The 144,179-nt window shown below is 39.1% G+C and overlaps 1 protein-coding gene, 1 long non-coding RNA gene and 3 pseudogenes across 2 annotated transcripts in view; 1 reads left to right on the forward strand and 4 right to left on the reverse strand.

The window, feature by feature from the left end:
- Positions 1–2,152: 2,152 nt before the first annotated feature.
- LOC130707152 (60S ribosomal protein L32-like) lies at positions 2,153–2,592 on the reverse strand (annotated as a pseudogene).
- Positions 2,593–39,480: 36,888 nt separating this feature from the next.
- Positions 39,481–44,796, reverse strand: LOC130707062 (protein FAM170A-like; annotated as a pseudogene).
- Positions 44,797–49,816: 5,020 nt separating this feature from the next.
- On the forward strand, positions 49,817–50,326 carry LOC130707055 (60S ribosomal protein L21-like; annotated as a pseudogene).
- Positions 50,327–50,555: 229 nt separating this feature from the next.
- On the reverse strand, positions 50,556–118,350 carry LOC130707153 (peroxisomal multifunctional enzyme type 2-like). The gene is made up of 19 exons (XM_057540377.1): positions 118,177–118,350; positions 100,131–100,238; positions 98,136–98,195; positions 96,837–96,858; positions 96,690–96,736; positions 95,092–95,176; positions 93,814–94,001; positions 87,253–87,344; positions 84,584–84,608; positions 82,871–82,999; positions 79,568–79,671; positions 77,521–77,757; positions 74,986–75,037; positions 68,769–68,840; positions 65,778–65,881; positions 61,348–61,413; positions 53,270–53,339; positions 52,462–52,568; positions 50,556–50,657 (listed from the first exon to the last, which is right to left on the reverse strand). Exons 2-19 carry the CDS (start codon positions 100,213–100,215, stop codon positions 50,556–50,558), a joined length of 1,647 nt encoding a protein of 548 aa, XP_057396360.1. The 5' UTR covers positions 100,216–100,238; positions 118,177–118,350.
- Positions 118,351–141,631: 23,281 nt separating this feature from the next.
- LOC130707064 (uncharacterized) overlaps positions 141,632–144,179 on the reverse strand; it is a 14,705-nt gene continuing 12,157 nt past the window's right edge. The window contains exon 4 of the long non-coding RNA XR_009007058.1: positions 141,632–143,399. This is a non-coding gene — a long non-coding RNA (uncharacterized LOC130707064). The remainder of the gene's footprint in view (positions 143,400–144,179) is intronic.

The following is a 144,179-nucleotide window of genomic DNA, read 5'->3' on the forward strand; positions in this document are numbered from 1 at the left end:
AATGTCCTGGGCTCTCTAGGTGACATGTTTTCAAGCCTATGGCTTTAAATAGAACTTGTCCGCTATCACTTCCACATCTGTACCTTAAGATTCAAACATGCCCTAGAACTCCAGAATCATATACCCAACACCCTGCTGGATATTTGTCCACAGGTTTTTTAAAAAGCATCTTAAAATTAACACAGCCAAAATAGTACTCTTGATTCTCCATAGAACTCAATTACCAAACTCTTTTCTCAGATTAACTGTTCTGAATAAATAACACTATCCAATTTTTTAAGCCAAACTTTCAGGGATTTTTCCTTATTTCTCACTGTCCATCAGAATCCCCACTCCCAAATGTACACATATAAATTATCCACGTATCACGTAAAATTTGCCTTCAAAACATATCCTAAATTTATCTTCTTGTTTTCCATTTCTACTGTTTCAACCATCATTGCTCAGATTATTCACAGCACTTTAGCTAGTCTCCCTGCTTCCATTCTTCTCCCTACACAATAGTTTTCTGTTTGGTTTTCCTTATTAACTTTATTGAAGTGTGACTTACATGCAATAAAAAAGCACCTATTTTAAGTTTGCAGTTTGATGAGCTTGTCAAATGTATACACCCATATGATCATCAACCCCATCAGGATACAGAATATTTCCATCACCCCCCAAATTTTCCTTGTATCCATTTGCATTTTACCCACCCTCACCTCTGGCCTAGGCAACAACTGATATGTTATCAGTTGTTGCCTAGGCCAGAGATTACTATAGATTAGGTTTACCTCTTCTGTAATAGTATATACATGGGTTCATATGGTATGTGTTCTTTTGTGTCCTAGGTAGCTCAGCACATTTTTTGAGATTCGTCAATGCTGTGTGTCTAGTAGTTTGTTTCTTTTTATTGTTTGGCTATACCACAATTTGTTTAAGAAAATATCAAAGAAAATCTTTGTGATCTTAGAGGATAAAACTACTAAATAGGCTATAATAAAAAATTAACACCATCAGTTCATCATGATGAACTGCCCAAAATTAATGTATTAAATAACTTAGAGCCCAGGGAGATGATGCTAGGAAATCTACCAAATAAACCATCTAGTCTAAAAATCATATAATCATGAGGCAGTATACTTATAAGCCCATTCTTCAATGGGGAAGTACTAAGGTTCAGTAATTAGTTTAAACATAAGAAGTACATAAATAGTGAGTTTGGGGGAAAAGAGATTGTTTTCTGGGATAATCACACATAGGTGACAAGCTAAAAATGGCATAAAGTCCATTGAAATTGGTTACATAAAATTACAAGGTATCTGAGGCATCTGCATTCGAGACAATATTCTCCTCCAGTTAAGGAATGGAAAATTAGACATAGGGCATTTCCCAGTAATGTAGTCAATACTACTGTAGTATTAAGTGGACAGGAAGTCCTGCTTTTAAACTGAAATTGTTCCTATTAGCTTTAATAACTGATGTGAGCACTTTTAAAGTCTGGATAACCATTAAGGATTCATTTCCACAATATGCCTCCATTTAATGTGAAATCAGATGGAAGGTGTCCCAAACAACTGTTCAGTTTCTTTTTTTTCAGTTATTCATTAATTAATTTTATTTTTTGTTCCACCTGTTGAATGTGCTCTTTAAAAAGACTTTGTATGTTCCATTGTTCAGTGAATTATTCTATAAATTTCAGGTATGTCCTGCTGGTTGATATTTTATTCACATCTTTTATATCCTTAGTAATTTTCTGCAGAAATTTCAACTATAATGTGGATTTGTCTCATTTTGTTTGCAGATTTTTTGCAGTTTTTGCTTCATAGATTTATGAATCTCTGGTACTAGGTTCACAGGGATTCAGAATTGACACTTTTATTTTTATGAAATTCCCCTTCTCATCTTTGTCAATATTCCTGGTTGTGAGGACTTCTCTGTATATTTTCCCATTCTCTTACTGTTGGACTATCTGTAACTCCATATTTAAAATGCACTTCCTCCAGATGATATAAAATTGGATTTAGCTCTTAAATCCAGTGTAATATTCTTTGGCTTTTTTAAAGAAAGTTTAGAGCATTTATAATTAATCTAATGATTTACATGGTTGTTTCTAAGTGTACCATCCAGCTATTTGTTTTCAATTTGTCCCATACGTATACTTTTTTGAGTTTTATGGTTTTATTAACACGAATACAATGTGCACACAAGCTGCCTCTTCATTTTCTTCGCTGTGCAGCCTGGCATTGGGATTGGTGACTGACAGCCGGCTAGGCTGCTCTTTCCACAATGGCTCTGTGGTTCTTAGAGGAGACGATGTGAGAAATCACAGCCCAGTAATATATGTTCCAGATCAGCAGCATTTCAAGCTCCTTGACATTGTGGACAGAGACTTTCAGAAGTCACTGGTCAGCAAGTGCTTTGTTTTCTTGTTGTTCCAGTAACCAAAGTTGGACATCAAAATCTGGCCCCTGAATCTCCTGCACACCCTATTGTCATGCCCCTGGGCTTCTGCCAGTTCTTAATTATGACATATCGGTCTGACTGGTGCTGGATGGATTTGTTGGTTCTCTTTTTGATCTTTGGCTTCATGAGAGGTCTGAGGGTGGCCATGATGCTGAGGAGGACGTGTCCCATATATTTTTTGCTCTCCGTCCCTGCATTTTTTATGACTATTTAAATATTTTCAATATTCAATTTTTCTTTACTATGGTCTTACTAGCTATAACTTTTACGTTTATGCAGTAGGAGCTCTAGGGTTTGCAATATGCATCTTATCACAGTCTTTCTTCAAGTAATATTATGCCTCTTGAGTTTTAATGTAAGAAATGTATAACAGTATATTTCTATTATGCCCTCCTCTTATTTATACTTTTATTGTCAAATAATCTACATCTTCATATGTCATAAACCCCACAAATATATTATTTTATAATTTAAACAATAAAATACACTTTAAAGAAATTTAAAAATGAAGGAATTTTTAAAAAATTTACCTACATAGTGACTATTCACAGTATTTTTTATTTCTTAGTAAAACTCTGGTTTACTCTTTCTTCAGCCTGAAGAAATTTACTATAAATTTTCTTCTTGTGCAGATCTTTGGGTGATGAGTTCTCCAAGGTTTTCTTTTCCTGAACATATTTTTATTTTAGCTTCATTTCTGAAGAATATTTTTTCTGGATATAGAATTTTAGGTTGACAGACCTTTTTTCAACATTTTAAAGATGTTGTTCCAAAATATTCTGGTTTGCATTGTTTCCGATAAAAAGTCAACAACTTTCTTATGGTTATTCCCCTGCATTTAATCTCTCTTTTCTCTGACTGCTTTTAAAATTTTCTCTTTAACAATGATTTTATAAAATTTGAATTATGTGCCTTTGCTTTTCTTTTTCTTGATTAGAATTTTTTGAGCTTCTAGGACATGTAGCCTTATAATTTTGAACAAATTTGGAAAATATTAGCCATTATTTATTCAATTCCTGTAAACCTCCTTCCTGGAACTCTAGTAACACTATTGTTAGAGTTCTTAGTACCATCCCATATTTCACCAAAGGTAAATATATCTGTATGGATAATTTCTATTGTTATGTCTTTAAGCTCACTGATATTTTTTCTGTGGTGTTTAATCTGCACATAACGTATTTTGGGTTCTAGACATTCTATTTTGTTCCTTTTAATATATGGAATTTCTTCCTCACTATGTTCATGTTTACATCAACCCTTGAATGATCTGGACATTTCCCTTTTCCCAGTGCTGAGGCACCTGAATTAAAGTTCAGGGGTCACCTAGGTAAAGTACAGGGGAATTACTGTTATACATTTGTCACAGTGAAAAATGATCTTTCATCATAGGCCTCTCTTCCAGTCAATGGGTTCATGGTCTGAGAATCAGATCACATCTGGAATCTAGGGGGAAAAAATTGTGGGCAGCTTTTTAATGGGCAGCTTCCCTCTGCCTCCTTATCATTTATTTTTATTTATTTTGATTGTACATATTATGCAAAATGCTTGCTTGCTGCATATTCAGATTTCTGTAAGGACTAACATATCCTGTTAACCATTTCTATATCTCACTGTGAGTCAAGCTTCCTCATCTGCCACACAGATCTTGTTGCTCGTTGTGATCATTGCACTTACCTTGCTTTTGATTGCTAAGCACTACCATCTCCTCTTTGTTATTTTGAGATGCAATCAAATTAATTGCTATCAGGATTCCCAGTCCTAAAACAGCATCTTTTACTGTCATTCATAGCCTAGAGAGAACAGCCATCCCTGAGCTCCTAAACAATTTTTGTTCCCCTTTCACCAGTTACTTGCTTAGTACTGTCACCTGGCATGTCCTCTAGGCCTTCGCATGAAATACTGTCAGCTGTTTATCCAGCTTTATGTAATATATCCTACCTACGTCTCTTTCTGAATCTTTGAATCCTTTTTCCATCATCAGCCCTGATAACTCCGACATTCCTACCTAATTTATTTTGTGTCACTATTTTTTTTTACATGTTTCTAATAGCTATCCTAGGAGAGAATAGCATGATCTCCCACTGTAGATGCCAGAGTGTTAAATTCTATTTCACAGGACTATCTCCCATATTGATAAACTCCCCCATCCCCAACTTTCTTTTTTGTTCTGTTCCCCTTCATTCAGCATCCTCAACATATACAATCCTGTGCATCTACTCTTGTCTCCTCATGGTATATTGGTACATATTAGCCAAATCCTGCAGCAATGGCAGCACATAGTTTTCCTCATTCCTTAGCAAGCCTAATAGTTCTCCATATGGATGTTCTGGGATTTGTGCTGGTACTATCTTAGATCGGGTTTCCTGAAAATGGGGCTTTTTAATGGGAAAGTTAATGGACAATGCTCTTAGGAAGTTCACCTGGAAGAATGTGAGAAAGGCAGAATCTGGCAGAAGGAGAAGCTGAATCACAATGTACAGTTGACCCTCGAACAATGAGAGAGTTGTTGAACAACCCTCCACACAGTTGAAGATCTGAGTATAACTTATAATTGGCCCTCCTTCTATGTGGTTCCTCCTTATACACAGTTCTGCATCCATGGATTCAGCAACTGCAGATCGTATACTACTGTAGTACAGTAATGACCTATTTCTGGATCTCAGTGCTGGTTACACAGTATGTTTAGTTTAAGAAAATCCACTGTGTTTTAAATGAACAATAGATGGAAATTAATGCAGCATATTGTAATTCAGTGAGTTTTTTTATGGGTTAGAGGTTTAGAAAAAAGTTTTTAAAAATCTTTATTAAAAGATACTTTTCAGAGCCAATTGTTTTCAGAAAAAAAAGTTTTCTCAAATGAAAATAAAGATGAAAAGGCAAAACTTTAAATACTCTAAAAAATTTCCCCAGAGTTGGATTTTTTCAGTTTATATAATGCAATCTGCTTAAGCTGATCTATTCTAAACAGTCTTTCACCACTGTGACAGTCCAAAGTTAACAACTTTTATTTATATATGTAAGGTCCTTCCAGGGTACTTTTGAATCATCAAAGACAGACAAAGATGTGTTTAATTTCATTTAAGTCTATTTGGTTAAATTTTCTCTCTTTGAACATCAGTAGAGCCATGTGTGATATCTAATGGAAAATATTTCAGATTATTTGCTTAGATGGTCATGTGTGAGTCTATCGTCTATTATTTATATTTTAAAGTCATTTAATTTTAGAACTATATAATTTTGTTCTCTATTTTCTTCCTTCCTTCTTAGGTGTACACCTAATACATAGATGGATTACAAAAGTATAGGAACTAGAATGTTTATAACATCACTGTTTATAATAGGCCAAAACTGCCAACTACACTATTAATGCCTATCAATACTAGAATGGATAAATAAACTGTGGTATATGTCCATAATCATAGTATGTAACAATGAGAATCAAAATCAAAATCCACGTACAACAATATAAATGAAACTCACAGACATATCAATTGAAAGAAGTTCAATTATTCATGAAATACTCATGAATTCAATGTTCAATTATTCATGGCTGAATAATATTCTGATGTGTATGTGTGTGTATCACAATTTGTTTATCCATTTAGCTGTCAACACTTAGGTTGTTTCCATGTCTTGACTATGAAATAATGCTGCAATGACCATGACACTGCAGATGTCTCTTCAACATAATGATTTTGTTCTCTTTGGATATACACCCAGAAATGGAATTGCTGGATCATATGGCAGTTCTGTTTTTAATTACTTGAGGAACCTCCAAACTGTTTTTCATAGTGGCTATATTAAAACACTTCCTGATGTGAAATTCCTATACACTAGCAATGAAAGATCAGAAAGAGAAATTAAGGAAACAATCCCATTTACCATTGCAACAAAAAGAATAAAATACCCAGGAATAAATACCTAAGGAGGCAAAAGACCTGTACTCAGAAAACTATAAGATACTGATGAAAGAAATCAAAAATGACACAAACAGAAGGAGAGATATACCATGTTCTTGGATTGGAAGAATCAATATTGTGATAATAACTATACTACTAAAAGCAATCTACAGATTCAATGCAATCCCTATCAAATTATCAGTGGCATTTTTCACAGAATTAGAACAGAAAATTTTACAGTTTGTATGGAAACACAAAAGTCCCCAAATAGCCAAAGCAATCTTGAAAAAGAAGAAACGGAGCTGGAGGAATCAGGCTCCCTGACTTCAGACTATACTATAAAGCTACAGTAATCAAGACAGTATGGTACTGGCACAAAAACAGAAATATACATCAGTGGAACAGGATAGAAAGCCCAGAGATAAACCCACGCACTTATGGTCACCTTATCTATGAAAAAGGAGGCAAGAATATACAATGGAGAAAAGACAATCTCTTCAACAAGTGGTGCTGGGAAAACTGGACAGCTACATGTAAAAGAATGAAATTACAACACTCCCTAACACCATACACACAAAAAAACTCAAAATGGATTAAAGACCTAAATGTAAGGCCGGACACTATAAAACACTTACAGGAAAACATAGGCAGAACACTCTGACATAAATCACAGAAGATGTTTTCTGACCCACCTCCTACAGTAATGAAAATAAAAATAAAGAAATGGGACCTAATTAAACTTAAAAGCTTCTGCACAGCAAAGAAAACCATAAACAAGACAAAAAGACAACCCTCAGAATGGCAGAAAATATTTGTAAACAAAGCAACTGACAAGGGATTAATCTCCAAAATACACAAACAGCTCACGCAGCTCAAAATCAAAACAACAAACAACCCAATCAAAAAATGGGCAGAAGGCTGAAATAGACATTTCTCCAAAGAAGACATACAGATGGCCAACAAACACATGAAAAGATGCTCAACATCACTAATTATTAGAGAAATGCAAATCAAAACCAAAATGATGTATCACCTCACACCAGTCAGAATGGCCATCATCAAAAAATCTACAAACAATTAATGCTGGAGAGGGTGTGGAGAAAAGGGAACCCTCCTACACTGTTGGTGGGAATGTAAATTGATACAGCCACTATGGAGAACAGTATGGAGGTGCCTTAAAAAACTAAAAATAGAACTACCATATGAACCAGCAATCCCTCTCCTGGGCATATACCCAAAGAAAACCATAATTCCAAAAGATACATGCACCCCAATGTTCATTGCAGCACTATTTACAATAGCCAGGACATGGAAGCAACCTAAATGTCCATCAACAGAGGAATGGATAAAGAAGATGTGGTAAATATAGGCAATGGAATATTACTCAGCCATAAAAAGGAACAAAACTGTGCCATTTGCAGAGATGTGGATGGACCTAGAGACTGTCATGCAGAGTGGGGTAAGTCGGAAAGAAAAAAACAAATATCATATGTTAACATATATATGTGGAATATAGAAAAATGGGACAGATGAACCTATTTGCAAAGCAGAAATAGAGACACAGATGTAGAGAACAAACGTATGGACACCAAGGGGGGAGAGGGGAGTGGGATGGATTGGGAGATTGGGATTGACATATGTACACTACTATGTATGAAGTAGATGGCTGGTGAGGGCCTACTGTATAGCACAGGGGGGTGGGGGCGGAAAGAAGGTACAATCTGTTTGCAGGACATATATTAAGTTAACCTTAAAAATGCATTCCAATATACATTAGGTGCAGACAAATACTGTTTGATTCCACTTACACAAGGTACCTAGAATAGTCAACTTCATAGAGTCAGAAAGTACATTGGTAGATACCAGGGACCGGGAGGTGGGGGGGTGGGGGAGGGGGAATGGGGAGTTAGTGTTTAATGGGGACAGAGTTTCAGTTTAGGCAGGTGAAAAATTCAGGAGATGGATGACGGTGAGAGCTGCACAACAATGTGAATGTACTTAGTGCCACTGAACTGTATGGTTAAATAGGGTTAAAATAGTATGTTTTATACTACGTGACTTTACCACAATAAAAAAACATTAAAAAAATTAAAACAAATGTTAGATTTGTTACTTCTCAGTATTGCTGTAAAACCTGCCTAACAAATACTATCGTCTATTTGTTGAACGCAATTGATATTTGCCTAGGAAAGCTGATGTGTCCGAAATAACAATATTATAGCCAGAGTATTCAGTGTTTACCTTTCCCACATATCTTAAGTAAGAAACTTAAGTTCAGGGAAGTGAAACAATTTGAGGGAATAATGGAATTAGTAAAAAGTAAAACAGATCTGTCTCATTTGAAGTTTTAATATTTACTCTATACCATCTCTCCAAAAGAAAAGAAACTGTATGTAGAAGCCATGTGGGTTTTTCTGTTTATATCCCACCACCCAACCAAATAAGTTATTAACATACCATATTCCAATAACAAAGAAACATGTTCCTGCAATTACCCTAATATGGGCATCAGAGCCACTATCTGAGCTAAAATCGATCGGACTTAAGAGGCCAGCATCACTCCTGTAACACGTTAAGTAGCTTCCTGGGGAGTGGAGGTTGAAGAAGTAATGATCCTCTGAGAGGAGGTATCTGGAATATGTTTGTGTCTGAACTTACCCACATTTATATGTGACATTCCAGAGTCACACCATCATAGCTCTTCTCCTTAAATCAGAGAAGTTGTCAAACTATACAGAGAGTCATTGTTGAAGTTACTTTTTAGTCCATATAAAATTACTTAGTGTTTGTCCAGCAAACGAAAAACTAAACAAAGCAAACAAACAAAAAGCAAAAACAACTGAAATAAAAGTTTTTTTTTAAATGTTTCATTGATAAAAGTCAAGTTCCTGGAAACAAATTTTGGTAAAAATCTATGCCTTCTCCCATGAAATGATTCACAACAAAATAAAACGAGAAGCATTGAAAAAGATAATCAGGAAATAGCAAAAATAAAATACATAAAATGACACAGGAAAATCACAAACCTTTCAACATCGTCTATAGATAAGCAGTTCTTTTTCTCTTCTCAACAAAAATTAAGAAACATTAATACTGCATCACATCAAGTTTAAATTCTAATTTCTGAGGTTAACAGAAATGTTTGCAAATGTTAAGTTATAGCTAATGAACTAACATAAATGAACCAGTATCCTAATAGTTTTCATTTATTAAACCAGGCTGATCAAAATCAGAAAAAGTAAACACAATGAGCTATGTGCTGTAGACATTGCAAATATTAAGCGCATTATTAAAGTTCTCTTTGATAATCTTTTCTAAAATTAATTTCAAAACCTTTTCTCAAGCCAGAGTCTATGCACTAACAGACAAAGCAACCCATGTATGATTTTCTTATTGTTTTGAATTTCTATTCCAGCTTTTCTCTTTCCTCTGGAACTGATAAGAAAAAGTGTAAGTACAAAGAGGTTGAGCAGAGCAAACTAAGCACATGCACATAAAAAACACCCATTAACGTATGTTGACACACAAGTTGCCCATAGGCAGTATCTTTTAATGGTTCTTAATTTTGTTGCTTCCTACGTTGATGGACTTAGAGATTCTCATACTAGGTGAAGTAAGTCAGAAAGAAAAAGACAAATACCATATGATATCACTTATATGTGGAATCTAAAATATGACACAAATGAACCTATCAACAAAACAGAAACAGACCCACAGACATAGAGCAGACTTGTGGTTGCAAAGAGGGAGGAGGGTGGGGAGGGATGGATTGGGAGTTTGGGGTTAGTAGATGTAAACTATTATATATAAAATGGATAAACAACAAGGTTCTACTGTATAGCACAGGGAACTATACTGAATACTCTTCAGGCAACAGAAGTACTAGCTAGATTGGAGACAGGGTTGGGCACGAAAGCAAGCAGAGTCAGAGCACATTTAGGTGTTTGAATTTTGTGCTTAAAATATTTTAAGCAGGATTACTCCAGAGAAATGTTTACATCATGGAAAGATCACTCTGCTCCATAATTGAGAATTGATTGTACGTGGGCAGGGGTAACAGATAGAAACCTATTGGGAAAAATTGAGACCAGAAGTAATGCAGAGGAAATGTTGAAGAGAGGGTAATTTGGAGATTTTTTTTAAAATTAACTTTTATTGGCGTATAGTTGATTTACAATGTTGTGTAGTTTCTGCTGTACAGCAAAGTGAATCAGTTATACATATACATATAGTCACTCTTTTTTAGAGTCTTTTCCCATATAGGGCATTACAGAGTATCGAGTAGAGGTCCCTATGCTATACATAGGTTCTTATCAGTTACCTATTTTTAGAAATGGAGTCAATAGGTCTTTTTGATTAATAGGATGTACGAGAAGAACGACAGAAATAACCCCCATATTTCTGGCTTGAGAATCTAGGTTATGGTGGGCCATTCATCAAAATAAGGAATAGTGGGAGAAGATCAGCTTTTGGAGGGAACACGATTTCAATTTTGGGCAAACTGCCTACAGTAAGCGAAGTGAAGCTATGGCTGGAGATGCCAAACAGACAGCTATGGTTCTACAACTCTGAAAGTTTGGTTTCAACTCTCAGGCAGAGCAAGAAAAGTCTCTCTGTAACTCAAGCCTAAATCTCCAACGCAGTCCCGTCACTGAAAGCTCGCCCCTACACCAGCCCCTTGCACTCTTAGCCCTTTGTCCACATCTGCCTTTTGACGTTGTACCCCTTAATTCTGGGGCTCACCGAAACCCCGAAAGGCTAGCCTCCAGGGCGCTGAAAGATAAGAAAGCCCTTGTAATAAGAAAGGTCACTCCTAGGCTTTGAGCCAGGACCTCGCCCCTCCCCCGCGCTGCCTCCAACCAGGGGGGTGCGTGGCCTGGAGGCGGGGCCCTCTTCTCCCGGAGGGTTGGTGCCCCTGTCACCCCGCCCCCTGCTCCCTACAAAGGCGCGTGTACCCGTGACGCTATCCTGGCACCAGGCCAACGGCGAGCTTCTTTGCTTACTGGGCACAAGGAAGTCCGCGGGCATTCCGAATGCAGACTCGAATCAAGGTGTAAAAGTGAGCCTTGGGCATGGCCATCAACGGTAAGCCAGTGAGACAACTCAGTAAACTGTGGTCTCCACGCTCCCGGTCGCTTCCGCGAAGGGTGTAGCTACGGCGACTGAGCAGCGCCAAACTTCTTCAAACGAAATCTCACGAGGGAGCCGAGCAAGCTGAGTATCGGCTCCGTCGCCAAGCTCCACCTGGCACAAGCACCCAGATCTTCATGCGGGGTATTTGCTTCAGTCTTGCGTAGTCATCTTTCCAATAATCCCGTTCTTCTGTTTACAAAAAAAAAAAAAAAAAAAAAAAAAAAAACTGCAAAAAGAATAAAAGAAAAAAAAGGTTGTGTGCGTTATTCTTACTTTCAGAAATGTCAGTGCAAAATCAACCCAACTGTGATCTTCCATGAGGTGTGCTCAGCCACAGGCCCACAAGAGCGAGAATGAAGGCTTTCTCAGCCATTGCTGGGAAGCTAATACACCACTTCCCAGACTCACAGCTGGGCTCTGGCTAGTCACAGAGTGAGGTGTATGATACACTGCCAAAGAGGGTTGCTTTATTCGTGTACACTGTTCTCTAATGCTCTTAGCTTGTTCTCATGTCCTCGTTCTTGTGGGGGGAGCCAGAAGAAGAGACTTAAAGGTACCAGTTAAAGGTGAGTGGTGGCGTCTAGTATCCAGCTGCAAGGAGAACGGTGTCTTCACTAGACCACCTGTGGCATGATTGGGGCGTGGTTCCTGGCTGCAGAGCCCCCGACCTCACTCACTGGCTCTCATAGTAATTCTGTCAGCTGTCACTGAGCTGCAGCTGGTTTGAGATTGCAGCTGTGCAGGGTGATTGAGCACATATAGACCACAGTAGCCAAGTTTAATACGAAAATGGATTCATTTGGGAACCAACACAGGCTTTCCAGGAACTCATACTGCATAAGTCAGAATCAAGCCTTGGACGGAGATAGAATTTTTTTCCCTGGAATCACAAGATGTTCTCTAGGGGACCCTATACTGTAAAGGCAGCTGTAATTTGCATGAACTTAAGACTCATTAATTTATCCCATACACACTGCTAAATATAAAATAGATAACCAACAAGGACCTACTGTATAGCACAGAGAACTATACTCAATATTTTCTAATAACTTATAAGGGAAAAGAATCTAAAAAAAATAGATATATGTGTCTGTATAACTGAATCACTTTGCTGTACACCTGAAACTAACACAACATTGTAAATCAACTGTACTTCAATTTTAAAAAAAAGATCCATTGATAGCACCAGGAACGAAACACCTCAGACCTGGCTTTTCCTCAAGCTCAGTTTAGTAGGTAGCAATCTAATGGATTTTTTGCTAATTTTTTTTCTCTTTTATCTTGTTTCTTAGCCTTGGATAGATGACCCAGTTTGGACCTAATGCAGCAAGAAAATATCTGCAGGAAAAAAATCGTTTTTAAATGCATCTTTCAGAGTAGGAAAGTTTATGTCCATGTGGCCTTACTGGACCTCTGAAGCACCCACCATCTTGGTGGTGACAGTAGCTACAGCACAGCTGGAGAAAGCTTGGGTTTCTGCAAGAGGAGCGCATGAAAGCACAACTAACCTCTCTACAGAAGATTTTTCCCAGTAGAGTTTAGGTTCACAGACCCTGGCCAACCAGCACAGTATGACTAGTAACCTGACAGGCTTAAACAAGAACTTTTCTCTTTCCTCCATCCCGCAGATAATCCTAAATAAATTGGCTGGCAACTGCAGTACAGGTCTGGATTGTGCTGGAATCTGGGAATGTCATTTTTGCTTATGATAACTGCTGCTAGTGTTTTTCTAGCAGTGAGGCTGCTACTACACTGACCTTCTGTATGCGGTGCTCTTTGTTTTTTGTTTGTTTGTTTTTTCAGCAATAGAAACATCAATGGTTTAATGGATGGGTGATCTTGCACATCTGAAGCAAGGTCCTGGAGCTACATCCCACCATGTGCTGCGGACAGTGGGCAGGATATGTTAGCAGTCTTTGCTCTGCTGTGCTCTTTGGAAAAGTAAGACACAAGAGAGTATTGCAGCTGGGTTAGGCCTACTTTGGAGGTTAGAGGAGTTACGTCCATTTCTAGTATAACAGGGCAAGATATGGTGATAGCACTAAGTGGTGGACAGTGTATTAAAGTTAAGTTTTTAATAAAAGCAGGACCATGTTTTCCATTTTAAACTTATCTCTTGGTACTTGCCTGGCTGTCCAGTGGTTGAGATTCCGCACTTTCACTGCAAGGGGCACGGGATCAATCCCTGGTCAGGGAACTAAGATCCCACATGCAGTGAGATGCAGCCAGAAGTTAAAAAAAACAAAAAACAAAAAAACTTACCTCTTGTGCACTCAGAACCCTATGCAGGAGGTAAGATCTGAACATTCATGCATTCAGCCTTTACTTATTAAGGGTGCTATGAGTCAGGCACTCTTCTTGGCCTAAGAACAGAATGGACAAGGTCCCTGCACTTACAGATCTTACATTCTGGAGAAGGGAGAGGATAAACAGCAAAGGAAGAAATGATTTCCTCTCATTGCAAGTGCTAAGGAAAAATTGTATCAATTTATCAAACAGAGCGCATTACGTTCTAGGCAACTTGTTAATGGTTTACAATTATTAACTCATAACACCCTAAAAAGTAAGTGCATAATTATCCTGTTTTAGTTGGGAAACCTAAAGCGCAAAAAGGTGAAGTAATTTAGCTAGCATGGAGTAAAGAGAGGATTCAAACCCCAGTGGTAGAACTCTGTTGCCTGAAACAAGATAACAGGATTCAAAAGAGATAGAAAGTTGAGACAGAGGAGGGAAGTACTAATTTAGAGAGGGCATCCAGGAAAGGCTTATGAGCAGATGAATTTTGAGCTGAGACTTGAAAGTTGAGAAGAAACGGTCAAGCAAGGATTGTGACGGAACTCTCCAAGCAGCATGAACAGCACATGCAAAGGCCCTGTGGGGAGAACACCGTCACACCTCCTGGCACAAGAGGAGGTCACAGAGGGAGGCAGGGACCGGATTGTGTGGAATCTTGGAGGCCACAGTGGAAAGTATGGATTTTATTCTAGTTATAATGGGGAGCGTGTCAGAAGCGGGGGAGTAAAATGATCCGTTGTGCAAAACTACATATTCCCCTCTGTGCACTTATAAGAATGTAAATGCGTAGAGAAAAGCCCAGGAGAACATATCACCTGATTAAGTAGTTAGTTCTGGGCATGATTTGGGACCATGGCAATGATCAAGGGGACTTTGGCTTTTTCTGTTTTTTACCTGAAAAGCTACTTGTGTAATTATACAAATGAATAACTTCTAAAAACAATTTAAGCTCCATAAAATCCCATATGTTGTGTAGCTTAAAACCCTCTCAGTTACAAGCAGCTGCATCAGTCTGAATTAAACACAATATCTGTGGAGCTTGTGAACTCTGCTTCAGACACAAACCTGAATTACAGGATGTATATCTCCCTTAGAGAAACCGCAAGCAGTCGTGTGTATCGTGCAGTGAGCAAAACCTCTTAGGGAGAAGTTGGTAAGACTGAAAAGAGGCACAGTAAGTAAAGCTGATTGTGAGGCTGAGAAAACCCAAATAGGGAGTAAGAACTTGATAAATGAACTTGTTTACAAAATAGAAAGAGACTCACAGACAGAGAAAACAAAACTTATGGTTACCAAGGTGGGTGGGGGGATAAATTAGGAGTTGAGATGAACAGATACACGCTACTGTATATAAAATAGATAAATAACAAGGACCTACTGTATAGCACAGGAAAGTATATTCAATATCCTGTAATAATCTATGATGGAAAAGAATTTGAAAAATAGATAGATATGTATAACTGAATCACTTTGCTATACACCTGAAACACAACATTGTAAATTAACTATACTTGAATTATTTAAAAGGGTTAAAAAAAAAAAAAGAGTAAGAACTTGGCTGGTTTCTCCCAGTGGGAAGCAATTGATAATTCTATGCATTGTCTAAACTATGAAAACCAGTTTTAGTATATAGGGAGCTACAGCCAGTTTTAGTATACAGTGAGCTATTGCCAGTTTTGTCTTTCTTTGTAGAATATACCTGATGAAATGTGCTTTAAGAGTAACCTGGATTATCCTGGACACCTACTCCCATGACAGTTGAGCCACTTGGGATTTACTACCCACTTTCACATCTCATTGCTTTCAATCTTCCTCCTTCCTGTTCACAACCTCTCACTCATCACATGGCTTATTTCCTGCTACGTGACTCTTCACCTCAGCTCCTTTCATTCTGCTTGGAGACTTTAGAAGCCCTGTGCATGATCCAGCCAATGCCCTGCTTCCTAGTTGCTTAATGCCCTGACTTCCAGTGACTTTTTTATCCAGTCAGCTTTGGCAACTTTTTGCTATAGTCACACCCTGGACACGTTCGTTACCAGTTACCACTTTGGCAATCTCACATCCAAACCTTTCCAGCTCAAGTACTCCCGCTGCAGAATCCTTCCCTATCATGGCAACTTCCAATGTGTCCCTCCGTGTCTCTCTGGACACCCAGAGCCTCTTTCTGTCTTCCTCTCTGTCTTGCTTAGACACCATGACTCATCATTATAATCCACAACCTTGCTTCTCTTTTCCTCCTAGAAAACTTTTTACTCCTAGAAAACTTTGAGATTTTCCAGCTTAAAATGTTCTCTAATTTCCATGATCATTTCTTTCTGGATGCATGAGTTATTTACAGGTATATTTCTTCATATCAAATATATGGGGATTTCCTAGTAATCTTTTTGTTGTTGATTTTGAGCTGAATGCCTTATTATCAGAGAGCATACTCTGATTTCAATCCTTTTAAACATATTGAGGGTGGCTTTATGACCCAATTTTAGTAAAATTTGATTCAATTTTAGTAAAGATTCCATGTATATTTGAAAAGAATGTGTGATTTGCAGTCTGGGGCTCAGGCTTCTATACATGGCTATTAGGTTAAGTTTGCAGATCATATTATTCAAGCCTTTTATATCCTTACTGATATTTTGCCTGCTTGTTCTATCAGTTACTGAGAAAAATGTGTATAAAATACCCCACTATGACTGTAGACTGTGAGGAAAGCCTAATGATTTAACACAGATTAGTGGAAAATATAGAATGAGAAAATGCAAGGAAAAGTTCTGGAAAGAGTGATACAAGTTATTTTTACTTGGAAGTGACACCTCGATTTTTTTTTAAATGAATTTATTTATTTATTTATTTTATTTGTTTATTTTTGGCTGCATTGGGTCTTCGTTGCTGCGTGCAGGCTTTCTCTAGTTGTGGCGAGCGGGGGCTACTCTTCGCTGCAGTGCCTGGGCTTCTGATTGTGGTGGCTTCTCTTGTTGCAGAGCAGGGGCTCTAGGTGCGCGGGCTTCAGTAGTTGTGGCGCACGGGCTCAGTTGCTCTGCAGCCTGAGGGATCTTCTCGGACCAGGGAATCGAACCCATGTCCCCTGCACTGGCAGGTGGATTCTTAACCACTGTGCCACCAGGGAGGTCCGACACCTCGATTTTAATCCCATCTTCTTCTCTTTCTATCTTCATAGACTTGGATAAATTTTTTAACTGCCCATAATCTCCTCCTAAAAGATATCATTTAAGTGCCTAGTAAGTAGTAAATGCTCAGCAAAATTTAATTTTCTTCCTTTTATGCAGAGGAACGGAAGGTTTACTCTAGAACAACACAGAGACTATAACTGTAGTCACAGGTGGTTGGATATATTTATGCTTACCCGTGGGTAGAGTCCCTGGCGTGAACCATAGGTTCAGTACTTTCCATCTAATTCTCAGTATTAAAGAATCTCTTCAACATTTGTATATGACAGGTGGCTTAACAAGTTTATTCGTTATCTGTCATTACACAACAAATTACTACAAAACCTAGACAGTTTAAAATCACAAACATTTGTTTATTACTTCAGTTTCTATGAGTCATAAAGCTGGGCCTGGTTTAACAGGGTACCTCCAACTCAGAGTTTCTCAAAATGTCTCTCACAAGGCTGTAATCAAGGTGTCGACTGGCATCAGTCATCTCAAGGCCCATTTGGGGGTGGCTCCACTCTGAGCCCACTCCTGTGGCCACGGGCAAGCCTCCGGTCTTTGCTGGCTATTGGCTGGAGACATGAGTTCCTCGCCACGTGGGCCTCTCCAGAAAGCTCCTCACAACTTGGCAGTTGTCCTCCCTCAGAGTGAGCAAATGAGAGAGCGAGAGAAGGCACCTAGACAGAAGCCATAGCCTCTTTTTTTTTTTTAATAGACTTCATTTTTTAGAGCAGTTTTAGGTTCACAACAAAATAGAGCAAAAAGTACAGAGGGTTCTTATATAACCCCTTCCCTGACACATGTACAACTACGCACACCGTGGACATCCCCCGCCAGAGTGGTAAATTTGTTACAAGATGAGCCTATATTGACACAACATTATCACCCAAAGTCCACGTTTAGGTATTGTACATTTTATTGGTTTTGACAAATGTATAATGACATGTATCCTCCATTATTGTACCATACAGAATAGTGTCACTGCCTTAAAAATCCTCTGTGCTCTGCCTGTTCATCCCTCCCTCTTCCTAACCCCTGGCAACCACAGATCTTTTTACTGTCTTCATTTTTTTTTTCTTTTTTGTCCTTTCCAGAATGTCATATAGTAGGAATTATACAGTGGGGAGTCTTTTCAGATTGGTTTCTCTCACTTAGAACATGCACTTAAGTTTCCTCCATGTCTTTTCATGGCTTGATAGCTCACTTCTTTTTAGCACTAAATAATATTCCATAGTCTGGATGTACCACAGTTTATTTACCATTCCATCTGCTGAAGGACATCTTGGTTACTTCCAAGTTTTGGCACGCCACAGTCTTTTTGTAACCTAATCTTAGAAATAACATCCCATTACTGCTGTGCAATGCAGTTCATTGGAAGCAAATCAATAAATCCAGCCCGCACTCAAAAGGGAGAGATTACACAAGGGTGTGAATATCAAGATGGGGGAGGGAGGATCACAGAAGCTATCTTGGAGCTTGCCTACCACACCAGGGAAGACGAGTGTTTACAGCTACCTTGACCATGCCCAACCAGCCACATCAGTGAAAGGATGCCCTTTATAGAGTCTGTACCTGGAAAGAGTCTACTCTCGTTTCATTGTAGCGTAATTTACCAGAGTACTAAGACTACTGAGCAACACAAATGGATGCTCTTTTTGCTTTTTGAGAAAGATCCTAAAGCAATGCACAGCACTATAAAATGTGCTGCCAGCTCGTTTTACTACAAAAATAGAATCTACTTCTGGCACATTCTCTTGTACAGCTGCCCATTCCATTCCAGTTTTTAAACAAGAGAGACCTCCCAATTACACTGTGCCATTTATCCCACTCCTCCCTGTACTGCAGAGTGGAGTATAGAATAGAGGCCAAAATATCTGATAAATAAAATAATTCCAGGATTATTGCACATATTATATCACATATATTTACTTATACTTCTGTACAGAAACGACAATGAGCTGAATAGACGGTTTTACAAAGTAGGCATCCACTTGAGAAATGTTTGGATGTAATGTTAAAGTGCAATGTGCAAAATTTAAAATAAAGAATATTTATTAATGCTCACAGTAAAATACGTATATATGTGATATCATGTTATATACAGATTGATAAAACATCACTGGAATGGATATATGAATTCAGATTCTACATTTTTTTTTGTAGGGAAACTTTATACTATTTACCCTCAAGTGGAATGGAAGGGTGAAATCTGGTGCTTTTTCTCATCCGCAGATCCTAAAATCCCCATACTAGTCCAACATTTGGGGAAAAAGTATTTGTGAAACCATCTCTTGGTGGGAACAGTGGATCTACATGCTTATTTACAACTTTTAACAGATGAATCCCTTAACTCTCTGAGAGATGTGTCCAAATGTAGCATGGAACCTCTGCTCTTTGCCGTATTGGATAGTTACATCCAACCTGAATATGTTAAACAATTTGGTGATTTCTGCCTCAGGTGGAAACACGAAGGTCCACGATAGTTAGAAAACAGGGGCACCACGTCGCCACAAGAGGGAGTAAAGAGCCACAAAAACATCTCATTCAGTATGTTTAGGGCTAGGCTCTAGCATTTTGGAGAAAACAGAACTTTTGCTGTTTCTATTCCCCCCACACTCTCACCTCTTCTAATAATCCAGAGACTTTCTTCTGGCCAAAGGCAGGCCCAATACCTGCAGATCTCTCTGTAGAGATGAAGAAAATAGAACCGGGAGCAGCTTACTTCTCCTGTGCTGTCCCAGGCTGACTTTCCAGAGGAGTGCTCCCAGATACCGATTCACACAGAAGTGGGTTCCTGTCTCATGGTTGAAGACACCCTTCAGTGCCTGCCTCTGCTCTCTGATTCACCACCCAGGCCCAAATATCTGGTTTATGAGACTACATGCAATGTTCAGTGATTCAAGTAGGTTTTGTTTTGTTTTTTTTAACTTATTTACTTATTTATTTATTTATGGCTGTGTTGGCTCTTCGTTTCTGTGCGAGGGCTTTCTCTAGTTGCGGAGAGCGGGGGCCACTCTTTATCGCGGTGCGCGGGCCTCTCATTATCGCGGCCTCTCTTGTGGCGGAGCACAGGCTCCAGACGCGCAGGCTCAGTAATTGTGGCTCGTGGGCCTAGTTGCTCCGCGCCATGTGGGATCTTCCCAGACCAGGGCTCGAACCCGTGTCCCCTGCATTGGCAGGCAGATTCTCAACCACCGCGCCACCAGGGAAGCCCCTCAAGTAGTTCTTGAATTAACTTGCCACAGCACTAAAGTAACTAGGTAATACAGTGGCCAATGAGTAACTTTCAAAGGCCACCAGTAAGCGCTCAATAAGCAGAGAAAGGTCAGACTTTGAGCCTAAGAAAACACACCTTTCTTGGAATGACATAAATAGAAATCCTCAGTTATAATCCACAATCATTGCTGAGTCCTTTGTGCCTGGGGAAGTTCTATAACTCGGAGCCCCATAAATGGTAACACATTATACCCAATTAACCATACAGGGTGTTTGGGGATTTTTTTCATTGTTAGCACAGCCTGGGAAAAAAAAATGATGAATAGAGCTGAATAAGATAGCTTTCCCTCATCAGAGTTCGTCAGACGCTGCAGGCAGAATGTCAGGCAAAAAATACAGGGAAGAGTAAATACAATGGGAGATAACTTATGACTGTGACCACAGAAATGTGATTCCTTGAGTCCTGACTGATGCTTACTAATCCTGTTTGGATTCAACAGAACAGGTTTCAAAACTACGATTTAAAACTTTTCTTGAAAATAAATTATCAAATCACTGCCGCAAGAGTTCCCTCTTTTACTAGATTTCTATGATAACTCTTCTCCAAAGAGTTCAAAGTGTTGTACTGAATAGAAATGTGAATTTTTTCAAAACACTGTCAGAGGCAAAGCTTAATCTAGTCACGGTGCTGGGAGAAAGGTTGGGAGATGGGAAAAACCATAACCAAGATGTCTTAAAGACTGAAGATGACTCCAGATGGCTGAAGAAAGAGCAATGGCGAAATCTTTTGGCCTGAAAACATTCAGCTAGCTAAAGGAATGAGAATACAGCCATGGCCCTGTACAACAGCAATCTTGAAAGCTTGGGGGAGCTAATTGCAACTCGGGAGACACGTCACAACTTGAATCTTGCAATCTTCCAACAGACTTCAGATCCAGAACGTTTCATGATACAATCCCAAAACTCCTCTCCCTAACACTTTTCTGCTGTGAACACTGGTCCCTCTTCTACAATGCTCATTTATTATGAAGAAATATATGCCTCCAACTCACCACATACTTGTATTCCTGCCATTGTATCAGTGTTCCTTCCCAGCTTTAGATCTGCTCAAGTCAACAAGATTTTACAGTTGGGCCCCAAAAGCTCAGAAACGCCTGAGAAGCAGGCCAGCCTGGTACACAGGCCAAGTCTCTAAGTCAAGCTCTCTCTCAGAAGCCTCAGCAAAGGAACGTGAAGTCCCGGTGGCTTGTCATGATCCCTCTCTGCAGTCAGGGGAATATGAAGCTTTGATTGGTCAGACCTGGGTCACAGGCCACGTTTAGAGCTGGGGGTGAAATTAGATCTACATTGAGAGTAGGAGAAGAGTAGATTCCCAGTTAATGTGAGAAGCTATTAGAAATAGAGTAAATGGGGACTTCCCTGGTGGCACAGTGGATAAGACTCCACGCTCCCAATCCAGGGGGCCTGGGTTCAATCCCTGGTCAGGGAACTAGATCTCACATGCATGCCACAACTAAGAGTTTGCATGTCACAACTAAGGAGCCTGCCTGCTGCAACTAAGGAGGCAGCCTGCTGCAACTAAGACCTGGTGTAACCAAATAAATAAATTTTTTTTTTTTTTTAAAGAAAGAAATAGTGTAAATGAATTCTGGGCAGCCAAGAAGTAACATGTGTCTACCTCCACCACTTTTCAGGCCTTCCCTCTCTATCATATCCTGCACAGGCCCATTTGGCTTCCAGGGAACCTTGGATGTCTGAATCTAGTGCAGATGGAGCCCTTGGTGTTGTGCAGTGTGGTGGCCCTGACTATTCACAACCACACACCAGGTCATTGCTGTGTGAGGAGAATCATTAGTATCCATTTGCTCAATACTGTTTCAGTCTCTGCTCATACTTTTTGTTAATTTCTATTGTCACCAAGTCACCCCCCCCCACCATACACACACACACACACACACACACACACACATCACAGGGAGACAAGCCAAGCCAATGATAACATCTGACAGCAACAAAAATGACCTCAGATAATAGGCATCATGGTGATAGGGGAAACTTCAAGGATGATCAGGGTGATGGAGGGTGTTCATTACCACTGTTTTAAATTCATCTTAGAACAAGGCATGTCATCTGTACAAAATTCATGTAAAATAAATCATTTGTTTCAAATAAACATCTCTGTTCCCTCCTTTCAGCATTGTATTTAAAAAAAATAAATTAAAAGAGTCGATACTTTTTACCCACATGTGGTTCCCATATTAACCACATGTAATCAAATCAATTATTGAGTGGTTCACTAGGAAAGAGTGATTGTCCTTCCACAGTGAGACATCTTCTCCCAATTTTCAGAGCAGCAAGCAGATATAACGAGAATATAACAATTCTTCCAGGAAAGACATTCTTTTTCCTCAGAGTGATCCAGTTCTGCCCCCACAGTGTGTCATTTGCCCCTGGAACATCCCACTATCAGCCTTTTGGATGATCCTGGGGGTACTGACTCCTAGGAACTAGGTCTCCTGATGCTCTCAGACCTACCGTGAAAAAATGTGGGCTCAGGAACTGAAGGGTGAGGACTCCCATCCTGCTAGGCTGGAGAGCGCACAGGCAAGGAGCAGTGTGTGTGGTTAAAAGGGCAGCTACCACCCCAGCTCCACCACATACCAACTGTGTGCCCTTTAACAGTCCTTTCTTTCTGAGCCTGAGTTTTCTCACCTGTAAAATGGTGATAAGAGTTCCTACCCTCTAGAGTTGTGATGGAGACATGATGGTCCACAGAGAGAGTTTAGCATAGTGCCAGGCACATGGTAATAAATAAAGATTGGTTTTGATTAGGGTTTTGATTTGTGTTATCTTTTTTTTTCTCATTTTGTTTTTAAGTGCCCAGGAGGTAAAGCTTGGCCTGAACTCTTACTTCCATCAGGAGGACTGTCATTGACAACTTAGAGCAACCTTAAACAAGAGGAACTCAGTTAGATAACTTGGTCCTTCACTAAATATAAGAAAACAACCAGTACTTAGATTTCCCTTTACTTACCAACTTGGAAGAGCTAGCAAGCAAATTTTAGTCAGCCTAAGGAATGTTTAAAAACCCTAATATCCTCTTTCTAGAGAGTTTGTCCTTCTAGTTTACATTATTTTGACTCAGTTCTGGCTCAAAGATAAAATATGACGCATCACACAATCCAAAAAGGAAAAGGTCAGAGCATTGTTAAGAGTGATAGCTTCTACTTAGTGAGGATATACTAGACATCCTGCTATGAATGTTTTATGTGCCTTAGTGATTATTTGAGATAGGCACTGGATATGCCCATTATATAGATGAGGAAACTGAGAAATGAAATGAAAGAAAAGAAGTTTCAAAGAAATGAAATCACATTCCCAAGCTTCAACTACGAAGCTTGTTTTCTTAACCTTAGGCCACTTTGCAGTCTTCCAAAATACTTTCAGTGATTGAAAATGCTTAAAAATAATAAACCTTAATTTGAATCAATATATTCTTATGATACTTTAGGACAGACTTTAATTCTGAGTTCTAGCCAGTCTGTCTCCACTGACCAGGTCAGGTGCCTACTAATCTGTTTCTAGGCAAAGTTTCCCGGCACTAAGTTTTCTTAGGTTCCCTCTCCCTTCTCTAAAAGAGCAAGAACTTTCCACAGGGAATATAAAACCAACCTAGAAATCATCTTGTATCAATCAGAACTCTTTCAGTTACAGTAAAGAAACTTGACTCACACTGGCTTAAGCAAAAAATTAAATGTATTGGCTCCTGAAACTGGAGAAGTCCAGGGGAAGGTGACTGCAGGTGAGGCTGGAAGTACTGCCTCAGATGATAGCATCAGGACTCACCTTCTCTCCATCTCTCCATCCCTCCACTTTCCAGGTTCCTTTCTTTCTCAGGCTGCCTCTCTCCTCAAGGAAGCACATTGGCTGTCAGAAGCTCCAGACTCATAGCCTCATAGTTTCAAGTCCAGGGGGAAGACAGAAGAATTCTTTCCCTGTATCTCTAGCAAAAGTCCTAGGATGATTTACAGTTGAGCCTGATTGCACAGCTGCATTACATGTTCATTCTTGAATCAATCACTGGCACAAAGGGGAGGCCATGCTCCGATTGACCAGACCCAGGTCACGTGGCCAGCTGTCATCAGAGTTACCATCTGCATCTGGATAGAGAGCTGGAGAGAGGTGGTACTGCTGTCCTACAGAGAAACCAGGATGTTGTTAACAATAGAAAAAGAATGGATGCTGAGCAACAAAATGTAAATGACCACAACGTAAACGATGTTAGGTCCTAATACCCCATGAGCCTAGGGACTCAACTACACATACTCTTAACTAAACTCTGGGCCCATGAGTGACAACATGACATAACATTAGAAATCAGAACAATTCCTAAAATCACGGCCAGATAACGATTGCCAACCTACGGGCAGAGGTCCTAAGTTCGGGCAAAATATAGATTTAAAGAGTTAATATAAAGCATCTCTCACTCAACAATTAAGTTATGCCAGAGTCAATACCTGTGAATCCAGAGCAATGTAACAAGTATCAATCATCCCTCTTTCCCCACATTCACTTTGTCATGACCTTGGAAATTCCAGGATTTAAAATAAAGGAGCCATAACAGAGACTAAAGGAGCCAGAGGCAAGCAGGCTCAGAAGCTTTCAGCTTATCCTGAAGAGCTAACACAGGAGAAAGGTTCTTCTCAGATGGTGTCCATATGGTTTACATACAGTGTACATGGAATTTGTATCAAATCTACAGCCAGGGACAAGGGTGATGCAGAAGGAACAAACCAATCACCTTTCTTAGAGCTGGGATACACCGAGAACATGACCTCAGCCTGGCACCGGTGAATGAGAGGAGTCATTGTTGAAAGGAGCCAGTGAACTGCTAAGACGGAATGTGGCTCTGGTTGGATGAAACCATTAGCACAGCCCTGGTACCCTTGGTTGAATATGTTATTACATTTCAAAAGTAAAGAGAAAGGTGCAACATGATAGTAGTGAATATTTTCAAAATGAAGATCAACATTTATCTCCAAATACGAATCTTCCTCAAATATAAACTGCTAATTTAAAAGGCCTCAAGTATTAAGTCTCCTAAATAAATTCTCTGTGCATCTGATTCCTTCTTCATAAAACAGCCTGGATGATGGTTTTAGTTTCAAATCTAAAATTCAACAGCAAGCATTTTCTTAGAAAAGGCAGCTACTAACTACAGAGGTATCTTAGTCCAGCGATGTGGCCTCAGGTCACACTAAAAACCACTCCCATCACCTCCGCATCCCTGTACACATTCTCCAGGTGGTGGTGATGATGATGATGATGATGATGATGAAGGTGATGGCGGCAGCTAACAGGAATCGAGCCCTTATTATATGCTAAACACTCTTCTTTACCCAAGTGCTTTACATGGATTATTTAAGTACTGCAATTAGGTTCACTTAACAGATAAAAATAACAAGAGATGGAGAAAATAGTAACCTGCACAAGGTCACAGCTTGCAAGTGACTCCCTCACCCAGATGTTTATTAACCCAGTCATCTGATTTGTGGACATGACAGTATGGATCTCCATTTTATTGCTGTCAGTAACAAGCTAGTTGTTACTTGTAATAATTGTCAGCATTCGAATTTGGATATGCATGAACAAGCCTCACATAGGTAAGGACAGGACTTAGATGATTTAGGTAATTTTTTGACAGCAACTTTCTTTGACCCATCACAGAACATTCTGCCATTGAACATCTGAAACTAGAGAAGGAGAATCCTCAGGATTCAACTCGGCCACCTACCCATTTTCTGGGAGCTGTAGGGTGCTGTACAGTGTAGGGCTCTCGGTATCAGTCCTGGGTTCAAGTCCTGGCTCTGCCACTTACCAGCTGAGTCACTGGGAAATTTTCTTATCTTTTCAGTGTTAGTTTCTCTTCTATAAAGTAGAGGATAAACATCACATACCTCATAGTGAAAAAGTACGATATAAGACAGCTGTGTTATTTTAGCCCCAGTAAGTGGTTCACGATAGAATCATATTCAGGGTGGGAAAGTCTGAATCCCAAGATGATCAATATAAGATATCTGCAGAAGGGACAGAAAATTCAGAAGAACACAGGAAAGGATTAAATTCAGAGACAGCCATTCTATCTCTGCAAGAACTAATCTTTTTTTTAATATAAATTTATTTATTTTATTTTATTTATGGCTGTGTTGGGTCTTCGTTGCTGCACGCAGGCTTTTCTCTGGTTGCGAAGAGCAGGGGCTACTCTTCGTTGCGGTGAGCAGGCTTCTTATTGTGGTGGCTTCTTTTGTTGGGAGCACGGGCTCTAGGCATGCTGGCTTCAGTAGTTGTGGCACACGGGCTCAGTAGTTGTGGCTCGCGGGCTCTAGAGTGCAGGCTCAGTAGTTGTGGTGCACGGGCTTAGTTGCTCTGCAGCATGTGGGATCTTGACTGAAATAACCCTCAATGTGCCACTTTGTCTTTCCTGGAGCAAAGAACAGTTTTGTCATCTGTAAGAACTTCCATCAAAGTTTCCCTGATCCACTCTCACTTGTAGGTAGGGTTTTCAAATTATAACTATAGCAGCAGAGTTGCTAAGCGTGAGAAAGGGGGGAGGGGGTTAGGAGGCACAGGTCAGGCAATTGGCCTCTACCTTTAGGAGTGCCCCTTCTTGAGATGCCAAGAAGCTGATGGTGATGGTTCAACACCTCTCAGGGAAGTATGATGCCTGCTCCAACTCATTAGTCTTGCTTTTGATAATATCTACTTCCCCACTACCAAAGCTATCCCTCCGAAAATCAGCTCTTACTCCCTTGAAAAGTGGATCAAGAAGGTGGAGAGGGTAGGAGTTTGGCTCAGTAGTTTATATTTCAGAATTCATCCCACCATCATCATCATCCCACAATATTATTTGGTCACTGGTGTTTATCAGGCATCAGAACTACTGTTGGTTGGCTCTTTTAATTCCACAACATACTTTGGAGAGTCTCCACATGGTATTTGCTGCCTAAAGTTGGCAGTCAGTCACTCTTAGAGACGATTCAAGAGAATACTTGATGAATCTTATGAGTAAGAGAAGCCAGACACAAAGGAGTACATACTGAATGATTCCATTTATATGAAGTTCAAAAACAGGTGAAACTAATCTAGTGCTAGAAGTCAAAATACTGGATGCCTTGGGTGGGGATTTCTGGGTAATAGAAATGTTCTTCATCAGACTGCTGGTTAATAGGTGTGTTTCCTTTGTGAGAAAATTCTAGCACTGTACCCTTATGATTTTTCTATATGTATGTTATACTTCAATAAGTTTACTGAGAAGAGGAGGAGGAGGGGGAAGGAGAGGAGGAGGAGGAGAGAATGGAATAAAATAAAGGACAGAAGGAAATGAATGAAAATTTAAAACAAAAAAGGAAACACAATATTAAGAGCTTGAAAAGATGTTCAACGTCATTAGTTAAAATCACAATGAGCTATCACTACATACCTATTAGAACAACTACAATTAAAAATAGTGATTATGACAAATGCTGACAAGGATGTGGAGAAACTTGATCTCTCATACATTGCCAGTGTGAATGTAAAACGGCATAACCACTCTGGAAAATGTTTTTTGCAGTATTTAGGATATGATTCAACAATCACAAGCTAGGGCATTTATCTCAGAGAAACAAAAACTCATTGCACACAAAAACATGTGTACAAATATTCATAGAAACTCTATTTATAGGAAAATATTGGAAACAACTCAAATGTCAATCAATGGGTGAATGGTTGAATAAACTCTAATACATCCATATAATGGAATACTACTCAGTAATAAAAAGGAATGAATTACTGATACATGCAGCATGCCCATGGATCTCAAGGGCATTATGCTTAGTGAAAAAGAAGTCAATCTCAAATAGCTACATACTGTGTGATTCTGTTTACAAAACATTCTCAAAGATATAAAACTGTAGAGGTGGAGAACAGATGATTGGTTACTAGGGATGGGAGGGGAATGGAGTGGGAATGGGTGTGAGTACAGAGAGTCAGGTAGCATGAGAGAGTTCTTTTGTAGTGATGAGACAGTTCTGTATCTTGATCATGGTGGTGGTAACACGAATCTATACATGGGATAAAATTACATACAACTCACAATCCTGCAGCCTGTGTAACTAAAACCACATTCACAGAAAGATAGATGAGATGAAAAGGCAGAGGGCTATGTACGAGATGAAGGAACAAGATAAAACCCCAGAAAAACAACTAAATGAAGTGGAGATAGGCAACAATCAAGAAAAAGAATTCAGAAAAATGATAGTGAAGATGATCCAGGACCTCGGAAAAAGAATGGAGGCAAAGATCGAGAAGATGCAAGAAATGTTTAAAAAAGACCTAGAAGAATTAAAGAACAAACAAACAGAGATGAACAATACAATAACTGAAATGAAAACTACACTAGAAGGAATCAATAGCAGAATAACTGAGGCAGAAGAACGGATAAGTGACCTGGAAGACAGAATGGTGGAATTCACTGCTGCGGAACAGAATGAAGAAAAAAGAAGGAAAAGAAATGAAGACAGCCTAAGAGACCTCTGGGACAACATTAAATGCAACAACATTCGCATTATAGGGGTCCCAGAAGGAGAAGAGAGAGAGAAAGGACCAGAGAAATTATTTGAAGAGATTATAGTCAAAAACTTCCCTAACATGGGAAAGGAAATAGCCACCCAAGTCCAGGAAGTGCAGAGAGTCCCATACAGAATAAACCCAAGGAGAAACACGCCGAGACACATAGTAATCAAAGTGGCAAAAATTAAAGACAAAGAAAAATTACTGAAAGCAGCAAGGGAAAAACGACAAATAACATACAAGGGAACTCCCATAAGGTTAACAGCTGATTTCTCAGCAGAAACTCTACAAGCCAGAAGGGAGTGGCATGATATACTTAAAGTGATGAAAGGGAAGAACCTACAACCAAGATTACGCTACCCGACAAGGATCTCATTCAGATTTGATGGAGAAATCAAAAGCTTTACAGACAAGCAACAGCTAAGAGAATTCAGCACCACCAAACCAGCTCTACAACAAATGCTAAAGGAACTTCTCTAAGTGGGAAACACAAGAGAAGAAAAGGACCTACAAAAACAAACCCAAAACAATTAAGAAAATGGTCATAGGAACATACATATCGATAATTACCTTAAACGTGAATGGATTAAATGCTCCAACCAAAAGACACAGGCTGGCTGAATGGATACAAAAACAAGACCCATCTATATGCTGTCTACAAGAGACCCACTTCACACCTAGGGACACATACAGACTGAAAGTGAGGGGATGGAAAAAGATATTCCATGCAAATGGAAATCAAAAGAAAGCTGCAGTAGCTATACTCATATCAGATAAAATAGACTTTAAAATAAAGAAGGTTACAAGAGACAAGGAAGGACACTACATAATGATCAAGGGATCGATCCAAGAAGAAGATATAACAATTATAAATATATATGCACCCAACATAGGAGCACCTCAATACATAAGGCAACTGCTAACAGCTATAAAAGAGGAAATCGACAGTAACACAATAAGAGTGGGGGACTTTAACACCTCACTTACACCAATGGACAGATCATCCATAATGAAAATAAATAACGAAACAGAAGCTTTAAATGACACAATAGACTAGATAGATTTCATTGATATTTATAGGACATTCCACCCAAAAACAGCAGATTACACTTTCTTCTCAAGTGCGCACGGAACATTCTCCAGGATAGATCACATCTTGGGTCACAAATCAAGCCTCAGTAAATTTAAGAAAATTGAAATCATATCAAGCATCTTTTCTGACCACAACGCTATGAGATTAGAAATCAATTACAGGGAAAAAAACCGTTAAAAACACAAACACATGGAGGCTAAACAATACGTTACTAAATAACCAAGAGATCACTGAAGAAATCAAAGAGGAAATCAAAAAATACCTAGAGACAAATGACAATGAAAACACGACGATCCAAAACCTATGGGATGCAGCAAAGGCAGTTTTAAGAGAGAAGTTTACAGCTATACAAGCCTACATCAAGAAACAAGAAAAATCTCAAGTAAACAATCTAACCTTACACCTAAAGAAACTAGAGAAAGAAGAACAAACAAAACCCAAAGTTAGCAGAAAGAAAGAAATCATAAAGATCAGAGCGGAAATAAATGAAATAGAAACAAAGAAAACAATACCAAAGATCAATAAAACTAAAAGCTGGTTCTTTCAGAAGATAAACAAAATTGATAAGCCATTAGCCAGACTCATCAAGAAAAAGACGGAGAGGACTCAAATCAATAAAATTAGAAATGAAAAAGGAGAAGTTACAACAGACACCACAGAAATACAAAGCATCCTAAGAGACTACTACAAGAAACTCTATGCCAATCAAATGGACAACCTGGAAGAAATGGACAAATTCCTAGAAAGCTATAACCTTCCAAGACTGAACCAGGAAGAAACAGAAAATATGAACAGACCAATCACAAGTAATGAAACTGAAACTGTGATTAAAAATCTTCCAACAAACAAAAGTCCAGGACCAGATGGCTTCACAGGTGAATTCTATCAGACATTTAGAGAAGAGCTAACACCCATCCTTCTCAAACTCTTCCAAAAAATTGCAGAGGAAGGAACACTCCCAAACTCATTCTATGAGGCCACCATCACCCTGATACCAAAACCAGACAAAGATACTACAAAAAAAGAAAATGACAGACCAATATCACTGATGAATATAGATGCAAAAATCCTCAACAAAATACTAGCAAACAGAATCCAACAACACATTAAAAGGATCATACACCACGATCAAGTGGGATTTCTCCCAGGGATGCAGGGATTCTTCAATATATGCAAATCAATCAATGTGGTACACCATAGTAACAAATTAAAGAATAAAAACCATATGATCATCTCAATAGATGCAGAAAAAGCTTTGACAAAATTGAACACCCATTTATGATAAAAACTCTCCAGAAAGTGGGCATAGAGGGAACCTACCTCAACATAATAAAGGCCATATACGACAAACCCACGGCAAACATCATTCTCCACGGTGAAAAACTGGAAGCGTTTCCTCTAAGATCAGGAACGAGACGAGGATGTCCACTCTCACCACTATTATTCAACATAGTTTTGGAAGTCCTAGCCACGTCAATCAGAGAAGAAAAAGAAATAAAGGAATACAAATTGGAAAAGAAGAAGTAAAACTGTCACTGTTTACAGATCACATGATATTATACATAGGGAATCCTAAAGATGCCACCAGAAAACTACGAGAGCTAATCAATGAATTTGGTAAAGTTGCAGGATACAAAATTAATGCACAGAAATCTCTTGCATTCCTATACACTAATGATGAAAAATCTGAAAAAGAAATTATGGAAACACTCCCATTTACCATTGCAACCAAAAGAATAAAATACCTAGGAATAAACCTACCTAGGGAGACAAAAGACCTGTTTGCAGAAAACTATAAGACACTGATGAAAGAAATTAAAGATGATACCAACAGGTGGAGAGATATACCATGTTCTTGGATTGGAAGAATCAATATTGTGAAAATGACTATACTGCCCAAAGCAATCTACAGATTCAATGCAATCCCTATCAAATTACCAATGGCATTTTCTATGGAACTAGAAAAAATCATCTTAAAATTTGTATGGAGACACAAAAGACCCCAAATAGCCACAACAGTCTTGAGGGGAAAAAACAGAGCTGTAGGAATCAGACTCCCTGACTTCAGACTATACTACAAAGCTACAGTAATCAAGACAATATGGTACTGGCACAAAAACAGGAACACAGATCAATGGAACAAGATAGAAAGCCCAGAGATAAACCCACGCACCTATGGTCAACTAATCTATAACAAACGAGGCAAAGATATACAATGGAGAAAAGACAGTCTCTTCAATAAGTGGTGCTGGGAAAACTGGACAGCTACATGTAAAAGAATGAAATTACAACACTCCCTAACACCATACACAAAAATGAACTCAAAATGGATTTGAGACCTAAATGTAAGACCGGACACTATAAAACTCTTAGAGGAAAACATAGGAAGAACACTCTTTGACATAAATCACAGCAAGATCTTTTTTGATCCACCTCCTAGAGTAATGGAAATAAAAACAAAAATAAACAAATGGGACCTAACGAAACTTCAAAGCTTTTGCACAGCAAAGGAAACCATAAACAAGACGAAAAGACAACCCTCAGAATGGGAGAAAATATTTGCAAACGAATCAACGGACAAAGGATTAATCTCCAAAATATATAAACAGCTCATGCAGCTCAATATTAAAGAAACAAACAACCCAATCCAAAAATGGGCAGAAGACCTAAATAGACATTTCTCCAAAGAACACATACAGATGGCCAAGAAGCACATGAAAAGATGCTCAACATCACTAATTATTAGAGAAATGCAAATCAAAACTACAATGAGGTATCACCTCACACCAGTTAGAATGGGCATCATCAGAAAATCTACAAACAACAAACGCTTCAGAGGGTGTGGAGAAAAGGGAACCCTCTTGCACTGTTGGTGGGAATGTAAATTGATACAGCCACTATGGAGAACAATATGGAGGTTCCTTAAAAAACTAAAAATAGAATTACCATATGACCCAGCAATCCCACTACTGGGCATATACCCAGAGAAAACCGTAATTCAAAAAAACGCATGCACCCCAATGGTCATTGCAGCACTATTTACAATAGCCAGGTCTTGGAAGCCACCCAGATGCCCATCGACAGATGAATGGATAAAGAAGATGTGGCACATATATACAATGGAATATTACTCAGCCATAAACAGAAATGAAATGGAGGTATTTGTAATGAGGTGGATGGAATTAGAGTCTGTCATACAGAGTGAAGTAAGTCAGAAAGAGAAAAACAAATACAGTATGCTAACACATATATACGGAATCTAAGGGGGAAAAAAAAGGCCATGAAGAAGCTAGTGGCAAGACGGGAATAAAGACACAGACCTACTAGAGAATGGACTTGAGGATATGGGGAGCGGGTGGGGTGAGATGTGACAGGGTGCGGGAGTGTCATGGACATATATACACTACCAAATGTAAAATAGATAGCTACTGGGAAGCAGCCGCATAGCACAGGGAGATCAGCTCGGTGCTTTGTGACCACCTAGAGGGGTGGGATGGGGAGGGTGGGAGGGAGGGAGATGCAAGAGGGAAGAGATATGGGAACATATTGTATATGTATAACTGATTCACTTTGTTATAAAGCAGAAGCTAACACACCATTCTAAGGCAATGATACTTAAATAAAGATTTTTTTAAAAAAAACAAAACAAAACAAAACAAGAAGACGCATGCACCCCAATGTTCATTGCAGCACTATTTACAATAGCCAGGTCATGGAAGCGACCCAGATGCCCATCGACGGACGAATGGATAAAGAAGATGTGGTACATATATACAATGGAATATTACTCACCCATAAAAAGGAACGAAATTGAGTCATTTGTTGAGACGTGGAGGGATCTAGAGACTGTCATACAGAGTGAAGTAAGTCAGAAAGAGAAAAACAAATATCGTATATTAACGCATGTATGTGGAACCTAGAAAAATGGTACAGATGAGCCGGTTTGCAGGGCAGAAGTTGAGACACAGATGTAGAGAACAGACATATGGACACCAAGGGGGGAAAACTGTGGTGGGGTGGGGATGGTGGTGTGCTGAATTGGGCGATTGGGATTGACATGTATACACTGATTTGTATAAAATTGATGACTAATAAGAACCTGCAGTATAAAAAAACAAACAAAACAACTAATACTAAACTTTCATTGGGTTAACTGTATGGAAGTATGTTAATATAAATGTTTCAGACATTACATGAAATTTCTAAAAATCTTGTATGTTCTGGTATAATGTCATAATTCATAATTCTAGTTATTACTTTAAAACTTATATCTCAGAAAAAACTAAATTTCCTTATCAATTGCACTATTATGAAGTTTCATCAAATCTTTAACCATGGTCCTTTTGAAGTCTTTTGTCAGTTACAGACACTTCTGGGTGTACTCTGATGCTTTTGCAAATATGTTCCTATAAAAGGGTTTCATCTCCAAGGAATTCATAGCAAAGACTCTGACAAGTACAGGTTTCTGATAACTGACTGTACTGCTGAACTGAATGAATAAGCATTTTCAGAACTCTAATGAAAAACTGATGAACTCATAAAAGTGTTAACAAAAGATCAAGATGAAAAAGAAAATTAATTACATGGGACTGAGTGAACTGATGAGGATGATTATAATTTTAGTGATTTTCTGCTTGAAATTAAAAAACAAAAATCCCACAAGGACTCAGAGGCAAAGAATATAGAAATCAATTTTCACTGCAAAGTAAAGGAGCTGTTACAGTGGAGGATTACTGGACTGAATGTCAATATTATGACATAGTATGAGTGTGTTTCGTGTTTGGTAATTGCAATCATTGTTGCTTTTGTTGTGGTCATCCATTTACAATGCTTGGTGTCAGTCTATTTATCTCTTGTCAAAATAAAATACAGTGTGCCTGTGTGAAAAAAAAAAAAAAAAAGAAAGGCGAACTCATAGAAACCGAGAGTAGAAAAGTGGTTGCCAGTGGCTGGTGGTGGCGGAAATAGGGAGAGGTTGGTAAAAGTAAAAGGGTATAAATTTTCAGCTATGAGATGAATAAGGCTTGAGGATCTGATGTAAAACGTGGTGACTCTAGTTAATAGCACTGTATAGTGTAATTGAAATTTGCTGAGAGTAGAGCTTAAATGTTCTCCCACACACAGAAAAGGTAAATACGTGAGGTGATGGATATGGTAATTAACTCACTGGGGGAGTCATTCCACAATGTATATGTATATCAAATCAGCACGTATGCTTTAAGTATCTTACGATTTTATTTGTCAACTAGACCTCCGTAAGGCTGAGGTGGAAAAGAAGAACAGACTCACGGGAGGAAGGCACAGGTGAGTGGGGGAGGAGCCTTCCAGGCAGAGTCCAAAGGTGCTCTAGGTAGAGGCCTAGAGGGTTTTGAGATAAGACGTGAGAGATAACGAAGGCATCAGCCATGCAAAGAGCCAGGGCAGAGGGCCCTGGGAAGAGGGAACAGCGTGAGGTGTGTTCAAGGAACAGAGAAGGTCCAACCAGGAGAGCAGCGTGGGCAGCTCTTGGTGGGGATCCTCCTCTGCCCTCTCCCCTTGGGCGGAAAGACTCGCTCCCTCTCCAGAGTGTCCTCACTGACGGAGCTCCAGCCACATTAAATAACAGTTAGTCTAGTAAGAAAGACAGTAGTTTAATATCCCCAGCAACCGCTCAGTGCCTGGAGCTTAGTAGGTGTCTGTAAGATGAGTGTTTGTTGACTGACTGACTGATGGACTGACTGGTAGACGGCAGGATACTTCTATCTGACTACAGACAGCCTACGAGGAATAATGTCTGGCTCTAGCTTTACTCTCTGCTCTTGATATTTTCCCTTGTGAGAGCCTATTCCCCTGAGGCAGAAAGCAGCCAAGACACCAGCATATTCCTCCCTTTGAGCGTCCTGCCCGTGGCTGGAGGAAAGGCAGCAGGTGTACGCACTCCTGTGTGGAGTTTCTCTCCTGCCCAAGCGGCAGTCATGACCCCACCTCAGTCCTGCCCTTGTTCCAGGGTTTTCTGCCTTTTCCGGTCCTACCAGCCCTCAAACCGCCAGCTCCTGCCCCTTCCCTGCCTCTTACTGGTGACCAGCTTTTACTGCACAGAGGAGGCCGAAGCCACTGGAGGGAAGCCCACAGCCCCTCTCCCGCCCCCTCCTCTGCGCTCTGCCTCAGTCCCCTCTCCCTCTGGTACCGGAGAGGGACCTCCGGCCCGGGTCCCCATCTCCTCTCTCAGTGCTTAACACACCAGCAACTCTCCCCTCTCCACTGCAACCTTCCACCGCCACACAAACATGGTCTTATTTCTTCTCTTTAAAAGACAACGACCCTCTCCTAGCCCACTTCCCTCCCAGCTGTTGGCCCATTTCTCCTCCCCTTTGCAGCCCCGTCCTCGAAAAGCTGCGTGTAATTCTGTGAGGGAACGAAACCGCCCGCCTCGGCCCGGCACGACGATGACCACTTGCCTGAGGCGTCTCACAACAGGAGGTCCCGACACGGAACACGGTGCTGCCGAGGAAAACTAACCAGCAGGACTCGGGAGGGGCCAGAAGACGGCGGAGACGACCAACCTCGCAAAGCCCTTCGCACTGGAATCCATCTTGGCTGAGAGATGCGCGCGCCACCCGGAAGGACCCTGAGGCCGACTACAGGCCAAGCGAGGTGATGGGCCGGAGGCAACCCGGAAACTAACCCCGTTACCGTGAAGCCCGAGACTGCGAGGCACGTGGCAGAGCAGTCCGCCTGGGTTCCCTAACCCTGCTGCTCTCCGCCCGGGCGCTCCTTCCCAATAAAGCCTCTTGCTGTGTCAGCAATTAAAAAAAAAAAAAAAAAAGTCACAAGACCTATATAAATTATTTAGAGTTAAGCATATATAAAAGTAAATATAACTAACAAACTGAGTATGACCAATTAAACTCTGCCCGACCCAAGGATTAAAAAAAGACTGTTCTTACTTTATGAGAATAGACCCTCTTCTTAAGTAGCAGATCAGAAAGTGAGAGTGAATCAAAGAAACACAGCATTTGAAAAGTCAGCTAGTCCAAGCCTCTTGATCACGCATACAGAAGCTGAAGCCCACATAGGTTGAGTTACTTGGTAAAGGGCCCAATGTCCTGACTCAAGGACTAGCATTTTTCACTAATTCATAAGACACAATCAAACTCAGTACCTTGGAAAGAGATGGGAAAAAATGAAGAAATCAATCATAGAGTTACTCATCTTTAAGTAGAGAAATAGCCATGACAAAATTACAGGTATTGAGGGAAAATTGAAGTGCAGAGTTTAAAATGTCAATAATCCACAGGGAAACGGGAGACTATTTAAAATATTAATATTAAATCTCTATCTAAAAGACATTAAAAGATCTCCAATCAAAATGTTAATTTTAGAATAGATATGGTATGATACAATTTATAAATCAAAAATACTTAGAAGAAACACAATCTGGTTAACAGGTAAAGTCACAAGGCAATTGCAGGAGAAAAAGAGTATCTTTCTCGAAATGTCCATCAATAGGGGAATAATTATATTATGATTTGTCACTAGAAGTAAATAAATAACATTGGCCTAAAAAATGGGATAGACCTACAGCAAAGATTTATACTAAATCTCTATATTAAAGACATCAAAATATCTCCAATCAAAATGTTAATTTTAGAATAGATATGGTATGATATAATTTATAAATAAAAAATCTCTGTAAAGCTATAAATCACATATAAAGCACCTACATATGTAAATTCATGGACCAAAAGTCTTGAAATCAGACAGCTAGTGATCAATAATCTCTACAAAAGGAAATAGTCTTGACAGTGGGGTTGGGGGGTTATGAAGGGAGAATTTTATTGTACTTTTATACATTGTACCCTTTAACATAATTGTTTTTTTAATTAATTTATTGATTTTTGGCTGCTTTGGGTCTTTGTTGCTGCTAGTGGGCATTCTCTAGTTGCAGTGAGCGGGGGCTACTCTTCACTGTGGTGCACGGGCTTCCCATTGCAGTGGCTTCTCTTGTTGCAGAGCACAAGCTCTAGGCACGCAGGCTTCAGTAGTTGTGGCACGGGGGCTCAGTAGTTTTGGCATGGGGGTTCTAGAGCGCAGGCTCAGTAGCTGTGGTGCACGGGCTTAGTTGCTCTGCGGCATGTGGGATCTTCCCAGACCAGGGCTCGAACCCATGTCCCCTGCATTTGCAGGCAGATTCGTAACCACTGTGCCACCAGGGAAGCCCAATAATTCAGTTTTTTTATAAAGAGAATATTCCTAATATTATTCCTAATTTTTAAAAATATATAGTTGGATAACACTATGAAAAATTAACTGATATAGTTTTTAGTATTTCTCTTTGCTCCCTGGATTTTTTTCCCCCATCCAGTCAGCTAGGCACTCTGAGTTCACTGCATTAGGAAGGTAAAGACTCAGCAGAAATGAGGGAGAAAAAAAGAAACTTCTCAGCTTTGGAATGTTAAAAATGGAGGCCACAGTAGAACAGGTGAGAATTCTGTGAACAAAATATAAATCTCATCTCAAATGTAAAAAGTATTCTCTGCACTAGGAGGCAGGAGAGGGAGGGAGGGAAGGACTGAAGGAGGGAGATCAGTGTGGCCAGGGACATGGAAACTGTGCTTGAGGACGACATGCCCAGGAAGAGAATCAGAATCTGGAGGAGATCCAGCCTGCACGTGATCATTGCCTCCAGCCAGCACCCCCATCTCAGACCTCGGGCAATTCACAGAGTGAGTGGGAGTAAGTCAGGAGGGCCATGCACATAGTCTGTGTGGCAAGGGTTGTGGCCATTCCCTATTTGTGAGAAGTCCCCAGCAGTTTTCAGGCCTCCTTCTGGGAAATGCTGGTGGACGTCCCTAGTGCTTATGTGAAAGCTTGTTCACGAACCCTGAAAGATACAGATGTAGATGACTGATAGATAGATGCATAGAGAGATAAATGTAATTAAATGAAACATCCAGGAAAGGTTTGGAAAATGCCCTTTATTGCCTATGATATTTAGACTGTCATATGATGTTAGACTGAGTGCTGGGCCCTTCATCCTCCTTCAGACCACTGGCACTCTGTCTGCTACTACTATCCCGAGGGTCCTTTCTTCTCCCTGGAAGGGATAAAACAAATGAGGCAGAACAGGAAGAGACAAGAAGCACTATAAGCTCTCCTGGTCGGGGTTACCCTCCAGCGTTGCCTTAAAGCTCAGAGCCACACACACCACAGTGAGCTTGGCTCCAGATCAACTACCGCACAACGAAGCTTCTGGAACATTTCCATATCTCGGGGGACCTCATTTCCACCTGACTCCCTTTCACATTTCCCTTTGTCCCAGAAGGCTAGGTACACTGGTCAGGGTGAGATCTCAGCTCAGGCCACAGGCTCTCAGACCTCAAACTTCTGGTCCTGCGGGGCCCCCTGTCCTCTCTTCAGACCACCCCTGGCTCTCTCTGCCGAGAAGGAGCTGCTGGCAGTACGTCCTCTTACAGCTGAGGTCCATCATGCAGACCCTGAGAAAACTCCTAGTCAAAACGCTCCACATTCTTGTTTAAGTCAACAGAGGTCAATTCCTTTGGAAGTGCTGGGTGTGTCCCAAGTTGATGCAACTGCAGAGCCCTTAGATAAACCAGCACATCTCTGCAGCCCCTTCCCTTACACTCCTCGGGGCCCTCGTGACATAGGCTCAGAAGACTGTGCCAGCCTCAAGCCTTACCTCTTCCAACAGAAGGCCACACCGTCTTCTAGGATCTTGTCCCATGAATCTCAGTTGCTGTGTGGAAATCAAAAGAGAGAAAAACACTTCTTAGCTAAAGAGAATTTCCTGTGGAAGCTGAAAAGCTCAGGATCAATTCCCACTTACAGTCATGACTTTATTATTACATGACTGGGCCAGAAGCACGGGAGCCGGTTATCTCCCCTTCAGTTCCCCCTGAGGTGCTAAAGCCCCCAACTCTCCCTTATGGAAGCATGAGTCTGGGGTGGAGAGATGGGACTGGCTCGGAGAAGGTACAGCTCCCTCCGCAGCCCCAGCCCCTGCTCACTTCCTCTCCTTCGGAGAATGTAACACGCAGCCTGGACATTGGCTCCACGGTCTCCTCGGGCTGAGGTCTTCCCCCGTGGGCTGCTCCTCCTCATTCTCCTTTGCTCCTTGCTTCTCCTCCTCCTCTCCTCCTCCTCCACCTCCTCCTCGGTGGTGCTCTCGGATTCCACATCGCCCATCATCTGGGCCATGGTGAGATGAAAGACATGGCAGCTGAAGCCCTCCTGGACGCCGTACCGCACGTGCTGCCGGAGGATCTCCAAGGTGGGGAACACCCGGCAGCAGGCCATGCACCTGAAGCCGGCCTCCATGGTCACCAGCCAGTCCGGTGTCTTGGCCCTGGGTCTCTCCTGGACTGCAGCTGACCCTGATGGGCTGTATGGCTCTGCCCTTTCCTCACACTCTTTCTCCGCCCCAGTGGGCTCACTGTCAGACAGGCGGTTTCTGGTGGACACAGCAGAGTGGGGAGAAGCTACCCGCACATCCTCAGGAAGGGTCACTTCTTCTATCCTCAGCCGCTTTTCTAGCAACCCCAAGGGTTTCTCTGTCTCCCAGGAGACAGCTACACCCTTGATCGTTTTCACCCGCATGTAGTATATTTTCATGCCTCTTTCCTCTTTGTTTGTATACAGAGAGGTCTTACTGAATGAAGGGGATGAGAAGGCGACACACTGTGGTGGGGGAGCGGTCTCCCCTTGTTCCTGAACCCGGGCTAGGGCTGCTCTAGGCCGGGGAGTGTCTCGATGTAATCTCCAGATTCCTGGGAAAGGAAATTAAAAACATAATAACATGCGCGGGCCATGCTGGAAGCTGAGGGAGCAGGTGTGGTAGATGAGAGAGGGACATTTGTATGACGTAGCTGTGTCATGAGCTTGGTGTCTGTTGGCCGTAGGATGGAGTGGTGTATCTGGTGTCATCTGTGGGCTTTTCATCTGCGTGTGGGGGGATACTGGAGCGGTGGCTATATACAGGGGTGTGGAGTATGGTGGTGAGGGCTGTGGTATGTGAGGGATGTGGGAGGATGCGTGTACTACGAGGAGTGTGAGTTTGGGAATATCGGTGGTGCATTACTTGTGGAATGGGGGTGTAGGAGAGGAGCACTGTGGATCACGTGCTTGGGGTTTACGTGTGCACTGAGAATGGCTGTGCCTGGAGAGCGGATGTATGTGTGAGCTGGGTGGACCTCAGCTGGATGGTCCTGCTCTCAGGCTGGAGGTCTATGATGAAGAACTCTGTCCTTCTCAGGAAGCAAAGGCAAAGGCAAACCCTACATTTTCCTCTGAAGATGCTTAATCTGGTCCCTCTGCCCTCCACCTCAAGCCCAGACCTTTCCGGCCCCTGCTCCTTAACTTCCCCACCATGGTGGTACCAGGATTCACACGCCCCCAGACTCAGCTGAGATCCACGCCCTCGTACAGCTCAGCCATCCTGCTCAGGCTCCTCCACAGAGCCCTCAGCGCCTCTGATGACCCTGGGTTTCCTCTCAGCCTCCCTGGGATCTGTGTGCCTCCTGCCTCCCAGCCAAGCAGCCCCTCACCTGAGGAGCCCCGCGCCCTTACCACCACGGATGAGCTTGCGTGGAGAAGAAGCACAGAAGTATTCAGAGGCAGAGGGGACCTCCCCTGCCCCTGGGCTGCAGCCTTGGGCCACCACAGGAGATCCAAGCTGAGGGGGATCCTCTTGTGACTTCGAGATTCCTGAGGGAGGAATGAAAGGCTCAGGGTGGGTTCCTCAATCCTCTGGCCACAAATATTTACTGACGGTCTGACATGTGTCAGGTGCAGTGAATACACACAGTTGAGAGTGTGGTTCCCAGTGGATACTCCAGTATTTAATTAAAATCAATACTTATTCTGTCAGTGTCTTGTGGGTAATGTGGGCCTAGGTGGTGACTGTGAGTATGTGTGAAGAGTGAGTGATGTCTATCACTTAAGTCTGTGGTAAGTGTGGGGTTGGCGTGGGGAGCACAGTGCAGATGTGTGTATCTGTATCTGTGGCCTCTGTGTGCATGATTTCTGTTCACAAGTCAGGAATTCTGGGACATGTAACTTTTCCTCATCACACGGTGTGGCTTGTATTTATGGTGTGTGTTCATTCATTCATTCACCAAGGTTCAGTAAGCAGCTACTCCTATGTATCCGGCACTCTTCCATTGTTCTAGTCTCTGGTAAGGCTGCACATTCTAGTAGAGGAAGACAAACACTAAACAACAATACAATCAATATATAACACATCAGCTGGCGGTAAGTATATAAGGGTTGCCAGACTTAGCAAACAAAAATACAGGGCACCCGGTTAAATTTCAATTTCAGATAAACCCAGAATAATTTTGTAGTGTAAGTATTCCCATGCAGTATTTGGTCTTACTTATTTTTTGTGTAAGTATGGCCCATACAATATTTGGGACATACTCATACTGAAAAATTACTTGTTGTTTATCTGGAATTCAAATTTAACTGGACAGCCCATATTTTATCTGGCAACCCTGACATGGGTTAGTGAGACTGTGCTTTACTGTGGTTTGTACAAAGCGGGTCTGGCATCACTAAAGAATGTGTTAGAAGTGTGGTGTGTATGACATGTGACTGGTTCTTACAGAGGTATTTAGAGATAGCTGAAGTTAGCTGTGTTTGCGAGAGTTGAGGAGATACATATATATATATAGTGTGTGTCATATATATATAGTGTGTGTGTCTATATACATATCTCATCTCCAGCGTTTGGTGTTGGAGGAGAGGATTGTGACACAGGTGGGTTGTATGAGAACGTAGTTCAGGAGTGATGCGTGTATATACCTACATGTGCTGTGTGTGGTTTAATAAGGAAGTTATATGTGGGGTGTGCGATATATTTGCTGTATCAGAGTGTACATGGGTGTATGAGTTACTGCCTCATAAAACACCCCTAACAAGAATTCTGTACACACTCTTACATACACCGAGTGTCACCCAGGTCCAGGCAGGGTGACAAGAACTTTACCATGCAGACTTTATATCTGATGAGCACTCTACCCCCATTCATCCCGCTCTTCTCTCCACTACCACACACACACACACACACACACACACTCACACACACACACACACTGGAACATAGAGAAAAATATTCTGAATGGTGAGACAGGGGCAGTCATTGCCTTCCCAAGCCTGTCCCAGCCACTGCCTGAAAATCTGCCTGCTGTCTAGACCTCCACTCCCAGGGCCCATCCTAGTCTCCAGGACCCTAGGCCTGGTAGGAGCTACTGGGCTCTAATCTGGGGCAGAGGCCTCCAGCTGGAACTCTGGGGTAGGCTCCACTCTGCCCCATTTCCTCACGTGACCACCCCTCTCCCAGGGCAAGCTACTCGCCTACGTTTAAGGCACGCAGGCACCAGGTGGCCCGTGGCTCTCAGAGCTCCCCGCAGGACCCTGAGGACATCTCTCACCCCCGCCCATGCGGGCTCAGTCTCTGGAAAGCCCTTCCCTTCCCTTGATCTCCTTTGGGAAATTCTTCCTGTCCAAGGAATAAAACCTCCTTGCTTTCAATGACACCATCCCTAGACAAACAATCTCCTTTCGAACTGCATTCCACTTCTCAAGATACTTTTCAACAAGGCCTTCAACTCATGGGGCTTCTCTTTCCACTTTGGCAAAAGGGGCCAAGCAGCTCATGGGTCTCTCTCAGCATCCTTGCATCCTTCACACCCCCCACCTCATGACCCCAGGGGAAGATCAAAGAGAATAAGAGAGAACTCGGGGACTGAGAAAAGCTGCACCTCTAGGTCTGTGCAAGCAGGATGCAGCCTGCTGTGAGTCCGACAAAGCTCCAGGCCCGGCAGCCCCAGGAGAGGGTCCTCAGACCAGCGGAGCTGACCTCCCATCTCCCAGGGGCACCTGGCCGTTCTGTGCCGTCTCACACCACAGGGACCCTCCGTGTGGATACGGCAGCATCAGTGAGACAAGGTCTCTCGCACCCTGCTTCACAGGTGACACGTTCTCAGTGCCCCCCTTCCTAGAGAAGGCTCAGTTTGGAAGAAACCCATGTGCCCCAGACAAGTTGCCCCCCACATACCTCCTCCCTTCTCGGCAGTTTCCTGGGACTCTTCACTTTCCAGATGTTTCCTCTTTTGTCGCCGTCTCATCGTACCAACTGGAAGATTCCCTTAGAAGATGCCTCACGTCCAACTCCTCCTCTTCCCTACAGGTTGGCCCTTCTTGGCTTTTGGGAAATCCGTTGAAATGATTCAATACAAATAAAAATAGTCAAGTCTCCTAAATGGCTGAACAACTTGGACCACTTAGTGAACAAGCAGTACTGCTTAGTGCTCACCAGGGCTGTTAAGTTTCAAAGGTTGCCAGGCCTACAGCAGAATTCTCTAACCTCAGTGATGACATCAGAGCATTCTGTGGACCTAGGTTCAACAGTCTCTGCAACAGCACAGACCCCATTTTCAAGAACAGCTCCTTTTTCCCAGCAGAACCTTTCCCATGAATTCAACTCTCATATCTTTCAAATGTGGCAGGATACTTTGAGATGTTAATCTGTTCCTGTTCATTTTTTTCCTTTTCTTCCTTTATTTCACCCTTTCCCTTTTGCATTCAAGTGGGTAGCAGACCCTATGTTCACTGGCCAGTGGAAGAGCCCAACAGGACATAGCAGAAATAGCATGCTGATCATCTTGGCTTTTATTTCTAAAATCGCAAACTCCATGGAAAAGAGAGGATACTTGAGCAGAAACATAACAGAAGCAGGTTTTTGAAATTAGGTACTGTCTTGTTTCCCTACTGGAGTGTTGAAATGTGCTAATTAAGTCAGAGAGAGATGTCTGTAAATCCCGGAGGAGAAAAGGCCTCTCAAGTGTGGCTGGAGGGGTAAATGGAGCAAAAATTCCAAAAGGAGATGGCTATAGTGTGCATACAAGCAGAATCATGGCAACCTGCCCCACGCATGGCACAGGAGACACCAAACCTAAAGGAGGCACGGCCCCCGAGCTGATGGGCATCTACACTTACAACTGTGGGCTCCAGTCCACAATGATCATCCTTCCACCCACTCCCTCAAAACCTTGGCCCTTATGACTTCCAAATAGGGATGGCGGAAATCCAAACAGGACACCAGCAGGATCAAGGCTTCAAATACAAATTACATGGAGTTATAAAAAAATTTTCGTACTATTTCTTGCACACCTCTGCTTGTGGGCTGTAATTTATACCAGTTATAAGTGGCAATGCATCTGGATCCTCCTGATTCCACTCTAGAATTAGAGACACCTCATTTTGAGGTAGTGGCCAGGATGATCCAGTGGGAAGATTGGTGCACGGGATGAGGTAGCCTCCCAGAAGTCACTGCTTTCATTAGAAATACCACATGGACTGAGGCGGGTCCCAATTTGAAAAGGCACTGCAGAATGACTTAAAGTTTCAGGCACCGAGAGAGTGAAGAGAGGACAACTTCAGCCTTGTGAGGGTTTGCTGATGAGATTCAATCTTCCTGCTTCTTGGAAAATCTCTAGAAAAGAAGGGACAAGGAGGATTTTTTTTCTTAATTTTTTTGTGGTAGAAATTTTCAAACATACACAAAGTAAAGAGAATGATATAAAAGGAATGCAGCACCATTTACCCATCACCCAGTTTCAACAATTATCAAAAGTCTGCCATTCTTCTTCTGCTACACACACACACACACACAAACACACTCACTCACTTGCACACTTTCATTTCTTTGTGTATTTATTTTGGTTTAGGAGTTTGGGGAGGGTGGGGGAAGTGCTGTTTTTTATTGTAAATCTCAGACATTATGTCATTTCTCCTTACATGCCACAGTATTTACCTCCAACAGATAAAAACTTGTTTCTAACATAACATCATTCTCTCGCCCAACAAATTTAATCATCATTTCTTTTACCACAATAACTAAGCCATACTCAATTGCCTCCAAAGGTGTTTAAATGTCTTTTTTATACATGATCTATTGAAATCAAGATCTAAAGAAGGTCCACGCCTTGCAATATGTCCATGTGTCTTTTAGTCTACAACAGTTCTCCCTCCCTTTGATTTGGCACCGATTTATTGAAGAAACTAAGTAATTTATCCTGTAGAATTTTCCACAGGAGTCTGTTGATTGTATTCCTGTGATGTCATTTAAGATGTTCCCTATTACCTCGATTTCCTTATAAACAGGTAGTTATAGCTAGAGAATTAATTAGATTTAGATTCGATTTCATGTTACTACAAGATTATTTTATAAGTGATGCTGTGTACCTTCCTATTGCTTTGCAACAGTAAGTACAAAAAGTTGTCCGGTTTTTAATGAAGTTAAGATTGATCAGTGAGCTCAGGTACTGTCAGCTTGGTCCCTCCATCCATAATGATGAGGAACCACAATGCTCCTCACCAACCATTCAACAAAGAGTATTAACAACCGGTGATAATCACCACTTCCTTAGGAGCTGAACTTTCATTAGAAGTTCTAATGCCGTCATTCCAAGGAGGATGATTCTTAAGGCATCTTTCTTAGACCCTGAATTTCTGAAAGAAATGAACCTCTCCTCAGAAAAGGAAAGATGATTCCAAACGTACCAGCTCAGGTTCTCCAACCTAGAGCCAATGGGTTCATCACAGCAAGCCCCAGCTAGGTTGGGACATACTTTTGTCATTCCTTCATTTCTCTGTCCATTCTTCATTATAGAAACCGTTATTTAGCCCCTACTATGTGCCAGGCTCTCTAGATTCTGTACTTGAACATTTAAGAACAAAAAAGATGCAAAGAGTTTCTCTCAAGGAGCTTAATTCTAGAGGAGAAGATAGACCATTTTTTTTAAATAAGTAGGTTAGATATTTGCAAGTACCATGATGAAAAAGAAAACAAGCAACTGGATATGGGACTATAGGAAATAGGGCAATTTCTATGCTGAATGGGAGATCATGGAAGGCTTCACTAAAAGGGCCTCATCTCAGTAGTACCTGAGGGCAATAAGGGAGCTTAGAGCCAAGGTTACATTTTTTAGGCAAAAAGAGACTGGAGTCTGGGTCAGGGGTTGCCTGGCCTGTTTGAATACCAGGAAGAAAGCCAGTGTGGCTGAGGGAGGGAGAGAGTGGTAAGAGGGGAAGTCAGAGGGATAATGAGGAACCAAATTATATAGGGTTTTAGAGGCTACTGCTCAAACTTTGGCTTTTACTCTGAGTGACATGGGAAGCTTGGAGAGTTTTAAATGAGAAATTACATGTTAAAAGATCACTCTAATTGCTTTGTTAAGAACAGACTTTTGGGAGGCAAGGTCAGAATCAGAGAGAACAGTGGGCCTATTGCAATAAACCAGGAAAGAGATGAACCATAAAAGGAAAAATAGGTAAACTAGACATTATCAAAACTAAAATCATTTGCTACGTGAAAGATTCTTTTAAGAGTATAAGAAGTCAAGCTAGAGACTGGGAGAAAATAGTTACAAACTACATAGCCAACAAAGAAGTAAGTCTATAACATATAAAGAACAGACATATGGACACCAAGGGGGGAAAACTGCGGTGGGGTGGGAATGGTGGTGTGCTGAATTGGGCGATTGGGATTGACATGTATACACTGATGTGTATAAAACTGATGCCTAATAAGAACCTGCAGTATAAAAAAACAAACAAAACAACTAATACTAAACTTTCATTGGGTTATTTGTATGGAAATATGTTAATATAAATGTTTCAGACATTACATGAAATTTCTAAAAATCTTATATTTGTATTTGTATGGAAATATGTATGGAAATATGTTAATATAAATGTTTCAGACATTACATGAAATTTCTAAAAATCTTATATTTGTATTTGTATGGAAATATGTATGGAAATATGTTAATATAAATGTTTCAGACATTACAGGAAACTTCTAAAAATCTTATATGTTCTGGTATAATGTTATAAGTAATAATCCTAGTTATTACTTTAAAATGTATATCTCAGAAATAACTAATTTTCTTGTCAACTGCATTATTATGAACTTTCATCAAATCTTTAACCATGGTCCTTTTGAAGTCTTTTGTCATTTACAGACAGTTCTGGGTGTACTCTGATGATTTTGCAAATATGTTCCTATAAAAGGGTTTCATCTTCAAGAAATTCATGGAAAAGACTCTGACAACTACAGGTTTCTGGTAACTGACTGTACTGCTGAACTGAATGAATAAGCATTTTCAGAACTCTAATGAAAAACTGATGAACTCATAAAAGTGCTAAGAAAAGATCAAGATAAAAAAGAAATTAATTACATGGGACTGAGTGAACTGATGAGGATGAGTATAATTTTTGTGACTATCTGTCTGAATTAAAAAAAAAAATCCCACAAGGACTCAGAGGCAAAGAATATACAAATCAATTTTCACTGCAAAGTAAAGGAGCTGTTACAGTGGAGGATTACTGGACTGAATGTCAATATTATGACATAGTATGAGTGTGTTTCATGTTTGGTAATTGCAATCATTGTTGCTTTTGTTGTGGTCATCCATGTACAATGCTTGGTGTCAGTCTATTTATCTCTTGTAAAAATAAAATACAGTGTGTGTGTGTGGAAAAAAAAAAAGAAACTAAAAATGCAACTACCATATGACCCAGCAATCCCACTACTGGGCATATACCCTGAGAAAACCATAATTCAGAAAGACAAATGTAGCACAATGTTTATTGCAGCACTGTTTACAATAGCCAGGACATGGAAGCAACCTAAGTGCCCTTCGACAGATGAATGGATAAAGAAGATGTGGCACATATATATAATGGAATATTACTCAGCCATAAAAAGAAACGAAATTGAGTTATTTTTACTGAGGTGGATGGACCTAGAGTCTGTCATACAGAGTGAAGTAAGTCAGAAAGAGAAAAACAAATACCGTATGCTAACACATTTATATGGAATCTAAAAAGAAAAAAAAATTGGTTCTGAAGAATCTAGCGGCAGGAGAGGAATAAAGATGCAGATGTAGAGAATGGACTTGAGGACATGGGGAGGGGGAAGGGTAGGCTGGGACGAAGTTAGAGAGTGGCATGGACATATATACACTACCAAATATAAAATAGATAGCTAGTGGGAAGCAGCCACATAGCACAGGGAGATCAGCTCGGTGCTTTGTGACCACCTAGAAGGCTGGGATAGGGAGGGTGGGAGGGAGACACAAGAGGGAGGGGATATGGGGATATATGTATACGTATAGCTGATTCACTTTGTTATACAGCAGCAACTAACACAACAATCAAAAGCAATTATACTCCAATAAAGATGTTAAAAAAAAAAAAAAAAAAGAAATCATGATACAGTAAAAAAAACAAAAAAAAAAGTTAGGGCCTAGGAAGGAAGCCTTGAGCCAGGCAGGCCTGGGTGTCTATCCCAGCTCCACCACTTTCTACGTGACCACGAGCAAGTTATTTAGGAGACCTGAACCTAGACTTTCCTAAATTAAATGTAGACCTGTTACGCACAGTAGAAATAATGGGATAGCCTGCTTATAGGTACTCGACAACTTTAAGCTGTTATTATTGTTGGTGGTGGTATTTAAACTGCTCGACACAAACCATCAATGTAGTACAAATGATCAGGCCAAAAAGTGTCACCCTGGTCAATTGTATTAACAAAAATAATCTGTAAAAAACTTATAAAAGGCTGATTGCATGTCCTTTTAGTATTTTACTGGAGCACTGCTAACAGCCTCACCCCAAAATTACTTAACTCTATAGGGAGATATACTCTGTCTTGTTACTTACTATTAATTAAGCCCAGACTCTGTGACATAAGATGTCAATTTGTGTCACATTTTCATTTTATATCTGTCTGAGAGTCATGCCTTTAATTTTCTGAAGATTATATTCTGACAACAACTTGAATGATGGGTTGAGCCAAAAAGATATGGTTGGTTGGGTTTTCAGAAATGCTATGTAGACAGGCACCAATTTAGCTGAGAATAAAAAACAGAAAATAGCTTCTTTTCGGCCAGAACCTCCATCTTCCAGTAATTCGCCAAAATGACCAACACAAAGAGAAAGAGGAGGGGCACCCGCTACATGTTCTCTAGGCCTTTTAGAAAACATGGAGCTGCTCCTTTGGCCACATACATGCAAATCTACAAGAAAGGTGATATTGTAGATATCAAGGGAATGGGCACTGTTCAAAAAGGAATGCCCCACAAATGTTGCCATGGCGAAACTGGGAGAGTCTACAATGTTACCCAGCATGCTGTTGGCATCATTGTGAACATACAAGCTAAGGGCAAGATTCTTGCCAAGAGAATTAATGTGCGTATCGAGCATGTTACGCACTCTAAGAGCTGAGATAGCTTCCTGAAACGAGTGAAGGAAAATGATCAGAAAAAGAAGGAAGCCAAAGAGAAAGGTACTTGGGTTCAGCTGAAGCGCCAGCCTGCTCCCCCAGGGAAGCACACTTCGTGAGAACCAATGGAGAGAAGCCTGAACTGCTGGAGCCCATTCCCTATGAATTCATGGCATGATGGGGGTAAAGAAAATAAAAGACCTGGACTGTAAAAAAAAAAAAAAAAAAAACAGAAAATAAAAAACAAGGTACGCAGGCATCTTATTTTCAATTAAAAGTTACCACTGATTTTTTAAAAAAAACTTTCTAAGTTTTATCTCATATCCATAATATTAACCAAAAGAATGCTAGGATGGAACATAATTATAGGATACAGTGAAGAGGGTAACGAAACAATGTACCTCTAACTACATTATCCATACCTTGGTTTGGAAATGGATTCTATTTCCTTCCTTCCACATCTCAGTTTGTAGAGTTTGTCCTGGATATACTGGTTTTGCAAAACGAACCTTTAAAAAAAATGTGTTTTAGGGTTAAGAATGTTTTAATATGAAACTTTTCCACTTTGCAGGGGGGTGGTATTTGGGGGGAAGGTTGGAGAGCATAAAAGGAAGAAACAGAGACTGGACTATACTTAAATTCATAAAAATAGTAGTATGATAAAATTAGTAGAGATATAGTTAGTAAAAGTTAATTCTTTGTCTTTCAAAATATAGAATCAATAAATAGTTTAATCTTGACAAATCAAAACACAGAAGAATAATCATATTAAGTAGAGTTATATAGGTAACCACCAAAACAACTTAAGAGAAGCAGTTAAAAGTAGCACTAGGGGCTTCCCTGGTGGCGCAGTGGTTGAGAGTCTGCCTGCCAATGCAGGGGACACGGGTTCGAACCCTGGTCTGGGAGGATCCCACATGCCGTGGAGCAACTGGGCCCGTAAGCCACAACTGCTGAGCCTGTGCGTCTGGAGCCTGTGCTCCGCAGCGGGAGAGGCCGCGACAGTGAGAGGCCCGCGCACCGCGATGAAGAGTGGCCCCCACTTGCCGTAACTGGAGAAAGCCCTCGCACAGAAACGAAAACCCAACACAGCCATAAATAAATTAATTAATTTAATTAATTAATTAAAAAAAAAGCACTCATTAAGTCTGAGGAATAAGACCTGGGGTTGTTGTATAGGACAGAATAATTACATTTTTTATTTCCTAATTTTCTATACTATTTTATTTGCTCTGTGTATATATTATTCGCTGGTTTTAAAAATAATTATAATAATAACTATAAAATAGTTATAATAATGAGAATAATCAGTGTTATCAAAGGCAAGACATCAGAAAATAAATTTCCACTGCTGCAAGGAGCACAAACTGATAAAAGCTTTTGGAGCTATTTGACACTGCCTTAAAGTTTTGTTTTGTTTTGTTTTAAGTGTATGTCTTTCGATTTATGCAAAACTGTGCAGAGTCAGTTTTCTTTGCAATTTATAATGGATGAAAACTTGAAGCTAACTTAAAAGTGCAAAACTAGGGCTTCCCTGGTGGTGCAGTGGTTAAGAATCCGCCTGCCAATGCAGGGGACACGGGTTCGAGCCCTGGTCCAGGAAGATCCCACATGCTGCGGAGCAACTAAGCCCGTGTGCCACAACTACTGAGCCTGTGCTCTAGAGCCCACGAGCCACAACTACTGAGCCCGCGTGCTATAACTACTGAAGCCCGCACACCTAGAGCCTGTGCTCCGCAGCAAGAGAAGCCACCGCAATGAGAAGCCCGCACACCACAATGAAGAGTAGCCCCCACTCGCCACAACTAGAGAAAGCCTGCGCGCAGCAAGGAAGACTCAATACAGCCAAAAAATAAAGAAATTTACAGTGACCACAAAAAAAAAAGTGCAAAACTAAAATCAATATGCAACCAACATACTGATATAGGTGCATGTTTATTAGAGTTCAAATGCAGCCACTTAACATTTTCAATTAAATTAAGGCAAATTATAAAACTGTAAAACATGAATAAATAAATTTTTAAAGGTAAATCTTGAGTTTGTTAAGGCATATATGCTGATATATGTATGCTCCTAATTAATTTACAAAACAATCAAATCAATCTGTTAAAAGTATAACTGTATATAATATCCTTCATGATGCATGTGTAATAGAGGCATTTATAGCTACAAAAAGAGAACTTGCGGATTGCCAAGTCAATGAAATAATAAAAATAATAACTTCGGATAGTACCTATTTTTAAATGAAGTCACTAAGACTCCTCTAAAACTAAAAAGGAACAAGTAGTTAAATTATTAATAATTTACACATACCTTAATTGCTTTGAATCTTGACACATCATTATCTGCAAACTGCTGTAAAACATGCCTGGCAGAAAATCCAAATGTACATAATCCATGTAATATGGGCTTGTCAAAACCTAAAAATGAGAGAGAGAATTTAGTTAGATAAAGGCACATTTCATGTTTAAAAACCAAGAACAGTTCATTCAGGACTTCAAAAATACATTTTTAAACTGCATTAGCCTGACTCATACCACCTAATTTAACACATTATTGACCAGGGGGATTTTTGCAGAAACTAACGCCTATGGCGTTAATACATCTCCAGTCAATAATGTGTTAAGAAACATGGAAAATATTTTATAAATAATACTTCCTGGGAAAAAAATTATGAAATAAACAAAAAAAGAAAAAAAAAAGGAAGGAATGTCAGAGATCTGGGGACACAAATAATTATTTTGTTTCGCTTTGGTTGTAACCACGAAATCATCCACAGTGATTTCAATATCCATGTATGTAGATGATCCTTCTTCAACCTTTCAGTTCTTTGCTCTCCCCTCCAATGGCCTTGACCTTCATGATAACTCAGACACCCATCCCCATGGTCCCATCCTAGACCTTGCACTAGCAGGAGCTACCTTCCACCATAATCTGAATTTCACGTACACCATTTTCTGAACACTACTTCCCACCTTTCCATGTCTTTTGCATAAACATATTAGGAGAGGGCTATTTTTAAAATGTTACTCAAACTTCCAGTCATAAGTAGCGACGGCTTTAAGTATTATTTAGATAACTGAGCTAATATTTTCATTGGCTCACATTATTAGCAACTCACCTGCTAAGTTAGCAAAGTCAGGATCAATGTGTAAGGGATTCCAGTCTCCACTGAGGCGGTACAAAGCAGCCTGTGGAGAAAGAATTATAAAAGAAACTAGCACCCAGTGCCTTCTTAGAATACATTAAAATAAAAACAGGAAATATGGCTGATTATTGCATAAGAAATGCATTATAATGTACCTCATAGTAGCTTTGATTAAAAAATAACTATTTCTAACAAAAAAAGATTAAGTGTAAATCAAATGCTTTTTGTAACACCTGCCACTGAGATCATAAGGCGTGAGGACTGTCAAATAATAGGAAGGGGAACCAAGAACTACATCTGGGAACAACACTGGTTACCACTGCCTAAGGAGAAATTCACAAAAAGGAATCCATCAATCTACTCTCGTTAAAACACAATGAAGGGCTTCCCTAGTGGCGCACTGGTTAAGAATCCGCCTGCCAATGCAGGGGACACGGGTTTGATCCTTGGTCCGGGAAGATCTCACATGCCGTGGAGCAACTAAGCCCGTGCGCCACAGCTACTGAGCTTGAGCTCTAGAGCCCGCGAGCCACAACTACTGAAGCCCAAGCACCCCAACTACTGAAGCCCACATGCCCTAGAGCCCACGCTCCTCAACAAAGGGAAGCCACCACAATGAGAAGTCTGTGCACCACAACGAACAGTAGCCCCCGCTCGCCGCAACTAGAGAAAGCCCGCGCACAGCAACAAAGACCCAATGCAGCCAAAAATTGTTAATTAATTAATTAATTTTTTAACAATAAAATAAAATAAACAAACATTTTTTTAAAAAACACAATGAAGATAAGGTGTAAATGTTTATAGCCTCTTCTAACCAAGCAAAATTTATGCCAACTTTCTTAATGGGGTGTTTTAAATTGAAGCCTGTAACCCAATACTAGACATATAAACATCACACACTTCTCACAAACTTTCATTCTACTGGGTATACTAAATCCTGAGATCAGCTCATCCTGCAAAAAAACAGACTAATAACTTGCCATTAAGATTATATTCCTGCTTACTCCAGATCTTCACATCACTTCTGTACTTAGATAAGGCACAATTAGCAGAAAGATATAGATAACAATAGGAAAAAAGTCACCATACTTCCCAGCATTTAAATTGTGCCGTTGGTCAAATGAGAGAGTACTTTTCAGTACTGAAGGGAAGAAATTCACAAAAGAGCTAACAGTAAGTATTTAATGTATCTGTGTATTAACTTTGGGTCTGCCTCTAGACTTCTCTCTTATCAATTGCTAGGTTAAGCTTTCCAAGACTATTAAGATGTTGTGTAGAGACTAGCCAAGTCAGCATACCTGACTTTCTTAATGAGTTTTTGTTGTTTTTAATTATTGATTATTCTTTTTTAACACATTTTATTTACAGAAAATAACATCTCCTGTAATTCATAGGAAAATGTTGTTTACTTTTTAATGTTTTGTACAATTTTAATAAGCTCTTTCTCTTTCCCATCACTCTATATGATAGTTTTCTAAATTATTCACTTTTTTAATGACTCAGTATTTTTTCCCTTTATATGGCTTCTAAAAATAATTAAATCAAATCAACAATTATCATATAGATGTGACTTAAGATTCTGTATAAGATGGCAGAAGATTAAATGATAAATTTTAGAAAGCACTTTAAAAAAAATAAAACACTAGGCAAATATACATCATCATGTTGCATACAAATGGTAAAAGAATGACGAATTTCAGGGCCCAAAGCGGAAGGTGTCAAACACATAATAGATCATGGGCTTTGGCACCAGACAGACCTAGGTTCAAATCCAGCTCTGCCATTAGTGGGCAATTTTCTTTATCACCCTAGCCTCAACCTTCTCATTTAAAAAACTGAGAGGCTAATCAAACTCTTACAGAGCATTATCCTTGATAAATATTCATACCTCAATAAATGTGAACTATTATGATTATTTAAAAGATTTCAGCAACAGTATAAGACGATCAAGTTTTTAAGATTAGTGTCAGTGTTCTTACCCCACAGATATCATTCCTATAAATGAAAAGAAACAACTTTTCTAAAGAAATCATATTAAAGGAATATGAAAATTTTCATATTATTTCAATGACAGCATTGCTTCCAACAGAAGGCAGAATTAGCAAAGACATAAAAGATCTATGATGAGAAATGACTAAAGTCAACTGACTGGATGTTTGACTAAATTCAATCATAATGCAAAATAACCATTCTCCAAACAATAAAGAACACTATCAAGGTTTATTTTCTGAATATCCTGAAGGACTTTCGTATTTCAGAAAAAAAGCAAAAAGCTTCGTGTTTTGGTGTTTCATTTCTGCCTAGATGTAAAAATCACTAAAATTCACACATACAAACTAAGAAAAATAGATCTATATTGTCTTACTTGAGTATTAAATGTAAGTGGGAGGATCTTCCATATATGAGTAAATTAGTTCCTAGTTTTATTTATTTAAAGTGTACCATTAGGGACTTCCCTAGTCATCCAGTGGTTAAGAATCCACCTTCCAGTGCAGGGGACATGGGTTTGATCCCTGGTCAGGGAACTAATACCCCACATGCCAAGGGGCAACTAGGCCCTTGCGCCACAACTACTGAGCGCACACCCTCTAGAGCCCGCGCACCACAACTAGAGAGCCCACGTGCCGTAACTACTGATCCCACACACCCTGGAGCCTGCGCACCAGAACTAGAGGGCCCACGTGTCTCAGTGAAAGAGTCCGCATGCCGCAACGAAGACCCTGTGTGCCACAACTAAGACCCAATGCAGCCAAATAAATAAGTAAATTTTTTTTTTAAAGTGTACATTAAGTTAAACCAAATGCTAAATAAAAAAGGTCAGGAATTAGTTCTTCCCAAATCCTCACATCCCCTAAAAAAGCAAACAGATCGACAAGAAAAACAAGTAAAACTACACAGATCCCAGGCCTACAGTGTAATTAGAAGAGAAAAACCACACACTTCAAATTCCTATAAGTAGAAAAAAAAACACCTATATCCAGCAGCACTGTCTTGTGAGCACCCTCTCAAAACTGCTAGAGAGAGTGGTAGGGGTGGGGAGGGGGAGTATAGCAGAAGCTCATGGAAGAGAAAAAAGGAAACAAAGAAAAATCACTTCGAGACACAGACAGTCTACCTCGAGGACAAAAATACTGAGAAGAATCCTGGAAGATTAGAATACTGACTACTGAGAAAAGAATTAAAAGTGCACGGGCCTCCAAACGGCAGTCCTAGAAAGGCAATACTTCTGAGGAAGAAGAGGATAAAACAAAGATGTCTCCTTCGAAGACGAATGGTGAAGAAAGAGAAGCAAGAGGGGAAATTTATGATCCTGCAGGATAAAGAGAACTACAAAAAATTTAATAAAACACTTCCCCACTATGCCTTACTCCAAAAAGCCATCCATTAAAGAAAAGGCACTTTGCTATACTGACAGATGACAATCTTGAATTTCTTTAAGAACCTTGTAAACTGTCCCAAACTACTAACTTTACCTACAAAATGCATATAGGTAAGTAATCTTCACCTGTACAAAGCTACAATAAGACTAAAAAAGAAAATAAGAACCAAAACATTATAATAAATACAATTTTCCCAAACAAAACAACTAGCAAACAGAAGAAAACGATAACACAATACTCAAGCATTTGGGGATAGGAAATAAACATCTGGAATCTGAAATTCAAAAACCAAAAATATAAATGGACAACAAACATGAAGAAATGAAGTAAGAGATGATTAAACTTGGGAAAGAAATAAAAGAAAAATCAAAGTCATACCAGAAATTGAAGACTAAATTATAATGTTCCCAAAGGAGAACATATTCAAACAAACTTTTAATAAGGGGCATAGAAGAAAAAGAAGAAAAAAACCAAGAGAATGGAAATGAGATTAATAAAGAACTACAAAAGGACAGAAAATGGTTGGAAGAAAGATAGAAAAAGATCCAATGTACATAAAGAGTACCTGAAGAAATAAAAATAAAACAATGAATAAGAACTAATATTTAAAATTATAACCCTAGAAAACTTTTTGAAAATAGAAGATCTGAACACACATATTAAAAAGGCCCACCAGGTACATGGGAAAACTGACCTGGAATGAGCAACACTGAGACTTATCCTAGTAAAACTATTAGATTTTTAAAGATGAAGGAAAAAAAAATCCTAAAGCCCTTGAGGATAAAGACCAAGTAACTTAAAGGAAGATAATGACTGGCATCAGACTTCTAAACAGCAATATAGAAAGCCAGGCAACAATGGAACACCATTTTAAGAAACTCAAGATTTCATATCCAGCCAAGCTGTCCTTTGAGTATCCAGGGTATAGAAAAATAGTTTTAAATACATAGGAACCGGACTTCCCTGGTGGCGTAGTGGTTAAGAATCCGCCTGCCAGTGCAAGTGGACATGGGTTCAAGCCCTGGTCCAGGAAGATCCCACATGCCGCAGAGCAACTAAGCCCATGTGCCACAACTACTGAGCCTGTGCTCTAGAGCCCATGAGCCACAACTACTGAGCCCATGTGCCACAACTACTGAAGCCCGCACGCCTAGAGCCCGTGCTCCGAAACAAAGAGAAACCACCACAACGAGAAGCCCGCGCACCACAACGAAGAGTAGCCCCCGATTGCTGCAACTAGAGAAAGCCCGCGCGCAGCGACGACAACCCAGTGCAGCCAAAAATAAATAAATAAATTTATTTAATAAATAAATAAATACATAGGAACCAAAGGAATACTATACACGAGGCCTTCTTGGGGAACCTACCACAGGAGGAGCTTTATCCAACCAGGAGATATGGGAGAACCTTTGGCAAAAGGATTGATATATATTCGATTGCAAATCTAAGACTAAAACAAAGGTGGGGAAGAGGGAAGAATAATATATAAATGTTAAATTGTTCTGAAAAAGTAAAATTAATGCATTCCCCAAAATGGGAACTGTAAGGGAAAGAGAAACAAGAAAATAAAATAGGCTCTTTAATTGTTAGAAACAAGTAGGAAACAAAGCACAGCAATAAAAACTGAGAAAACAAATAGTAATAAATGAGAAAATTGGGCACTATGGGCATATAAAAAGGTATAGGACTTCCACTTTCAGCCTAGATGGAATAAGTGGAATGAACTTACTCTTCCACTGTAAACAATTAGGAAAAAAAAATTTTTTTTAAGTGGGCGAGGGAGATACTGTTCTTAGACATTGGACAGTAGGCAGGACAGGATTATGATTCTTGATAGAAAAGAAACAAACAAGATGGACTCTACAATGGCCACAGCGCTCTGCCTGACAGCACTTACTAGACTGCAGTGCAAAAAGGGAAACCGAAACATAGCAAAACAGTCTCAAAGAGTTAAAGAGATAAAGATCAGAGTTCTGGGAGAATGGGCAGCTGGAATGCAGACGTACTGAAAGGGAGGAAGCTACACAGGAAACAGCTCCAGAAATTGAAATAGAAATCCCCTTGAGGGCCACAGAGAAAGGCCCTGGAAGATGAGACACCACCCGGAGAAGAAGCCGGGTGGAGATTAGAGGCACGCCAGCCAACAGGGAGCACTAAGACCCTGCACTTGTGAAAGAGCCATCCGGGACTTTCCTGCCCCACCCAGCCGCCGTCTGAGAACAGCCACATGAGTGAGAGCCAACACCGTTTGTAGCACAAGGACCACCCAGGCGACCCAGAGTCATGCAAAATAATAAATCACTGTTTCAAAACAAAATTTTAAAAGTACTTACAATACACATGGTAATATAATAAAGAATTATACTTTAATGGATAGTATAACCAATATTCCAAAGATTAACTTTATTTAACAATGATGGTAGCTAAGGTCCTAATTGTTAGAATAAGTAGTAGGAGATATGTATCTAGGGAAACTAAAGATACTTGTTTTCATTCTCCTCAAATACAAAGCCTGACACCTGTTACCTATTTATTCTTTGGTCTTTCTAGATTATCGGGGAATAATTTTCTCTTTATTAATTATGAAAAACCATGAAGTATACTTGTAATATATACCAGTTTGAAGATGAAGAAATTTTCCTAAAGGCATGAAAAACAAAATATTCCAGAAGTGATATTGGTAGAGCTATGGTTGCCAGTTTCCCTACTGATTGAAAAGTTACTTATTTAATTTAAATACCTGGCACAAAGTTTAGGCTATAACAACATAATCTGTTCCATTTCCACTTCTCCTTAAAGGTCTGTTCGTCCACAATCATCTCCCACCACTCTCTGGTGTGAATGCTCTAATTCTTACTCCTTGTACATACATCATGCTCTTTTCTGCTATCATTACTAAGTTCTTATCCCCTTCCAGGCCATACTGCAAGCCTTATACCCCTGGCAAGACAGAAGATCTATACACCATTTTAGTTCAGAAGTCCCATCTTTCCTACCAAACTCTTCTGTATGTCATTCTCTAATGAGTAGCCCATCTCAGAATGTCTACAGCACTTACTCTATAATTCAAAGCCTTGTATTTAATCATTCGTTGCTTAGAATAGGTGCCCTAGAAATGAAGACATCTACGCCTTATATCTAAGTGTCCTTTCAGTTCCTTGTCAATAGATCACACTTCTTCTACTTGATTTGTATCTCCTATAGCACAGATCCAATTTAAAACAGCCCACAAATCCCCTGAAATTTATGCAAAGTTTTATGCAAAATGTTTTTGAAGAGACAGTCGGTAGTTTTTATCATATTCTCGAGTGACCATATGATACAAATGGTCAGGAACCTCTGTCAAATGATGGGTGCCCATTATTTATACAAAAAAGATTTGTTAACTTATAAACTGTCCTTTGTCACACAGCAAAATACTCAAGTCTGCTAAAAGCTAACAAAAAGTTCTATTCATCTGAAAAAAGAAAAAAAGAAAATCTTTCTGCTTACTGTATAAAGAAATTCAAGCCATGGAAACTATTCAGCTTTTCTTATCTACAGCAGATACATTTTATTATTTCAGTAACACAAGAATAATAATGGAGCATTTCTGGGTTTTCTGAACCATGAAACCATGAAGTCTTCTGTTCTTTAGTGTGCTAATAAAATTAATTTCACTATGAAGCTTTAATTAAACATAAATATGAGTGCTCTCTTAAGAAACTGATAAGAAATAGGGATGGGAAGAACAATTAAAGGCAAAAACTAATCTGAGGTAGAAAGTATTGTTCTATCACCCAATTATATAGTGTATAAAAAAATACAATTAATATGTTCCAAACTTAATTCTTTCTGGCTCATGAAATTATATTCCTATTTGCCAGCACACATAAATCCTGCAGAAGTTCTCATATCAAGTATATCAAAATTAGTATCAAAAAATAAGTGAACTTTACAAATAATGTGCTGTCATCACCTGCTTATTCACAGCATAACTTCAGAGCTTTACATATTCTGCTCTATATTTGCATGGTTAGGATTCTGGCCATCTTAGGGAAGAATCGTCAGGTCTCTCAAAAACAAAGTTGCTTTTCTCATCTTTATGGTCACCTTTTGCTGCTTAGATAAATCTTTGCATGCTTACAGAATTTGTTAACTGACAGGGCATTTTAACTCCTCCATCAGAAAACATATTATTTATGCCAAACAAATGAGATTAAATCATCTACTCCTTTCTCAGATGCTTTATTGTACCTGTCCACTAAAGTTAGCATAAAATAATCTCTCTCGAAGCAATGTAGCTCAGTTTTCTTTTCCAATAGAAGAAAGGATAACTGAAATTTGCCTTTTATTTTATCCTGCTCTCTAAGGCTTTAATGAAATTCTTCACTACTAAGCTAGGCAGTCTCCTTAAGGCAAGCAATCCATTGCCAACAAAGCATGATGCTTTTTCAATTGACTAATGAAAAGCCATTTTACATTTTCTTTTGATACCTAGTGGAGAAAAAAACTGCTAAGTAAAAATTCAGAAAGAACGAATTTCAACTACAGAAATATGCCATTATTTTTATTACATAGAAGAACACAGCCACTACTTTTGGACTCACAAAATTACAGGGTATCAGAGTTATCAATCAAAAAGTGTCAGGAGTCAGGTGGCTTTATCACTTTTCGAAAATACATTCTTACCTGATTAAGTGAGGTGGTATCTGTAAGTACAGCATCAGGAGGTCTATTAGGTATGGCTACAGCTACCTGAGATCAAAAAACATTACACGTTAAATTATAACAAAATAATTGTTATTCTCTTTACCCAGACTGATATTTGATAAACAACCATGTTTCAATATACAGTCATCCCTCAGTTTCCAAGGGTGATTGGTTCCAGGACCCCTTCATGGATACCAAGATCTGCAGATGCTCAAATCCCTTATATAAAACGGTGTAGTATTTGCATATAATCTATGCACATCCTCCCATACACTTATAATACCTAATACAATGGAAATGCTGTGTAAATAGTTTGGGAACTTTCTGGAATTTTTTTTTTCTGAATATTTTTGATCCACGGTTGGTTCAATCTGCAGATGCCAAACCTGTGGATACAGAACCCACAGATATGGAGGGCTGACTGTAACAAAATCTGCAAGCTGGATAAAAAGTTTATTTTAATATTTTATTTTCAGCACATAATGACATTTAAAATTTCATAACTGCTAGCTTCATCTACATTATGATTTCCCTGAAATGACCTTGTTTAACGAAAGGAATTATATAACCAGATCCATTCTCTAGGCCACAAAGGAGAAAAAGGTAAAGACTCTTTTCCCAATGCAAAAGATGACAATAACTGTAAGAATTAGACCGACAATTCACATCTATATTGATTTAATCTTTAAATGCACTTTACTAAGGGTGTGGATCTCTTTGCATTTATTTTCTTTTTAATTTTTATTGGAGTATAGTTGATTTACAATGTTGTGTTAATTTCAGGTGTACAGCAAAGTGAAACAGTTATACATATATATATCTATATCTATATCTCCACTCTTTTTTAGATTCTTTTCCCATATAGGTCCTTACAGAATATTGAGTAGAGTTCCCTGTGCTATACAGTTAACTCCTTATTAGTTATCTATTTTATATACAGTAGTATGTATATGTCAATCCCAATCTCCTAAATTATCACTCCCCCACCATTTCCCCCCTGGTAACTATAAGTTTGTTTTCTACATCTGTGACTCTATTTCTGTTTTGTAAAGAAGTTCATTTGTATGTTTTTTTTTCAGATTCTGCATATAAGTGATATCATATGATATTTGTCTTTATCTGACTTACTTCACTCAGTATGGCAGTCTCTAGGTCCATCCATGTTCCTGCAAATGGCATTATTTCATTCTTCTTTATGGCTGAGTAATAGTCCATTGTATATATGTACCACTCTTCTTTATCCATTCCTTTTTTTTTTTTTAAGTGCATAAATCTTTTTTTTTTTAATAAATTTATTTTTTTTTTTTGGCTGTGTTGGATCTTTGTTGCTGTGTGCGGGCTTTCTCTAGTTGCAGTGAGCGGGGGCTCTCTTCATTGCAGTGCGCAGGCTTCTCCTTGCGGTGTCTTTTCTTGTTGCGGAGCACAGGCTCTAGGCGCACAGGCTTCAGTAGTTGTAGCACGCGGGCTCAGTAGTTGCGGCTCGTGGGTGCTACAGCACAGACTCAGTAGTTGTGCCGCACGGGCTTAGTTGCTCCACGGCATGTGGGATCTTCCCGGACTGGGACTTGAACCTGTGTCCCCTGAATTGGCAGGCGGATTCTTAACCACTGCACCACCAGGGAAGCCCCCATTCCTCTGCTGATGGACATTTAGGTTGCCTCCATGTCCTGGCTATTGTGAACAGTGCTGCTATGAACATTGGGGTGTGTGGTTTTCTCCAGATGTATGCCCAGTAGTGGGATTGCTGGATCATATGCTAACTCTATTTTTCATTTCTTAAGGAACCTCCATACTGTTCTCCGTAGTGGCTGTATCAATTTGCATTCCCACCAACAGTGCAAAAGGGTTCCCTTTTCTCCACACCCTCTCCAGCATTTACTGTTTGTAGATTTTTTGATGATGGCCATTCTAACCAGTGTGAGGTGATAACTCATAGTTTTGATTTGCATTTCTCTAATAATTAGTGATGTTGAGCATGTTTTCATGTGCTTTTTGGCCATCTGTATGTCTTCTTTGGAGAAACGTCTGTCTAGATCTTCCTCTTTGCATTTATATCCTAATTGGAGCAGTTGAGCTTCTTGGATGTGTAGATCAACGTTTTTCATCCATGCCATTGTTCCTTCAATTATTTTTTCTGCTTCTTTCTCTCTCCTCTCTGGTATGCCCATTACATAAAAGCTGGTGTACTTAATGGTATTTCACATTTCTCTGAAGCCTCTTCATTCTTTTTCTTCACCTTTTTTCTTTCTGTTCTTCAGACATAGATAGATTGATCGATCTTCAAGCTTTTTGATTTTTGATCTTCAAGATTGTTGATTCATCAACAGATGAATGGACTTTCAAGCTTTTTGATTAAAATCAAAAAGCCACTTCAAATCTACTGTTGAGACCCTCTAGTAAATTCTTCATTTCAGTTATTGTACTTTCAGTTCCAGAACTACTTCTATTTGGTTCTTTTTTTATATAATTTCTATTTATTGATTTCTTTCTCTTTTTTTTTTTTTTTTTTTTTTGAGCCACACCACGCAGCTTGCAGGATCTTAGTTCCCCGACCAGGGACTGAACCCATGCTCCCTGCAGTGGAAGTGCGGAATGCTAACCACTGGACCACCAGGGAATTCCCCAATTTTTCTCTATTTGATGAGACATTGTCCTCATACTTTACTTCTTTACACACTTTACTTCTTTAAGCATGGTTTCCTTTAGTTCTTTGACTATATTTACAATAAATGCTTTGAAGTCTTTTCCTATTAAGTTGTCTCAAAAGCAATCTCTGTTGCCTGTTCTGTTTTGTTTTGTTTTTTCCTATCTATGGGTCATACTCTTTTATTTCTTTCAGATCTTGTAATTTTTTTGTTGATAACTGGATACTTTAGATAATATATTGCAGCAACTCTGGATACTGAGACCCCTTTCCCCTTCCAGGGCTTGTTGTTATTGTTAACTTGTTCATTTGTTTAGACGATTCATTTGGCTAGACGATTTTAGTTAAGTATATTTCCCCCACAGTGTGCAGACTCTGATGTTGCTCCTCAGAGGGTACAGCCTTGGGCGAGCACAGTCAGCCTGGGATGACAGTGGTTTTAGCAGGGCACTCTGTGACAGTCTCTCCCTGATCTCTCTGTTAAACTGTCTGTCCAGCTGTTCGGCTTCACAAATTGCCAGATGACTGTTCTATTATTTTCAACAGTGCCCTGGGGCATAAATTGTTCCACAGTCTGATCCAATTAAAGTCAGGCCTTTTAGGAGGTGTAGTCTTTGAGGCCAGTCTTTGAGGTTTGTTATGATCCCATGACGACTCTTCTTAGCTGTCTCTTTCCATGGTTCTCTCTGGCAAACTTCTAGTTGGACTAGTTTAGTTTACTGCTTCCATGGAGCTACCAGCCTCCTCTTGATTATCACTAAAGTAACCTTGTTTTTGAAACCATCCTTACTTTTGAGCTTCCAAATACTTGCTACCAAAATGAGTCAGTTTCCGTGGGAAGGGCTTCAGAGCTCTCTATCATTACAGCCTGCCTTGCCCCCCAGGCAAAACCTCTGCACCACTGCCACGGACATGAGGGCAAGGATAGTGGCCCACTTCTCTCCAAGTGACATCCTCACTTTACAAGAAGAGTCCTAGGCAGAGGTCGGAGCTTCTGGTCTTCTCAGCTTGCCTCTAGCAGCAGGGGACCCCCACGCTATGAGCAGCCTGGGCAAGAGTTATCAGGGCCCTAGTGTTCTCAGCCTGCCATGGTGGAACACAGTCTCCACCCTACAAGTGGGGGTAGGGTGGAGGAAGACAGCCCCGTAACTCTCAGCCACTTTTACCTGGAATTGAGCTTCTGCAACACAAGCTGGGGCCGGGGAGCCGGGGTGGGGGTAATAGGAAAAATGAGTGAGCTGCTCCTCCTAGGAAGACAGTGCAGCCCTATTCAGGGAACTGAGGGCAGAGATAAAAGCTAGGTTAAATTGATGTAAAATCCAATTTACAAAATATTTTTAGGAAAAAAATATGTTTTTGGATAGAATTTGAGAACTAAAGAGTAACTAGAATTGTTTTATACAAGAGAAATGCTCAAGTCATTTAATGAATGATAATTTGCATTTATACAAGGATCACTTGTAAGTGTTAGGTTTTTCTAAAGAGTTTTGGATGCAGGCAAAGTTTGCATAAGAAAGTAAAGATATTCCCATAGTTACCTCAGCTACATTACACTTACGTCAGCCAGACTTTTCTATATATAACATATGTTATATATTAAAATATACAAATATAAACAGCATTTCAAATCCAAGGAACACATTCTGGTTCAAAGAAGTGTGGATTACTGAAATCCTACTCTATGAAATTACACATATGGTAAGTTCAAAATACAGATAAGGATACTTAACGACACATGTATCTCACTTATGAAGTCATGGCCTACCTTAGCTTTGTCTGACGTCCGTTTTCCACCAAAGCCTCCAGCGCCAACAACAAAGATGGACAACTGATTATAACATATAAGTTCCTCCCCAGAGTAAGAGTAGACTGAAAAGCAAATGAAAAAAAAAAAGAGGTTATTACCAAAAGACATAACTAGTTACCCAATATGTGATCAACAATCCTTTTAAAAGTTTCAGAAACAAAATCCAATTACTAAAAGGCTTTGCAATTTAAAGACACCCAAGTTTGGGATACAGAGCACTCATTTTAATCATTCACTACCAGTCTCTGGAAGGCAGAGAGAAGAGGATCTTGACAAATCCTTTCTGGACTATGAAACAGCAGTTCATCTCACCTCTTCTTAAAGTGCCCCAACTGCCTTTCATATTTCAATTCTCTCCTTCTCAAACCTTTCAAACAATTCCACTATAAAATGCAGACTAACACACATGAAAAGATGCTCATCATCGCTAATTATTAGAGAAATGCAAATCAAAACTACAACGAGGTACCACCTCACACTGGTCAGAATGACCATCATTAAAAAGTCTACAAATAACAAATGCTGGAGAGGGTGTGGAGAAAAGGGAACCCTCCTACACTGTTGGTAGGAATGTAAATTGGTGCAGCCACTATGGAAAACAGTATGGAGGTTCCTCAAAAAACGAAAAATAGAATTGCCATATGATCCAGCAATCCCACTCCTAGGCATATATCCAGACAAAACTATAATTCAAAAAGATGCATGCACCCCTATGTTCATAGCAACACTATTTACAATAGCCAAGACATGGAAACAACCTAAAAGTCCATCAACAGATGAATGGATAAAGAAGATGTGATACACAAACACACACACACTGGAATATTACTCAGCCATAAAAAAGACTGAAATAATGCCATCTGCAGCAACATGGATGCACCTAGAGATTATCATACCAAGAGAAGTCAGAAAGAGACAGACAAATACCATATGATATCACTTATATGTGGAATCTAAAATATGACACAAATGAACATATCTACAAAACAGAAACGGACTCAGAGATATAGAGAACAGACTTGTGGTTGCCTAGGGGAAGGGAAGGGAAGGTGGTGGAGGGATGGATTGGGAGTTTGGGATTAGCAGATGGAAACTATTATATATAGGATGGATAAACAACAAGGTCCTACTGTATTGCACAGGGAACTATATTCAATATCCTGTGATAAGCCATAATGGAAAAGAATACGAAAAAGTACGTATATATGTATAACTAAATCACTTTGCTGTACAGCAGAATTTAACACAACATTGTAAATCCACTAAAATTCAATAATTCAATAAAATTAAAAAATTAAAATAAAATACAGATAACCACACTCCCAAATTTTCAAACATTCTGCTGAAGTCCTCAATAGAGCCTGGAATGTAAAAGAAGAAATAAGTGAGAATGAAGGTATAAGCTTCAGGAGGGCAGGATCACGGCTTTTTTGCTCACCATCATATTTCCAGCAATTAGAATAGTAACTGGGACAGAAAAGGTACCTAATAAATATGTATTAAATTAATTAGTAAATCAATGAACAAACGATGTGACTGAGCAAGTTAGTGAATAAGTAAGCAAGTAATGAATGAAAGACAGCTGTCCCTCTTTCTACTGACTACTTTCCTGGTGACAGTTTGAGCATCACCTAAATCACCAGCACTATAAAACTAGGAATATGATTTTGAATTGTATAATAAGGAAAAATATAATTATAACAAAAAATAAGGGAAGTCATGGTGATTTGCATTTAAAATAAGACTTTTATCCTTATTACACAGAAAATTGGATATCTAATTTCATCTATATTTTATCTACAACTTCTAATACATTATTACCCATTACCAAGCTATAGCTAAATAAATGGAGTAGATCAAGAAAGAATAGTAAAAATTAAAGCTAAGGTTACTGCAAAACTTTTTTGTGGTAGACATTTGGTAGAATGGTGAGAAGACTAAAAGAAAACCAGGAGAGTTCCAGCCAAATGTTAGCCAATATTTGGAGTGGTAAGAAAATACCAAAACCTTAAAAAAGAAAGAAGAGGGGTAAGGAGGAAGAGGGAAAGAGAGAGAACAGACACATGTTCTATGTGTCTATGATGAAATACATAGTTTACTTTGTAAACTATGAGTTAACAAAAACAATGTAGTGGAAAAATATTTAAGAGCATTAAAAATGTTCTCAATATATTATTAAGTAAAAACAAGGCAAGTTCCAAAACAACATATTCAGTATAACCTCCTATGTATTTAGAACAAAAATGATAAAGCCTACATTCCAAATACCAGACAAAAACTTTCCACTGTTATTTCCAAAATTTTTTATAATGTTTATCTATTTCTATTGTTCTTAAACTTTAAAACAAATAAATTCTAAGCAATGTATCTTTGGCTTATGTTTAGTTACTAGTATTTCAACATTCATTAAACTACTATCATCTTTTTTTCCACTGCAAATAAAATGTGGTTATGGTGTTTAAACCCCATTTTAAGTTCAATAGGTTTGAATGTGCAAGGTTAAGAACCTAACTACCATTTATAAGAATGATTCAGGGGTCAAATACGTTTGAAGTTCCAAAGAGCTAACACAGAAAAGAGTATCTACAACATAGCCTAATTATCAACTGAGGGCAGTTTATGTATTCATTCCTGCCAAAAAACATACTCTAGGAAGCATAATTCTCCTCTATGTTTGCTATACCAGCTACATTTCTCACCTCTGTGCTTTGGTTATGTTGTTACAAATCCCCTGAAATGTCCCACTCTCTGGACCTCTACCCCAATCTACTCCACCCCCTCCTCCCGTATTTTCTAAAAAAGCTTATGAATTTTTAGAACACTAATCTTGCTTTCTCACAATTGGAAGATAAATAGAAACTTATTAATCAACTTCTGTGATAAAGTATTATGTTACATACAAAGCCTATGAATCTAACAATATTATTATAAGAACTAGAAATGAGTTACCATCCATAAGCATTATTAAACCGGATCCTTTATCCAGGACGTCAGCAACAATTGCTTCACATTTTAATTTTCCTAAAAATGGAAAGTAAATAAATAAATAATAAATAAATAAATAAGGAGACTGTTTTAAAGACCATAAGTTATATGAAGACATGAGAGAAATTAACATAACTTCCACTGTAAGTTCAGTAAAACTAAAAAATCATGATTTAGAATAATTTTCAATATAATGTTGAATCATAAACATTAAAAGCAATCAGAATACCTGAGTCACCAAATTTGAAACATCAATAATTCTGATACATTAGGTTGTAAAAAGTAACAATTTTCAATCATTCAATGAACACTTGTTAAGCATACAGCCAACACCAGCTACCCCATTCCTTCTCAAATCTCTACTCTATGGGCTTCAGTTAGACAGTGTTTCTTTCTAACTACTCTGTTCTTTTAGGGACTGTTCCATTATTTAACTGGTAATGTCTTGATGGATTAACAATTATTTGGGAGTGAACTCATAATCTTTTTCTCCAACCTGTTTTTCTCTTTTGTTCCCTATACGAATGAATGGTACTATCCACCCAACTGCCAAGCCAGAAACTTCAGCATGACCCCTGCCTCATAAAATAGTGTCTAAGTATGTGGCAAGACTGGAGTATGCAGAGACTGGGAGAACCTAGATTATATGAAAAGTTTCTGACTTCATCCTGAAGTCTATGAACAGCCATCTGGGGTTTTTAACAGGGAAGTGACAAATACACTTGCATTTTGGAAATAATATTCTGGCTGCAGTGAGATGAGCAGACCTGAAGGGAGCAAGAATGGAGGCAGAGGGCTTCCCTGGTGGCACAGTGGTTGAGAATCTGCCTGCTAATGCAGGGGACACGGGTTCGAGCCCTGGTCTGGGAAGATCCCACATGCCGCGGAGCAGCTGGGCCCGTGAGCCACAATTACTGAGCCTGCGCGTCTGGAGCCTGTGCTCTGCAACAGGAGGCCGCGATAGTGAGAGGCCCGTGCACCGCAATGAAGAGTGGCCCCCGCTTGCCGCAACTAGAGAAAGCCCTTGCACAGAAACGAAGACCCAACACAGCCAAAAATAAATAAATAAATAAACTCCAATCTCTTTAAAAAAAAAAAAAAAGAATGGAGGCAGAGAGAACACTTAGAAAGTGAGAGATGATGGTGGTCAAAGTGAGGGGGACAGAAATAGGATTCTAAATGTATTGAAGGGAGAGAATCAAAGAACTTGGTACCCGCCTGGGTATGAAAGATGGTAAAAGAAACGCTAAGGATACCTAGATTGCTGTCACTTTCACCTCCTAAATCTCTCTCTGCTTCTCCCACTTCTCTCCATCTCTCCACCACCACCTTAGCCTAAGCTACCATCATTTCATTTGAACTACCACAACAGACTTCTAACCAGGTACCTACATGTCCACTCTGACCAACTTTAAAACATGCTCTCCTATTACGTCTGAAGTTATTTTTTCCCAAAGTCAACCTGATTACCAACCTGATTATGCCAAATCCTTCTATTTTAAGTTCTAATGGTATCACGTATGTTTCATCTGTAATGTTTATCACATATAGTTGCAAGTGTACATTTATTTGTGTGGCTTTTTGACTATTGGCTGCCCTCCCCACCAGCTAGGTTATATGCTCCGTGAGGGCAGAGTCCAGATTTACTTCCATTCTCCATTTATTCACAACCCTAGCAGAAAGTTTAGAAGTTAGGAAGTAATCAATAAATATTCATTGTCAAATTGCTGGTGACCTCCTCAGGTGATCAACTCCACATCCAATCAAACACCAAGCCCACTCCCTACATATCTCTATAATTTCTCCACTTATATCCATCCCCATGCCCACAATCCTATTCAATCAACCACGGTCTCTAACCTAGATTATTACAACAGTCTCTTAGAAAATCTCCTTCTCTCTATCTCATTCCCTTAAAATCCAAGCATTACAAACATGAGCCAGAGTTGATGCTTTCTAAAATCCATGTTTGATCATATAATTCTCTCCTTTCAGTCCTTCAGTGGTTATCTATTGTCTTTAAAATAAAAGCCAAACTTCTTCACCTGACCACACACTGCACACTGCCTCAGATTAAAAAAAGGGCTGTGTGAAAACTTAGGCTGTAACACTAAACTGAAGACTCAAACTGAGACAGTGGAGCAGGAGGACACGGAACTCACCTCCCCACCAACAAACACATCAAAAATACATCTACATGTAGAACAATTCTCACCGAAAACTAAGTGCAGACTAACAGAAAGACCTGTACAACCAAGACTATAAGAAAGACCCACCGGTAATTGGGTAGAAAGGGAAGAAAAGCGATCAGGTCAGGACCTGTGTCCCTGAGAGGGGACTCAGAGGAAAAAGGAGATTACACGGGAAGAGACCTTCCCTGGGGAGTGAGCAGTTCAAGCCACACATTGGGCGCCCCAGCCCTGGTGTCCAACAAGGGGAACACGAGTCCCCTTGGCTGGTTGGAGGGCCAGTGGGATTAACAGGAGGGCTGTGGGAAGCCTGGACTCCGGGAGCACGTGAACACTTACGTGCCCCTGAGGCAGGGCAGAGAGGGCAGACTGAAACCACTTGGGTAGCTGACTGGTTTCCTACGACTGCCCTGGTCCCCAGCCTGAGCTGAGAGAACACGCCAGCACCATGTGCCTCATGTCGCAGCTTCACACTCTGGGCTGCCATGATTGAGGAAAAGGCTCAGCCATGAGACACTGAGGAGGTTCAAACTCTACATGGCAACTGAGCAGCGAGGGGGCAGCAAATACTGGTGGCTGCACAGGGGCCCCAGATCTCTGATGGTGGCCATGCCAAACGAAACCCATGCTCCGGGAATATTACTCAGCCATAAAAAGAAACGAAATGGAGTTATTTGTAGTGAGGTGGATGGAGTTAGAGTCTGTCATACAGAGTGAAGTAAGTCAGAAAGAGAAAAACAAATACTGTATGCTAACACATATATATGGAATCTAAGGGGGGAAAAAAAAAGGGTCATGAAGAACCTAGTGGCAAGACGGGAATAAAGACACAGACCTACTAGAGAATGGACTTGAGGATATGGGGAGGGGGAAGGGTAAGATGTGACAAAGTGAGAGAGTGGCATGGACATATATACACTACCAAACGTAAAATACATAGCTAGTGGGAAGTAACCGCATAGCACAGGGAGATCAGCTCTGTGTTTTGTGACCACCTAGAGAGGTGGGATAGGGAGAGTGGGAGGGAGGGAGATGCAAGAGGGAAGAGATATGGGAACATATGTATATGTATAACTGATTCACTTTGTTATAAAGCAGAAACTAACACACCATTGTAAAGCAATTATACTCCAATAAAGATGTTAAAAAAAACAAACAAACAAAACAAAACCATGCTCTGACCGTCACTGATTACCCACACCTGCCCCTCTTGCTCCACCACTGCTCCCCTCTGGAGTAAGGGTGCCAGTGCTGGGAGCGGGGGGAAGCACACACTTAAAGGAAACTTAGCCAGCTCAGACCCGACCCTCAGGGCTTCTGCTCCAGCAACTTGGGACCTGCCCCCGCACCAAATAGTGGGGTAACAGCCACTAAGCAGAGGGGAAGCTCTACCTAACATCTGGCTTGGCCCTACCCCTCCATCTCCAGCCCCACCCCCTACCAAGATGACAGCTGCCAGCACACCTTGAGAAAAGACATAAGTTGTGCTCACATCAAATCCAGCTCTCCCATCAATGCCACTGGGCACATGCAGACTGTATAGGGACATGCCCACAAAAGAACACCCCTTCAAGACCACCATAGGTAACTATTTCACCAAATTTCAATAGATAAAGAAATAGATAAGCAAAATGAAAAGACAGAGGAATCTGTTTCCACTGAAAGAGCAAGAGAAAACTCCTGAAAAAAACAACTAATGAAATAGAAATAAACAATTTACCAGATAAAGAATTCAAAGCATTAGTAATAAGAATGCTAACTGAATTATGGAAAAGAATAGCTGACTACAGTGACAGTTTTAACAAGGAGCTAGAAAATTCTAAAAAGAACCAATCAGAACTGAAGAATACAACAACTGAAAAGAAAAACACACTAAAAGGAATTAACAGCACACTAGGTGATACAGAAGAACACATAAGTGATCTGGAAGATAGAAAATGGAAATCACCCAATCAGAACAGCAAAAAGAAAAAAGATGAGAACATTTTAAAGGATCTTTGGGGTAACATCATGCATACCAACTTTCCATTATAGGGGTCCCAGAAGGAGAAGAAAGGGAGAAGGGGGTAAAAATATATTTAATGAAAATTATGGCTGAAAATTTCCAAAGTCTGAAGAAGGAAACAGATAGCCAGGTACAGGAAACACAGAGGGTCCCAAACAAGATGAATCCAAACAGACCCGCACCAAGACATATCCTAATAAAAATGGCAAAACTTAAAGAGAGAATTCTAGAGGCAGCAAAAGAAAAACAAAGAGCATATACAAGGGAATGCCCATAAGGCTATCAGCTGATTGTTCTGCAGAAACTTTGCAGGCCAGAAGGGAGTGGCATGGTATATTTAAAGTGCTGAAAGGGAAAAACCTACAACTTAGGATACTCTGCCCAGCAAGATTATCCTTCAGAATTGAAGGGGAGATAAAGAACTTCTTGAATAAGCATCAATACTAAAGCAACCCTAAAAGAAATGTTAAAGGGTCTTCTCTAAGTGGAAAAGAAAAAGCTATAACAAGAATTAAGTATCTATAGAAAAGAAAAAATCCCATTAGTAAAGGCAAATATATAGAGAAGGCTGAGGCTCAACCACTTAAATAAGCTAGTACAAAGACTAAAACAAAAAAAATTGTAAAATCAAGTATAACTACAATAATCAGTAAAGGGATAAACATGAAGATGTAAACTATGACATCAAAAACACAAGTATAGGGGCTTCCCTGGTGGCGCAGTGGTTGAGAATCTGCCTGCCAATGCAGGGGACACGGGTTCAAGCCCTGGTCTGGGAAGATCCCACATGCCACGGAGCAACTGGGCCCGTGAGCCACAATTACTGAGCCTGCGCATCTGGAGCCTGTGCTCCACAACAAGAGAGGCCGTGATAGTGAGAGGCCTGCACACCGTGATGAAGAGTGGCCCCCGCTTGCCACAACTAGAGAAAGCCCTTGCACAGAAACGAAGACCCAACACAGCCATAAAAATTAATTAATTAAAAAAAAAAAACACAAAGTATGGGGGAAGCGAGTAAAAAATGTAGAGCTTTTAAAATGTGTTTGAACTTAAGGGACTACCTGGTTTAAAACAAATAAACACAGTCATAGATCAACATCTATGAGCCCCATGGTAACCACAAATCAAAAATCTACAACAGATACTCAAAAACAAAAGAGAAAGGAACACAAGCAAAAGAAAAGCATGAAACCACAAAGGAAAAAACTAAAAGAAGAAGAAAAAAACAGCGAAGAACTACAAAAACAACCAGAAACAAGTAACACTAACACTGAAACAGAATTATTCAGCATTAAGCAATACGAATTTTTTTTTTAATTAAAATCTCAAAAAAAATTAAAGTACAATTCTAGCTATTTGCTGACCTCTACATTATATAATGTGAAATGAAAAAGACTTTTTTTTTATTTTACCACCTTACATGGTCAGTATATAATTAATATTCTGACATCAGAGTATCAACATAAAACAAACATATCAAAGTAAAGTGAAAAGATAATGAGAAGATTTACTGAACAAGTAAGATATTATTGAGAAAAATAAACTGATTATTAAGACAGCCTTGGTTTTACTTACTCTAAAAGAAAATAGAAAAAAGTTAATTACAAGACATTCTGTATCTTTTAACATTGTTTGTGTTATGAAAGTCAGTACCAACACAAATACCTGAGAAAAGAATGAAGAATCATATTCATGGGAATCATAACTGATTATACACAATCACTAAGTTTAGGACACACACAGAATATGCTCCTTTCAACTGTTGACCAGATGTTTAGTATTTTGAAGTAATTTATTAAATAAGACTATTCAAATAGGACAAAGTTTAAGGCAACCAAAATAGGTAGTAGTTAACATCAATCTACTCTAATGGCTGACATGCACATGAATAACTTATAATATAGTTTATTTAGGTTGCTCTATGCCAGTTTAACACATTGACACAGTTTGGAAGGTTAGTCAGAAAATAAAACGATCAAGAACTCACCTGCTCTGGGAAGTGGTTTATATAACTCCAAGTACTGCTCCCCATGAAGAACCTACGTTAGGGTAAGCAAAATTTTATTAGTAGACTTTCTTTTTCCACAGCTTCTTCTGTGGATACCGCTAATCACAAGTGGCATTTCACTGTCCACACGTTCACGCGACTACTTCCCCCAAACTATCTGTCTCAATTTGGCTCCCACTTCTTAATTATATGATTCAGAAATAATCAGTCCCCCAATCTAAAGACTGTCAGCTCTCTAGAATAGAAAAGATACATTTGTGTTCTTTCTTGACATTCATAAATTTTTGTTGACTGATAACTGTGGATTATTTGCCAATGGAGACACTAAACTAGGCGTATTTCCAGTGCTCGTCACTGCGCCTGGAACACAGCAGGTATCCAATAAATATCTATTGAATAAAAATGAACAAATAGGTCAGTACTAGTAAAGTAATTTCAGGTCACACCTGCCAAATACAAATGACACAACCAAAACATTAATAGAAATCTTACAACCACAGTCAAGTAAAAGCACTGCCAATGTCAACATTTCCTTAGTGTAAGAGTAAATACTAAAGACCCCGTGCAACATCAGAGCCACTTAACTTCAATGTATCAAAGCAAGAATATAAAAATATATGTAGGAATACAATAGGACAGTAAAAACAAAACCTGACCCATATATCCGAATGACCACACTCAACTGCTATGGGACAGTTTAATTCCCAGTCTTCCTCAGAACCCAGAAGGGAAAAAGAAAAGGGGTGAGGGTAGTGATGGGAGGACAAATGAAAGACTGCCTCACTATCATACGACCTGGAAGCTCAAGGTTAGGAAGACTGGGATTCAAATCCCAAGACGGCTATCATTCCCAGTGACAGATTTTGAACACTATTCATGATTTCCAACTCCTTCCAACTCTGAGGAAGAATTCTGAAACATTTACTTTAATTGTTTGTACTGACATTACCCAAACAGAAGAACTGTATGCAACAAATACCATGGGAGAGTGACTAAAACAACAAACTGCCTGGCATCTATTCCTTGCCTCCCTCCCAACTTCATCGAATACTTTAATAAAATAACCGTAGATTCTCATAGACTCAGAGCAGCAATGAGCTAATCGATCCTCCAGTAAATGGGTTCTCCAATCAGTCAAAATCACAGAAATCAGTTCAAAAGTCTACGATTCAACAGTTATCAACTGGACTCATGGCCTGACCCTCACTTCAAGAAATAAAATAACCCCAAAGCCTTCTCACAATTGTTTGCTCCTCCCTTCTTGAAACCATTTATTCACTTTGCTTCTCAAATACCACACTCTCCTGATACGCCTCATACCTCACCAGCCACTCCTTCCCAGTCTCTCTTGCTCACTCCTCCTCATCTCTTCCACCTCTCACCTCTCACCAAACTCAGGCTTTTCTCTACTTACGTTCACACATGGGTGATTTCACCCAGCCTCATGTCTTTAAATCTCACTTAAATGCTACCAATCCCAGTAGGGCCTCCCCCGCAAACTCTAAACTCACATATTTAACTGCCCACTGTATACCTCCACTTGAATGTGTACTAGGCATCTCAAATCTGTCCAAAACCAACTCCTGATCATCCCCACCTTAAAGTAACTGTATATATCTATTTTATTATACATAGTAATATATCATACATGTTACTACTACTATACATGTTAAATACATTGTATGTAATTAATTCTAAATATATGGGTATATATGCATATATATCATCCCAGTTAACCAGACCAAAAACCTTCTTCCTTGACTCCTCTTTCTGTCCATGCATATCCAGACTAGTGCTGGAATTACCATAATCAACTCCAAACTGGTTTCCCTGCTTCCATGCTTGGCTCCCATAAATCTATTCTCCACAGAGGAGCAAAAATGAGCCTGTGAGTGAACATAGCCAGATCATACCACTCCTCAGTTCAAAGCACTACAAATGGCCTCCCATGTTAATCAGAGTATGAGGTGAAATTCTTACGATGACTACAAGGCCCTCTTCTGCTACCACTGCCCCCTTGCTCATTCTATAGCTGTATCAACCCCCTTGCTGTTCCAAAAACAAGGTAAGTATGCACTTGCCTCCAGGCCTTTTACACCTGTTCTCTCTGCTTCAAATATTCTTCACTCTTGCTCCTTCATCACTATCATCAGGTGAGGATTATCATACCCACTTTATAGATAAGGAAACTGAAGCTTAGAGAAGTTATTTACCCTTGGTCAAATAGCATGTAATGGCAGAGAGAGAATTAATAACATTATGCCAGGGTTATGGACTGTACATAATTATTGTTGTCTTCTTTTTGCTTGCCTTTTCAACTAACTCTCTACCTTTTTTTCTTTTTAAGAAAAATCAAAAGACATGCTAAATCTTTATCCTTGAATCCACCACTATAAACTATTGTATTAAGACACCACACACACACACACACACACATACACAGCATGTGACATTTACCAATCATATTTAAAGAAAGAGAAGAAGAGCAAAATAAAGGTTTCTTATTATGCATACCTTTGCCAAGTTGACTGAGAGCCCAGGAATCTCTGCTAATCCTCCACCCATTATAGATTTCTGAGCTAGAATAACTCCGAAGGTAGGCAAACAGGAGAAATCAGAACTCCCTTCATAAATAAATTTCAAATCTTTCGGTTCCTTGATAGATGCTCCCACTCCAAGGGCATACATAATAGTGTCCAGTTCCGTATAAGAAGAAGAAAATGGAGGACGTTTATGGCCAATAGCTCCAGCCTATGGAACAATTGTAGAAAGTTATTTTTTTCACTGATATTCTTGTCAAATCTTTAAATTTCTGACTTTTCAAAACTATTAACTGCTACATACTTAGCTTTGTGAATAGAATGTCATTTTACTAAATCTGATAGGGTATCATAATTGTTTCACTATATTTTTTAAATAAAATCAATTATAATGTATGGAAAAAGACTTCATTTACAAATAAGTACTTTTTTCTTGCCCGCTTCTTGTTAACAGATAGTATATCTCATTTTCAACTTTCCTGTCTCTGATGATGGAAAAGCCTATTAATACAGTGACTGTTAGCTACTCAAAATTACAAAAAATAAAAAACTTATTATAAACAGGGATAATGAATGGCTCTATAAGATCTATTTTATAAAAGTCAGTAGAAACAGATGAGCAAAACACTGCTTAATGCTTGTAAATCAGACTCCCTCATAATGGTTTTGGTTATAATTAGATTTTACCATAAGCTGCTACCCAGGACTGTCCTTTATCTAATTGGATATTGTATTTTTCTATTTAGTGATGACATGCCTAACTAATTTGTGAAGCATATGTTAGGTTCTAAAAGAATCATGTCCAATTTTTGATCACTTTCACTCTAAAGCAAGAGTCAGCAAACAACAGCTGAGAATTAAGAATGGTTTTTACATTTTTTTAAGAGTGGTCTAAAAAAAGAAAAAGAAGATTATGTGTCAGAAACAGTACGTGGTCCATAAAGCCTAAAATATTTACCATCTGGCCCTTTACCAAAAAAGTTTGCCAACCCCTACTCTAAAGTAAAATCACATTTATAAACTGATCATATTCTCAGGGTTACAATTAGATTGTTTATTTCATCACTATGTCTCCCCTGAGTCACAAAACACCACAACTGAATGTGTCAAATGACTTATTTCTTATTATTTATGCACTATAATTTTTTTAAAAAAAAAGAAGTACTGGACATAGTTAATCAGCAAACTTCACAAGAGCTATAACCACAGCTCTCTTAGAATTTCTGACACAATGGGAGACTTTTTACTTGCAGCCATGTTGAAATATTTCCAAAATACAATCTGTCAATGCTTTTCCTTAAAAGAAATGACTCAAAAGAGGCACTAAGTTAAATATCCTTTTCTAAAGAGTTAGAAAGTGACTGAAGGACGATTATCAAAAATGCTCCAGGGCTTCCCTGGTGGCGCAGTGGTTGAGAATCTGCCTGCTAATGCAGGGGACACGGGTTCGAGCCCTGGTCTGGGAAGATCCCACATGCCACGGAGCAGCTGGGCCCGTGAGCCACAATTGCTGAGCCTGCGCGTCTGGAGCCTGTGCCCCGCGACGGGAGGGGCCGCGATAGAGAAAGGCCCGCGCACCGCGATGAAGAGCGGTCCCCGCACCGCGATGAAGAGTGGCCCCCGCTTGCCGCAACTGGAGAAAGCCCTCGCACGAACCGAAGACCCAACACAGCCAAAAATAAATAAATAAATAAATAAATAAATAAATAAGAAAATCCTTTAAAAAAAAAAAAAAAAAAAAAAAAAAAAGCTCCAAAAACCAAAAAATACGCTTGTTTATTACACTGAAGAAGAGAAAGTAAAAGTTACATTTAATATTTTAGCTTTACGTTCATTCAAATTTTATAAACATTCATTACATGTTCTATAAAGTTTTATGGTCACTCACCTTTCCTATTTAACAATAAATTAATAGCTTGGAAAAGCATTTTTTGCATAAAAGAAAAGAAAAAAGAAAAAAAGGAAAGAAAAGAAAAAAGTCTCCAAAGAAGGCAAAGCATTAGGCTTTCTCTTCCACTTACAAATCCTGATGTAGCTGTTGATGTCACATTACTGGTATGATTTGCCGAACCTCCTCCATCTGAATCTATTTTATTTAGAGCTTCAATTATACCGTCAATTGAGTCTAAAAAGAAAGAATAAATAACAATAATAATGCTTTTTTCCATCAACAGACGAATGGATAAAGATGTGGTACATATATACAATAGAATATTACTCAGTCATAAAAAAAGAATGAAATAATGCCATTTGCAGTGACATGGATGGACCTAGAGATTGTCATACTGAGTGAAGTCAGAAGGAGAAAGACAAATATCTATGATATCACTTATATGTGGAATCTAAAAAAATGGTACAAATGAACTTATTTACGTAACAGAAACAGAGTTATAGATGTAGAAAACATACTTATGGTTACCAAGTGAGAGGGAGACAGGGAGGGATAAATTGGGAGACTGGGATTGACATATAAACACTACTATATATAAAATAGATAACTAATAAGAACCTACTGTAGAGCACAGGGAACTCTACTCAATACTCTATAATGACCTATATGGGAAAAGAATCTAAAAAACAGTGGATATATGTATACGTATAACGGATTCACTTTGCTATACAGCAGGAACTAACACAACATTGTAAATCAACTATACTCCAATAAAAATTAATTAAAAGAAAAATCAGTCCCACTAGGGTGTGGGAAGAGCATCTGCATATGTGAAATATCTAGCCAGTTATTTTACAGTGCTATTGAAATAGTGACCCACAGGACAAACTTCCAGATTTTTCCTATATAGTTGAACTATATTTCATTTGTACTGAAAAAAAATTTAAATCATGAATGATTCAAGTCAATCAACTTCAGGATAAATAAGGATGAACGAACTGAATTTTCTCTTTAGGATCACTGGAATTTAAATAAGACAGAGTGCTTTGGTAAACCTATTACATAAAGATCATAAAAGCATCATCTTTCAAATATCCTAAAGAGCTAATATTCTCCTGGTGAAATCCAAATAAATGTAAGCTATTTCCAAAAAAAAAAAAAAAAGCTTTTGTTACAGACGTGACTAAGAAAAGCTACAATGCTTTAGACAATCATTCCTATAACATCCAGCAAGCCTGCTGCAGAACCTTCACTGGCATTCATGAACTGACTGTACGATGTCAGGCTATTGCAGGAAAAAATCGTGAGACTCTGAACAGACCAAAGATAACTGGGTGTTTCCAACATACTCTCCCCAGGTTATGATTCCAAAGAGGCTCTGAGCTTTGCAGTCTTTGAGTGATTTTTACAACTCTGTAAAGTCGGATCCTTGTCCACAGATGTGCAATTTCCATCTGGTGGAGGGACAACTAATTTTCCTTCTCTCCCCACCATCACCCCTCCTCCAGGATGCAACAATGTCAAGATTACCCCCAGGTCTCTGTACAGGTAACTTGCTCAGAAAATATTACTGAAAATTCTTCCAGAGAAAACCACCATTATGACCAGTGACTATGGACAGAATTCAGAAGCTGCTATTCTGGGGTCTGAAAGGTTAATAAAGGAGATTCACAGAGTATCCACATATGCCATAAGGTTCCAAAAGCTCTGGGACCTTTCTAACAAACCTCCTTCTAAACTCAGACAAAAACTATAACTAAACTACAGAATGTGAGATGACCAGGGCTCTCTGCCATTCCTGGTGACACTAGGTAGGTTTCTTGCCTACCAATCTTCCTCTTACCACCCCATTTAGGCTGCTGCCTAGATGGGAGGCTATTTAACTGAAAGTAACCTCGGTACAGGCCGGCGGTACTGCACTCAAAGACAGACCACCTGAGTTAACTCTTGGCTCAAACACTGAGAAAGCTTGGGCCACTTACTCAGCTTTTCTGGGATTTAGTTCCATCATCTGTAAAATGAGAATGGTGAAATGGGTGCTTGGAAAGTCGTGATTCTACAGAAAGTGTAAGATTTTTTTTCTAACTGTACTTCAAATACTAGGGGTATCTTTTCATTTATAACTATATAGTTCATTGTTAGCTTTTTCTTTATATTAGTCTAATACTTTTAAGGCAATAAAATGGAATTCTGACCTCAGAGAAGAGTTTTTAAGACACTTCTTCCTTTTTCCTTTTCCTAATTTTCATTGATAGGTGATTGCTATTCGGAGACTAAATTTATCTCAAATATCAAAAAAAAGAATACAGAAAATGCTACCGCTAATGACATAACAATCATGTTATCCTCTGATTGAGAAAAGTACAATGAATATTTCAGTGAGTGTACCAGCAGACAGGAAAGTAACATTGCGATTAAAAAAAAAAAAAAGAAAAGTCATTTTTCAGATATATTCCTCTGTCAAACATTAAATATAATACTAGGAAGGGAAAAAAAGATTTTTCTATAAAATAATCCTGATTCATGATCCTTCCCAGAAAGGTCCTTTAAATTTCATATACTATATACATATGTGACTTATACTAGAAAAAATAATGTGACTTTTATTGGCCATCTCTTCCTGTGGCATATCATAGATGATTCAATAATTCAAGGTAACAAGCATTTACTAAATCCTTTCTATGAGTTCAGCACTATACTAGCACCAAATACAAAAGGACATACAAGATACATTCTCTGCCTCCAAAGGAACTTACTATATGCAGCTAAGAAACCACACACTTATGAAACAAAAGCAGTGGAAAGCAGTCATGATTAGATGCTCAAGTTGTAAGAGTTCAGCTAAGAAAGAGATCAATGAAGCCCAGAATATCTGGGGAGGTTTTGTTGAACATCTGGGGCTTGAGTTTTTCTAAAGAAGCACCGAGATTAGCAGAGGTGATAAAAGGAATAAGAGGCATCTTAGAAAGGCAGAGAAACAGTAGCAAAGACAAAGTGCTAAAACAAAGCAAAATCTATTCACTAGAGAGAAAAGACCTAAGCCTAAATAATATAAGACTTAAATAAACTTTTGGGGAAATAAAGAAAAATCAGGTCAGACAAGGAGCATGTGATTAGATAAGGCAAGACTTTGAAACCAACCACCAGATGGGGAATAGATGCATTGAGCACAAATGGGTAAACACCTCCTACCGTCCTCTCCATCACACATATACCAAAAAATCAGGATCATAAGAAAACTGAAAAACTGACAGTGGGAGTAACATACATACCTTAAATTGGAGAGTTCTAATACCTACTGGAGCAGAAAATGTGCTCTAGATGATTTGAGCATCTAAGTTATCACAATTAAGAAGACAATTCCATAAGAGAAGAGAATGCTTTGTTGCCTCTGATTCCCCAACCAGGACTGAACTGACTTGGGACTCTTTACCTTGAATTCTCTGAGGCTTGGTGGCATTATCAAAGTCACAGATCTTCGTCCAGTTAGCCTTCACCGCCTCAGGAGTCATTGGCTGAGTCCTCTGTCTTACAATGGCTCCAAGGGTCCGCTCCCATCGTACTGGTTATAGAAACAAAACTAAGATACTGAACACACAGTGTAAGAGCGAGACAGAAAGCAGAATTCATGAGTCCCCTGAATTTTTTTTTTTAACTTCAAGAAAAATGGAATTTGGAAAAAAGATTCTAACTTCTAAAGATTTTTACTACAAAATTTTTTTAAAAGAATAACAAACCCATTAGGATGTCAAATTTCTTTTTCTAATATTTGAAGCTGAAGGGAAAACCTCCCCCTCCTCTGACTATGCCAGATACTACTAAAGGTAAGATGAAATGCTGAATCAGAAAGTTAAATTATGTATAATCACACCAAAAGACTGTCTTCATCACCACAGATCACTTAGATAATACACTTTAAGGTAACAGAACAGAGTAGAGCTTTGTTGAATAGCAAACTGAAAACTAGTGGTGATAACAGGCCAAAGACTCCAGATAATCAAATTAATATATCAGACAACCCCACATAATTCTCCCGTTTCCTCCCTTTGCTCTTCCTCCTTGTCCATGGGAAGTCAACTAGATTGCCCAGATTCACAAAAATCATCATTGCTGCATAAGTTCCATGAAGATAATTTTTAACATTGTGTCTTTTTTAAAAAGCCTGAGGAATAAACAGAACCTTATTTAAACAGAATGGTCAGACTTTGATGATTACTAAATCGAAGATTTGTCCTGGGGAATGACAGAAGCTTCTAGAGATTTCTTATTGATAAAGTCCCATATACAGCTTTTATTGCAACAACTGATCTTCCTTTCTTAAAAGATGTCATAAGACACTTAAAAATGTTTGAATAAGTTACTTCATAACTTAGAGAACAGTCATTAATAATATTCTACAATATGTTGTAACAATGTCATCCAGTAATGGCAGCCTTTTAAATAATTCAATTAATTTTGATACCAGCATCCAACTGAAAACTTGAATTGGGATATTGGAATGTTCACAATTTTTTTTAAACACCATAAAGTAATTATCCAATCTGGAGCTCACAAGGTTTAAGAACTGGGGGAAAAGAGGACTTAAGCCAGATGAATTTACTGTTGGGCTGAAGGAGAATAATTTCTATAGATCAGCTGCAATTTCTCTTCTAGAAAGCTGTCCAGTGTGATTCCCCACTGTCTCCTTCTGATGTCTCATGCTCCAAGGAAGAAAAGAATCACTGAGAGAATTGGAGAACTTGCCTAGGACAGAGCTCTTCCCATCTTCAAAAAACGCCCTCCCTCCCACTCACTACTCTGCTGAACAAGCATGTGGGGTGCCGGAGACATGGGAAGACAAACATCAATATAAAGAGAGACTGTGCTGTCTGAAAAAACAGCCAGTTCTGAATAGGACAGGACAAATATTGAATAAGCACTGCTAATAGGAAAAAAACTGAAAAGATCCTTGAAAATACCACAGGCCTGCAGGACAACTTCCATGTTTTAGAAGACCTGTTGCTATTACAATGTTTGAGTTTGATTATGCGTGCACTAAATCCAATGGTTCGGCATTTGACAAGGTCTTTACCCAGCTCTACCTGGATATGCAGGTTTAAAGATATGGAAATAATGTATGGCAAACCAAAAACCAAAAGGGACTTACATTTTCCAATCCATCCTGCTCCAACCTACCAAAAAGAGGAGGAAGAAGTTATACCATCTAATGTGAAATTACTAATAGAATTTTCATGAAATTAACAAAACAGGCAGCTATCTTTTTACGAGTATCAGAATGCTAGATGACAATGGATGAAAATAATGCAGCTCTACAAAACTCCGTTGGCCGGCATGACTTTGCACTATTCATGTTATCAGAGTAGAAAAATAAAGCAACACAATATAGCAGAAATGCATGTAGTAGAAAAGCATGACTTTGCACAGAAACCAAGGTGCGATACCAGTTCTTCTACAGACTAGCTGTCTGATTCCTGGTCAAATAATTTGACTTCCCTAAACTCAAGATTCCCCTTATATAAAATCAGGATAATAATACACTCTTCATGAAGTAACCATGAAGGTTAAACAATATAAATACCAAATTTGCCCAGCACATCACTTGAAATACATGTCCTTCTAGAAAGACTTAATGAATAAAAAAAAATAAAAAGCAAAGAAAAATAAAGCCAGGATTTGACTTAATGAACTACATATACTCATTTTAATGAAACACCTTTATATAGAAATGTGGCAAATGACCAAATACATTAATCACCGTACAGAAAGATGGTATTTTTTCTAGAAGCCATTCAAGGAAATCCTCAGAAGAAAATGTCTGATGTAAGAAAATCTGTTTGTCATATCTTCAAACACCACAACTACAGTGTTCCACATGCATATAACAGAAGAAACTGTACCAGCAGACAGCACACTTCTCAGTGGCTCTACGCTCAAGGGTATGGCTTTTTAATCACTCATTCCTTTACATATATTAACAGGACAATCGGCCTTGATGCTGTCAGAGTAGTTAAAGTGGCAGTGGTACTGATAACAGGAAAGAAAAATATCATCTTTTATCATATTTGGGGAGTGAAGCAACAAGCTGCAAACTCCTCGCAGGTGCTAGAAACAACAGCTCCAGTCGATCCAAAAAATCTCTATCTGCCACTCTAGATATCTATCAAAACTTGGCAAACAAAGTGTCAATTTACATTCAAGGTTTAAGTCAGGATATTACACACCGCTCTTACTGTATTTTGCACTCAATCTCACACAGCAAATGTCCCTTACTAAAACTGTTCACAATATAGTAAAATAAAAGAACAACATACAAAACTTCATCTACAGCATTATCCTAGTTATCTGTGCATGTCTGGGTATGTGTGTAAATTGTATACCTAAAATAAAAAGACTACTCGTGTAAAATGCACATCTAATAAAAGACTGGAAAAGAATATCCATAAAAATATTAATAGGAGTTATCTCTCGATAGTGGTAATGTGGGTGATTTTTATTTTCCTCTATAAACTCCCCTATATATTTGAAGTTTTCTACAAAAAGCATATATTATTTTTGGTCACAGAATTAATAACAAATATAAATGTAAAAGACAAAGAATTTTTGTTTAATTCCTTAATGAGATAAAAGACAGGCAGACCAAATTTGGAGCTCCACATGGCTTGATATTATTAAATTTCTCTTCTGTCAATCTAGAGTTGTAAAGTTCTTTCCACCTCTAATTTTCCACAATTCACAATCAACAACTGTGATTAAGAAAGCAGAGGTGCCTATCTCTGCATAGACAGGTGTAGACTGTTTTTCATTTACTAAACAGCTTTTTATTCAAATAAATCAGGCTAATATATCATTCACTTCAAACTGAGCCAGGTAATTTTGCTACCAAGAAATATCTTTGGATGTCATGTATTCCGCATGCAACAGGTTTATTACTATATTACCACAAAGACTCAAATAAAGGGGGGTGGTCTAAAATATAACAGTTTATGCTAGAAAAGAAAAAAGAGATCAAACTCAAATGAGGACCAAAAAATATATAAATCAGCATAAGGAAATCTAAAGGGACTTTGATTATAGAGTGAAAACTGAACCTCACTGGATAGTAGGATTATGTGTGGTTTTTATTTTTATAGCAAACTTGTAAAGCTTTGCGATAGGGAAACATAGCAAAGTTTATTTTTATTTTTTTTATTTTTATTTTTTGCAAAGTTTATTTTTAAAGTTAATACAAATAATTTGTGTTTACTGATCTATCATACCCAGACTGAATTCCTGCTATACTGATATAATAGTTAAAATTGAGGGGTGACTGCTAGGTATGCTAAGAGTTTAAAAATATGATCTCCAGTTCTCACAACAAAACCCCAAGAAAACTAAAACTCAGGGAGGTTAATCTGTACAATATTCCAGCGAGCCAGCAATTACCAGAGCAAGAAATCAAAACCTGGCCTGGCTGACTTTAAACCATCACCTCTGTCCCTTCACTTTACTACTCAGCATCTCTAACCAAATGAGACTTTCTGTATCTGACTAAACACATCAAACCAGCCAGTCACATTTTCATTTGACAAGAATATCAGAAATGAAGAACTAGGGAAGAACAATTTATAAAGTTGCTGTTACTTTCTCAAAAAAGGACATTAGTCATACTTGTTCCTTAATTATAACAAATACATAATATTAAAAAATATACAAGTGATACCAACTGATGCAGATTTTTACAAATGTGAACAACTGGAAAATACTGATTTTTGAATCATTTTTTATATTTAATTACACAAATATTGCTTTGGGAGAAAGTGCAAAGGTGCAGAATACCTCAAACAAGCCACCATTTTCCTCACAACTCTCATGGCAAAGCCAAAGGACCAGGGGTGCCACGTAATCTGGCTTCAGAGCTTCCAGAAGATCTGAAATAAATAGCCAAAAAAAGAAAAAAAAATCTATCAATAAGAATATATACATATTCAATCAATCATTTTACTTTCTGAAAATTCCTCACTTATAACATTATAGGTTCAGAGACTTTTTAAATAAATAAGAAAAAAATTAGATATACATAAATAATTAGTATTAACATCGAAGGCTTTTAGAAGAATCTTTTCATCCCAATGGATATATTCAGGCTTCTAACATAGAAGGCATCAGATATACCTTTCCAAGATGGGTAACATACTGTTTAGAAGACAAGTTAAAGCTGCCTTGGCAAAGACTGGTGAGCAAAGGCATACATAGCATAATGAACTTAGGTACCATTCATTCCCAAAACTATTTTGCTCTCCCAGAAGCTAGAAAACTACAAAACAGCCTTGACAACTGTAATGGCAGTAAGATGATGGAAAATGGACCTTGCAACCGTTACTGATGAGTCACAAAGTGTAAGAAATATTTTCCTGCTGCATACCTTCTGTGAGCAACTTAACAGAGCAGAAAGGTACTACACAAGGAGCATGAACACCTAGATTTTACTGCTGGCCCTGCCATGTAGGCAATTTAGGGCATTGAGCACAGCGCTCAACTCTCTTGGACGTGTGTCTGCATCTGTAAGATGGTAATTAAAATGCGTTACCTGCCTATTCTACTAAGTTGTTGCAAGGCTCAAAGGAGACACGATTTGTAAATACATCTTATAATCTTTAAAGAATCAAATAAATGTAAATTTTAACTGTGAAGGGACAAAATACAGTTTTATATTTTAAAGTGACAAAGATGACATTTACAGTCCCTGTAAATTAAAGAGCAGCTCTAAGAACCTTTCACTTTACAGTATTCCTGACCCCAGAAACTGTGAGATAATATATACTTGTTGTTTTAATCCACAAAATTTGAAGTAATCTATTACACAGCAGTAAATAACTAATACAGCTTGGGAAGTTAGTTCATGGGTATTCATCCTAAGATTATGTTTCTTTTCATGTAAGAAACATGTAAGTCACATACATGACTTTCCATTTTTCAAATATATTTCAAAGGGGGAAATGAAATTGCAAATGTCTCCGCACATTACTCATAACACCTGGTTCTTTAACAAATAATTCCTTTGACAGCCTGTAAGTTAATATATCAGAGGAAAAGAGGAAAAACGCTGAGGCAAAATAAATTTTCGGCTTTTTCTAAACTATAAAAAAGTAATAAATACCAAAATTTAAAATAACAGGAATTCAGAATCTGAAGGGCTTTTAAAAATGATCTGTAACAACTCTCTTCCTTTACAGAAGAGAAAGCAGGTCCAGAAACATTAAATTATTTGTCTAAAGTAGATCTTATTCTCCAAACATCTTTCACTAGGGTTTGGTGGGCATAAAAGATACTACAGTAAACAGTGACCTAACATCTCTAGAGGTCAAAATTAATGGAAGCTACATTCCCAAAGGAAAGCAAATTTAAAAGCTAAAGTTTTCAATATTTTCTTGGAAACTTGCTGCTTCCCCAAGAAAGTCTACAGCCAATGGCAAAAAGTGACTAAGGTAGGAGTCTAGCACAGAAATGATAAGCATAAAATTCTAAATAGTGGTTATCTCTTGGCATGAAGCAGAGGAACAGAATAGAAGGTATAAAGTTAGATGCAAGTAATGTTCCAATTCTTGGGTTGAGCAGTGAGTTCATGACTATGCATTACATTTTGATACTTTACTTCTTGCCAGTAACCTACACTGTTGTGCATATATATGTAGCATTATACTTAAATAATCCAGTTCTTTAACAAGAATTCCTTCAATAAGACATGAGAGTATCAAGTTTTTTTAAAATAAGGGACTTTTTTAAATGGCCCTGTTGACAAAAGAAAAGGAAAAAAAAAATTAGATCTCAGGTACAAATAGCTGTTCTACACTAAAGCAAACTGGTTAGGCACAGCTCTTAGGAAAAGCTAGCAAGTACATACTTGGTATTACAAATCCCAAGTTCTAAAATGAATGTTAGCTCAAACGTGGAAAGTAAAATGGTACTGTGAATAAGCATTTGTATGCCATGAAGCAGCTAATTCTAAAGTAATTTCACTCATCAATTGTTTTGTACTGTTTCACAGAAACTACTTTTAAAGTATTACAGATATTTTCTTTTTAGATATATGTTAAAACCAGGAGTATCAAAAACCATACAGTTTTCCACCAGTCAAGTATTCTATTTCTTATATAACTAAATAAATAAGCATTGGCTCTCAATCATACATTTAAATTTTTAAATTTACAACTTTATATTTCATGTTTTCAAAGAACAAAGTTGGAAGACTCACATTACCTGATTTCAAGACTTACTATAAAAATATAGTAATCAAAACATCATGGTATTGGTAAAAGGACAGGCCCAGAGATCAATACAACAGAACAAACAATCCAGAAATAGACCCACACATACATACATGGTCAACTGATTTTCCACAAAAGTGCAAAGGCAATCCAAATCAAGAATGAGGAATAGTCTTCAGGACAAATGAACTCGCAGTTTCTTCAACAAATAATTGGCACTTTTTCAAAAAGGAGAATGAACTATCATATGTTAAATAAAACTTAAGAGATACAGTAACAAAATGACTGTGAACCTTGTTTAGATCATTGTGGAATAAACTAACTCTAAAATGATATTTTTTAGATAACGAGGAAGTTTCCATATAAATTTGGTATTAGACAATGTTAATGAATTATTTTATTTGGTGTGATATTGGCATTGTGGTTATAATGTCCATATCTGTTAGAGACACATGTCCAAGTATTTATTAGGTGAAATGCAACATCTAAGATTTGCTTTGAAATGTTACAGAGAAAAAGGGAGAGGGTAACAAAATAAATAAATCAATAAGACAAAATCATTTTGAAATATGCCCAGAGCATTCTGTTCTCCTTAACAAAGGCCTATCCTCAAGGGAAGCTACCAGAGCCTTATTTGACCTAAGGGAAGAGCAATTAGACTAGTGGAACTCCTCTAGCCTTCCTGTCTCAAATAAGGGGAGAAAAAAAAAAAGGCTAAAAAACTCTACTGAAGCTCAGAGTCCAGAGACTTTGACCTGCTAAAAAACTTGAGGATTTAATCATAAGATTATAGAACACTTCCCCTCGCCATAATTTACAGCCACTTCAACAGGCCTCCAGTATAACAACAGTGGATTACAACTGAGAGAGCTGCAAACACAAAGAGTACCTAGGGAAACCCAAAGACAACAGGGGACACAAAAACAACGACAAAGAGGAAAATGTAGCCTCTGACACCAACAGCTACAGCAACCAATAAACGCAACCTAACTCCTAGCCAGATAAACATGAAACCTCACAATAAAGCTCTGTATACCACACTTTCTACTACCCCAATACATCATGTTCAGTTTTCAACAAAAATTTCAAGGCATGCTAAAAGACAAGAAAAGTACAGGCTGAGGAGACAAAGCAAGCCTCAGAACCAGCTTGAAATATAGCAGAGATTTTGGAATTTTCAAACTAGGAGTTTAAAATAACTGTGATTAACATGCTAAGGGCTCTAATGGAGAATAGTGGACAACTTACAAGAACAGATGACTACTGTAAGCAGACAGAAGGAAATGCTAAAAAAATCAAAAGGAAATGTTAAAAAACAAAAACAATATAACATTTTGAAATGAAAAAAGAAAAATCAGTAAGCTTGATTTGAATATATGTCAATAGAAACTTCCCAAACTGAAATGAAATGCAAAGAGAAAAAAGGACAAAAAGATAAAAGGGAATAGAATATCCAAGAACTGTGGTATAATTACAAAAGATACATTGAGACTTCCCTGGTGGCGCAGCGGTTAAGACTCCACGCTCCCAATGCAGGAGGCCCAGGTTCAATCCCTGGCCAGGGAACTGCATCCCGCAACTAAGAGTTTGCATGCCACAACTAAGGAGCCCACATGCTGCAACTAAGGAGCTTGCAAGCCACAACTAAGGAGCCTGTGAGCTGCAACTAAAGAGGCCCACCTGCTGCAACTAAGACCCGGCCCAACCAAATAAATTAATCGATTAATTAATTAAAATAAAAAGATAGAACAGGCACATAATGGGAATACCAGAAGTAGAAGAAAAAAAGAAAACAACAGAAGAAATATTTTAAGCAGTGATGGCTGAGAATTTTCCAAAGTTAATCACAGATACCAACCGCAGATCCAGGAAGCTCAGAAGACATCAAGTAGAATATTGCCAAAAATCTACACCTATTATTATGCATACTATATTCAAACTGTGGAAAAAACAAGGAGAAAACCTTGGAGGAACACAGAGGGGAAAAAATACCTTATGCATAAAGAAACAAGGAAAGAATTATGTCAGACTTTCCTTCAGAAACCATGTAAGCAAAAGAAGAGTGGAGTGAAAGATTTCAGGTGTTGAAAGAAAAAAATTACCCACCCAGAATTCTGTACCCGGTGAAATTATCCTTCAAAAGTGAAAGAGACTAAAGAGAATAAAAAAACAAGCTAAAGACTGGGAAAAAATATTTGCAAAACACATATCTGATAAAGAACTTGTTTCCAAAATATTCATGGAACTCTTAAAACTCAACAACAAGAAAACAAAGAACCCCCCCCCCAAAAAAAAGAAGAAGAAAACAAAGAACCCAATTTAAAAATGAGCAAAAAATAAGAACAGACACATCACCAAGGAAGACAAATAAATGGCTAATAAGCAAAGGAAAAACATGCATAACATCATAAGTCATTAGGGAACTGCAAATTAAAACAATGAAATACCCTATACACCTATTAAGAGAACTAAAATGCAAAAGACTAACAATAATAAATGCTGGCAAAGATGTGGAGCAACAAGAACTCTCACTCACTGCTAGTAGGATTGAAAAACAATACAGCCATTTTTGAAGACAGTTTGGAAATTTTTACAAAGCTAAAGACAGTCTTACCATACAATCCAGCAATTATCCTCTTTAATATTTACCCAAATGAGTTGAAAACTTATGTCCACACAAAAACCTGCACATGAATGTTTATAGCAGCTTCACTCACAACTGTCAAAAACTGGAAACAATGAAAATGTTCCACGATAGGTGAATGAAAAAACAAATTGTGGCACCTACATACCATGTAATATTATGTAGTGATAAAAAGAAATGAGCTTCGGGCTTCCCTGGTGGCGCAGTGGTTGAGAATCTGCCTGCTAATGCAGGGGACATGGGTTTGAGCCCTGGTCTGGGAAGATCCCACATGCCAAGGAGCAACTGGGCCCGTGAGCCACAACTACTGAGCCTGCGCATCTGGAGCTTGTGCTCCGCAACAAGAGAGGCCGCGATAGTGAGAGGCCCGCGCACCACAATGAAGAGTGGCCCCCGCTTGCCGCAACTAGAGAAAGCCCTTGCACAGAAACGAAGACCCAACACAGCCAAAAATAAATAAATAAATAAATAAATAAATAAAAGCTAATTTAAAAAAAAAAAAAAAAAAAAAAAGAAATGAGCTTCAATCCTCCCAGACATTTGGGAAAAAAAGGAGAGGATGAAGAGATGGAACACAGGGGATTTTTAGAGTGAAACCATTCTGTATGATCTAGAATCGTGGGTACGTAACATCATGCATTTGTGAAAACGCATAAAATCATACAACCTAAAGAGTGAGCCCTAAAGTAAACTATTAACTATAGTTAATGATAATCAATCAGGGACTTCTCTGGTGGTCCAGTGATAAAGAATCTGCCTTCCAATGCAGGGATGCGGGTTCGATCCCTGGTCAGGGAACTACGATCCCACATGCCGAGGGTCAACTAAGCCCGGGTGCCACAACTACCGAGCTCACGTGCCTCAACAAGAGAGCCAGCGTGCCACAAAATATAGAGCCCACGCACCCTGAAGCCCATGCGCCGCAACTAGAGAGAGAACACCCACGTGCCACAACTTGAGAAAAGCCCACGCACCACAACGAAAGATCCCACATGCCTCAACGACCCGATGCAGCCAAATAAATAAATAAATAAATAAATAAAAATTGATCAATACTGGTTCATCAACTGTAATAAATGTAGCACACTGATGTAAAACTGTGTGGGAGGAGGAGTATATGGGCACTCTCTTTACTACCTGCTCAATTCTTCTATAAACCTAAAACTGCCCTAAAAAACAATCTATTAATTGTTTTAAATAATTATTATTATAAACCAGTAAGAATGCTATTACCTCATTCTGTAAAGAAAAAATGTATGTATGTCTACCTACACAAAGAGAAAGTTTATCTCAGTGTGGTAGAATTATGGGTCATATTTTGTTTGTTTGTGCTTTCCTAAATTTTCTATAATGAACATAAACTACACATAATGCTTTTTTAAATTGTAACGAAATTTTTTTAGCTACTCAAAAAATTAAATACTTTTACAAAGCTCACGCCACACAGGTATGTGAGGAACAGCATTAAAAAAAATCTAAACTACTTACCATCAGGCAAAATGTTCTGGGTCAACCGTGATCCAGCAGTAGGGGCAATAGTGTTACAATGAATGTTGCTTTTCTCGCCTTCAACTGCAAGACAATTTGAAAGGCCCAGAAGACCCAGCTTTGCAGCACAATAATTTGCCTGGCCAAAGTTGCCATATATTCCTGAAGCCGATGAAGTCATGATGATCCTAAAAGGAAAATCAATCTCTCAACATCAACTTTTCTATATTTTGATAATGTTGCAACTCTAAGCATTTTTTTTTCTTTTTCATTACTATTATACCTGTCAAAAGCAACTCTGTATACTGCCATTAGGTTCTTAAAGTCATGATTCATATATCTAAATTAATATAAATAATAAAAGTAATCTCTCAAAATTCAACTGTGAGATTTTATTGTTTTAGAAAGAATCCCTGGTCAGGATCAAATGAATTCAAGAGTAAGAATGTATATTCATTATGTACTGAAAACAATAAGTATTTATAAACATAAAATAAACTGCCAATTTACAAGTTAAAATTTTAGTAAGAAATATTAGATCATGAAGTTCTAATTCTTTAGTCCTCAGAACTTTGCTCCTTTCCCTTTCTGGATAATATTAAATGCCTCATATTAAATAATACCATCTCATAATCTGACCTAATCTCACTTACTCTACTTAGTAGAACAAGTAAATCCTATCATTGACTTTCAGAAACTGCTAGTATCAAGATATACTAGAACTCTCCAATAAGAACAGATATCACACGCAATTTACTTCTAGTAGATGTGTGTGAACCCTGAGTTAACAGGAATAACTTTTATGTTAGAGAGCATGGGGCCACTTACTAGGTCTGCCACGTCTGAGTCACACAGACGCAACTATAAGAGTCTTACCGTTCCTAGTTTACAAAGACTAACTCATGTCTGACCAGTGTCAGCCAGTAGAAAACAGCCACTCATCTCTCCCCAGTTGGTCACTGGGCACAAAAAATGATATTTTGGTTAGAGAATAAAGTACTGCTGAATCCTCAATGTTTGTACTGCTAAAATATCAGAGAATAGCAGGAGAATCATTAATAATGAAAAGTAGGAGGTGAAAAGAAATACTAAGTTGTCCACCTCGCTAATCTATGACTGACACCAATGTAACGGGGAGGCATCTTCCAAAACTACATTTAAAAAGCCTGTGCATATCTGAAGGTATATTTTTCAACGTCAAAGCAATTCTTTTCCTCTGTACATAAGAACCCACACACGGCATCTCCAATCCCCCTTGACAGCCACATACAACTCTACCTTCCAAATTTCTGTTTCTTCATGTGATCCCACGCTGCCCGGGTCACCAGGAATGAGCCCCGCAAATGAACTCTCTGGATGATATCTAAAACAAGAAATTTTTTTCAGGAATATTGTCAAATTTAGACAGACCTATCTCAGAATCAACATAAGCAAAGACTTACTTATACAAAGATGTTCATTTTATACCTAGCATTCAAAATCAGCTATTGTCACATTGCACTCTGAGTAATCATTTTTGCTTTAGTTCCAGTTACATAACCAATCAATAATTCATACCTATTTTGCCTATAATTTATGATTAGATTATTATCTAATATATCTAACTTTATCATAAATATAATGCCACCTAAATACGATGCCTATGCATATCTAAGTGCAATGCCATCTTTAATTTTTGCCTATTTTATATAAAAATTCATAATACAAATAACCAAGAATTTTACATATATAATTGGGACTCAACACAAACGTTAGTTAAAGCATAATCAAAAACCACTCAGTTCTTCATCAAGAAATGTTTATAAAATGTTCAGTATATCCCTAAATCCCTATTTTTAACAGGATTTGCAAATGAGTTAGAGAGAGCTGGGGGTCGGGGCGTGGAGGTGTAGGAAAGAGGGGGAGGGAAAGAGGGAAAAAGAGAGACAGAGAAGCCTGCTTTCTGAAATGTCAATCTAATGAACAGACAACTTGGAGGATGATGCAGATAAACAAACAATTCCAGATTTAATCTTACTCTGATGAAACCAGAAGAGGACACACTCCAGCCCCATCAGAGCTCAAAGCAAAGCACCGACTTAAGTCCCCTCTGCCAACAAATTCTATCTTTCTCAGCTCCTTTTTTTCTCCAGTTATTACAAGGGAATTGGAAGCTAAAAGCCGTCTTTGCTTAATTCTAAGTCAGAAAGATATCTTCCTTCTTCCAAAAGAACTTCTGGCAATATTTCCCAGAAACACACTCTATAAACAATGATGTAATTCATCTCAGTTACCATGCCTGCCACCGTCTCAGCCACCAATGCTTGTTTTAGTTCTGATAGCCAATGAAAGTAAGGGCAAAAAAGAGCAAACAGGATAAAAAAATTTTATAACTGTGACTGTTCATCATCTAAACTCAATCTTTCCAACATGACATTCCTAATGGAAATTTTTCCTACTTATTAGAAGTTTCAAAATTATATCTAGGTTTTTCCCACCCAGTTCTCAGATCTCCATCGTTTTTAGTTTTTGTTTTTTAGCATTTCCTTTTGATTTTTTTAGCATTTCCTTCTGTCTGCTTACAGTAGTCATAGCCTACTCTTGCTCTTGAAATAAGAATCACACAGCCAGACAAGCATGCAAAAGGCTGTTAGAAACAACTAATACTGCAAGAAAACGCTGACAATCTCTCAAAGAGAAAAAGGGAAACGAACGAAAGTCACAAAAGCCTTTTCTTCCAACTGTTCATTTTCAGTTGTAAAGCTTACTCATCACTTATATTAGCAGAAGCAAAAATAGGTAGAAGCAAGTTTTTCCTTAAGTGTGGAAATGTATCAAATATTAGAAGGCTAAATGGATAAGTATGTTCCAGAGAACGTATATTTAAAATAACTTACCCCAGTCTTCATCACTTATTCTACCAAAGGAACGGTCCCTCAAAATTCTAAAAAATTGATATTATATATGTTGAGAAGAGAAAGTCAACACTTAAAAAAAGTTTGCATGTACATTACTTTATTGGAAATTTAAAAAGAAATACTCACCCAGCATTGTTGATCACAACATCTACAATATAAAAATATTCAAGTCACAAATATAAAAGCAAGCATATTAATTTGCCTTTGCTTACAACACATTTCTTTCAAAAGCGTTCCCTGCCTCCCCCCTGCCCATGGAAAAGTAGATATAATAGGTAACAAGTGCTAGCAGAACACAATTTTATACCTATAGTAAAAAAAAATCGGATTCACAAAAGCACAATAAGTACCCCATTATATCAGTGCTTTCGTCTCAAGTCTACATACCTAAATGTTTCCACCTCTACCTCCTGCCAAAATTCTGTGAGCTTATTTACAGAATTAGCAGTCACACAACTCTTAGGTTCTTAGAATTCAGTGGTAATCATAAACCATCCCTCAATTAACTTCAAAATTCACAGGGAAAGTTAAAAGTTTAAAAGATTTTTCCTTGCCACTCAAAAGTCAAAAGCCCAGAAAGGAAACCATTAGAGTTAGAAACTGATGGCCTGTCTTCATACATAATTGCATTCTCACTATAAAATAGAAGGGATTGTTTCTTAAGGTTCAACCACCATCTTGTGGCTATTTTCACCTTATGACTTCAAAACTTTGTGGTCTCTATCCCTGTGTCAGACACTATGTGAACATGTCTCTCACAAGCTCAACCAAATATAGCTAGAAAAATATATATGCTAGACCAAAAAAAGGGGGGGGAAACACATTCAAACTACAAAAATTAACATTTTTCAGATTATAAACATGTTGGGCTTATCTGCAGTAGTTTCCCCCTAGTAATTCAATAACCTTTTACTAACAATGTATGGGACTAAGTCAGGAAAATTAAACAATATATTTGAAATGCTTGAAATGCTTCTTAAAAATGAAGATTTTTATTTTATATAATTCATCTTAATTAATTTGCAAGATACTGAATCATTTTCATCTGAATCATTATAATTATCTAAAATATTCCACTGGGTCCTCTATTGCCAAAATACTGATTTATTTTTTATTTTCTAAATATATTTGGGGTATGATTAAATTATTATAAAAAGGAAACTTAGAGAATACTTACAAGTTTTTTTAAAGGCTCTTAAAGTACAAAAAAATATAAAACAAACTCAACACATACATGCATAAAAACTGTCACCTCAAGCCCTTTGTGGAATAAGATTAGGGTATGTAAAAAAATTAAAATTTAAAACAAATCTAAAAATTTGATTACCAAAAAAGAGTTTTTAATAAACAAAAGTGAAATAAAAAATATTTCATTAGAAAGGTAGAAGCAGCTCTGTTAGTACCATAAATGCAAAGAAATATTACCTATTCTTCCAAAAGCATCCAGTGCTGTCTTCACAACCTTCTCTCCTGCTTCCACTGAATCTGATGGAAAGGGAAATTAGGACAAAACTTCAGTAATATCCCTTACAAAGGACTTCTAAATTCTGTGGCTCAGAGCACATGACAGATACTATTCATTCAACAGAACTCATTTCCAAGGAAAATATATTTATATTGCAGGCACGTAGCAAACTAAAATATAAATGATAACATGTTACAAAAGAAATTTAGTCCCTAAGGCAATCCTTTAACCTACCAAAAAAAAAAAAAAAAAAAGAGAGAGGGGGTAAATGAGAAGTACTTGACAAATAATATCCAAGACACCATGGTCGAACAGAACTTTCTGTGAAGATGGAAATGCTCTATTTCTGCACTAACATTGTAACCACAAACCACATGTGGCTCCTGAAATGGGGCTAGTACGACAAATGGAATAATCTATTTTATTTCATTTCTGTTGAATTTTAAATAGCCACATAAGCACTTCCCCTTAAGGATGCAAATGAGACTTTGAGAGGGAGGGAAGGAGAAGCATGTTTAATTTGAAAAAGCATGTTCAATTCTGTATCACTACATTTGGAAAACAAACCTACTGTTTTTGTAATACTAACTACAAAAAGAAAAGCTCAATGAAATATTACGGATTTGTGATTTTCTGCTAATCAGCCCAGGAGAAGGGCTCATATCCCCAGAGCTGTGTGTCAAATGGTCAGCTGTCAACTCAACATCACCATTGCCTCTTTCTACTTCCTCTGCAATCACAGGCGGAGCCAGGTCCCTTCCCTGGGACCCATAAGCTCCTGAGTTAGATCTGCCAAAAAGAAATACTCGCTTAAAGGGAGGAAAAGTAGGAAGAGACTGTAAACGCAGGCAATCTTGTGAGCAGGCTGCAGATGTGAGACTGACAGCACATCCAGGTGAGCTCTTGAAAACCACCTGCCACAGGCTGAGATGGTCATCGACAGTTTCCCTGACATGCACCTGCCCAGACCTTCCAATGGTAAGTCTCTAATTCTTTGTATAAAACCCTTCACACTTGGAAAACCGAGAGGGGCTTCTGTTTTCTTGACTGAATCCTGATTGATACAGGTTGAATATCAAAACTGAGGGGCAGGGAAGAGAGTCTGAAATCTTTATCTTTACAAAATAGGTTTTAAAACCCCAGAAATTTTTTTAAGTTGAAAACATTTTTCTAGACTCTCAATGTGGAAATAAGATACTAAAATGTCTGTCTCATTATTCCCTTGAACTCTCAAAACAAATCATATCCTATTTCCTTTCCTCTAAAATTTCAGAATAAAGTCACTGGCAATCTAATTTTCTCCCTGGTCCATAAAAACAATCTAATTTGCAGAAAAGTCAGTAAGCACTAGCTTTTTAAAGTAAATCTACTCAAGAGGATTCCTTACAAATACTATTAGAATCAATACATCAAACATACAGGTTGTATTTGCTGTCTTTATTTCTAATGCCTAACTTTGACTCTTACGTTTTCATAGAGATAAGAAAGTTGCATACAGCAATGATCACCTGTGCAGAATGTAATATGAAGGCTGGGTGCAGAAAGGGGGCACTTCACTTCTTACACTATATTACTTTAAGAAATGTTTTTTAAAAGCAATTTTAAAACGAAGAATTTAATGTTACTCTGTAGAAATACATAAGACCTTTTAGCTAAGGCAGGTCTTTTAAGAAAAGAGCATATTCATATTCACATCTACAGTAATGTACTGATTATATCATGCGCTCATTATTAAAAATATTAAATAGACAACTGAATAAAAGTTAGACTCATGAAATAATCTACATCAAAAGTTTAAAAAATACGTCACTAAACATCTTTGGCAGACTTTGGTAAAATCTAATTTCATAATTATACTGGAATGCCAAGATATTTGCTCAATACTTATTAACATGAGAAACAGCATCAGTGGAGGAAATATAAAACAAGCAGTATAGTTCTCTCAAATATTGTACCATAGTTGGCCACTGCTCTTCCGCCTTTCCTTCTTATTTCTTCAACAACCTTATCAGCAGCTAAGGAGCCTTTACCAACTCCCATGAAGTCCCCTCCTAGATCATTCACTGCGATGCAAAAATAAACAAATAAGAATTCAGTTCTAGACCTTAAAAATATGAGTTGGAAATGAAATTATATTATTAGTGTATTTCTTCAGTCAACTTCCTAATTCCCTACTACTATATTCCCATCTTACTGAACACACCATGAGATACGTACTTTCAAAACATGCCTCTTTGTTTTTAAATATAGATATGAAAAAATATATATACATATATAGATATGAAGCAGAAAAATATTTAAACACAGGTTCATGTCATGAAATTTTTAACTGTGCAATGCTTCTCCTTTTTTAGAAAGAAAAAGACCATGATTCAACCCACTTTTAGCAAAAAGAAAGAAAAGAAAAAAACCTAAAGATCACTTTTAAGATTAAATACACAGGAAAACAGTATGGACATTCTTCAAAAAATTACAACTAGAAGTGCCACACGATCCAGCAATCCCACTTCCAGGTATTTATTCAAAAGAATTGAAATCAGGAACCAAAGAGACAACAGCACTCCAAATGTTCAATGCAGCACTATTCACAATAGCCAAGATGTAGAAATAATCTAAATATCAACTGACAGATAAAAATGGATAAAGAAAATGTGGTACATAAATACAATGTATTTATTCAGCCTTTAAAAAAAGAAGGAAATTTTGCAATATGTAATGACATGGATGAGCTTTGAAGATAATATGGTAACCCAGTCACAGAAGGCCAAATGCTGCATGATTCCACTTACATCAAAGTACCTAAAATAGTCAAACTCATAGAATCAGAGAGTAGAATGGTGGTTGCAAAGATTAGGGGGAGGAGAAAATGGGGAGTTGCTAATCGGTGGGCATAAAGTTTCAATAATGCAAGATGAATAAGTTCTATAGATCTTATCTGCCATACAACATAGTGCCTGCAGTGCATAATACTGTATTGTACACTTAAAAATTTGTTAAATGTTCATATTAAATGTTCTTACCATAATTAAAAAGAAAGAAAGAAAGAAAGAAAGGTTAAATACACAATGTGAAATATCTTCTCCACGTCAAGAAGGTCTTTGTTTACAGGAATGGTGATAAAGAACAAGCACGGGGCTTCCCTGGTGGCACAGTGGTTGAGAATCTGCCTGCCAATGCAGGGGACACGGGTTCGAACCCTGGTCCGGGAAGATCCCACATGCCGTGGAGCAACTGGGCCCGTGAGCCACAGCTACTGAGCCTGCGCGTCTGGAGCCTGTGCTCCGCAACGAGAGGCCGTGACAGTGAGAGGCCCGCGCACCGCGATGAAGAGTGGCCCCCGCTCGCCGCAACTGGAGAAAGCCCTCGCACAGAAACGAAGACCCAACACAGCCAAAAATAAATAAATAAATAAATTTATAAAAAAAAAAAAAAAGAACAAGCACAATATTAAACTCTTGGAGAAGCACACGTGAATTTTTATAAAACATAGTGTGTCATGGTCTACCAAAAAAAGAAATAAAAACTATTTATTGAAAGAGGTCAAAAATTACATACACAACTAATATGTGTTCAGTCACTAATTATAGCATATATGTAATTTATATGTTTAACAACTGACCACACTTACCACATAACATCTCCCTATATCCAATTATATAGATACAAACATTAATTGCACATTTACTATTTGCAAGGAAATCTACAGAAATCTACAGATGTATAAGAATGGTGCCTATCCTCAGAGTTTATAATCTACTGAAAGTTAAGTATGTGGTAACTACACTAATGCACTAATTGCATCATAAAGTTTATAAAAGCCAACATAACTAAATAATATGATAACGAAGGTAATTTATACAATAATTTAATTATTTACAAAATAACATGCAAAAACAAATGAAAAGATATATAGATCAATGCCAAATAACTTGGAAAAAACAGAATTTAAAACAAATACCTGGGACAAAGAATTAATTTGCATTGCAAAGTGATCATTTTTGTAGGGTTATTGCACACTGTGCAGAATATAACAATTTAAAAATTACTAATTAATAAATGGCATAGAGGTATATACTAAAATTTAAAGTCTCTTAATATTACCAAATTGATAATTACCATACCTGGGGAAAAAAGAAAAACCCACAAGATCTTTTTTTCTTTTCAACAATGGTTCTCTTTTGGTGGGGGCTGGAGTGAGGGCTGCAAGTGGGGTTGGGTGGTAAAGGGAGATACAGGGATGGTACCAAGCAAAGCTAGCCTAATGTGCTTTTACTCTTAAAGGAAATGAGTTTTTCAAAATGTGGACTGGGATATATTTTTTCTAACAATATAGTCTTAACAGCCTTACTGCAAATAAAAAATGCCGCAAAGACACAAAATAATGGGGAAAAGGCTTACATTATCCCTCAGAGATTAAAAAAAAAAGTGTTAAGCTTCTCAAGACTAAATTCCTATTAATTATTCATTCTGTACAATTACTCAAATGACAGGAAACAGTTTTTAAAAATCAAGATTTTAAAACATGCGGCTAACAGTCTATTAAGACCCTTTTTAACTAAGCAAGGGAAAGTTCAAGAGCAAACTGGCAAAGGCCATACTTAAGTAAAGAAAGAATTGTTCAATTGTGAAATGAAACACTACCCCCAAGTGGAAACTGTTCAAAGTGCAACCAAGTGCAAGCAAAGGTAAGAACTGAAGACTGTATAAATAATTATTGAGATCAATGATGTGCAGTGAAACAGTTTCAGAATAGATTTATTCAAGACAAGTCTCTACCTTAGAGAGTACAAACTTAACACTGACCCCACTCAGTTATCCCACTATCACCAGAGCTAAATCACAGGGATTTCAGGCTTAACTAGAAAAGCACTGGTTACACGCTGAAGGGCTTGGATAGCAACAATGTTCACAGATTGTATACAAAGAGAAATGTATCCACACTATGTGACACTGTTCAGCTTAAATATATGACTAAAATTCTAATCACAATAATATTTTAAAATACCATTACCGCCTTATACTGGTATGTATATACTTTACATTTTCAAAGACCCATCTATGTACATTGCTGCATTTGATCTCCATACAGCTTTTTAGGAGTTTGGCAGGAACAGTTGTTCCTATTTTCGCAGAAGAGCAAAGTTTAGGAAAGGTTATGTAACTTGTTCCAGGCTCCAAAGCTTGTCCAGGCTCCAAGGCTGTATGAAATGGCAAAATTCAGACTAGAACCTGGACCTACCACAATACCACTCTGCTCCTCTAATGCTGTAAACAAGTTTCTTTTATCCTAATTATTTCCACTAAAAAAAAAAAAAAAAAAAAATCACATGTGCTTGGGGAGAATATAGAAGGAACAGTAAATCAGCCACCCCAGTCAAACAAATAGCTTTAAATTAGGGAGTAAAAATGGTTAAGATTATGATAGTTAAGGACAGAGTCTTTTCAGCTAAAACCATCAAAATATCCCCCAAAGTGATATATTTGTAAATCCTCCATATAAAATCCAGTTTATAGCTCTGAAGAGTTTTGTTTTTTTTTTTAAGATGTAAAATCTTTTTCCTATTTCTGTCATTTTAAATAAATCAATGACTTGGATAGTCTACTAAAGACTACATAAGGTTTTTTACTAAAAATCCACCCCAAGATTTTACTAAATACCTGCAATATGCTAACCACTAGAGCAGGGATATAAGAATCCAGAGAATTCTAAAACACACTTGGAGCCTGTAAAAGTACTCTATTAATAGGTAAATGGATACCTAAATACAAAGTATCAAGTTATCAGCTATCCAAGCCTGAAAACAGAACCATGTTTGTGACAAGGCCTGTTTCCCCATATCCTCCCAACACTGGACATCATCATTCTTTTCAGTATAACAATTAAATGATTACAAGTTGTAGCTCATTATTTAATTTACATTTCTTTGAGCACTAGTAAGGTAACATTATTTTCATGGGCTTATTGGTCATTTATACTTCTTATTGTTTTGCCTGCTTAAATCACGTTTCATTTGGGGTGTTTTTCTTTCTTACAGATGTGTACGTGTCCCTTACTTATAAAAGATTTTAATTCTTTATATGTGTTGCAGATCATAAGTTCCTTTATTGAAATGTTGAAAGAGAAACAGAGGTAACATTGGAGCATTAATATTATTTGATGAGCATTACATACATTGTTTGCCAGTGTTTTGTTACATAAACCAGATTGAGAAATCTGGATTTGTCTTTAGCAATCCTATTTGTGTACAGGACTTTGCTCTCAGAAGTTGGTTTTCTTGTTCTTTCTTGCTATCCTTCAGCCCTGACTATTGGCTCCAAAGACTAGAGCAAGAAACATGCTTTGGGTCTCCTGATATCAGGGCTGCTAAACCAGCTGAGGGAATATACGTCACTTATAGTTTGATAGGAAAAAAAAAAAAAAAGCAAAGCAAATTGATTATCATCTTCCTCAAACTGTCCCATCTTCTCAACATCAGTTTGCTGGGTGAGTTATTTCCCAGGTACTCTTTCCTTTCTCCCATTTCTGAACAGCACATGTCACTGAGCCATCAAGGCTTGACATCAATTTCATTATGATTCTTCAAATGTTCACTCTGTTCCCACTCTGTATCCAGCACTGTGCTAGGTGCTTTAAGCTCGCAAGGTAGACAGTTTGTGCACTGAGGAGTTTCCAGTTCTTTCGAGGAATCGTTTACTGCCATTTCTTTCCTATTCTATAATTTCATGCCCAGATTACTACAGTTGCCTTCCCGGTGGTCTTCTGCCTCCAATCTTAATCTTTCCAGGCAATCAGCAGACTGTTGCTGGGTAATGGCCCAAAGGCAGCCTTTATACTACGTCATCCCCTTGCTCAAAATCTGCAGTGGAACCCTAATTATTCACTGCCTAACTTTCAAGATCCCTTAAAGTCTGCCCTCACTTTACTGTTTCACTTTACTATAAGTAGTTCGTCCTTTTTGCTGTAGCTCAGTGCGGGAAATTGCTTATATAGCAGTTTCTAACTTGCCACTTAATTATCAAGAGTAATAATGTTATAATGCTTTGTATTTGAAGAGTGCTTTATCACTGTGCTTACACATATTCGTGTTCATATATTTATTCAATCCAAGGGTTTGACACCAGCTGAGTCATATCCACTACCAATGACATATCTATATACGACTTTTATTTCCAAAGTAAAATGGTGCTTCCAAATTTACAAAATCAAAATAACTTGCATATGTATTGATTCTGTGAGTGACATCCTTTACAATGAGTAATCTGAGAAGCATATAAAAAGATGACACGGGCAATATTATACTACAAGTGTACTTATTTTTTGGAGAGGTTATTTACTTTTTTTTTTTTTTTTTTAATGCTTTCAAGAAATTCAAACCCTGCAGATTCAAAAAGTCGTTTTAATCCGTGTCTTACCCCAGAGGTAACTGCTATTAACCATCTCTTGGATGTTCTTCCAGACATTTCTGTTTTCTATGCTTGATGCCTTTCCTCCTATTTTGATAAAGTTTCCGATAGCAAACAATAGCATTAAGAATCATTTCATTGATTTTAGAGCTGTGGGCCCAATGGCGATTTCTTCCTGTATTCTGTTCATGTCCTGACTGCTACCAAAAAGTATTTAAGGTGGCTTAAATGTGCAAGGGCTATTAAAAAACGGAAAAATTAAGAAAACGTTACATCAGAGAAAGAGAAGCCTACTCAAACCATATGCTAATGGTAGTTACTCTATTTGGGGACAGTGTCAGGTTTACCCTCAAGCTTCTTGACAGCCAAAGAAAAGGCGGAAAACACAGAGCTGCCATACTATTTTCACGTTTGGTAGAAAGATACAATCACCCTAGTTCATCAGAGTCTTTTCCAGAATGGCCATAAATGTATCTAAATATTTGAAGACCTCCAAAATGTTGTGACAGTTTAGAAAGCAACGTCTTAAATTAGGGCTCTTTAATTTAAGGGACTTAATCTGTCTCAACAACAAGAAGGCATCAAAGGTCTCCTTAAAGGGAGAAGAAACTGAAAATGAGAGACTGAGTCCCCTCCAGAGTTCAGTCCTGGGACCCTATCTCCTGTTTATATGCACTCACCACCTGGGTAATCTAATCCAGTCTCCTGGCTTTGAATACCACCTAGAAACTGAAAACAGATTTACACAGCTTCAACCTGTCCCCCCAACTACAGAGTCCTACATCCCACTGCCTACCTACTATCCCCATCTGAAAGTCTACTGGGAATGTCCCCTCTCTGCGAATCCGGCCCTCCTCCAGTCTTTCCTATCTCGGTAAACCACCACTTTATCCTTCTCTCTCCCTTTCAACCCACATCAGCAAATAAGCAAATCCTGCCATACCTACCTTCAAAATATATCCAGAATTTAACTTCTTTGCACCACCTCCATCCCTACCACCTGTCTGAATCACCCCCATCTCTTATGTAGATTACTGCAATAACCTGACAGATCTCTCTGCTTCCTCTTTTTTTTAACAAAAAATCACAAGTGTGGACAAGAATTGTTAATAGGATAATAGACCCCAATATGCCCAACGTACTTCTCCACTTCCACGCCTGCTCCCCTAGAACCTATTCCTCACACAGCACTCAGAATGATCCACTTAAACCTTAAATGAGGTCATGTTGCTCCTCCACGCTCTCCAATGGCTTCCCATCTCAATCAGGGTAAAAGCCAGTCCTTACTCTGAACTAAATGGTCCTACATGACCTGACCTCCTGTGATCTCTCATCTCTCACTTTGTTCCCCTAGACGACTTCACGCCAGCCTGGGATGCCCCCTAAGCTCACTTTGACATAATCTTGAGCACAGTGCCCAGCACACGGTAAGCAGTCACTATTATTCGCTTTTTACCCCCTTTACAAAAGGTTTTAATTCTTGATGTCATTTAATCCCCACCATAATCCTGGAAGTTATTAGGTAAGGTGGCTACTAATATTCAGAGGTCATGTAATTAGACAGCAGAAACAGGATTTATAGCCTGACCTAACTTCAAAGACAATTCACTTTCCCCACTGCAGTTCACCTTCTGGCTATCAGGATCACACAGCGGTTAAAAACACAGGCTCTGGCATCAGACCACAGGAACTTGTAACTCATCTTTACCAGTGATTATGCAACTGCAGTACAGAAAAGAAATCATGTCGATCTTACTTCAAAAGATTGCAGTTTCAATTACCCAAAAATGCTACTCCTCCAGTTCAAGAATAGAAAGCATTCTGCCTTTCTTACTGTCCAAAAAGAGGTTCTCCTTGCTGGAACACTTCCATCTTCTTTGTGTTCACGCCCTCAAGACAAAACTTAATATTCAGAGAACTCGATACAGCTCACCTACTGAGGAAATCTCAAACCTATTCCATTCCCAACATTTCCTTCAGACATGTGCGAACATTTCTTGAAAGATGTAACGTGTACGAAACCAAATGTCCCTTGTTGTAATTATCAGCCACAGGCTTAGCAGTTCTGATACCCAGATTTAAATCTCCCATAATGCTTTATATTACGGAATATAAAACATAGCAATCATATTTACATGAAGAGAATATCTTAAGTGATACCCTTAACTTTGGGCTTGGCCAGGTGATTTCCTTTGGCCAATGAAAGGTGAGTAGAAATGACATGCCACTTCTAAACAGAAGCTTTATGAGACACCAAGGGGATCCATTTTTATTTTCCCTCTGCTGGAAGAACAGCCATGATGAAAGTTGCTCCTTCAGCTGGGATCCTGAAATTAGTACGACACAAAAGCAGAGACACAGCTGACCAGAAGCTGAAAGGTCAGGTAGGTATGAAATTACCCTTTTTTTTTTTAATGAATTTATTTATTTTATTTATTTTTATTTTTGGCTGTGTTGGGTCTTCCTTCCTGTGCGTGGGCTTTCTCTAGTTGCGGCGAGCGGGGGCTACTCTTCGTTGAGGTGTGTGGGCTTCTCATTGCAGTGGCTTCTCTTGTTGAGGAGCACGGACTCTAGGCACATGGGCTTCAGTAGTTGTGGCACACGGGCTCAGTAGTTGTGGCTCGTGGGCTCTAGAGCGTAGGCTCAGTAGTTGTGGCACACGGGCTCAGTTGCTCCGTGGCATGTGGGATCTTCCCGGACCAGGGCTCCAACCTGTAACCCCTGCATTGGCAGGTGGATTCTTAACCTCTGCACCACCAGGGAAGTCCTGAAATTATCCTTTATTATTATAAACCATTGAGATTTGTCTGTTAACTCGGCATAACCTAGCAAAAGTTGACTTATATGAGAAACAAGGTACTCCATTTCTTAAGGTCTTACTTCTTACTGGCCTCTGAGCTAGTCATAGGATTAACTGATTAGTAATTTTTCCACAAACAAGATACTCTGATGTCATAAATCCTAGGTTTGCTTACTCCTCTTTACTATTTTTTGCTTACTCAGGTAAAAATATGCTGAGCAGAACAAAATTAACACAGGAGAAATGTTAGTGCACATGATACAACCTGGACTCAGGGCATCTGTGTTTTAAAAAAGTTAAAGCAGAGGGTAGTGGTGGTTAGGGAAAAACAAAACCCATTGGTAGCCCAGAAAGTTCTCAGCTAGGTCACAGGCTAAAAAGTGGTAGAAAATATCAGTGAAAAGTTCTACATTTTCACATAAACTAAACTAAACTAAATCTGGCTCTCCAGCCTAGTTTGGTAAATATTTTTCCCAAAACACTAATTTTCTGCCTTTTTGGACTCTCACAAGCACTTGCTGCGATACCATCCCTGAGGCAATGACAAAATAAACAGATACACTGTCCCTGTTTACCTTTTTCTTAGAACTGAAAAACTCCAATCTGAGTTCAACAAATTCAAAGGTAATAATTAAATACAGGAAAACTGATCCACATAAACACATACTGCTGCAAAAGGTTTTACAAAACAAGTTTATAAACTAAGATCATAACTTAGTCACAACAAAAAAAGCAGAAATTTATTCAACCAATCTCAAAGACACACCAACCACTCCCCAGCCAGCCCCACCCCCAGAAAAGGGCTACAGCAAACAATAAAGGAAGGAATGAACAAAGTCCCTTCTTTACAAAAGGCAACATTCTCAGAACTTTAGGAGATACAAAAGATAAAATGAGATACTTGCACTTACGGAATTGAGTGGAAAAGATGTAAATAAATAAAAAGTTTTAAGTATTAATAAATAAATAACAATATTTTTTTTTTTAAGAAAAAAAAAAAAGTAACAACATGTGCCTTTAAGCCCTGACATGAAATATTTTGGGGAAAACCTGGCAAAAAAGGCCTGAACTATACACGCCCTGACCAAATACCACAATATCAAAATTTGTCCTTGCCCCAAGAAGTAGACTGGATTAACAGCCAGTGGCTATGACCTTAAACAAGGAACATCCAAAGTCGCTGTGTCCCTTCCATAAAGATATATGCTAGGTCCGAGCAGCCGAAGAGTGTGGTTAGCAAGATGAACAAAGATGCGCAGATGAGAGCAGCAATTAACCAAAAGTTGATAGAAACTGGAGAAAGAGAAGGCCTCAAAGAGTTGCTGAGAGCTAAATTAATTGAATGTGGCTGGAAGGATCAGTTGAAGGCACACTGTAAAGGTAATTAAAGAAAAAGGACTAGAACACGTTACTGTTGATGACTTGGTGGCTGAAATCACACCAAAAGGCAGAGCCCTGGTACCTGACAGTGTAAAGAAGGAGCTCCTACAAAGAATAAGAACATTCCTTGCTCAGCATGCCAGCCGTTAAGATTGAATTAGATTGTGTTGTTTTGCGGTTTTATTTCTGAAAGTAAAACTTGCCATAAATTAGGAATTGATTTCCCAATATAAAATACTTTTTTGTATGATGGTATACAGTTTTCAGTAATGATGTATACAATTGTATTGATATTTTTCCCTAAATGTGTTATTTTAATAAATATCTCATGAATGAAAAAAAAAAAAAAGATATATGCTGAGGAAGAAAAGTATATTCAATATCCTGCTTAGGTCTTCTTTGTTTAGAAAACCTGGCTGCTTGTTCAGTCTTTTATTACACATCTCCGTAAACAAATTGGGAGAAATTTGGCTCTCTGTATTCCCTGATAAGATGTAGGAAAACTCTATCCTTCTCAAACTCTTCCAAAAAATTGCAGAGGAAGGAACACTCCCAAACGCATTCTATGAGGCCACCATCACCCTGATACCAAAACCAGACAAATATACTACAAAAAAAGAAAATTACAGACCAATATCACTGATGAATATAGATGCAAAAATCCTCAACAAAATACTAGCAAACAGAATCCAACAACACATTAAAAGGATCATACACCACGATCAAGTGGGATTTATCCCAGGGATGCAAGGATTCTTCAATATATGCAAATCAATCAATGTGATACACCATATTAACAAATTGAAGAATAAAAACCATATGATCATCTCAATAGATGCAGAAAAAGCTTTTGACAAAATTCAACACCCAGTTATGATAAAAACTCTCCAGAAAGTGGGCATAGAGGGAACCTACCTCAACATAATAAAGGCCATATATGACAAACCCACAGCAAACATCATTCTCAATGGTGAAAAACTGAAAGCATTTCCTCTAAGATCAGGAACGAGACAAGGATGTCCACTCTCACCACTATTATTCAACATAGTTCTGGAAGTCCTAGCCACGGCAATCAGAGAAGAAAAAGAAATAAAAGGAATACAAATTGGAAAAGAAGAAGTAAAACTGTCACTCTTTGCGGATGACATGATACTATACATAGAGAATCCTAAAACTGCCACCAGAAAACTGCTAGAGCTAATTAATGAATATAGTAAAGTTGCAGGATACAAAATGAATGCACGGAAATCTCTTGCATTCCTATACAGTAATGATGAAAAATCTGAAAGAGAAATTATGGAAACACTCCCATTTACCATTGCAACAAAAAGAATAAAATACCTAGGAATAAACCTACCTAGGGAGACAAAAGACCTGTATGCAGAAAACTATAAGACACTGATGAAAGAAATTAAAGATGATACCAACAGATGGAGAGATATACCATGTTCTTGGATTGGAAGAATCAACATTGTGAAAATGAGTATACTACCCAAAGCAATATACAGGTTCAATGCAATCCCTATTAAATTACCAATGGCATTTTTTACGGAGCTAGAACAAATCATCTTAAAATTTGTATGGAGTCACAAAAGACCCCAAATAGCCAAAGCAGTCTTGAGGGAAAAAAATGGAGCTGGAGGAATCAGACTCCCTGACTTCAGAGTATACTACAAAGCTACAGTAATCAAGACAATATGGTACTGGCACAAAAACAGAAACATAGATCAATGGAACAAGATAGAAAAGCCCAGAGATTAACCCACGCACCTATGGCCAACTAATCTATGACAAAGGAGGCAAAGATATACAATGGAGAAAAGACAGTCTCTTCAATAAGTGGTGCTGGGAAAACTGGACAGCTACATGTAAAAGAATGAAATTACAACACTGCCTAACACCATACACAAAAATGAACTCAAAATGGATTCGAGACCTAAATGTAAGACCGCACGCTATAAAACTCTTAGAGGAAAACATAGGAAGAACACTCTTTGACATAAATCACAGCAAGATCTTTTTCGATCCACCTCCTAGAGTAATGGAAATAAAAACAAAAATAAACAAATGGGACCTAATGAAACTTCAAAGCTTTTGCACAGCAAAGGAAACCGTAAACAAGACGAAAAGACAACCCTCGGAATGGGAGAAAATATTTGCAAACGAATCAACGGACAAAGGATTAATCTGCAAAATATATAAACAGCTCATTCAGCTCAATATTAAAGAAACAAACACCCCAATCCAAAAATGGGCAGAAGACCTAAATAGACATTTCTCCAAAGAAGACATACAGATGGCCACGAAGCACATGAAAAGATGCTCAACATCGCTAATTATTAGAGAAATGCAAATCATAACTACAATGAGGTATCACCTCACTCCTGTTAGAATGGGCATCATCAGAAAATCTACAAACAACAAATGCTGGAGAGGGTGTGGAGAAAAGGGAACCCTCTTGCAATGTTGGTGGGAATGTAAATTGATACAGCCACTATGGAGAACAATATGGAGGTTCCTTAAAAATCTAAAAATAGAATTACCATATGACCCAGCACACACACACACACACACACACACACACACACACACATTCAGACACCAGTAGCAAATAATGCAGGTTTCCATCCTTCTGGTCCTTCTGACCAACCAGATGTTGCTTTCGGCTTGATTAATCCATTCACACAAAGCGGGTTCACAGAACTCAGAGAAACATTTTACTTACTAGATAACCATTTTACTTACTACATCTTACAAGTTTTATATATATATATATATAGACTCAGGAATAGCCAGATGGAAGAGATGCATAAGGTAAGGCATAGGGAAAGTGTCTAAATCTTTCATGGTCTCTGAGCATGCCACTCTCCTCATATCTCCACATGTTCACTGACTCAGAAGCAATCCAAACCCCCTCCTTTTGGGTTTTTATGGAGGCTTATTAACATAAGCATGATTGATTAAATCATTTGCCTTTGGTGAATGATTCAACCTCCAGCCCCTCTGACCTCTTCAGAGGGGTGGGAATGTAAGCTCCAACCCTCTAATCACTTGGTTGGCTCCACTAGCAACCAGCCTCCGTCCTTAGACACCTTTATTGCTCTCAGCACTTAGGAAATTCCAAGGGTTTTAGCAGCTCTGTGCCAGAAACATTGAAGACCAAATATCTATTTCCTATTATATCACACAACTACCTTCAATTTCTACAGCACTGCCTTCAAGAGGTTGCCCAGTCCATATTTCAGTATTTCCAATGATAGGAAACAATTCCCCTCAAAGCAGCTTTGACATTTATGTATAGAACACTTAAACTTTAATTTAGGAAAAAGAAGGATCTTCCATATCCATGGGGCTTTCCCTATGCATCCCAGTGATACTCTTTGAAGACCGTATCAATCAAGAATAAGCTTGACATTTTATTGTCACAAATAATTCCTCCAAATCTCAGGGGTTTAAAACAACAAAGGTTCATTTCCCGCTCCTTGTGCATGGGCTGCACATGGGCTGGCTAGGCGTTCTGCTCTCCGCTCTCCTTATTCCTGCCCCCAGCTTGACGAAGCCACCTCTCTCAGTCGTCTTTGTAGAGAGAAGAATTCTGGAGCCTCACACTGGCAGTGTGAGTTCTGGCCCAAAAGTAACACACATCACTTCCACCCAAAATTGTTGACCACCATCTTCTTTTTAGGGAAACCACTGCCCAAAACTGCCTGCCCTGACCAGGCCCGATAGTAACCACTTGCACAAGTTATCTTACAACAGGAGGTCCTGGTAAGGAACGCGGAACTAACAAACTACCACCAACCGGAAGAATTCAGGAAAGGTCAAAAGGAGAGAGGAGACTCCAGTCCATATGTCCTACCAACCTCCCAGAATCCTTCTCGCTGGAACCTATCTTAGCTGAGCAATGTGTGCACCACCAGAAAGGATCCTGAGGCAGAATGATCGGCCAGAGACAACCCGGAAACTAACCCCATTACCATAAAACCTGAGACTGTGAGCCACATGGCAGAGCAGTTCTCCTGGGTTCCCTTACCCTGCTGCTCTCCGCCCGGACACCCCTTCCTAATAAAGTCTCTTGCATTGTCAGCACGTGTGTCTCCTCAGAAAATTCATTTCTGAGTGGTAGACAAGAGCCCACTCTTGGGCCCTGGAAGAGGTCCCTCTTCCTGCAACATTATCATGTGTCTCTCCATTTTCTAGACTCCTTAGGCAAAAATCATTGTGAACAATACTACTGAAGAGTACAGAAACCATACAGAAAAATTCTAATCCCTCCCTGTTAAATATGACACTTGACAAAACCATCAAGCTATGCATTCACAAAACTGGGTCTCGAACTCAGATCACTTAGGTCATGATTCAGAACCTTTTCCCACTATGCTATGTTAGGACTTTTATACCAAGACAATGTAGTTGGGTTAATAATGCCTTTACTTCATTTTTTTTTTTCCATAAATTGATTCAGTAGGGAGGCTTTGGAAGCCCCTAAAACACTTGCCTTAAACTGAAAAGCAACTGGAAAATAATCCCACTGCCTTTTGAAATGTTTGACCTAGTAAAGATTAGATGTCTGGGAGGCTTTTATGTTCTGAATATAGGGAATAAAAAGAAAACAATCTTCCTAAGACGTTAAGAAACAGGCGGAAAAACTCTTGACTCCCACTTTGCTATTTTGATTAGCTTGTTGACACTTCAGTTCTTTGAGTAATAGCAGTGGCAACAGCTAGAGTTTAGCCAAGATAAAAGTATATATAATAGTGTGGCAGCCCCTGCAGAACCACATACCACTGTAAATGCTTTAGCTCAATCCTATTTGCTCATAGGTCTGTGCAAAGTAACAAATGGTTCTGAAACACTTATTCCAAATAGCTTTCTTATTATTACTTTAAAGATAACTTGGCTGCCAAATACTTGCTCCCTGGTGAAAAAGAATGCATATATGGGAGGAGGATTTATGTATCAAGATATGCTGCTTATTTTGCTCCCGCTGATACAATGCACATCTAATGAATTAGAGATAATCTTCCTCTCTTCCCCAAATTGTAGACAAATGAGTATGTCGTTCCTCCCTCCCTTCAATTCATCCTGGTCATAGTTATTTTCTTTAAGAATATTATTCCCCTGCTCAAATCTTAAATGGCTTCCCAATGCGAGAAGAATAAAACCGAAAATATTCAACCGAACATTCACAGCCCTAGGATTGAAGACCCTGCTGAGTTTTCCAGACTAAGTATAACACTCACCTTCTCGCCTCCACTCAACTAGGCCAGACTTCCCTCCCTCCATCAGAGGACAGGCACTTACTCAAGTCATTTCTTTCAAAAGTATAATTTTTCAAAGTTCAATTAAAATCCCACTTTCTACAGGAAGCCCTTCCAGATATCCCAGTGAGAATGGACCCAGCATTTTCCCAGCATGCTAGTTGTACCTCTGTGATAACTCTTTTCCCATTCTCCACTCGGGCAGACTCTTCATGAATGTGTCTGATTTCCCCCACAACATAGAGTAGGATCCCTTGTAAAGTAGAGGCCAAGATTCCTTATCTCTGGATTTTCCACATCTCCTTGCACTGAGTATGATCCCTAGCAGGACCCTGTGGGGCTCCTGGGCACAAAAGCCTATATCGGTGTCCCCCATTTCTTGATTACAGGAAATAGGCTTCATTCAGCCTCCATGACCTTCCCTGAGTTCCAACGAGAAGGTTCAAATAGTTGCTGATTAGGGAAGGGAGGGGATGCAGACAAGGGAGGAATAGTCAAAAGAAACAATACTGCAGCCTTGGGGCAGGGTCCTGGTTCCCCCTCAAGGGATACACATAACAATATCTTTGAGCTGTTTTGCAGATACTGAAAGCCCCACCAGGGGGGAGAAGTTAACTGCTACCCACAAACACACAAACCCCAGAACCAGTTGGAACCGTAAGGTTGATGATGCTGACTCCCACTTACCTCACCACCAACCAATCAGAGGAATGTCCATGAGCTGATCACGCCCTCCTCTTTGACCGAGTACTATAAAACTCCTCACAACCCTCTCCGGGTCAGGGACACAGAGTTTTGAGGGCAATTGCCTGCTCTAGCCCCCTTTGCCTGGCAAAGCAATAAAGCTATTCTTTTCTACTTCACCCAAAACTCTGTCTTGAGATTTAATTCGGTGTTAGGGTACAGATGCCGGATTCGGCTTCAAGTATGAGCTCCCCTACTTGCTCCCCTATCCCGCAAAAAAACAAAAGCTTAAATAAATTGCCAAAGTACTCGATCTTCTTCCTCCCTAGGCCAAACAATGTCCTGACCAGTGGTCTCTCTTCTTTTTCCCCACACCAGCATAGAAATGCCATCTCTGCATTTATGTTTGCCTGTCACCATGTTCATGTAACTGAACAAAAGTGACAGCCCTGTCCATCCCATGTCCTGTGTAATCCACCCAACTCCCTTCATCTCCATCTAAAACTGTTTTTTACACTGCCTAAAATTTAACCATAGAGAAGCAGTACTTTGAATATTTACCCTTCAAAGATTTTTATTAAAATACAAGGAACCTCATGAGAAGTGGTGCCTTAATTTAAACCATCATCAGCCATTGTTTTAGCAAGGACTAGGGGAAAACAGGCTGAGGATTGGGCCATTTTTGAATGGGATTGGAAATGTAGAGACAGGAAAAAGAAGAAATGGTATCTGGTCAGGAGGTAGATGTTGGGGAGGTGGTGAAAAAGTACCAAAAATAAATATTCAACTTCCTCATAAATTTGCAACAGACGAAATCTTCCTGAGCTGGTGTCCCTGTGTGAAGCAATGTATTAAGGACATAAGACATACAGATCCACTGCAAATTAAGAATGTTAATAAACTGAGCTGAGACTCAGAGAGTTCAAATAACTAGGGTTGAGAAGAATATTCGAAGTTTATTTATTTTTTTTTTTTTTATTTTATTTTATTTTATTTTTTTATTTTTGGCTGTGTTGGGTCTTCGGTTCGTGCGAGGGCTTTCTCCAGTTGCGGCAAGCGGGGGCCACTCTTCATCGCGGTGCGGGGACCGCTCTTCATCGCGGTGCGCGGGCCTTTCTCTATCGCGGCCCCTCCCGTCACGGGGCACAGGCTCCAGACGCGCAGGCTCAGCAATTGTGGCTCACGGGCCCAGCTGCTCCGTGGCATGTGGGATCTTCCCAGACCAGGGCTCGAACCCGTGTCCCCTGCATTAGCAGGGAGATTCTCAACCACTGCGCCACCAGGGAAGCCCCGAAGTTTATTTTTAAAGGAGCCCAGAGATTGAGGTAAAACCCACAACTGTAAAGAACACCTTTCCATCAGGGACTTAGCTTCTACGTATGAATTGTAAGTAAAGCAAGCAGCCTTAGAAAGCAGAATCAGATGATTACTGGTGCCTAGGAAAACCTCTGGCCTAAAGAAGTAATCTGAAGTTAGCCCCATCTTCCTCTAAACCCATTTGGTAGGGTTTTGAAAATCTCCTGCATGAACCTAATACACTTGACATGAATTCATGGAAGTAAATGAGGTTAACAGGATCTGACCAACATCTTAGTGTCTCTTCCAAAGGATGGGCAGTGTATCCATCATGAGGAAGGGAATATGAAATGCTCACAAATCCCATGATTAAAATGCCTCTTGGTCTATAAATCATGTTTCCCTGCTGTTCATAGCTCTGAAAAGGATTAGAGAGAAACCGACTCCTGGGTGTGACAACTGGGGTCACTGAAGATTCGATGTTGCCATGAGCCCACAGAGTCTGCCCTGCAGAAAGCAGTAAAATGATCAAACCCCCACTCCTTCTGCTGGAATATTTACTGTTGACACAAGAGTTCAGCTGTAGACTATGAGCAAAAACCTTCTGTCAATCACTTTCAGTCCTGAATCGGATAAAAAGAGCTAGAGATCTTGCAAGACAGTTGAAGATTGCTACCTGACAGGGAGCTGGGAGTAGTGCAACTAGCATATGGGTAATTTTTAAGGCTACTTTTAAGTGTGAAGCCCTTTGACTGGTTCTCCATCTCTTGGGTGTCCCAAAATTTCCATCTCACTGAAATTTGGAAAAGAATTCAGGTTCTGTCTTTCCCCAGAGAGGGGAAGCAGCCACAAGCTTTACAAACCTACAGTTTGTACATACAGCAAAGTTAGATTCGCTTACTATTGGAGCCTGACAATACTTGATACCTGATAAAAATCATTGTCAAATAACACTTATAAGAACCCAATTGCATGAGATGGGGTACTATGTTGAGGATCACAGTTACAGCAAAGGCCTCCAGGTGCCCAGAGTTTAAGGCAAGCAAATGAGTACATAGGAAAGGCAAAATTTTTAAATGGCAGACCAAATTTGAATGGACCAAGTAACTGCTTTGCCATTGTACATTCTTCCTATTCCCCGTCACCCATCCATCTATCCATCTCCCCAAAACATACCCCAACCATAGTGACAAAGGTGGAGGCAAAGCCCGGAAGGACAGTCCACAGGTACTGAGATGCTCAGGGTTGGGAAGGACTTTGATGCTTGTGAAATCCAATCCGTGGTACCTTTGAATTTCCTCTGCCATGACTCCACCAAGTAATTACTTGGCACATGTCCTAGGACCTTCAGGGACTGGGAATCCACCACTTTCTAAAACAACAAAAAAAATCTCAACATGTTTAGGCAGATAAAACATATTTAGGCAGATATAACAAAAAATTCTTCCTTGTAAGGACAAATCCACTTCCCCAGAGACTGTTGCTTCTGGTCGCATCTTTTAGGGCCACAGAGAAAAAAAAATCAACATTCCTCTTCCATAAGACAATCCTTCTAATGTTTGAAGACTGTTATCTCAGCCCTTCAAGTCTTTTCTTCAGCTGCACAGCCCTATTTCCCCAAACGTCCAGATTTCATTTCCCCACTGTGATCCAAACTTTCTCCTGAATGTGTCCTAGTTGCTTTGTATTTATCTTAGTCTACATTCCCCAGAACTTAACGCAGTATTCCAACTAAGGTCTGACCAAGGCAGAGTAGAGTGGGGTTCTTACCTCCCCCACCAGAGATACTACTCTTAAGACTGGCTTTTTGGTAGCCGCATCCAACTGCTAACTGCTACGGGGCTGATACAGCCACTTTAAAGTAGCCAAGTCATACTTCAAAACCACTATTTCTTACCAAGTAATGTAGCTGTCTGGGTTATCCAGACCTCTTCTATCCCTCAACCAAAGACCATCCATAAGCCTCACTCCACCAACATAAAAGCACAAGAAATGGGTAAAGTTTTCTGTTTTGTACATTCCTTTGAAAAAGCTGAAAATTATTTGATTTGCCCAAGACTCCTCAAAATACCCCAGGTCAAAAATTGTCATCTCAAAACGTTACGCAACTTGGTGAGCTAATTTCGTGAATCTTTAAATCCCATGAAGGATACCTAATACGTTAAACCATTAAATGGATCCTGCCTAATTAACAGTAAATCCTAGGGCAAAGAGTGCAGGTCTGTCATTAAAGCCACCTGAGTCTGAATCTCAGCCATATTCATAAAGTGCTGTTGGCCCAGGACAACTTATTCTGAGTCTTGCTTTCCTCACCTAGAAATGGGGCTAATACACCCATCTTGCCATATCCTTGTATAAAGTACTTGACACAATGCCTGGTCTGTGGCAGATGGGCAGTACATGGTATGTTTCCCCTCGCAGCACAGATTATTACAGTTTACACCCCATTTCCCTTGGTAGATACCTAGCTCTTAGAGAAAGAGCCTGGGACTTGCTTGTCTTCACATCCCCCAGACCCTCAACACCAGCGTAAGTGGACACACATTCCTCTTGAATATAAATGTGAGCATTTGGCTTTAAATTCAGTTGTATATCACATAGAAATAATTACATTTCTGCTCTGGCCTCTCAGTTTCAAAGGGATATTTTTTAATTCCCAGGGAATAGCTAAGATTACCTATTATAAAAAAGCAAAAAGATAGACTCTACTCAAGTCTCGGGCAATCGTGTTCAAATGGTGCTCTAAGTCTCGGAAAACAGGTTGACGTTGACATTTCTAATATTCTTAATGTTGACCCAATTTTAAGCTCTATTTCTCTCCTCAAGCAACCGCGTTTCAAGACACAGCCAGAAACAGAGGGGCAAGACGAGGCTCTGACAGGGAAAGCCAACCTCTGATATATCCAATTTCTGACCTATGGCTCAGTCAGCTCAAGGAAAGTTTTGTGGGTCCCCAGTGTCTTCCCAGGGCAACAGACACTCCCACACGGCCTCAACCAGGCTGAGGTAATTGTTACTGTTATGGCTTTAATGATGGGAGTGGGAGAAGATGAGAATTCTGAAAGAGATTTATTTACTGCAAAGCATCCCAAATATCTCATTAATCTGCTTTTCATTTGGCAAACTCTTCCTTCATTAAAAGTGCCATGCTCTGCTCTGCGGTTTATGACAAAGCAAAAATGTCTCTGGGAGGCAAAGCAGCAAAATGGAAAGAATGTGGGCTCTGGAACAAATTAGATGTGAGTTTGATTTCCAAGTGTGCTACTTACTTGTTCTGTGACTGTGGGCAGTTTTCCTTAGCCTGTTAGAACCCCATCTTCCTCATCTGTCAAGAGAAGATGATTGTCCTGTCCTGGTTTATGAATATTGAGGTCAGCCCTAGGCCCTAGGGCACTATGTTTGTTTCTCCTTTAAGGTTCAGTGGTCACCTACAAAAGGAAGATCATAATAATACCAACTTCATACACTTCATGATGAGGATTTAAATGGGTGAATGTATGTAAACTAATTAGAACAGAGTCTGGCACAGAGGAAGTGCTATGTAAGTGTGTGTTACCATCATCATTAAGGATTAAATGACACACATAAAGGACGCTTTGAATGGTGACTTGCACCTGTTACATACGAGGTGCTCAATAAATGTACGGGAAAACATCTCCCCTCCCAACTAGAGACTTTTCCTTGGGGTCTGAAGAAACTCCTTGGGTGGGAGGAGCTTTTCAAAATTATATACTCAGAACTTTAGAGAAGGAGGGATCACGTAGATAAAACCTGTTTACAAAGAAACAGACCCACAGAGGCAGAGGGGGAGAGCAGGGATGAGAGGTAGAGAAGGGAGCTTCCCTGGTAAGGTGGCACAGTTATCAGAAAAGAAAATTCCAGGTCTCCTGATACCCAGATGACTACATTCTTTTCCCCAGGTCATGCTGCCTTTTAAGTGTTGTCTTGATTGAGAAACACCTTCCTACAAACAGAGTTCAAATTGTCAGGTGACCTCTGATCCTCTTTGAGGTTCTAATAAAATGAGAATAAAGAAAAGACGTGGACTCAGGATGGTTTAGGAAGATGCTGGGAATGTAAAGGGAGAGAATGGCTCCCCCCAAAAATCCCAATTCAGAGCAGGGACTATTTACCTCACTCTGGACAGTAAAATAGGGGCAGTGCACCCAGATACTTGCCACCCACAAATCCAAATCCAGGAAGCTCTGCCTCCCTTGGTTAATTTTAAACGTTGCTTTTATATCGCAGTTTAGATTTGTTTTGTTTTGTATGTACAGTATCAGTGAGCTCCAGATTCCTTATTCCTTAGCTCTAGGAATGAGAGCCCTTTCCAGCTGATTTGGTGTCACTCACCACTGAGGGAGGTAGAATATTCCCCTTCTGATTGGAAATACTCACTTTATTTCAGTGGATCTCCTTCATTTCTTTCCCTTCAATCAGGGAGATAGATCTCACCTAGGGCGTTCTCCCTTTCAAAGCAGTTTTCACTTCAATAACTAAGATTTAAAAAATTTTTTCAAGTAACCAAAGAAACAGAAGCCAAGAGTACAAGAAAGAGAGCACAGAAAAATAGAAGGCGAAAAAAATCAGCCCCAGGGTGAACACAAATATTGATATTTGGGGTCCCCTAAGCTTGAGTCTAGGCTCTATTTTGTGCTGAAATTCTGGGCTCCTCTGGCAGCTAATAGGTATTAGTGTTTGCCAGAAAACACTAATAAGTATTTTCATGAGGAACCAAGGGGAGGACAAGGTGATGGTCTTAATATAGTTTTAATGTTCCCCCACTCTGTCCATGGCCTACCTACCCTCATGGACTCAGTGCTAAAAAGAGAAGGCTGTCCATCTAAAAATAAAGAGAAGGCATACTAACAGTGCTGCCCTGCTATGAAATCCACGCACATCCCAAAAGGGAGAAGACTGCATGTCCCGCTTCTGCCTGGCTCACATCAAGAACTCCAAGAAAGAAATCAGAGGCAGAGGCAAGAACGGTACCAGGGAAGGCTGCCAACTGAGAGCAAAATCTGTGTCCCCTATGAGGGCAACCAGCCTACCACCACGGGGGCTGAAGCAGGGGAGGAAGGAAACGCATCATGGAACCCACAGGAGGCGGGCAGAACTGGAGCACATGTAGGAGACAACCCCTGGGACTCCGCTGGGGCTGGGTGGGGAGGACATGGAGATTTGTAATAGCCAAAGAGATAAAAAGCTAAAAATATGGGTTATTACCATTGCTGTGACCCCTTTTAAAACTCCAGGCTAGCGTGGCCTGAGAAAATGGGTTGACACTGGTAATATCACCTCCTTCTGTTATTTCTCTACAATTTAATCTGCACACAGTGTTGTAATGAGGATCCCTAGTGGGCTGTATTCATCCAGACTAAATCTCTTCTGACGCAGGTGTTCCCAGTAAAAGAAATACGATTCTTGATTCTTAGAATTTAATTATGTGCTGCTCTTTGTATATTAAAGTAATTCAAACTACTGTACCACTGGGATATATGATTTGTACTACTTTTCTTGTAAGTGGGATGGGCTGGTAAAGAATCACGCATTTTCTCACGAAGGTTCCCTTGCGACTAATCACACACGTTTGAGAAATAGCAGGTCAGGACTAGAGGCACCGTGTGTGTCCATGAGACAATTTCTCTGCAAAGAAGCAATATAATATGAAGAACGGTTAAATCAATTAAACAAGGAGACCATTTGACTGAGGTGGCTCTAATACATTAGCAGCCTACATAAGCAAACCAAAACCTAAGCCTGTAATGCCTCAAGGTTAAGAAAGTGAAACCTAAGGACAACCAATCGCAGACAGCCAACTCAGCTTTTCCAAATAATGCAACTGCTTCAGCCAATCGGATAATTCCCTCGCTTTGCTTCCCCTGCATCTTCTCTACAAAAGTCTTTCTCCCAGCTCCTGTATGGGGAGCATCTTAACCATCTCCCATCTGGTGCTGCTTGATTCAAATCAATTTTTGCTGAAATAAACTCTTAAAATTTGAATATGCCTCAGTTTATCTTTTAACAGAATTAAGCAACACTAGTCCAGAAGATACACCAAAAAGCATTATTATTAGCTAAAGCCTAGCCTTAACCAGTCTGGGTCTCAGTTTCCTCATGAGTTAAAAAAAAAATTTGCAGTTAAAAAGATTTCATATGCCTCCCCTTGGAGTTCTTGTGAGGGCCAAAAGAGAGTATTTGAAACATTTTCTAACCTGTAAATTACTATAAAAATAAGGGGACACCTAGTCCACTGGAGTAATGGAACTTTGTTTTCAGGTAAGTTAAAATACTTGCTTCCCTAATTATTAAATTTACAATTTAATAATTTATAAAATGTATCACTCCAGCTCCTAACTCTTATGTGATGACATGAAGTACAAAGGCAAAGAAAAAGACCAAATCCCCTTCAATCACAGTATCTGGGCAGTTCTGGCTCATATTAGAAATCTCTGTATGATGTTACATTCTAACATCCGATATTAAGCTCTCCTTCAGAGAAAAAAGAAAATATGTGCCAATGTTAAGTTACTCTTGCCATTGTGGTCTTAAATGAATGTGGGCGTCTTAAGGCACTTGATACAAATCAACATGCCACCAACCTAGTGAAAGGTGGCCCCACACCAGAAGTACGACTAGAGAGAAGCATCCATCCCATGAAAGAAACTAGTGACTTTTAGTGAACAGAATAAGGAAGAAATTAAATTGGAGTGTGTGGGTGGTGACAGCAGAAGAAGTGGGTCATCCTTTTAAACCTCATTTCCTCCGAAGTTTTATGTTAATAGAGGCCCAACCACCAAAAAGTGAGTTTCCATATTGCCTAGGGAAAACGATGTCAACGTAATTTGAATATTTTTCAAATAACTTTCCTTAATACCCTATGCAACTGAGAAATCCCACAGGCCTGTAAATCTTAACAAAGCCATTGTTTCCAGCTCTAAACCCTGCCTTTGGGTTTGGCTTTCTCCCTTTCTTTATGGATGAATAACATTTTCAATCAAGTTGTTTTTCTTCTTACTCTGGGAACCAAGCTCATTTTGCATAAACATAATCCTCTCTGGCATAAAGCCAGAGATTTTCAGGCTCTCTGGCTTTACCTTCCCTTTCTCATCACTACTAGAACACGAGAGTCACACTCCAGGAATCTCAGGGGGTGCAGGAGAGACGCTGTGCAGTGGGATGCAAGCTGCTTCTGAAATCTTAAGAGCAGGGTCACCTCAGAGAAGATGTTTCACGCCCAAGTCAGGTTCTCAGCTGTAAACCATGTATAATAGTGACACTAGTAAGAATCACGTAAGACTTCACTCAATGACTGCTCTGCTATGAATGCTCTCCTGTCCACTTTCCCCCTCCCTTAATGAGAATGGCCCACTCGCCACCTTTGCCTCCACCACTGAGGTGTACACAAGCTTCGATCACAACGTTTCCGTCATTTACTTGCTTTTTTTTTTTTTTGGCCGTGCGCCTTGTGGGGATCTTAGTTCCCCGACCAGGGATGGAACCTGGGCCCCCTGCAGTGGAAGCACGGAGTCCTAACCACTGGACCAGCAGGGAATTCCCTGATTTATTTGTCTATATTTCTGTCTACCCTCACCAGACTGAAGACTTTTACAGGGCAGTACCTTTGTCTTATTTATTTTAGAAATCCCCAAACCATGCTTGCCAATGTTTGTTATGTAATAAGCTCTAAAGAAATGTCTGTTGAAGGATTGATTTGTTAATTGACTGACTAGTTGATTGATTGAATGAATGCCACAGATGAAAGCACCTTAGAAACCTCCTATCGCTAGACAAATGTAAGTCATTATTACGTGGAATTCCATAAATTAGCTTTGAACTTGAGGTAATTAGGCAATTGCTCAAAGTCAAGAGGTAATGGACCTTTTAAATGTTCTTATTTCATATCATCCTTTGTTTCTGTTTATTTATTTAATCCAGACAGCTGCCAAGAATTTACACATCTTAAGGTAATAACACACTAAAAAAAAGAAAAAAAAAAGTCCCTGCCACAGAAATACTGAGAAATATTCTGCTGGTTAAATTAGAACTGACTCTTAGAGACACAATGATGAAATTACAGACTTTAAGTTCTTCCTGGAGTACAAACTGGTGTCCTGGGGAGACCATTAATGCTAATGCCAACACAGAACAACGAGGGGACTGTCCTCAGATGCCCATTTTGTTTTTACCAGTTGCTCTCGCTATGAGAGTACTTATAGGAAGTAGCTGGGTGTTTGGGGTTTTTTTTTTTTCACTATTCATTTCATAAATACTGGACACTAGCTGTGTGTTGGCTAAATATAAGCGATGCAAACAAGGATTTCAAGGTGGCGTGTGGGTTGCATGAAATGGTCTTGACAAGATTAACATATACCATAACCAAGGCAGAATGAAATGTCATAAGACAAACAGAAATACAAAACTCCCCAGTGCAGTAACAGGCCCCTGGAGAAGATCAGAAAAGACTCCATGGAGGAGGTGGTAACTGTGATAAAACTTAAGCTTTGGACAATATGTCAATCCACATAGACAGGGAGAACAGCATGGTGGGACTGCGGAGGAGTCCGGATTCCAAGGAGGAATGATGCTGTACAGAAACTCCAGAAGGGAGGGCCAGCTCCCATGGCTGTTTTTAGTCTTCATTTCCAGAAGTTTCCATTCCATCTGCTCCTGGTATGCTAATTTGACTCTGGTAATAACCAATTTGGCATTAGTGTATTTAATGTAAAATAACACTGATATCATTACTGTAAATCTCTCTCTCTTTTCACAGCAGCCATAAATATTATCTTGAAGCAAAAGATCAAATACTACATTTATATAATATCCTTAGAGAGATTATTCAAAATTGAAGTACATTTTGAGTATATTGTAATTACATTTTCTTTAATTTTCCTTGGAATTCAAAACAAATACTTCTCAGCGTTTTCTGAAAATGATCTGTGCTTAACATGGAAAAACCTTTTAATTACCATAGCATAACCTCTTGCCAACTTCTACATCATTTCATCCTTGCCAGATTCTGATTCTAGCATTAGAATTAGCTTCTCTGGAATATTTTTACGAGCTGGGAATGGACATGTTTAACTGTATAACATTTCTTAACTTCATCAAATTCTAGAACAGCCCCTTCAATCTGTGATAGAAATAATCAGTTTAATGGTATGTCTCTCAAACTAATGTTCTGAAGGACATTAACAGGTGTTTCATTAAAAAATGAGAAATGTTAATGGAACAAAGTTAAGTAAAGATTTCCACACTTATGTGTGGAATCTAAAACATGCAACAAACTAGTGAATAAAACAAAAAGCAGGCAGACTAGCAGATGTAGAGAACAGACTGGTGGTTGCCAGTGGGGAGAGTGAGGGGGAGGGGCATTATAGGGGTAGGGGATTAAATATGGGGTTATTATGGGATTATATGAAATCTTGTGTATGAAACTTTTGAAAATTGTAAAGCATAGTAGAATTTAAAGAATCTTTCAGTCAATAAAAATAATAGTTAAAATTTTTTCAATTTTAAAAAATACTCACTTAGATTTGAATAGGGCAGATTACCTGAATATATATTTGGACTGCTCATAGAGTAGGTGATTCAATACCTGACAAAATAAAGGGTATACCTTTTCCAACTAGACACCTCGGGAGTCTGTAATTTTACTCCAACAATATCGCCTTTATTCAAAATATTTCTGAACACCTCTTTTAAATTTCCCTTTAGTTTATGACATAGACTCAGTGGTGACAACTTTTCATCATTTATGGGTAGATTTGATTTGGAGAATAGACAAAGACATTCAGAGCCAGATCTGGAAAATAAGGTAAATGGTCTTTTGATCAACTGGAATCTTCCTATGAAGTAATGACACCAACCTTCTTGTGTAACTTATGAAGTGGTTCTGAAACCAGTAAGATAGGAAGAATTCCAAAGTGTTTTAAATAATGGTAGCATCATTAGAAAAGATATCTTTCTCCAAAAAGAATGTGACAAACTCTTTGTTATGAACATTTAGATATGGTTGTTCAAAATAGTTCTCAATCCCTTTTTTCACGTTTTGTTCAAAAGTAACCTGTCAACTTAAGGCAAATTCCTAAAGATACCTACCTACCTACCAAATGGGTTATTTCCCTTTCAAGTATTGTTTGAAAGGAGAAATGAGACTTAATTTGTCAGCTCTGGCTCCCTCCCCTTTACAGGGTAGAAAAAACCTGAGAGGAGAAAAAGACAAGACAAGATTGCGGGTTGGGATATGGGAGGTAGTCAGCAGATATTATCAATGGCCTGGAGGTCAATCAGATTCACAAGGCAAAAGGATTGTTTCAGAATCTCCCAATACCTCTCAAAGCAACCAGGCAAACCTCTGATGGATTCCAGTCATAATAGTTACATTACATGAATTTTAAATAACCTTAAAGCTACGGTCCTTTTGGCCCTGAGCAATACAGCAATGGGCATTTAAGACACCTGGCTTCCAACACCCATCCTGCCCCTGCTGGTGGGGCCTTAGCACCTGTTTTGCTCATTAATGAATCCCAAGCATTTACAATATATACTCGTAGGTGCTCAATAAACACTTCAAGTAAGAAGGCTTACTCTCACTAGGCCTCAATTTCCTTATGTGTTACAGAAGGACACTAGCTTAGACCAAGGGATTCCTATCATAACCATGAACTGACTAATGGAGACTCATCATCTTTCTTTCCTCTGCTTTCCAGTGGCAAAAACCTTTCCCCAAACTATACCAAAGAGCCAATGGTCAGCCGTCTCTTCCTCACGCCTGACTACCATCTATGTTATCAACAGACATTTTGCTTTCATAAACTCAAGATTTTCCAGAAATGAGGAGGTGTAGCTAAGATGATGGAGTAGGAAGAGGTGAGCTCACCCTGAGCTCACTTCCTCCCATGGGCACACCAATACTACGACTATTTACAGAGACGCTATTGATGAGAATGACCTGAAGACTAGCAGAAAAGATTTCCCAACTAAAATATAAAGAATCACAATGAGGACTTCCCTGGTGGCGCAGTGGTTAAGAATCCGCCTGCCAATGCAGGGGACACGGGTTCGATCCCTGGTCCGGGAAGATCCCACATGCGGCACAGCAACTAAGCCCGTGAGCCACAACTACTGAGACTGTGCTCTACAGCCTGTGAGCCACAACTACTGAAGCCCACATGCCACAACTACTGAAGCCCGTGTGCCTAGAGCCTGTGCTCTGCAACAAGAGAAGCCACCGCAATGAGAAGCCCGCGCACCACAACAAAGAGTAGCCCCCACTCACTGCAACTAGAGAAAGCCCGCACGCAGCAATGAAGACCCAATGCAGCCAAAAATAAATAAGTTAAAAAAAAAATCACAATGAGATGGGTAGGAGGAGTGGAGATGTAGTAAACTCAGGAGCCATACCCCTGGGGTAAGTGACCCACAACTGGAAGGATAACCACAACTACAGAGGTTCTCTCCAAGGAGCAAGAGTTCCAAACCCCACATGGGGCTCCCCAGCCAGGGGTTCCTGCACTGGGAAGATGAGCTCCCAGAACACCTGGCTTTGCAGGCCAGCAGAACTTGTATATGGGAGAGCCAGAGGGCTCTGGTAAATAGCTTAAAGGGCACATGCAAAATTTCACATACTCCAAATCCCTGTGCAGAAGCAGTCATTTGAAAGGAATTTGGGTCAGACCCACTTGCTGATCTTGGAGAGCCTCCCAAAGAGGCAAGAGGCTAGTGGGACTCCCCCTGGGGACATAAACACTGGTGGCAGCCATTTTGGGGAGCTCATTCCACCATGAGGACACTGGTACTGGTAAGCACCACTTTGGAGTCCTCCTGCTAGCTTATTAGCACCAGGGGCTTACCGGCCCACCCAGTGCCAGTGGGCTGGCACCAGCCCCGACCCTCCTCGGCCCCACAGCCAGCCTACAAGGGACCCAGCCCTGACCATCAGAGAGCCAACACTGGCCCCAGGACCCACAAGGCCACACAGCCAGCCATGCTGAGACCTATCCCCACCCACCAGCAGGTCAGCATCTGCTGCACAAGGTGAGCCTGGCAGCCAACCTGGCTGGGGGCGGGTGGTGGTCAAACCCCGTCTACTAGCACACCCACAATAGTCAGCCCCACCATAAAGAAGGGCCCACACAGCCCACATAAGGGTACCCCTAAAGCATATATCTCTGAAGACCAGAGGGGAACGTGCTGCTAGGCCCCATAGGATGTCTCTAATATGGCCACTTCTCCAAGATTGGGAAGCATAACCAATCTACTGAATACATAGAAATAAACAGAGAATTAGGCAAAATGAGGAGACAAAGAAATATATTCCAAATGAATAAACAAGACAAACATCAGGGGACTTCCCTGGTGGCGCAGTGGTTGAGAATCTGCCTGCTAATGCAGGGGACACGGGTTCGAGCCCTGGTCTGGGAAGATCCCACATGCCACGGAGCAGCTGGGCCCGTGAGCCACAATTGCTGAGCCTGCGCATCTGGAGCCTGTGCCCCGCGACGGGAGGCCCGCGCACCGCGATGAAGAGCGGTCCCCGCACCGCGATGAAGAGTGGCCCCCGCTTGCCGCAACTGGAGAAAGCCCTCGCACGAACCGAAGACCCAACACAGCCAAAAATAAATAAATAAATAAATAAATAAATAAGAAAATCCTTTAAAAAAAAAAAAAAAGACAAACATCAGAAAAAGAACTAAATGAAGTGGAGATAAGCAGTCTACCCAATAAAACGTTCAAGGTAATGATCATAAAGATGCTTCATGAACTCAGGTGAAGAATAGAGAAACATAGTGATAAATTTAACAAAAAGAAAATATGAAGAAGAACCAAACAGAGCTAAAGAACACAATAACTGAAATAAAAATACACTAGAAGGAATCAACAGTAGATCAGATGATACAGAGGAACAGCTCAGTGAATTGGAGGACAGAGTAGTGGAAATCACTGAAGGTGAACAGAAAAGAGACATTTTTAAATGAGGATCGTTTAAGACACCTCTGGGACAACATCAAGAGTAGGAACATTCACATTATAAGGGTCCTAGAGGTAGGAGAGAGAAAGGAACAGAGACTTTATCTGAAGAAATAATAGCTGAAAACTTTCCTAAGCTGAGAGAAGGAAACAGACATCCAGTTCCAGGAAGCACAGGGAGTCCCAAACAGGATTAACCCAAAGAGGTCCACACCAAGATACACTGTAATTTAAATGGCAAAAATTAAAGATAAAGAGAGAGTCTTAAAAGCAGCAAGAGGAAAGCAGCTAGTTACACACAAGGGAACTCCCATAACACTATCAGCTGACTTTTCAGCAGAAACTTTGCAGGCCAGAAGGGAGTGGCATGGTATATTAAAAGTGATGAGAGGAGGGAGTTCCTTGGCAGTTCAGTGGCTAGGACTCCATGCTCCCGCTGCCGAGAGCCTGGGTTCAATCCCTGGTCGGGGAACTAAGATCCCACAAGCCACACGTCGCAGCCAAAAAAAAAAAAAAAAAATTATTAAAGAAAAAGTGATGAAGGAAAAATCACAACCAAGAAAACTCTACCTGTCAAAGCTGTCATTCGGATATAAAGGAAAGATAAAGAGTTTTACAGACAAGCAGAAGCTAAAAGAGCTCAGCACCACTAAACCCACCTTACAAGAAATGTCAAAGGGACTTCTCTAAGCAGAAAAGACCAGAATTAGAAATATAAAAATTATAAAAGGAAAAATTCCATTGGTAAAGGCAAACATACAGTAAAGGTAGGAGATCAATTACTTATAAAGCTAGTAGGAAGGCTGAAGACAAAAGTAGTAAAAATCATCTTTATCCACAATAAGTAATTAAGGGATACATAAAAAGATGTAAAATATGATGTCAAAAACATTAAGCATGCACAGGGCAACAGCGGGTGAGTAACAATGCAGTGTTGTAAGAATGCATTCAACCTTAAGAGATCACCAACTTAAAATAAACACATATATATATGGTCACCACAAACAAAAACCTGTAACAGATACAAAAATAGATACAAAAATAGAGAAAAAGGAGTCCAAACACAATATAAAGGTAGCCATCAAATCACAAGGGAAGGCAGCAAAAGAAGAAAAAAAAAAGAACTACAAAAACAACCCCAAAACAATTAACAAAATGGCAAAAAGTACATACCTATCAATACTTACTTAAAATATAAATGGACTAGATGTTCTAGTCAAAAGACATAAGGTACCTGAATGGATTAAACAAAACAAGACCCGTATATATGCTGCCTACAAGGGACTCACTTCAGATCTAATGACACACAGAATAAAAGTGTGGGGATGGAAAAAGATATTACACGTAAATGGAAATTAAAAGAAAGCCAAAATACAATACTTAAATCTGACAAAATAGACTTTAAAATAAAGACTGTTAAAAATCCACAAACAATAAATGCTGAACAGGGTGTGGAGAGAAGGGAACCTGTTGGTGGGAATGTAAATTGGTGCAGCCACTATGGAGAACAGTTTGGAGGTTCCTTAAGAAACTAAAAAGAGAGCTACCATGTGATCCTGCAATCCCACTCCTGGGCATATACCTGGAGAAAAACATGGTTCAAAAGGATACAATGTTCATTGCAGTGCTGTTTACAATAGTCAAGACATGGAAGCAACCTAAATGTCCATCGACAGAAGAATGGATAAAAAAAGATGTGGTACATATATACAATGGAATATTACTCAGCCAGTAAAAAGAATAAAATAATGTCACTTGCAGCAACATGGATGGGCCTAGAGATTGTCATACTGAGTGAAGTAAGTCAGACAGAGAAAGAGAAATAGCATATGATATTGCTTATACGTGAAATCTTAAAAAATGATACAAATGAACTTATTTACAAAACAGAAAGAGATTCACATACTTAGAGAATGAACTTATGGTTACCAGGGGGGGAAGAGTGGCAGGAGGGATAGTTAGGGAGTTTGGGATTGACATGTACACACTGCTATATTTAAAATGGATAACCAACAAGGACCTACTGTATAGCACAGGGAACTCTGCTTAATATTCTATAACAATCTAATTGGGAAAAGAATTTGAAAAAGAATAGATACATGTATATGTATAACTGAATCACTTTGCTGTACACCTGAAACTAACACAACATTGTTAATCAACTATACTCCAATATAAAATAAAAATTTTAAAAATAAAATTAAATAAATAAAATAAAGACTGTTACAAGAGACAAAGAAGGACACTACAAAATGATCATCGATCAATCCAAGAAGAAGATATAACAATTGTAAATATATATGCACCCAAAATAGGAGCGCCTCAATATATAAGGCAAATATTAGCAGACATAAAGGGAGAAATCAACAATAACACAATAATAGTAGGGGACTTTAACATCCCACATACATCAATGGACAGATCATCCAGACAGAAAAATCAATAAAGAAACACTCACTTTAAATGACACATTAGACCTCATGGAGTTAATAGATATCTATAGAACACTTCATGCAAAAGCAGGAGAATACACAATCTTTTCAAGTTCACGTGGAACATTCTCCAGGATAGATCACATGCTAGGCATAAAACAAGTCTCAACAAGTTTAAGAATATTGAAATCATATCAAGCATCTTTTCTGACCACAATGCTATGAGACTAGAACTCAACTACAAAAAAAAACTACAAAAAAACACAAACATGTGGAGGCTAAGCAATAGGCTACTAAACAACCAATGGGTGACTGAAGAAATCAAAGAGGCAATCAAAAAATACCTGGAGGCAAATGAAAATGGAAACAATGATCCAAACTCTATGGGACACAACAAAAGCAGTTTAAAGAGGGAAGTTTATAGCAATATAAGCCTACCTCAGTAAACAAGAAAAATCTCAAATAAACAACCTAACTTTACCTAAAGGAACTAAAAAAAGAAAAAAACAAAACCCAAAATTAATAGAAGGAAAAAGATCATAAAGCTCAGAGCAGAAATAAATGAAATATAGAGACTAAAAAACCAAAAGATCAATGAAACTAAGAGCTGCTTTGACAAGATGAACAAAATTGATAAATCTTTAGCTAGATTAACCAAGAAAAAAAGATAGGGCCCAAGTGACTAAAATCAGAAAGGAAAGAAAAGTTACAACAAACATCACCAAAATACAAAGGATCATAAGAGATTACTACAAACAATTATATGCTAAAAATATGAACACCCTAGAAGAAATGGATAAATTCCTAGAAACACACAATCCTCCAAGACTGAAGCAGGAAGAAATAAAAAATATGAACAGACCAATTACCAGGAATAAAATTGAATCAGTAATAAACAAACAAACAAAACTCCAAACAAAGAACAGTCCAGGAATAGACGGCTTCACAGGAGAATTCTACCAAACATTTAGAGAAGAGTTAATGCTTATCCTTCTCAAACTATTCCTCAAAATTGCAGAGGAAGGTACTCATTGTGAGGCCAGCATTACCCTGATACCAAAACAAGGTACCAAAGACACCACAAAAAAACAAAATTGCAAGCCAATATCACTGATGAACATATAAGCAAAAATCCTGAACAAAATATTAGCAAACCAAATTCAACAATACATTAAAAGGATCATCCACCATGATCAAGTGGGATTTATTCCAGGGATTCAAGGATGGATCCATATCCACAAATCAATAAGGTGAACACCACATTAACAAACTGAAGAACAAAAACTATATAATTATCTCAATAGATGTAGAAAAGGCTTTTGATAGAATTCAACATCCACTTAGGGTAAAAACTCTCCAGAAAGTAGGTAGAGAGGGAATATCCTCAATATAATAAAGGCCAAATATCACAAACCTACAGCCAACATCATACTCAACAGCGAAAAGCTAAAACCATTTCCTCTAAGATCAGGAACAAGACAAGGATGCCCACTCTCACCACTTTTATTCCGCATAGTATTGGAAGCACTAGCTACAGAAATCAGACAAGAAAAAGAAATAAAAGGAATCCAAATTGGAAAGAAAGAAGTAAAACTATCACTGTTTGCAGATGACATAATACTATATATAGAAGATCGTAAAGATGCCACCGAAAAAAATCAGAACTAATAAATAAATTCAGTAAAGTTGCAGGATACAAAATTAATATACAGAAATCTGTTGTGTTTCTATACACCAACAATGAACTATCAAAAAGAGAAATTAAGAAAACAATCCCATTTACAATTGCATCAAAAGAATAAATACATAGGAATAAATCTAACCAAAGAGGTAAAAGACTTGTACTTGGAAAACTGTAAGACATTGATGAAAGAAACTGAAGACAACACGAACAAATGGAAAAATATACCATGCTTATAGACTGGAAGAATGAACATTGTTAAACTGACCATACTCCCCAAGGCAATCTACAGATTCAATGCAATATCTATCAAAATACCAGTGATATTTTTCACAGAACTAGTACAAATAATTCTAAAGTTTGTATGCAAGCACAAAAGAACTTAAATAGCCAAAACAATCTTGAGAAAGAGGAACAAAACCGGAGGTATCATGCTCCCTTATTCCAAGCCATACTACAAAACTATAGTAATCAAAACAGTATAGTACTGCCACAAAAACAGACACATACATCAATGGAACTGAATGGAGAGTCCAGAAATGAACCTACATTTATATGAACAATTATTCTACAATAAAGAAGCCAAGAAAATATGATGGGAAAAGATAGCCTCTTAAATAAATGGTGTTGGAAAAGCTGGACAACTGCATGCAACAAGAATTAAACTGGACTACTCTCTCACACCATATACAAAAATAACCTCAAAATGGGTTAATGCCTTATGTGTAAGACCTGAAACCATAAAACTCCCAGAAGAAAACACAGACAATATGCTCTTTGACACTGATCTTATCAATAATTGTTTGGTTATGTCTCCAAAGGCAAGGGAAACAAAGACAAAAATAAATATAAAACAAACGGGACTACATCAAACTAAAAAGCTTTTGCACAGCAAAGAAAACTATCAACAAAACAAAAAGGCAGCCTACTGAATAGGAAAATATATTTGCAAACAATATATCTGACAAGGGGTTAATATCCAAAATATATAGAGAACTCATGCAACTCAACATCAAAAAAACAAATAACCCAATTAAAAAAATGGGCAGAGCACCTGAATAGACATTTTCCCAAAGGAGAGAAACAGATGGCCGACAGACACATGAAAAGATGCTCAACACCACTTATCATCAGGGAAATGCAAATCAAAACCACAATGCAATACCACCTCATACCTGCCAGAATGGCTATCATCAAAAAGATAACAAATAACATGTAATGGCAAGGATATGGAAAGGGAATCCTCATGCCTCATTGGTGGGACTGTAAATTGGTGCAGCCACTATGGTAAACAGTATGGAGGTTCCTAAAGAAATTAAAAATAGAACTACCATACAATCCAGCAATTCCACTTCTGGGTATTTATCCAAAGAAAACAAAAACACTGATTTGAAAAGATATATGCACTCCAATGTTTCTTGCAGCATTATTTAAAATAGCCAAGGTATGGAAGCAACCTAAGATAGACATAGACAAATGTATAAAGAAGATGTGGAATATTACAAAATTGTAATGGAATAGTCCTCAGCCATAAAAAAATTAAATCTTGTCATTTGCAACAGCATGGATGGACCTAGAAGGTATTATATTAAGTGAAGTAAGTTAGAAAGAGGAAGACAAATACCACCTGATCTCACTTATATGTGGAATCTAAAAAACAAAAACAAACAAAACAAAATGAAAACAGAATCATACACACAGAGAACAAACAGGTGGTTGCCAGAAGGAGGGGTGGGGAGGTGAAGTAGGTGTAGAAGATAAGAGGTACAAACCTCCAGTTATATAATATATAATATATAAGCCAGAGGAATATAATATACAGCATAAGGAATATGGTTAGTAATATTGTAAAAAGTTTGTACATGTACAGATGGCTACTAGAGTTATGGTGATCATTTTATAATGTATGCAAATTTCAAATTATTATGTAGTAACCTGAAACTAACATAATAGCATACATCAATTATGTTTCAATTTTAAAAAAAGGTTTTCCAGATATGAAAATAAAGTGGGCCAAAAACTCCTTGTTGCCTACAAAATACCTATTCTTTTCTTCTTTCTCAGTAGCAGAATTCAATTTTGTTGGGACTGTGATACGTTCAGCTAAAACAAAAATCATTTCCCCACCTCCCTTGTGGTTGCTATAGTTATACAACACAGTTCTGGCCTGAGAAATGAAAACAGTAAAATTTCCTAAAAGAAAAACGGAATCAGTTGGTAGTGCTGCATTCTGCTGAAGCATGGGCACAGTGCTGAGATGCTGCAGGTGGGAGCACCATTCTACAGCCTCGAGTAAATAGAAGGGAAGGGCCATTTGCAACAACATGGATGGATCTGGATCCATGTTCTGCTAAGTGAAATAAGTCAGACAGAGAAAGACAATACTGTATGGTATCACTTATATGTGGAACCTAAAAAATACAACGACCTAGTGAATATAACAAAAAAGCAACAGATTCACAGATACAGAGAACAAACTAGTGGTTACCACTGGGGAAAGGGAAGGGGGAGGGGCAATATAGGGGTAGGGGACAAAGAGGTACAAACTGTTATGCATAAAGTAAGCTACAAGGACCTAGAGATAATCATACTAAGTGAAGTAAGTCAGACAGAGGAAGACAAATATCATAAGATATCACTTATATGTGGAATCTAAAAGAAATGATACAAATGAACTTATTTACAAAACAGAAACAGACTCATAGACTTTGAAAACAAACTTATGGTTACCAAAGGGGAAAGGAGGGGGAGGGATAAATTAGGAGGTTGAGGTTAACATATACACACTACTGTATATAAAATAATCAACAAGGACCTACTGTATCTGGAACTCTACTCAATATTCTGCAATAACCTAAATGGGAAAAGAATCTGAAAAAGAATAGATACATGTAGACGTATAACTGAATCACTTTGCTGTACACCTGAAACTAACACAACATTGTAAATCAACTATACTCCAATATAAAATTTTTTAAAAATTTTGGGACTTCCCTGGTGGTGCAGTGGTTAAGAATCCACCTGCCAATTCAGGGGACATGGGTTCAAGCCCTGGTCCGGGAAGATCCCACAGGCCGCGGAGCAACTAAGCCTGTGCACCACAACTACTGAGTCTGCACTCTAGAGGCTGCGAGCCACAACTACTGAGCCCGCGTGCCACAACTACTGAAGCCTGCGTGCCTAGAGCCCATGCTCTGCAACAAGAGAAGCCACTGCAATGAGAAGTCCGTGCACCACAGCAAGGAGTAGCCCCTGCTCACCACAACTAGAGAAAGCCCGTGTGCAGCAACAAAGACCCAATGCAACAAAGACCCAACTTATTTTAAAATAAAATAAATTTATTTTAAAAAATTCTTTTTAATGAAAAAATAAAATAAGCTACAAGGATACAACATAGGGAATATAGCCAATATATCATAATAACTATAAATGGAGTATAACCCTTAAAAATTGTGAATCACTACACTGTACAGCTGTAACATATAATATTATACATCAGCTATATTTAACTTAAAAAAAATAGTAGGGAAGGGCCAAGAGAAGTGCTGTCAGGACCTCCAGGAAGCAGACACTGAATCAGAGTTAGGAGTGCAACTCTGGCATTATTGGGAGGGTAAAGATCAAAAGTGGTATTGGAGGGGGGTAGGGGATTGGGCCACAAAGGCCTTCAGATTTTCTGATTTGAAAATCTGACCACGCTTATGAGAGGAAAGGGGGAAGAAGGCAGGATTGAACAAGAGGAGCCTTGAATTAAGATGCAAATCTCACAAAATTTCAGCAAAGCCAACAGGAACCTCCAGAGCAGAGACTGTCCATTTGATGAATCCTATATCAGAAAGAATGGCCATGCCCCAGTGTCTTCTGCTATGCTCAGTCATTACTTGGGGGCTGCCTGGGAAAAGTGTGGCCCTGCATCAAAAGCTGAGGCAGATCCTGAAAGCGTTGCATTTGGAGTCTCTCAAGACGGCAAATTCTTCCTTGAAGGAAGATCTAAGCAGTAGACCTGCATGGCCACCACCACAGTGAAGGTCTCAGCCCCGACATCGTTAAGCTGGGATTACTGCCGGCAACTCCCCATTTCTGGCTTCTCATTGTGTCAGGAAAATGAAACCACTAATTTATTTAGTCCTGTGTTTGGGGGTTTCAGTTCTCTGTGCTTCTATAAATTATCAACTCAGATTCCACTGGCTGAGTCTCTAGTTAACAGTAAATTAGGTGCCTGGGGAGATACATTCACCACCATTCCAGGCTATGAGAGCTCTAGTCAATGAAACAACAGCCTGGGCGCAATGCTGTCACCAGGCAAATATGAGCACCAGTTTCCAGGAGAATTTTAGTGACAACAACTTGAATAATTGTTTGCAAAAAAACAGAAATAATAGGCTTAATGAGTGTCTGCTTGGGGGGCTGATGTTTGGGCATTAGTGTAAGCATTTTCAGATAGCTACTCACATCAAAGAAATTACTGTTTTCTTCTGGATTCTTAACCGCATTGTCAGTGCTTGAAATGCTAGAAGTTTGACTTCCAGATAGCCTTAGGAAGCACACTTTTATCTCTCTGGACTTCAAATTCCTCTTTACAAAACGAGGAGGTTGATTATGTACCACTGCAAGTATTTAAAACAGAGGGGATTGAAGGCACAGAATGGGTAACACAGGTGATGGAGAAGCTGAGAGTCGAACAGGTGATGATGCCGTAACCCAGATATTAGCAACAACAGGATGCCAATACCACCTTTAGGGTGGAGAACAAAGAGAAGAGGTGGTACTGCTGGAACTCAGGACAGTCCATCAGCCAACAAAGCCTGACGCACGCAGAGCCTGTACAGTGGGAGCTGGAGCCACGTGATAAATTCACCTGCTGCCAGAGCATCAGCCCAAGGCAGAGGGAGGAGGGAAAATACCCTGGCTTCTCCCAACCTCCCTTGGGGATCTCACCAGTGCCTCCACTGGCTAAAGTCAGTGAGAAGCTAGCAAACACAAGACTTTGGTAAACCACAGCCTTCGTGGGTCAGCCCCTCCGTGATAGAGAGCACAGCAGCAGAAGGACAAAAAAAAAAGGAACTCAGGCAGAGCAGGTCCAAGACCATCATAGTCTAGATCAAAGGCATCTACATTTTTTCAGAAGTAGGTCACAAGAAAATAAAAACATAATTGGGAAGACTGCTTGAACTGTTGATAATGGTAGCGAGAGAAGATCAATGATTATCATATAAACATGGAACTTTACTCAGAAATAAGGCAAGTGTATACCAAGGCATTATTCATACTCATGATCTCTTGATTCATCAAATGGGTCTGGTGTAACTAGCTGAATTCAGATAGTTCAAAATTATATAATTAATAAAACTCATTTCCATCATATCTGCTAACATGATTCCTGCTAGCTGCCACCCATTCAGCATGAGCTAATTTGTGTGTGTGATTTTGTTTGGTGATTTTTTTTAAGTTAACCAAAAGTTCCAGGTAGCTAGGACCCAGAGGTGGGGTAGCTGTGCTGCTCTGAGGACCTCTTACTGGATGCTGGGCCAAGACACCACAATTCCTCCTAATTTAATAGTCCCCATTTCTCCAGGGTAAGAGCACCTTCCACTGAGGAAAGGCTCCCAAAAGCTTTAAGGAGGTGGTGCATCTGTCACATGGTCATGCCAACATCATCAGCCTCCACCAGGCCAAGGGGTACTGACTCTTGTCTAGGAAGTTCTTTAAGCCTAGTTCTTACAGTCACACAAATGATTCATAAGGGAGTTCAGAACCGCTGAGAGCTTCCTGGAGCCATAAACACTTATCCATCTCTAGACCTTTGGGGCACCAAACTTCTAAAATGAAATCTTTGGATGTCAAACAAAGCTAAGCCAAAAGTGAAACTCCTCAACCCCATCATCCTGGTTTGTTCTCTAGAATAGGGGTCCCCAACTGGTCCGCAGCCTGCTAGGAACAGGCCACACAGCAGGAGGTGAGCAGCGAGCGAGCAAAGCTTCATCTGCCGCTCCCCATCGCTCACATTACTGCCTGAACCATTCCCCCCAACCCCCCGCCACCGGTCCGTAGAAAAATTGTCTTCCACGAAACCGGTCCCCGGTGACAAAATGGTCGGGACCGCTGCTCTAGAAGCCTGCTGGGCACTGCATGTCAGCCAACTGTGCTGAAGGCACACAGTTGAAGCCTAGCACTTCTGTGTTTCATGAGCAGCATTTTAATGTCCCCCCCCAAAAGGATATGAGTTTAAAATGACCAACATAAACACAAGCTTGTGCTTTTCTCTATTCGCTCAAGGAAAGGGTATAATTCCATAACTACAGAGCCCCTGTTACCATCCTTCAGCTTCTCCTCTGAATCCAGAGTTCCAGCCAAGGGTGACGTAGTAACTTCGGTTCCAGAAGGGCAATGCGATGGCTGAGTGGAGAGCATTGCATTTCAGCCTTAGCTCAATAAAGCCGACCCAGCAAAAAACAGAAGCGCTTATCAGTGAGGTAACAGACAAACAAAATTTTCTTTGTGGCTTAAAAACTATACTCCCATGCACCCCATTTTAAGAATTTAGGAAAGAGTGAAGCAACCTAAATGTCCATAGACAGATGAATGGATAAAGAAATGTGATACATATATACAATGTACAATGGAATATTACTCAGCCATAAAGAAGAATGAAATAATGCCATTTGCAGCCACATGGATGGACCTAGAGATTATCATACTAAGTGAAGCAAGCCAGAGAGGGAAAGATAAATACCATATGATATCACTTATATGTGCCGTCTAAAAAAAAAAGATATAAATGAACTTATTTATAAAATAGAAATAGACCCACAGACATAGAAAGCAAACTTATGGTTACCAAAGGGGATGGGGGCGATAAATTAGGAGTCTGGGATTAACATGTACACACGACTATATATAAAATAGATAGGGGCTTCCCTGGTGGCGCAGTGGTTAGGAATCCGCCTGCCAATGCAGGGGACACGGGTTCGAGCCCTGGTACGGGAAGAGCCCACATGCTGCGGAGCAACAAAACCCGTGCACCACAACTACTGAGCCTGCGCTCTAGAGCCTGCGAGCCACAACTACTGACCCCGCGTGCCTCAACTACTGAAGCCTGCGCGCCTAGAGCCCGTGCTCTGCAGCAAGAGAAGCCACTGCAACGAGAAGCCCATGCACTGCAACGAAGAGTAGCCCCCGCTCGCCGCAACTAGAGAAAGCCTGGGCGCAGCAACGAAGACCCAATGCAGCCAAAAATAAATAAATTAATTAATTTTTAAAAATAAACAAAAATTTTAAAAAATAGATAACCAACAAGTACCTACTGTACAGCACAGGGAGCTATACTCAATATTTTGTAATAACCTATAAGGGAAAAGAATCTGAAAAAATAGAGAGCTGAATCACTGTGCTGTACACCTGAAACTAACACAACATTGTAAATCACCTATACTTCAATTTAAAAAAAAGAATTTAGGAAGGAGTAAATATGGCCAACTGTCAGGTTAAGGGAAGAAATCCATGAAACTAGGTGGGAAAATTTATCTGAGAAAGAAATTTTTTAAAGGAAGGTATTTAAGGCAATATAAAGGTTTATCTTATTTACATTTAACATTTAATGGTTGGAAGGTTAAAGTTTGGGAACAAGAATTGCTGCTATTCGCCTAGAAGCAAATGATTATATTTTAAAGAACTTTACCCTCTCACAGGTCTTTGAGGAGACCTGTCATAATGTCAAGCCCTGATCTTTTTCTTGAAAGGAAGCAAGAGACATAAGAATTAACTCTATAGAATGGCACTGTGTCCAGTGCTCTCAAGGCAGCTAAAAAGAAGGAAAGAGCAGACAGCGAGTCTGAAAAGGACAAAGGGGAAGGGGCATCTCAGATTTCAAGATAAGTTCACTCGACAGAAAAACAGGATGTAGACTCTGTGATGAGGGGACTTCAGGTCATTACCTCTATTACAGGCTGGGGTCCTGCAGTTGATTCCTCTCTCTCTCTCTGCCTTTATGCCCTTCCTCCACCCAACCTCATCTTTTCTCTGCAGGAAGCAGATAATTAACAAGCGCCCCTAAATGGAGGCCCCTGTAATCATTCCTTAATGTGTTTTCCAACTAAGTAAACAAGAATCTGGGGCTTTTTAAACCAGTTCAACATATGGGCCCAAAAAAAGAAAATTTACACTTACGGCTACTGTCAATGGCCTTTCCACATTTAAATGTGTTTTCTTCAATCTTGTGCTACTATTTAAAATGGCCAGTTCTACAGAAAACTGTCCCTCTGGAGAAAGTGCTGTGATTTCCAGTGTGTGAGGGCAACAGAGCACTTTAAGGCAACTGATCTCAAAGGGAGCAAAACACACCAGCACCCAAGAGGAAGAGGGGCCACAGGAGAGGCAACCAACTGTCTTCCACAAAGATGTTCTGGGTGGACACGGGGGAGAGCTTAGTTGAAAGAAAACATGGGGAGGAAAAGGAGGTCAGCGTCCAAAAGCACCTAAGCACCGACTCGATACCAAATAGGAAGTTAAAATAATATCATTTCCAAGATGAAAGGAAGAGTTTTAGGTTGTCAGACCCAACTTTCTGAACTTTAATTTTTTTTCTACAGTAGACTCTCTCAGTTCTGGGGGCACATTGGAATCACCTGGGGAGTTTTAAGCTTTAAATCTGATGTCTGCTCCCATGTGGAACCAATTAAAGAAGACTAAGGGAGGGAAAGGGGCAAGCACAGGGAGCTTTAAACAACTCCCCAGATGATTCTAATGTGACAGGAGGGTCGAGATCCACGGGACTCCACCCCCCCCCCCCCTTGATCAAGCAGCCACACTCGGAACATCTCCACTGACAAGGAATTCACTACCCTCCATGGAAACCCATTCCATGTTGAGACCATTCTGATTTTTCCAAGTTTTCCCTACGTTGAAGTTAAACCTGCGTTTTGTACCATCCCTCAATTTGTCCTTGTTCTGCCCAGAAGCACCATGGAAATCTACCCAATACGTATATCAAATTCTGGAATGACACAAACCTGGAGAGCTTCTTTGATAGCACAATTGACAGGCTGAGGGCAAACTGAACAAAATGAAATCCAACAGGTATCCACAACCTTTTTTCCTTGGGGCTAAGAAAGTATAGCACGAGGATGGGAGAGAAAGGGCGTTCGCTAGCAGCAGGAGTTACATGATAGATTTCTGGGGTAGGGATGGAGGGCTGGGGGGCAAGAACTCCACCCGAGTCATCAGGGTGACATGGCTTCAGAAACCCCTCGTGCTCTCCCAGGCTGCATCCATAGACGTGAGATCTCCAGAAGAGGGTTAATCAGGAGACACACCTGTAGGAGAGAATACGTGACCACGCTTCAAAAGCGATAGAGAAAAACAGAAATGAACCCAACAGTGAAAAACTTTTGAAGGTTCAAATAAAGAACTGGTAGGGGGAAGGGGGATGAAAAAGAAAGCATTAAAGTGAGGAAGAGGAAACTAGCATTTGAGTATATACTCTGTGCCAGCTGCCCTACATACATCACTTCAGATAATCATCAAGACAGCCTCTGATACATGTAACTGTTTCACTTTGTTATTCAGCAGAAACTAACACAACATCGTAAAGCAATTAAACTCCAATAAAGACGTTAAAAAAAAAAAGACAGCCTCTGAAGTTACCTATTTAATGAGAAGATATTTACAGAGCCTCAAGGGATAAAACTAGAAAGAAAGGGTGGGTTTGGAGCTTTAAAAAAGACAGATATCTTCAATTTTTTTTGCTTTCCTTTTCTTTTTGGGTCTCCTTGGAAGACTGAGATTACAGGCCTCAGTTGGTGGGACTCAGTTTATTGGTCCACACAGACTCCTCTCTTATTTATTCGTTAACTCCTTTGTCTCTTCACATGTATATTTGTAAATCCCCATGGCCTACCAGCATTTCTCTGCCTCTTCATAAACAATGTATATTCTTTGATTTGCATATGTTCTTGTAAAATTTTGTATGTATTCTGTAAATTTTCTTTTCCCATACTTCACCACTTTCCACTAGAGTTTGTACCTCTTTCTTGTTAATTTGCAATAGTTTTCAGATATCAGTCCCTTGTTGGCATTAGCACTTTATTTATAAT

Source organism: Balaenoptera acutorostrata, chromosome 2 (genome assembly GCF_949987535.1).
Source record: "Balaenoptera acutorostrata chromosome 2, mBalAcu1.1, whole genome shotgun sequence".
In the NCBI taxonomy this organism is placed as follows: Eukaryota; Metazoa; Chordata; class Mammalia; order Artiodactyla; family Balaenopteridae; genus Balaenoptera; species Balaenoptera acutorostrata.

Excerpts from the sequence above, each read along its gene's own strand:
- LOC130707153 (XM_057540377.1), bottom strand. The coding sequence starts at position 100,215 with ATGGGAGTTGGTAAAGGCTCCTTAGCTGCTGATAAGGTTGTTGAAGAA. Across the intron at positions 96,859-98,135 it reads GGATGCTTTTGGAAGAATAG|ATGTTGTGATCAACAATGCT; the intron begins GTAATATTTCTT and ends TTTATATTGTAG. Across the intron at positions 87,345-93,813 it reads CCAGAACATTTTGCCTGATG|ATCTTCTGGAAGCTCTGAAG; the intron begins GTAAGTAGTTTA and ends TATTTATTTCAG.